At 41.9% G+C, this 144,179-nt stretch overlaps 4 protein-coding genes across 8 annotated transcripts in view; 2 read left to right on the forward strand and 2 right to left on the reverse strand.

The window, feature by feature from the left end:
• Nucleotides 1–829: 829 nt before the first annotated feature.
• LOC134330840 (piggyBac transposable element-derived protein 4-like) lies at nucleotides 830–2,281 on the reverse strand. Its single transcript, XM_063012108.1, has one exon. It carries the CDS (start codon nucleotides 2,279–2,281, stop codon nucleotides 830–832), a length of 1,452 nt encoding a protein of 483 aa, XP_062868178.1.
• A 5,603-nt stretch (nucleotides 2,282–7,884) lies between these two features.
• On the forward strand, nucleotides 7,885–53,514 carry ptpra (protein tyrosine phosphatase receptor type A). The gene is made up of 23 exons (XM_063012280.1): nucleotides 7,885–8,181; nucleotides 29,187–29,233; nucleotides 32,999–33,077; nucleotides 34,955–35,368; nucleotides 36,314–36,334; nucleotides 37,349–37,424; nucleotides 39,208–39,281; nucleotides 42,602–42,738; nucleotides 44,030–44,120; nucleotides 45,166–45,242; nucleotides 45,333–45,369; nucleotides 46,783–46,880; nucleotides 47,020–47,139; nucleotides 47,230–47,396; nucleotides 47,507–47,642; nucleotides 47,809–47,958; nucleotides 48,866–48,959; nucleotides 49,049–49,125; nucleotides 50,198–50,332; nucleotides 51,066–51,191; nucleotides 51,296–51,447; nucleotides 51,610–51,745; nucleotides 53,264–53,514. Exons 2-23 carry the CDS (start codon nucleotides 29,213–29,215, stop codon nucleotides 53,336–53,338), a joined length of 2,493 nt encoding a protein of 830 aa, XP_062868350.1. The 5' UTR covers nucleotides 7,885–8,181; nucleotides 29,187–29,212; the 3' UTR covers nucleotides 53,339–53,514.
• Nucleotides 53,515–64,755: 11,241 nt separating this feature from the next.
• On the forward strand, nucleotides 64,756–67,320 carry gnrh2 (gonadotropin-releasing hormone 2). Its single transcript, XM_063011061.1, has 3 exons — nucleotides 64,756–64,893; nucleotides 66,389–66,472; nucleotides 67,175–67,320. Exons 1-3 carry the CDS (start codon nucleotides 64,756–64,758, stop codon nucleotides 67,211–67,213), a joined length of 261 nt encoding a protein of 86 aa, XP_062867131.1. The 3' UTR covers nucleotides 67,214–67,320.
• Nucleotides 67,321–75,755: 8,435 nt separating this feature from the next.
• cdk5rap2 (CDK5 regulatory subunit associated protein 2) overlaps nucleotides 75,756–144,179 on the reverse strand; it is a 77,626-nt gene continuing 9,202 nt past the window's right edge. For 2 of the 5 annotated variants that reach the window (XM_063012050.1, XM_063012053.1), the window contains exons 2-50: nucleotides 142,495–142,559; nucleotides 140,552–140,616; nucleotides 139,219–139,329; nucleotides 139,041–139,117; nucleotides 137,569–137,686; nucleotides 136,298–136,479; nucleotides 134,358–134,499; nucleotides 134,191–134,244; nucleotides 131,231–131,365; nucleotides 129,999–130,118; nucleotides 127,851–127,943; nucleotides 126,420–126,638; nucleotides 126,160–126,330; nucleotides 125,165–125,275; nucleotides 124,901–125,038; nucleotides 123,264–123,443; nucleotides 121,786–121,980; nucleotides 121,540–121,686; nucleotides 119,525–119,666; nucleotides 117,840–117,982; nucleotides 116,525–116,641; nucleotides 115,923–116,066; nucleotides 114,270–114,382; nucleotides 111,074–111,213; nucleotides 104,857–104,988; nucleotides 103,803–103,912; nucleotides 102,764–102,895; nucleotides 102,499–102,609; nucleotides 101,202–101,270; nucleotides 99,619–99,794; nucleotides 98,704–99,157; nucleotides 95,227–97,282; nucleotides 94,139–94,252; nucleotides 93,468–93,816; nucleotides 92,944–93,158; nucleotides 92,543–92,594; nucleotides 90,379–90,569; nucleotides 87,594–87,950; nucleotides 87,373–87,498; nucleotides 86,284–86,397; nucleotides 85,412–85,538; nucleotides 84,379–84,500; nucleotides 84,105–84,299; nucleotides 82,301–82,366; nucleotides 82,030–82,220; nucleotides 80,905–81,033; nucleotides 79,691–79,829; nucleotides 79,553–79,599; nucleotides 75,756–75,899 (exon numbers count right to left, since the gene is read on the reverse strand). In XM_063012050.1, the coding sequence (XP_062868120.1) occupies nucleotides 75,876–75,899; nucleotides 79,553–79,599; nucleotides 79,691–79,829; nucleotides 80,905–81,033; nucleotides 82,030–82,220; nucleotides 82,301–82,366; nucleotides 84,105–84,299; nucleotides 84,379–84,500; nucleotides 85,412–85,538; nucleotides 86,284–86,397; nucleotides 87,373–87,498; nucleotides 87,594–87,950; nucleotides 90,379–90,569; nucleotides 92,543–92,594; nucleotides 92,944–93,158; nucleotides 93,468–93,816; nucleotides 94,139–94,252; nucleotides 95,227–97,282; nucleotides 98,704–99,157; nucleotides 99,619–99,794; nucleotides 101,202–101,270; nucleotides 102,499–102,609; nucleotides 102,764–102,895; nucleotides 103,803–103,912; nucleotides 104,857–104,988; nucleotides 111,074–111,213; nucleotides 114,270–114,382; nucleotides 115,923–116,066; nucleotides 116,525–116,641; nucleotides 117,840–117,982; nucleotides 119,525–119,666; nucleotides 121,540–121,686; nucleotides 121,786–121,980; nucleotides 123,264–123,443; nucleotides 124,901–125,038; nucleotides 125,165–125,275; nucleotides 126,160–126,330; nucleotides 126,420–126,638; nucleotides 127,851–127,943; nucleotides 129,999–130,118; nucleotides 131,231–131,365; nucleotides 134,191–134,244; nucleotides 134,358–134,499; nucleotides 136,298–136,479; nucleotides 137,569–137,686; nucleotides 139,041–139,117; nucleotides 139,219–139,329; nucleotides 140,552–140,616; nucleotides 142,495–142,559 (8,920 nt within the window). In that variant the 3' untranslated portion in view covers nucleotides 75,756–75,875. The remainder of the gene's footprint in view (nucleotides 75,900–79,552; nucleotides 79,600–79,690; nucleotides 79,830–80,904; nucleotides 81,034–82,029; nucleotides 82,221–82,300; nucleotides 82,367–84,104; nucleotides 84,300–84,378; nucleotides 84,501–85,411; nucleotides 85,539–86,283; nucleotides 86,398–87,372; nucleotides 87,499–87,593; nucleotides 87,951–90,378; nucleotides 90,570–92,542; nucleotides 92,595–92,943; nucleotides 93,159–93,467; nucleotides 93,817–94,138; nucleotides 94,253–95,226; nucleotides 97,283–98,703; nucleotides 99,158–99,618; nucleotides 99,795–101,201; nucleotides 101,271–102,498; nucleotides 102,610–102,763; nucleotides 102,896–103,802; nucleotides 103,913–104,856; nucleotides 104,989–111,073; nucleotides 111,214–114,269; nucleotides 114,383–115,922; nucleotides 116,067–116,524; nucleotides 116,642–117,839; nucleotides 117,983–119,524; nucleotides 119,667–121,539; nucleotides 121,687–121,785; nucleotides 121,981–123,263; nucleotides 123,444–124,900; nucleotides 125,039–125,164; nucleotides 125,276–126,159; nucleotides 126,331–126,419; nucleotides 126,639–127,850; nucleotides 127,944–129,998; nucleotides 130,119–131,230; nucleotides 131,366–134,190; nucleotides 134,245–134,357; nucleotides 134,500–136,297; nucleotides 136,480–137,568; nucleotides 137,687–139,040; nucleotides 139,118–139,218; nucleotides 139,330–140,551; nucleotides 140,617–142,494; nucleotides 142,560–144,179) is intronic. The other 3 variants (XM_063012051.1, XM_063012052.1, XM_063012054.1) reach the window with 3 other exon arrangements.

Below are 144,179 nucleotides of genomic sequence, written 5' to 3' on the forward strand. Positions count from 1 at the left end.
AGTACCAGTCAAAAGTTTGGACACACCTTCCCTTCAATGGTTTTTCTTGATTATTTTTATTTTCTACATTGTAGATTAATACTGAAGACATTCAAACTATGAAGGAACACATGAAATTATGCCGTGAACAAAAAAGTGTTAAACAAACCAGAATATGTTTAATATTTTACCAACTATACCTCTGCACAACACAACTGATGGTCTCAAACACAAAAAAGCAAGAAATTCCAGAAATTAACTCTTGACAAGGCATAAACGTTAGTTGAAAACCATTCCAGGTGGCTACCTCATGAAGCTGATTGAGAAAATGCCAAAAGTGTGCAAAGCTGTCATTAGAGCAAAAGATGGCTACTTTGAAGAATCTAAAATATAAAACATTCTGGTTTGTTTAACACTTTTTTGTTCACTACATAGTTCCATATGTGTTCCTTCATAGTTTGGATATCTTCAGTATTAATCTACAATGTAGAAAAAAAAAAAAAAAATCAAGAAAAACCACAGGAATGAGAAAGTGTGTCCAAACTTTTGACTAGTACTGTAGGTCGGAGTGTCTAATAGAGTGGACAGTGAGTGGACACTATTTAAAAACCTAAATAATACCTGCTCGGTAGTGGTCCTGTAGGGGTCCTGATTATTTTAGCCTTATTACACTATAAACAACCTCTGAATTTAATATCATTAATTTTATTTAGGTACCTATCTTCTAAAAATAACACAAAACAATTAATTGTTACTTTGGCTTTATTGAAGGATTAGCAAAACGATTATGAAAGGAATGAAAATAACTATTTACAATATCTATTTATACAGTATTTCTGGGCACAAATGTTTACAAGTTCTTATGGTGCCCCATTTTGTGCCAGTTATAGAAACAGTTTCGCTTGGCTACGATGCACAACGGCACATTACACTTCGTGCAGTATATTGGCGTCTTTACCTTTACTCCAGGCTTTTTGCACATGACACAACTTTGTCTAACAGCTGTGCTGTCGTTGGAGTAATACGCTGGCAGGCACTGTTCAGTTTTGGCTGGTCGACTTGACGCAGGCTCATCCTGGGTGGTTTGCTTAGAAAAGGCCACGAGCTCTGACATGAGTCTCTCTCTGAAGAGTTTCTGTGTTGGAATCTCTCGGGATATTTCCTTATGCAGGAGAAAACTATTCACAATGGCGATGTCAATAAAATGGTAAAAGAACGTCTTGTACCATTTTATCGCCTTGTGGAGCACGTTGTAGTAGGAGATCAATGCGTCGGACAGATCGACTCCACCCATGTGCTTGTTGTACGCTTTGACCGCTGCTGGAACCGGAACGCTAATTTTACTCCAAACGCCTTGTTTGTTTTTCACCCTCCTCAGGACCGTATCGCCGTCGTACACTCCGTGCATCGTAGAGCACACAGAAACCTCCCTCGTGTCCATCCATTTCACGAACAGGAGCCGCCCACGCCTATGCCAGCGGATGCTTCCTCTCTTCGCTCCTTTGCTTAGATCGTTTATTTTAGTTTTCGGAAAGTCCTGTTGGTTGGCACGGATTGTACCGCAGGCGAGAGTGCCTTTCCTGAGCAGATCCAAAAAGAGCATGGGGCTGGTGTAAAAATTGTCCACGTAGACGTGGTACCCTTTGCCCAGAAGTGCGAAATCCATTAGCGCCATGACCGAATCGTAGCTTAATCCTTGACCTGACGGGATGGATTGTTTCCCTTCGTAAATGAAAAAGTTCCACGTGTAGCCGGTGGCCGAATCGGCAAGAACGAAGATCTTGTAGCCCCATTTGGTTGGCTTGGCTTTCATGTATTGCTTCAGTCCGATCCTTGCCTTAGAAGCTACCATGCGCTCGTCGATCGAAATCTCCCTGTTGGGCTGAAAATACGTCTGGCACGCCGCGACCAACTCCGTATACAGGGGTTTTATTTTAAAAAGTCTGTCATATGTTGGGGTTCCTTTTCTCTTCGTGTTTTCTTCGTCTTGTTCAGGGTCACACAGGTGCAGGTTACTCGAGATGGACAAGAATCTCTTACCTGTCATGACCTTTGCGGTGTAATGAAGACGGTAGTACTCTTTTCCAGACCAGTAATCTGCGAGAGACTTGAGTTTGACCATCCCCATGTAGATAACTATCGCAATGTAACTGTAGAACTCTCGAACGCTTAGTGGAACCCATTTGTAAGACGGTTTGGTCGCTGCTTTGTTCTCGGCGTACTTGTTTGTGTGATCAACGATAGTTTTCACCACAGACGTACTGAAAAACAGCTGAAACAACTGCAGTGGGGAGTATGTCATGGTGGATATAAGCTGGAGCCCTGGAGGTCGCTTCGGCGTGAAATTTGGGACACTTGGTGCTTCATCGGCATCAGTGATGTCATGCCAGACGTCCTCTTCGTCCAGAATTGTGGATGAAACACTGGATGAAGTACTTCGTGGAGGTTTGAGGACGGCCTTGGACTTTGCTTTAGATTTAGACGGGGATGGGGAGGGACGGCTCCTTTTCTTCGCCTGTACACATGGCACCCAATCTTCATCTGACTCTGAAGATCTGCTATTATAAAACATAAGAAGATCCGATATAAGTTTTAGTAATAAATGCATAATTTTTACTAAATACCCGTTCTTAGAATTGAAAAAAACTTGAAAAACAACAATCTAGTCTTTTGAACTTACAACCCCAAATCAGAAAAAGTTGGGACAGCATGGAAAAAGCAAATAATAAAAACACACAGTGTTCCTTACATTTAACTTCATTTCATTTATTAATAAACATCCATTCCCCAGCATTTCAGACCTGCAGCACATTCCAAAAAAAGTTGGGACAGTAAAGCATTTACCACTTTGTAACGTTGCCGTTCCTTTTCACCACACTTAAAAGATGTTTTGGCACCGAGGATACCAAGTGATTTATCGTTTTGGGTTTTATTTTGTCTCGTTCTTCCTGCAAACACGTCTTAAGATGTGCAACAGTACGGGGTCGTTGTCACATTTTTCGTTTCAAACTTCTCCACACATTCTATATTGGGGACAGATCAGGACTGCAGGCAGGCCAGTCCAGCACCCGTACCCTCTTCTTCCGCATCCGTGCCTTTGTGGTTTTGCATCGTCTTGTTGAAAAATGCATGAACGTCCCTCGGAAAGACGACGCCTTGAAGGCAGCACATGTTGCTCTAAGATCTCAATGTACTTTTCTGCATTAATGACCTAAGAGCACTGACACCGTCCCATACCATGACAGACCCTGGCTTTTGGACTTGTTCCTGATAACAGTCTGTATGATCCTTTTTGTATTTTGGTTTTCAAAAAAGACCTGGAATGCTGATTCATCTGACCACAATACACGTTTCCACTGTGTGATGGTCCATCCTAGATGCCTCCGAGCCCAGAGAAGTCGACGCCGCTTCTGGACATGGTTAACATATGGCTGCTTTTTTGCACAGTAAAGTTTTAAGTGGCATCTGTGCATGTAACTCTGTATTGTAGAGCTTGACAAAGGTTTGCCAAAGTAATCCCTCACCCATGTGGTTATATCAGCTATTGTTGAGTGGTGGTTCTTGATGCAGTGCCGTCTGAGGGATCAAAGATCACGGAGGTTCAGCTTAAGCCATTGAACCCTTGGCTTTCATGCACTGAAATTCCTCCCAATTCCTTGAATGGTTTAATGATATTATGCACTGTAGAGGGAGAAATATGCAAATCCCTTCCAATCTTTCTTTGAGGTTCATTGTTTGTAAACATTTCAATCATTTTCTCACGCATTTGTGGACAGACTGGAGATCCTCTGATCATCTTTGCTCATCAAAGATTCAGCCTTTCCCGGATGCTTTTTTACCTCATTACTAGCCCCAACTTGTTTTGGAATGTGTTGCAGGCCTGAAATGCAGGAATGGATGTTTTTTTTTTTTTTTTTTTTTTCTCCCCTAATCTAGTCGTGTCCCTGAATGCGTCCTCTATACTGATTCGACCCTTCACCGCTGACTGAGGACGCCTCTTAACTGACATACGCCCCCTCCGGCACGTACCGTCAGTACAGACTGCATTTTCTTTCACCTGCAGTCGAGTCGAGTTCATACACTTGACGGGCACTGTGTACGGAGGGCCACACCCCCATCAGCATTATACCTCAGCCCTGTGCAGGCGCCATCAGTCAGCCAGCAGGGGCCGCAGTCGCACCAGTTATGAGGACCTTATGATCTGACTTTTTTTACCCCTAATCCTGAACAACATCCAATCGTTGTTCATGCTGCCGCCCAGCCCAGTCAGAAGGCAGAGCTGAGATTCGATACGATACGTTGTATTCGAAACCCCAACTCTGGTGCGCTAGCGTACTTTAGCGCTGCGCCACCTGAGCGGCTGGAATGGATGTTTATTAACAAATGAAATGAAGTTGAGCAGACAAAACATGAACTATCTAAGGTTCATCCTGTCTGCAATCAAAGAATAGTCAAAGTAAGTGTAAGAAACTCTGCATTTACACTGCCTGGCCAAAAAAAAGGTCACACACTCTAATATTTGGTTGGACCGCCTTTAGCTTTGATTACGGCACACATTCGCTGTGGCGTCGTTTCCACAAGCTTCTGCAATGTCACAACATTTATTTCTGTCCAGAGTTGCATTCATTTTTCCACAAGATCTTGTATTGATGATGGAAGATTTGGACCACTGCGCAAAGTCTTCTCCAGCACATTCCAAAGATTCTCAGTGGGGTTCAGGTCTGGACTCTGTGGTGGCCGATCCATGTGTGAAAATGATGCCTCATGCTCCCTGAACCACTCTTTCACAATTTGTCATCTTGGAATATGCCCGTGCCATCAAGGAAGAAAAAAAATCCATTGATGGAATAACCTGGTGGTTCAGTATATTCAGGTAGTCAGCTGACCTCATTCTTTGGGCACATAACGTTGCTGAACCTAGACCTGACCAACTGCAGCAACCCCAGATCAAAGCACTGCCCCCACAGGCTTGTACGGTAGGCACTAGGCATGATGGGTGCATCACTTCAGCCGCCTCTCTTCTTACCCTGATGCGCCCATCACTCTGGAACAGGGTGAATCTGGACTCATCAGACCACATGACCTTCTTCCATTGCTCCAGAGTCCAATCTTCATGCTCCCTAGCAAATTGAAGCAGTTTTTGCCGGTTAGCCTCACTGACAAGTGGTTTGCTTAAGGCTACACAGCTGTTTAGTCCCAATCCCTCGAGTTCCCTTCTCTTACTGTCACTATTAAACATCCCTGAGTTCCACTGGAGTTTTACTACCATCTGATTTCACCAAACGTTCAAATCATTCAAGATTTTTTTTCCAACCACATTCCTTCCTCGAAGATGATGTTTCTCCACTGTCCTTCCACTTTTTAATAATGCATGGGCAGTTCTTAACCCGATTTTATTAGTTTCAGCATCTCCTTAGATGTTTTCTGTGCTTGATGCATGCCAATAATTTGACCCTTCTGAAACAGATGAACATCTTTTCCATGACCACAGGATGTGTCTTTCCACATGGTTTTTTAACAAATGAGAAGCTACTCACTGCATCAGTTAGGGTTAAATAACTTGTTGCCAGCTGAAACATAATCACCTATGCAGTAATTATCCAATGGGAGGCTCTTACCTATTTGCTTAGTTAAATCCAGGTGGCCAGGCAGTGTATTTTATTTGCATTTTCCATACTGTCCTAACTTTTTCTGATTTGGGGTTGTACTGTATAATAACTGTAATAAATACAAACCTGCACTGATTACAACGCATGCAACAAAAAAAACAATACTATGATAAACATGGGCCTACAATAACAGGTTTAATGTACCGTTCAAACAAAATAACGTCTTATTTCTCAACACAGCAACACAGATGAGTACATTTGGCATCAGCACATAAAATCATACCAACATAAATGTACATACTAATCAAGAATCGAATCTCCGTGAAGAAACGTGTCTTCTTCAAACGAATCACAATCGCTGTCTTCGGATTCCTGAAATTCCTCTGCAACCAGCCGTTTCAGTTCAGCGAACACGTGTTCTGCACTTTCAGTTACCTCTGTGTTTGCCATGTTGTGTTTCTATCAAACTAATAGAACTATATTAAGTAAATACAGAACACAGAACCGTTCACTAACACTCCCTCTGCATGTCTGTGTTTTGAACGCGCTCTTCGTGCACAACACAGTTAGAGCTGGGCGGTTCCTGAATCACCCGGGTTAATGATTCGAATCTTTGTACTGAATCAGGAATCACGAGTCCGAAATCTCAATGAACCCGGATCCTATGAGTCCTCTGACTGACTGAGCCGACTCACCGAAACACCGCGGACTCAGATGATTTGGCTGAACCGACTTTACTCCAGTCTGTGAATCTAAGTAATAAGTTAAAATATAGTTATATTATTATTAAAATGCAAATGCTTACGGGTTATTTTAGTACTGTACCACTTAAGGGGTATCATATATATATATATAATCATGGTAATTTTAAACCCTTGACCCCAGGGCTGGACTGGGAACAAAATTCAGCCCTGGACTTTTTTCTTGACCAGCCCACTACAAGCACATCGCGCCACACATATCACCCCTAATCAAATGTTAGATTTTTATTATTTTTAAATTTCTTAAATGGTTCTATTGGATTTCCCGATCCTGTCTCATTAAACCGCAAGAAATAAAATTAAACCTTTCTTTCATTAAACCTTTAACACTGGTAAATATGCTTTTTTCGCACTTTTATTCACACGTGATACACGTTTGTTCCAAATTAGTGCATGGCTCTGATAAGCAAAGAAATAAATACTTTATATGTTGACAAGGGAAATTAACCATGTGAGCTCTGCACATAATGACTCTAAAAAATGTCCTGACCAACTGCATTTTCCTTTCTGTATTATAGAGGACAAGATAGTGTTTACTTTTTTTGAAGAGCAGAGACTAATGGTACCATCTCAAATTATATCCACCGCCCTATGTAGTGCACTATGTTGGACATGACATAATAGAACTTTTACAAAAATCGTCCTTAAAACGGCTGGTTTAAAACCCCTGATATCCAACAGTAGCTTAGATAACTACTTATTAATCATTCAGTGACTGTTAAAAGAAATTTTTTGTACTGTTAGGAAGTACCCTAAGTAGGGCATAGGCGACATTTGAGATGGGCCCACAGTCTCTTCTTAAACGGCGTTACTAATGAAGCAGAGTCACTGAACACTAACTTTTCATTTTCTGCTCTTTGGCTGTGCTGTAGTTCCTCACTGCCAAACAGGTTGTCCTGCACTTTTCTGCATCTGCTTGCAGCTTTTTCTGTTTTTTATCACGGGCTTTTTCTGCACCTCCTTTACGCTTTACGCAGTAAGTGGGTAGCACTGTCGCCTCACAGCAAGAAGGTACTGGGTTCGATCCCCAGGTGGGGCCGTTCGGGTCCTTTCTGTGTGGAGTTTGCATGTTCTCCCCGTGTCTGCGTGGGTTTCCTCCGGGAGCTCCGGTTTCCTCCCACAGTCCAAAGACATGCAAGTGAGGTGAACTGGAGACACTAAATTGTCCATGACTGTGTTCAATATAAACTTGTGAACTGATGAATCTTGTGTAATGAGTAACTACTGTTCCTGTCATGAATGTAACCAAAGTGTAAAACATGACGTTAAAATCCTAATAAACCAAACAACCATTTTATCAGCATCAGTAAGAACAATTTAAAAATGAACAGTGCATGGACGTGGTGTCACCGCTAGAGGCGGTACAGATCAGCAAGAGAAAAGAAGGCGGGGCCTGATGTACAGCGAGGGGATGATATCAGAGGAATGAGGTTTGTGGGTGTGGTCTGGTCCGGGAACGGGGCGGGGCTTGGCTTTGGGAAAATCCACCGCTTTCCCATTCCAATCGGCCAGGCGCAACATGGCGGACTAGGAGAGGCGGCCCGACAGCGCCCGGATACAGCGAGTAAAACGCGGGATAGACGGACCCGGCGTTAGGTAAAAAAACTAAAGAACGCGTACAAGCGAAGAAAAAAGGTAGAAAGTACCAAAAAACAGCTTATTAATGGACTTGTTTGGACATGTAATTTGGAGCAAGGTTCCGAGCGGGCCGTGAGTAGCGCAACCTCGGCTCTTGGGGTGAGGAGGAGTCCGGGGCCGGGACACCGAGTGCTGGATAACAACTTAACCACCCACGCTCTCCAGCTCACCTAGCGCGTGTAAAAGCTGTCGAGGTAAGTTCTGTCCGAAATATGTCGGTGAGATTCACTGTTAATACGAGCTGTGAAAGTAGTTCGGTGTGAGTGCGATAATAAAGCGCGCCTGTTGGGAGGAAAGACACGGCGTAGCTTTTAATAGAGGGCGGGGCCAGAGCGTAAACTGCACAGTTCCATTCAGATACATCCTACACAGTTTCATTCAGCTCTGTTCTACACACTTCCATTCAGTTACACAGTTACATTATACACAGTTTCATTCAGATACATCCTACACAGTTTCATTCAGATACATCCTACACAGTTTCATTCAACTCTGTTCTACACACTTCCATTCAGTTACACAGTTACATTATACACAGTTTCATTCAGCTCTGTTCTACACACTTCCATTCAGTTACACAGTTACATTATACACAGTTCCATTCAGATACATCCTGCACAGTTTCATTCAGCTCTGTTCTACACACTTCCATTCAGTTACACAGTTACATTATACACAGTTCCATTCAGATACATCCTACACAGTTTCATTCAGCTCTGTTCTACACACTTCCATTCAGTTACAGTTACATTATACACAGTTTCATTCAGATACATCCTGCACAGTTTCATTCAGCTCTGTTCTACACACTTCCATTCAGTTACACAGTTACATTATACACAGTTTCATTCAGATACATCCTACACAGTTTCATTCAGCTCTGTTCTACACACTTCCATTCAGTTACACAGTTACATTATACACAGTTTCATTCAGATACATCCTACACAGTTTCATTCAGATACATCCTACACAGTTTCATTCAACTCTGTTCTACACACTTCCATTCAGTTACACAGTTACATTATACACAGTTTCATTCAGATACATCCTGCACAGTTTCATTCAGCTCTGTTCTACACACTTCCATTCAGTTACACAGTTACATTATACACAGTTTCATTCAGCTCTGTTCTACACACTTCCATTCAGTTACACAGTTACATTATACACAGTTTCATTCAGATACATCCTGCACAGTTTCATTCAGCTCTGTTCTACACACTTCCATTCAGTTACACAGTTACATTATACACAGTTCCATTCAGATACATCCTACACAGTTTCATTCAGCTCTGTTCTACACACTTCCATTCAGTTACAGTTACATTATACACAGTTTCATTCAGATACATCCTGCACAGTTTCATTCAGCTTTGTTCTACACACTTCCATTCAGTTACACAGTTACATTATACACAGTTTCATTCAGATACATCCTACACAGTTTCATTCAGCTCTGTTCTACACACTTCCATTCAGTTACACAGTTACATTATACACAGTTCCATTCAGCTCTGTTCTACACACTTCCATTCAGTTACACAGTTACATTATACACAGTTTCATTCAGATACATCCTGCACAGTTTCATTCAGCTCTGTTCTACACACTTCCATTCAGTTACACAGTTACATTATACACAGTTTCATTCAGCTCTGTTCTACACACTTCCATTCAGTTACACAGTTACATTATACACAGTTTCATTCAGATACATCCTGCACAGTTTCATTCAGCTCTGTTCTACACACTTCCATTCAGTTACACAGTTACATTATACACAGTTTCATTCAGATACATCCTACACAGTTTCATTCAGATACATCCTACAGTTTCATTCAACTCTGTTCTACACACTTCCATTCAGTTACACAGTTACATTATACACAGTTTCATTCAGATACATCCTGCACAGTTTCATTCAGCTCTGTTCTACACACTTCCATTCAGTTACAGTTACATTATACACAGTTTCATTCAGCTCTGTTCTACACACTTCCATTCAGTTACACAGTTACATTATACACAGTTTCATTCAGATACATCCTACACAGTTTCATTCAGCTCTGTTCTACACACTTCCATTCAGTTACACAGTTACATTATACACAGTTCCATTCAGCTCTGTTCTACACACTTCCATTCAGTTACACAGTTACATTATACACAGTTCCATTCAGATACATCCTACACAGTTTCATTCAGCTCTGTTCTACACACTTCCATTCAGTTACACAGTTACATTATACACAGTTTCATTCAGATACATCCTACACAGTTTCATTCAGCTCTGTTCTACACACTTCCATTCAGTTACACAGTTACATTATACACAGTTCCATTCAGCTCTGTTCTACACACTTCCATTCAGTTACACAGTTACATTATACACAGTTCCATTCAGATACATCCTACACAGTTTCATTCAGCTCTGTTCTACACACTTCCATTCAGTTACACAGTTACATTATACACAGTTTCATTCAGATACATCCTACACAGTTTCATTCAGCTCTGTTCTACACACTTCCATTCAGTTACAGTTACATTATACACAGTTTCATTCAGATACATCCTACACAGTTTCATTCAGCTCTGTTCTACACACTTCCATTCAGTTACACAGTTACATTATACACAGTTTCATTCAGATACATCCTACACAGTTTCATTCAGCTCTGTTCTACACACTTCCATTCAGTTACACAGTTACATTATACACAGTTCCATTCAGCTCTGTTCTACACACTTCCATTCAGTTACACAGTTACATTATACACAGTTCCATTCAGATACATCCTACACAGTTTCATTCAGCTCTGTTCTACACACTTCCATTCAGTTACACAGTTACATTATACACAGTTTCATTCAGATACATCCTACACAGTTTCATTCAGCTCTGTTCTACACACTTCCATTCAGTTACAGTTACATTATACACAGTTTCATTCAGATACATCCTACACAGTTTCATTCAGCTCTGTTCTACACACTTCCATTCAGTTACACAGTTACATTATACACAGTTTCATTCATATACATCCTACACAGTTTCATTCAGATACATCCTACACAGTTTCATTCAGCTCTGTTCTACACACTTCCATTAAATTACACAGTTATATTACACAGTTCCATTCAGTTACATTATACATAGTTTCATTCAGCTCTGTTCTACACTCTTCCATTCAGTTACACAGTTATATTACACAGTTCCATTCAGATACATCCTACACAGTTTCATTCAGTTCTGTTCTACACACTTCCATTCAGTTACACAGTTCCATTCAGTTCTGTTCTACACACTTCCATTCAGTTACACAGTTATATTACACAGTTCCATTCAGATACATCCTACACAGTTTCATTCAGCTCTGTTCTACACACTTCCATTCAGTTACAGTTATATTACACAGTTCCATTCAGATACATCCTACACAGTTTCATTCAGCTCTGTTCTACACACTTCCATTCAGTTACACAGTTATATTACACACTTCCATTCAGTTACACAGTTTCATCCTACACAGTTCCATTTAGTTCTTTTCTACACACTTCCATTCAGTTACACAGTTATATTACACAGTTACATTATACACAGTTTCATTCAGATACATCCTACACAGTTTCATTCAGCTCTGTTATACACACTTTCATTCAGTTACACAGTTACATTATACACAGTTTCATTCAGATACATCCTACACAGTTTCATTCAGATCTGTTCTACACACTTCCATTCAGTTACACAGTTGCATTATACACAGTTTCATTCAGATGCATCCTACACAGTTTCATTCAGCTCTGTTCTACACACTTCCATTCAGTTACACAGTTATATTACACAGTTCCATTCAGATACATCCTACACAGTTTCATTCAGCTCTGTTCTACACACTTCCATTCAGTTACAGTTATATTACACAGTTCCATTCAGATACATCCTACACAGTTTCATTAAGCTCTGTTCTACACACTTCCATTCAGTTACACAGTTATATTACACAGTTCCATTCAGATACATCCTACACAGTTTCATTAAGCTCTATTCTACACACTTCCATTCAATTACACAGTTATATTACACAGTTCCATTCAGTTCTGTTCTACACACTTCCATTCAGTTACACAGTTATATTACACAGTTCCATTCAGATACATCCTACACAGTTTCATTCAGCTCTGTTCTACACACTTCCATTGTTACACAGTTATATTACACAGTTCCATTCAGATACATCCTACACAGTTTCATTCAGTTCTGTTCTACACACTTCCATTCAGTTACATCCTACACAGTTCCATTCAGTTCTGTTCTACACACTTCCATTCAGTTACACAGTTACATCCTACACAGTTCCATTCAGTTCTGTTCTACACACTTCCATTCAGTTACACAGTTATATTACACAGTTCCATTCAGATACATCCTACACAGTTTCATTCAGCTCTGTTCTACACACTTCCATTGTTACACAGTTATATTACACAGTTCCATTCAGATACATCCTACACAGTTTCATTCAGTTCTGTTCTACACACTTCCATTCAGTTACGCAGTTGCATTATACACAGTTTCATTCAGATGCATCCTACACAGTTTCATTCAGCTCTGTTCTACACACTTCCATTCAGTTACACAGTTATATTACACAGTTCCATTCAGATACATCCTACACAGTTTCATTCAGCTCTGTTCTACACACTTCCATTCAGTTACACAGTTATATTACACAGTTCCATTCAGATACATCCTACACAGTTTCATTCAGATCTGTTCTACACACTTCCATTCAGTTACACAGTTGCATTATACACAGTTTCATTCAGATGCATTCTACACAGTTTCATTCAGCTCTGTTCTACACACTTCCATTCAGTTACACAGTTATATTACACAGTTCCATTCAGATGCATCCTACACAGTTTCATTCAGCTCTGTTCTACACACTTCCATTCAGTTACACAGTTATATTACACAGTTCCATTCAGATACATCCTACACAGTTTCATTCAGCTCTGTTCTACACACTTCCATTCAGTTACAGTTATATTACACAGTTCCATTCAGATACATCCTACACAGTTTCATTAAGCTCTGTTCTACACACTTCCATTCAGTTACACAGTTATATTACACAGTTCCATTCAGATACATCCTACACAGTTTCATTAAGCTCTATTCTACACACTTCCATTCAATTACACAGTTATATTACACAGTTCCATTCAGTTCTGTTCTACACACTTCCATTCAGTTACACAGTTATATTACACAGTTCCATTCAGATACATCCTACACAGTTTCATTCAGCTCTGTTCTACACACTTCCATTGTTACACAGTTATATTACACAGTTCCATTCAGATACATCCTACACAGTTTCATTCAGTTCTGTTCTACACACTTCCATTCAGTTACATCCTACACAGTTCCATTCAGTTCTGTTCTACACACTTCCATTCAGTTACACAGTTACATCCTACACAGTTCCATTCAGTTCTGTTCTACACACTTCCATTCAGTTACACAGTTATATTACACAGTTCCATTCAGATACATCCTACACAGTTTCATTCAGCTCTGTTCTACACACTTCCATTGTTACACAGTTATATTACACAGTTCCATTCAGATACATCCTACACAGTTTCATTCAGTTCTGTTCTACACACTTCCATTCAGTTACGCAGTTGCATTATACACAGTTTCATTCAGATGCATCCTACACAGTTTCATTCAGCTCTGTTCTACACACTTCCATTCAGTTACACAGTTATATTACACAGTTCCATTCAGATACATCCTACACAGTTTCATTCAGCTCTGTTCTACACACTTCCATTCAGTTACACAGTTATATTACACAGTTCCATTCAGATACATCCTACACAGTTTCATTCAGATCTGTTCTACACACTTCCATTCAGTTACACAGTTGCATTATACACAGTTTCATTCAGATGCATCCTACACAGTTTCATTCAGCTCTGTTCTACACACTTCCATTCAGTTACACAGTTATATTACACAGTTCCATTCAGATACATCCTACACAGTTTCATTCAGCTCTGTTCTACACACTTCCATTCAGTTACACAGTTATATTACACAGTTCCATTCAGATACATCCTACACAGTTTCATTAAGCTCTGTTCTACACACTTCCATTCAGTTACACAGTTATATTACACAGTTCCATTCAGATACATCCTACACAGTTTCATTAAGCTCTATTCTACACACTTCCATTCAATTACACAGTTATATTACACAGTTCCATTCAGTTCTGTTCTACACACTTCCATTCAGTTACACAGTTATATTACACAGTTCCATTCAGATACATCCTACACAGTTTCATTCAGCTCTGTTCTACACACTTCCATTGTTACACAGTTATATTACACAGTTCCATTCAGATACATCCTACACAGTTTCATTCAGTTCTGTTCTACACACTTCCATTCAGTTACATCCTACACAGTTCCATTCAGTTCTGTTCTACACACTTCCATTCAGTTACACAGTTACATCCTACACAGTTCCATTCAGTTCTGTTCTACACACTTCCATTCAGTTACACAGTTATATTACACAGTTCCATTCAGATACATTATACATAGTTTCATTCAGCTCTGTTCTCCACACTTCCATTCAGTTACAGAGTTATATTACACAGTTTCATTCAGCTTTGTTTTACACACTTCCATTCAGTTACACAGTTATATTACACAGTTCCATTCAGATACATCCTACACAGTTTCATTCAGCTCTGTTCTACACACTTCCATTCAGTTACGCAGTTATATTACACAGTTCCATTCAGTTACATTATACACAGTTTCATTCAGCTCTGTTCTACCCAGTTCCATTCAGTTACACAGTTATAATACACAGTTACATTTCACACGGTTACATCCTACACAGTTTCATTCAGTTCTGTTCTACACACTTCCATTCAGTTACACAGTTACATCCTACACAGTTCCATTCAGTTCTGTTCTACACACTTCCATTCAGTTACACAGTTATATTACACAGTTCCATTCAGATACATCCTACACAGTTTCATTCAGCTCTGTTCTACACACTTCCATTCAGTTACACAGTTATATTACACAGTTCCATTCAGATACATTATACATAGTTTCATTCAGCTCTGTTCTCCACACTTCCATTCAGTTACACAGTTATATTACACAGTTTCATTCAGCTTTGTTCTACACACTTCCATTCAGTTACACAGTTATATTACACAGTTCCATTCAGATACATCCTACACAGTTTCATTCAGCTCTGTTCTACACACTTCTATTCAGTTACGCAGTTATATTACACAGTTTCATTCAGATACATCCTACACAGTTTCATTCAGCTCCGTTCTACCCAGTTCCATTCAGTTACACAGTTATATTACACAGTTTCATTCAGTTACACAGTTATATTACACAGTTCCATTCAGTTACATTATACACAGTTTCATTCAGCTCTGTTCTACCCAGTTCCATTCAGTTACACAGTTATATTACACAGTTACATTTCACACAGTTACATCATACACAGTTTCATTCAGATACATCCTACACAGTTTCATTCAGCTCTGTTCTACACAGTTACATTCAGTTACACAGTTACATCCTACACAGTTTCATTCCGCTCCGTTCTACCCAGTTCCATTCAGTTACACAGTTATATTACACAGTTCCATTCAGTTACACAGTTACATTTTACACAGTTTCATTCAGTTACACAGTTACATTTCACACGGTTACATCCTACATAGTTCTATTCAGTGACAGTTATATTACACAGTTATGTTCAGTTATACAGTTATATTCTACACAGTTCCATTGTTACTCAGTTATATTACACAGATACATTTCACACAGTTACATCCTACACAGTTTCATTCAGTTACACAGTTATATTACACAGTTACATTTCACACAGTTACATCCTACACAGTTTCATTCAGTTATACAGTTATATTACACAGTTACATTTCACACAGTTACATCCTACACAGTTTCATTCAGTTACACAGTTATATTACACAGTTACATTTCACACGGTTACATCCTACACAGTTTCATTCAGTTACTCAATTATATTACACAGTTACATTTCACACGGTTACATCCTACACATGTTTCATTCAGCTCCATTCTACCCAGTTCCATTCAGTTACACAGTTACATTTTCATTCTAGCCAATATAATTCATTTACAGTTACATTTAATACATTAGTATTCTACAAAGTTACATTGTCATTATACACAGTTACATTCAGTTACACATTCAGTTACATCCTACACAGATTCATTCAGTTTTATTCTACACAGTTAACTTCAATTACACCCTCAACAGTTTTATTCAGCTCCATTCCAACCGGTTTCATTCAGTTACACAGTTCCATTTGGTTACATTTCACACAGTTGCATCCAACTACACAGTTTCATTCAGTTCTTTTGTACCCAGTTCCATTCAGTTACATAGTTATATTCTACACAGGTACATTTTCATTCTAGCCAATGCCGTTAAGTTACAGTTACATTTAATACATTAATATTCTACACAGTTACCTTCCTCGCAGTTAAATTTTCATTCTAGCCAATTCCATTCAGTAACCCATGTTTATTTTCGACACAGTTACATTGGCATTATAAATAGTTGCATTCAGTTACACCCAACATAGTTTCCTTTAGTTCCTTTGTATCCATTCAGTTACACAGGCATATTCAACACAGTTGCACTTTCATTCTTGTAAATTCTGTTAATTTACACAGTTACATCTAATACAGGTATATCTTACACAGTTATATTGTCATTACACACAGGTACATTTTTCACAGTTGCATCTAACTACACAGTTACATTCAGGTACACGTTACACATTTACATTCGGTTTTTCTACATTTAGTTCCACTGTACACGGTTACATTCTGTTCCACTGTACACAGTTACGTTCAGTTCAACATCACAGACCCTCCACTTATCCTCACAGTGGACGTCAGGTTCTATACAATGTAGTCATCCTTCTTTTTATGCCCGCGGGACCCACCTTAAGTGTTTTTGGTTGGTGGACTATTCTCAGTCCAGCACAACACACACTAACACACCACCACCATGTCAGTGTCTCTGCAGTGCTGAGAATGATCCACCACCCAAGTAATACCTACTCTGTAGTGGTCCTGGGAGAGTCCTGACCATTGAAGAACAGCATGAAAGGGGGCTAACAAAGCATGCAGAGAAACAGATGGACTACAGTCAGTAATTGTAGAACTACAAAGTGCTTCTTAATCCCACATTATATAAAAAAGGAATAATACAAATAAAGAAAGTATCCTACACAACTGTGTAGTGACGTCAACCAGGCGAGGTGAATAGCGCCAGTGCCCTCTGCTGTTTAAAGTGAATATCAATTCATTTTATGTGAATAACCGATTCGAATCGTGGCACATGTGCACCGATTTTTACCTGCCTTGTGGTGCATTGTTACATCCCTAGCCACCATTATCTCAGCAGTGTTACATTTATCCAGACTTGACTTGACTGATTTCTACAAACTGCCCTATCTTGCTCAGAGACTCTGAGAATCCACACCACATGGACACACTAGTGCAAGGCAGAGATACACCCCTGACATTTAGGGCTGATTTAAAGCAGGCCAGCCACATATGTGAAAAAAATTCCAATCGGGTTGGAATTGCCCCATGTTCCCCTGCCAGCCATTAACAGCAGGTGCCAAGAGTGCTTCAAATCACATCTACAATTTGGTTCCACTCCAAAACATTTACACCGTGATAAATAATAGATTAGAGCACTACCCATAGTGTCTTTAGCACTAATTAACAATATAGATACACAGCATCTATTAGCTTTAGCTTTGCTTTTGAGAAACTCGGCATGCCAGAAATCTGTTAAAGTACTTTTTTTTTTTATAATTGATCGAACATTTTAGAATACAGTGGTACCTTGAAACTCAGCGTCGATTGGTTCTGGGACTGGCGTTGAGTTTAAAAAGTTTTTTTTTTTTTTTTCCTTTTCTCCCCCTTTAGCACATCCAATCGTTCAATTTGCATCGTGCTTCCTCTCTGTCTATGCCGAACTCTGCCCTTACCAAGGAAATCGAAGCTAACCCATATCCCCTCCGAAACATGAGCAGCAGCCAGATGCATTTTTGCCACCCACACATTGATGAGTTTGGTGCCACCTAGCGTTGCATGCGGAGAGACACACCCTAAGGGCACTCCTCCTCATCTTTTGTGCCCACATCCGGTTCTTTGTCCCACCCCCCAACTGAGCAACCGGCCAGTCGTTGCCCATACAGCCACTCAGCCTTGAACCGGTGAAGCAGAGCTGGATTCGATACTACGTACTCAGAATCCAGCCCTGGTTGCAGCGTGTCTTTTTACCGCTGTGCCACCTGAGCGGCTAGGCGTTGAGTTTTAAGGTATTTACAGTCCATGCTCCGAGGACTTTATATATTTTAGGCATGTGTAAAATAATGGGGTTGTTTTTGACACTTATACACTGAAAATAATACAATTACATAACAGTAATATAAAAACACTAAAATTAAAAGCTGATTCTTACAATTTCTCAGAACCCAGAGCTGTAACACAAGTTTAAAAGTGAAACAGTGAGAAAAATCCAGCTGAACACAGATACATGTGGAGTTTTCAGAGTGAATCTGACGGTTATTCCACACAAATGCAGATTCATCTCATATGCACACTTTGATGTCATTTTACCGCAACGCTTAACCCGAGCGCTGAGCAAAGCGACTGTTCATTGTTAATTTGAAACCGAACACATATCAGGACAGGAAAAAAGAATGGAATGTTACCAAAGACTGAATTTGTCTATTTTATCAGCTCCACTTACCATACAGAAGCACTTTGTAGTTCTACAATTACTGACTGTAGTCCATCTGTTTCTCTGCATGCTTTGTTAGCCTCCTTTCATGCTGTTCTTTAATGGTCAGGACCCCCACAGGACCACCACAGAGCAGGTATTATTTAGGTGGTGGATCATTCTCAGCACTGCACTGACACTGACATTGTGGTGGTGTGTTAGTGTGTGTTGTGCTGGTATGAGTGGATCAGTTTTAAACACTTCACTGTCACTGCTGGACTGAGAATAGTCCACCAACCAAAAATATCCAGCCAACAGCGTCCTGTGACCACTGATGAATGTCTAGAAGATGACCAACTCAAACAGCAGCAATAGATGAGCGATCGTCTCTGACTTTACATCTACAAGGTGGACAAACTAGGTAGGAGTGTCTAATAGAAAAATAAAAACTCCAGCAGCGCTGCTGTGTCTGATCCACTAACACACCACCACCATGTCAGTGTCACTGCAGTGCTGAGAATCATCCACCACCCAAATAATACCTGCTCTGTAGTGGTCCTGGTAGAGTCCTGACCATTGAAGAACAGCATGAAAGGAGGCTAAAAAGTATGTAGAGAAAAAGACGGACTACAGTCAGTAGTTGTAGAACCACAAAGTGCTTCTTTAAGTGTAGAAACAAGGAGGTGGTTTTAATGTTATAGCTGATCACTCATAATAATCATGCTCAGCCATCCAAGAGATTTTAACTGGTAAGCTATTATAAAGGTCTTCAGTATACTGGTAAACGCTCTTTACTGCATCTTTAACTAATCAGATCATGTCTCCTGTTCAGAACTGAACTTCTATAATCAAATTCTATATGCGCTAGTCAAGACAGCCCATCTACGAAATATAGGTCTAGCTGAACATGCTCTGAGCCTGCTGGATCATGTCTGAAGCGTGTAAGCAAAGCTTTCAGCCTCTCCCTTATTATCTTGCTCAGTTCTGTTTAAATCGGCTGCGCTGAGCCTGAATACACTCAGCAATTAACCTCATTGGATGTCTCGTCCCATAGCATCGCAGTTGTTTTAAAATTAGAATGATATCATTAATTTCCACACTTAAGAGATTTTCTTTTTGTTTGATTGGTTTATAACTGAAGATTAAAACCACCTCCTTGTTTCTACACTTACTGTCCATTTTATCAGCTCCACTTACCATATAGAAGCACTTTGTAGTAATACAATTACTGACTGTAGTCCATCTGTTTCTCTGCATGCTTTGTTAGCCCCCTTTCATGCTGTTCTTCAATGGTCAGGACCCCCACAGAGCAGGTATTATTTAGGTGGTGGATCATTCTCAACACTGCAGTGACACTGACATGGTGGTGGTGTGTTAGTGTGTGTTGTGCTGGTATGAGTGGATCAGACACAGCAGCGCTGCTGGAGTTTTTAAATACCGTGTCCACTCACTGTCCACTCTATTAGACACTCCTACCTACTTGGTCCACCTTGTAGATGTAAAGTCAGAGACAAGCGCTCATCTACTGCTGATGTTTGAGTTGTAGACCTTCATCAGTGGTCACAGGACGCTGGATATTTTTGGTTGGTGGACTATTCTCAGTCCAGCAGTAACAGTGAGGTGTTTAAAAACTCCATCAGCATTGCTGTGTCTGATCCACTCATACCATGATCCACCAACCGAATAATACCTATTCTGTAGTGGTCCTGTGGATCCAGCCAACAGCGCCCCTAGGGCAGCGTCATGTGACCACTGGTGAAGGTCTAGAAGATGACCGACTCAAACAGCAGCAATAGATGAGCGATCGTCTCTGACTTTACATCTACAAGGTGGACCAACGAGGTAGGAGTGTCTAATAGAGTGGACAGTGAGTGGACACTGTGTTTAAAAACTCCAGCAGCGCTGCTGTGTCTGATCCACTCATACCAGCACAACACACACTAACACACCACCACCATGTCAGTGTCACTGCAGTGCTGAGAATGATCCACCACCCAAGTAATACCTGCTCTGTGGGGGTCCTGGGAAAGTCCTGACCATTGAAGAACAGGGTGAAAGCAGGTTAAAAAGGTATGTAGAGAAATAAATGGACTACAGTCAGTAATTGTAGAACTACAACAGTGGTTATGTAACCATTTGATGAAAGGTGTACTTTGTATAGGTGTACACTTCTATGTAAAATTATGTATCTGCAGTATTGTTCTGAGCTAATCAGTACTGTTTTGGTAGGGTTAGTTTATTACCCTGGTAAAACTATTAATCTCTTTCAGTAGACACTTTTCTACACTATGTATGTGACTTCATAGCCCTAAGACATTATTATTTTCATGTGTGATGGCATGTGATGATCGTTGAGTAATTCTGTTGTGATGCAACATGCTCACTTGGCAGAGCGGGTGCCTCCGGAAATTAAACATTTGGAAACCCTATAGTGTTGTTGCTTAAAGAGTGTTTCTCTGTGTGTTTATCCATGCTACCTGTTTGTAAGACGAACTAAGCACTGATCAAATCCAGGATCACGTGTGTACACGAAAATGTGTTGATTTTTAAGGAGCGTACTAATCCTAGTCCGAAATAGAACACTTTATCCTACCCAGTATTTCAATTCGGAATTGTGATTACGGCAGTTAGCTTTGCATAATTATGAATAATGTGACTTGCTATCGGGTTCTCGGATCACCTCGGAGGCTTTTCTGAACAGCTTCCGGAGTTAAAGCGCTTTGCTGTGTTTGAACTTATGTGACCTCAAGCTGTTCTCTGCAGACATAAACTTCCTGGAACAATCACAGTCACATATCTGGCATCTGGCTTGTAACTGTGCCTCATCTCCATTCCAAGTTGTACTGAGCCCTGACGATTTTTTTTGTCACAAAATACCAGTCCGAGTCAAGTCGCGAGTCTTTAGGCTAGAGTCCGAGTCGAGTCGCGAGTCTTTAGGCTAGAGTCCCAGTCAAGTCGTGAGTCTTTAGGTAGGCTGGAGTCCGAGTCAAGTCGCGAGTCTTTAGGCTAGAGTCCGAGTCAAGTCGCGAGTCTTTAGGCTAGGGTTCGAGTCAAGTCGCGAGTCTTTAGGCTAGAGTCCGAGTCAAGTCACGAGTCTTTAGGCTAGAGTCCGAGTTAAGTCGCGAGTCTTTAGGCTAGAGTCCGAGTCAAGTCACGAGTCTTTAGGCTACAGTCCGAGTCAAGTCGCGAGTCTTTAGGCTAGGGTTCGAGTCAAGTCGCGAGTCTTTAGGCTAGGGTCCGAGTCAAGTCACGAGTCTTTAGGCTACAGTAAGAGTCAAGTCGCAAGTCTTTAGGCTAGGGTTCGAGTCAAGTCGCGAGTCTTTAGGCTAGGGTCCGAGTCAAGTCGCGAGTCTTTAGGCTAGAGTCCGAGTCAAGTCGCGAGTCTTTAGGCTAGAGTCCGAGTCAAGTCACGAGTCTTTAGGCTAGAGTCCGAGTCAAGTCACGAGTCTTTAGACTAGAGTCCGAGTCGAGTCAAGTCGCGAGTCTTTAGGCTAGAGTCCGAGTCAAGTCACGAGTCAATATAATAAACACAAAACATATATTGGAAATGTAGCGTAGAAATTAACAAATAATCTGTAAAATCAGATAAAAAAACAACAGATTAGTGACTGTGTTTTGGCGTTTTACTTAGTGCCTTTACTTTCCTAATCATTGTGCAAATAAATGTAATTTCATTAAACTGATACGTTTTGTTTTCATTGCAAAACAAAAGTGCCCGATAAATCACGGCACAGCGGACAAAATCCAAAACACAGCAAAAAAAATCATAACCACTGCTTACCTTAGCTTATGTTCTTCCAGATGCTATAAAATTTATAACCATGTCCCAATAGGAATATAATCCGTTGTTTTGTAAATGTGCTTATAATTAAAAGCCAATCAAGCGTTTCATTAACATCATCTGTGTGATGCAAACTGAATAAATGCAAATAACATAAATAGCATTTCTTACTATAAATTAAAATCAGAAGGTCCGATTGGTTCAGAAAGCGGTCTTTCAACCATTAGCACCAATTCTGTAGGAGCGTTCCATTCACCCCAGTTGTTCCTGTGAAGTGCACTACGTAGGGTATTCCACTATTTTAAGTGAGTGGCTGTTAGGAACTGACGTCAATTTCTTTGAATTAGAACCATGACATTGTGGGAAAAATACAACATGACAACCAATGAGCTGGGAAACAGGCAGACCGGGTTTGCATTTGAGATGAATTTCTTAAATAAAGGTGCTTTAATTAAAAAAAAAACAACCTGTCAATACAGTCTAATAATATTGATTATTGTTTTCAGCAGAAAGAGGTTGTGCTGGTACCATGTGAAATGCGTGAAGGTTGTGGTAAGCAGCAGTATGCACCCAGCCTCACAGTAAATAGAACACCAAGTGCTTATCATGTGATAAGCAGCCTAAACCACATTACTGCATTTAGCTTCTTCTTTTAACATTTAATACACTTTTAAAATACATTGAATTCTGTGCCTGTGTGTGTTAATTACATTAGATCTTATTCTAGGCCCTTATGAAGGGCTGTAAACTTCATAACGTGCTTCACGTTCATAAAAAAAAATTGTCTTTTTTAATTCTTTATCTTAATTTATCTAAATGGTCTGAAACCAGTATTTGTTTACCACAGTAAAATTAACTTTTCAGATGCTAGGACAAATTCTAAATGTGTTGGTTCAGCAGTCTGATACTCGAACCCATCACTGTGGAGTGGTCGAGCTTCCCGTTCTCAATGGTTCTACCAGCCTGGCCAAGTGTTCAATAGACATTTAAATTTTCTGCATTTAGCAGACGCTTTTATCCAAAGCGACGTACAATTATGCCTGAACAAATTTTTTTGAGCAATTGAGGGTCAACAGTGGCAACTTGGCGGTGGTGGGGCTTGAACCGACAACCTTTTGATTACTAGTCCAGTACCTTAACCACTGAGCTATCACAATAGACTCACTTGGCTATGTCTGCAGTACATGTAGAGAAGGAAAGGAGCACATAGCTGGAATCACAATATTTGCTAGGGCTGCATGTGAGAATGTACCTTTTTTACACTGGCGGGTGTAAAAAAGCTTGACAGAAGGTGTGGGTGCTAGTTTGCAGTCCTCCTTAGCGATTGTAGGTACAGTACATGTGAATGAGAAGTATAAAATGGAACAAGAATACACAAAGTCTGTGTAAACTTATAAAGTATTTTGTTTACAACTGTTTACTTCCCATGACCCTACAATTCTGCAGACAGTAATGAGCAACAATCTAAACAGACATTGTAGAACAGTTTATATGATAATTTAAAGGAATGAACAGGTCAGCTGTTTAAGGTCAGACAGGTTCATAATAGATTGTGTCTGTTGGACAATGTACAATAGAGGAGAGGAACACTGCTTTCCTTTGCTGACCGAGTTGGCCGTAATTGGCTTTGGGTCCAGGCAAAGTGTTGGGAAAAGTGTGTGTGGGCAGTGGGTAACCAAACTTATGTTCTATTTCTATTTGCATTTTCATTAACGGCTTCATCATGGTCAGTGTTGGGTTGTCCGGTGGTCAATAAGTCTTTGATGAGCAAAGATGATCAGAGGCTCTCCAGAGAAAATGATTGAAATGTTTAAAAACAATGTACAGTGCCTTGCAAAAGTATTCAGCCCCCTTGAACTTTTCAACCTTTTGCCACATTTCAGGCTTCAAACATAACGATATGAAATTGTAATTTTTTGTGAAGAATCAATAACAAGTGCGACACAATCGTGAAGTAGAACGAAATTTATTGGATATTTTAAACTTTTTTTAGAAATAAAAAACTAAAAAGTGGGGCGTGCAATATTATTCAGCCCCTTTACTTTCAGTGCAGCAAACTCACTCCAGAAGTTCAGTGAGGATCTCTGAATGATCCAATGTTGACCTAAATGACTGATGGTGATAAATAGAATCCACCTGTGTGTAATCAAGTCTCCGTATAAATGCACCTGCTCTGTGACCGTCTCAGAGTTCTGTTTAAAGCGCAGAGAGCATCATGAAGACCAAGGAACACACCAGGCAGGTCCGAGATACTGTTGTGGAGAAGTTTAAAGCCGGATTTGGATACAAAAAGATTTCCCAAGCTTTAAACATCTCAAGGAGCACTGTGCAAGCGATCATATTGAAATGGAAGGAGTATCAGACCACTGCAAATCTACCAAGACCCGGCCGTCCCTCTAAACTTTCAGCTCAAACAAGGAGAAGACTGATCAGAGATGTAGCCAAGAGGCCCATGATCACTCTGAATGAACTGCAGAGATCTACAGCTGAGGTGGGAGACTCTGTCCATAGGACACAATCAGTCGTACACTGCACAAATCTGGCCTTTATAGAAGAGTGGCAAGAAGAAAGCCATTTCTCAAAGATATCTATAAAAAGTCACCTGGGAGACACACCAAACATGTGGAAGAAGGTGCTCTGGTCAGATGAAACCAAAATCGAACTTTTTGGCCACAATGCAAAACGTTATGTTTGGCGTAAAAGCAACACAGCTCATCACCCTGAACACACCATCCCCACTGTCAAACATGGTGGTGGCAGCATCATGGTTTGGGCCTGCTTTTCTTCAGCAGGGACAGGGAAGATGGTTAAAATTGATGGGAAGATGGATGGAGCCAAATACAGGACCATTCTGGAAGAAAACCTGTTGCAGTCTGCAAAAGACCTGAGACTGGAATGAAGATTTATCTTCCAACAAGACAATGAACCAAAACATAAAGCAAAATCTACAATGGAATGGTTCACAAATAAACGTATCCAGGTGTTAGAATGGCCAAGTCAAAGTCCAGACCTGAATCCCATCGAGAATCTGTGGAAAGAGCTGAAAACTGCTGTTCACAAACGCTCTCCATCCAACCTCACTGAGCTCGAGCTGTTTTGCAAGGAAGAATGGGCAAAAATTTCTGTCTCTCGATGTGCAAAACTGATAGAGACATACCCCAAGCGACTTGCAGCTGTAATCGCAGCAAAAGGTGGCGCTACAAAGTATTAACGCAAGGGGGCTGAATAATATTGCACGCCCCACTTTTCAGTTTTTTATTTCTAAAAAAAGTTTAAAATATCCAATAAATTTCGTTCTACTTCACGATTGTGTCCCACTTGTTGTTGATTCTTCACAAAAAATTACAATTTCATATCGTTATGTTTGAAGCCTGAAATGTGGCAAAAGGTTGAAAAGTTCAAGGGGGCTGAATACTTTTGCAAGGCACTGTACCTCAAAGACAGATTGGAAGGGATTTGCATATTTCTCCCTCTACAGTGCATAATATCATTAAACCATTCAAGGAATCGGGAGGAATTTCAGTGCGTAAAGGCCAAGGGCTCAAACGTAAGCTGAACGCCTGTGATCGTCGATCCCTCAGACGGCACTGCATCAAGAACCGCCACTCAACAATAGCTGATATAACCACATGGGTGAGGGATTACTTTGGCAAACCTTTGTCAAGCACTACAATACAGAGTTACATGCACAAATGCCACTTAAAACTTTACTGTGCAAAAAGAAGCCTTATGTTAACCATGTCCAGAAACTGTGTCGATTTCTCTGGGCTCGGAGTCATCTATGATGGACCATCACGCAGTGGAAACGTGTATTGTGGTCAGATGAATCAGCATCCCAGGTCTTCTTTGGAAAAAATGGATGCTGTGTGGTCTGGAACAAAGACGAAAAAGACCATCCAGACTGTTATCAGCAACAAGTCCGAAAGCCAGGGTCTGTCATGGTATTGGGCTGTGTCAGTGCCCTTGGTAAAGGTAATTTACACTTCTGTGATGGCAGCATTCATGCAGAAAAGTACATTGAGATCTTAGAGCAACATGTGCTGCCTTCAAGACGTCATCTTTTCCAGGGACGTCCAGCATTTTTCAACAAGACGATGCGAAACCACATGCTGCACACATCACAAAGGCACGGCTGGGGGAGAAATGGGTACGGGTGCTGGACTGGCCTGCCTGCAGTCCTGACCTGTCCTCAATAGAGAATGTGTGGAGAAGTTTGAAACGTAAAATGTGACAACGGCGACACCATAATCTTAAGACGTGTTTGCAGGAAGAACGGGACAAAATAAAAGCTGAAACACTAAATCACTTGGTATCCTCGGTGCCAAAACGTCTTTTAAGTGTGGTGAAAAGGAACGGCAACATTACAAAGTGGTAAATGCTTTACTGTCCCAACTTTTTTTGGAATGTGTTGCAGGTCTGAAATGCAGGAATGGATGTTTATTAATGAATGAAATGAAGTTGAGCAGATAAAACATGAAATATCTCAGGTTCATCCTGTCTGACATCAAATAAAAGTCAAAGTAAATGTAAGAAACACAAAGAATGGAACAGTTAAACAAATGTCGATCAAGTATTACGTACTTGTGTAATATGTTTGGAATTTCTGGCAACTTCTTCAAGTCTCTCTGATAAGACACATATATTTGAATTTATGGTGAGCAATTCAGGCTAAGGACTGAATTAGGACTGGGATTTTTACAGATTAGCATGTGGGAAAGATTGGAATCACCCAGCTGTGCGCACACACACACACACACACACAAAATCTAATCCTGTTTTTTTTGGGGGGAACCACAATCTAATCCTCTCTATGTGAAACTGAAACGAGCAACCCCTCGTAAATGACCACAATGAAAATATGGTTTTGTATCAAGTGTGTACGCACCATGACGCTCCTCCTGTCTAAAATCTGTATGTGCTACTGATTTATGCGTATTGGAAGTTCGACCTGTCAAGGTGTGTCATCAAATCATCAGCTGCAGTAAACCAATTTAACCGTGTGGAGTTTGCATGTTTTCAACCCATAATACACTGACCTAACTATTTAGTCACAAAAAAGAACAGTCAGTAAATAGGTGTGTGTGATGCCCTGCGATGAATTGGTGCCCTGTTGCCCTTTTGCCACAAACCTCGTCCACCACATGTGCTTCATTATAAACGTCAATAGCCAGTCATTGTACATGTATTCAATAGTATTTATTGTATAAAACTGTTTTCCATCACCGTCATCACTACTTATCATCTATACACCGATCAGCCATAACATTAAAACCACCTCCTTGTTTCTACACTCACTGTTCATTTTATCAGCGCCACTTACCATATAGAAGCACTTTGTAGTTCTACAATTACTGACTGTCGTCCATCTGTTTCTCTACACACCTTTTTAGCCTGCTTTCACCCAAGTAGAGTAGGTATTATTTAGGTGGTGGATCATTCTCAGCACTGCAGTGACACTGACATGGTGTGTTAGTGTGTGTTGTGTTGGTATGAGTGGATCAGACACAGCAGCGCTGCTGGAGTTTTTAAATACCATGTCCACTCACTGTCCACTCTATTAGACACTCCTACCTAGTTGGTCCACCTTGTAGATGTAAAGTCAGAGACGATCGCTCATCTATTGCTGCTGTTTGAGTTGGTCATCTTCTAGACCTTCATCGGTGGTCACATGACACTGGCCACGGGGTGCTGTTGGCTGGATATGTTTGGTTGGTGAACTATTCTCAGTCCAGCAGGGACAGTGAGGTGTTTAAAAACTCCATCAGCACTGCTGTGTCTTATCCACTCATACCAGCGCAACACACACTAACACACCACCACCATGTCAGTGTCACTGCCGGACTGAGAATGATCCACCACCCAAAAACATCCAGCCAACAGCGCCCCGTTGGCAGCGTCCTGTGACCACTGATGAAGGTCTAGAAGATGACCGACTCAAACAGCAGCAATAGATGAGCGATCGTCTCTGACTTTACGTCTACAAGGTGGACCAACTAGGTAGGAGTGTCTAACAGAGTGGACAGTGTTTAAAAACTCCAGCAGCACTGCTGTCTGATCCACTCATACCAGCACAACACACACTAACACACCACCACCATGTCAGTGTCACTGCAGTGCTGAGAATGATCCACCACCCAAATAAAACCTGCTCTGTGGTGGTCCTGGGAGAGTCCTGACCATTGAAGAACAGCATGAAAGGGGGCTAACAAAGCATGCAGAGAAACAGATAGACTACAGTCAGTAATTGTAAAACTACAAAGTGCTCCTATATGGTAAGTGGAGCTAATGAAATGAACAGTGAGTGTAGAAACATATTTAAAGTATGCATTAAACCAGACCACTCATAAGCTGTGAGCTGCAGAAGTTAGTTGGGTCGTAAAAGTCCGAAGGAAATTAATGGGACAAGTTGGCGCATGCCATCAGTGCCATATAAATGAGCAAAAATATGCTTGTTTTACAGAGCCATGCCTTGAGGTAAAGCACAGGTAAAGGAATTTGCTTGTCGATGCAGTTTCCTAGTATTCATTACTTCTTTCTTTCTGTCTTTCCAGGTGATCGTTGTGCGAATGAGTGAGTGATGCAGAGCACTGTTTTACAGGTAAGCCGTCTGTGGCTGTTTACAAATACCCACACCACACCATAATCCCCCCTCCACCAAACTTTACACTTGGCACAATGCAGTCAGACAGGTACCGTTCTCCTGGCAACCGCCAAACCCAGACTCGTCCATCGGATCACCAGACGGAGAAGCGTGATTCGTCACTCCAGAGAACACGTCTCCACCGCTCTAGAGTCCAGTGGCGGTGTGCTTCACACCACTGCATCCGACGCTTTGCATTGCGCTTGGTGATGTAAGGCTTGGATGCAGCTGCTCGGCCATGGAAACCCATTCCATGAAGCTCTCTACACACTGTTCTCGAGCTAATCTGAAGGTCACATGAAGTTTGGAGGTCTGTAGCGACCTCTGCGTATCCGCTGCGTACCCGCTCTGTCATTTTACGTGGCCTAACACTTCGTGGCCGAGTTGCTGTCTTTCCCAATCGCTTCCACTTTGTTATAATACCACTGACAGTCGACTGTGGAATATTTAGTAGTGAGGACATTTCACGACCGGACTTGTTGCACAGGTGGCATCCTATCACGGTACCACGCTGGAATTCACTGAGCCCCTGAGAGCGACCCATTCTTTCACTAATGTTTGTAGAAGCAGTCTGCATGCCTAGGTGCTTGGTTTTATACACCTGTGGCCATGGAAGTGATTGGAACACCTGAATTCTATGATTTGAATGGGTAGGTGAATACTTTTGGCAATATAGTGTAATGAAACACAAGACCAAATACAGCCTGGGCTAAATAAAAGCAATTCTGCAGTACTACAGAAGTGGTCCAAAACTTCTCCAGAGCAATGTAAAAGTATGGTATCTAGGTATTATGTTAGTAAAAGTAAGCTAGCACACTACCAAGGAGTCTGCAGGTTGTGGGTCTGCACGTCCATGATTAGCCCACATCCAAAGAGGTGTTATGGAAGAAGGCCGAAACAGCCATTGGGAGCTGCACTTGTCAGTTCGCGCTCAGTGCCGGTCCCAAGCTTTGATTTAATTAATAGGGTGAAGTCAGGTAGGGCATCTGGCGTAAAAACTGTGCCCAGTCTGGTATGCAGACCAGAGATAGCGACTGGGGTCAAAACCCAGGCTGTGCAGCACCCAATCTACCTGCAGCACCACCATGCCTCCTGTGACACTATTCGCAATTCTGATTCATCCCAAAGGTGTTCAATGGTTTTGAGGTCAGTGCTCACTATTGCTCTTGCTATATCCGATAGTACCTCACACAAACACACCCACATTACCCAACAAATTGGGGCAAACCCATGAGATTGAAAGGCTCTGCTCCTGGTTAGCCGGGATCAGTTGTATTAGAATGAGGTTGGGCACAGATTAGCTCAGCCCAGCTCAGCCCATGGTAGCGGTAAGTGCAGCGGTCAAGTCAATAGTAATTATGGCAATTATAGTGTTGCATGTCTGGTTGCTAAATAGTAGGTTTACAGCAGAGGGTTGTGGGTTTTAAACCTCCTGTGTTCATACTAAGGTTGTTAGTGGTTTCCAGTGTTAGAGCTCCAAACCGCTGAGCTCCAAGGCTATTTCCTCAATAGTCAGATAGGCCTGTCACCCTGTTCCTATTTATTTTAACCAATCGGTACAGGCCGCATTATTCAGATGGAAGATCAATCACATATGGATCCTTATTTCTAGCGTCAGACAGACGGATGCATGACAGCACACATCCACAAAATCAATTGGGAAAACTGTACTATTGCCACTTTGACTACAGTAGATCAAATAATTTAGCAATATTAACAATACAGAATTATTTCAATTATTGGCATTTGTTTTTGTTAGTAGGTGGATAAACCAGCAGTTGTTTTAGCTGCAAGACTACAGAGCAATAGCAAGTTGTTGAAAAAAGTTGTCTATCTTCAGATTTAGTTTTGTAGCCAATTAGATTAAACTCTCTTTTAGCTTACTTGCCAACATGTTCCATTTTTATTCGGGATGTCCTGATCACGTTTTTTTGTTCCCGATCCTGATCCCGATCATTAATTTTGATCCCGATCCGATACCGAGTCTCAAACCGATACTTGTATTTTCTAGATATTGTCTAGATAAGAACTAGATAATACTGTTCACACAGTGCACACTTCCTATACATTACAGTTATTCAAATTATTCCAATGTATACGTTTAACAACTGAATAGCTCTGCAGTGCTTTAGGGAAAAAATTGCCTGCATCCAAGCTATTGCTTAATGTTCTTTTATTTTTACAAAATAAAAGTAAACAAACTTAGTGCAGCATTGTAGTAGTAAAACTAGAACACTCAAAATGAAGTGAAGTACCGCCTCGTGAAACGCTCACATTGCAGACATTACACTTCACTGTTGGACTTGTTTCACTTTCCAATTTAGAGTATTTCCACACAGCGGACATGCTGACGTAAAACGAAGGACCGGGCTTTAGGATCGGCCTTAGTAAAGCCGATAGCGATCAGTTAAAAAATGCCTTGATTGGCATCCCTAATTTTTATGTAGTCTGACTAGAGTTAGGGCTGGGCGGTATATCGCAAATATCGATATATTCGATATTACTTTTTACTCAATGTTGAAAATGACCGTATTTGGTATATCGAGTACGCATAAAATACACAGGTTACCATTTGACAACATTTAAAACAGAGCATAAAAGCGCTGTGCGGAACGCTTTCCTTCACGTCAATGAGTCAGAAAACGACTCTTTTCAAACTAATTATTCATTGGAATCGAAACAGGGAGTTGTGCTCTTATCTATGGTAAAGATTAATTATTTTGCTTACTCTGTTTCAGTTCATTTATTGAAAAGATTAAGATGTATAAACCAATCAGAGCTTCCGAATTCAGATTTTGGGCGGAATTTCAATCTCTGTCTGTTTTGGTTATTGTATAAGTGACAGCTTAGTGAACGAATGACCAGTTTCAGCTTTTGACCGACAGAATAAATGATCTAAAACGGTTTTCATTAGGTGGATAAACACAGTTAAATATGGATTTTTTATATTCTGGAAACATACAAGATGGCCTCCAAGAAAAGAAAAAGTATTATACCCCTAATGAAACCACACAATTTAAAGAAGAGAAGCTCAGGTAAGCAGCGGTTATGATTTTACGCTGCTGTGTGGCTGATCTGGGTCGCGGTTCTGCTGTTTACCGTGCGCTTTTGATGCTCATTTGTTTTAAGTGAAACGGACAGCATAAATGTGATCGTGAGATTCTGCTGGTTTGTTTGATATAAATATTGTCAATATGAATACAAATACTGCCTTATAATAATACAACATATAAACACTGTTATTCTGTCAGAATGTATCAGAACTATAGTATTTTGTGTTTTTAACTTATAAACAATATTAGCTAAAATACGAGCAGTGGCCTGCCACTGTACGTCAAGTTTACATTATATCGTATCGTATATCGCCACTTCTCAAAAGCATATCGAGATATGTGTTTTTTAGTCATATCACAAAGCTCTAACTGGAGTAGAGGATTGAACATACAAAGTTTCAATGATCATGAGCTGCTAGTTGCAGCCTCTATCTAGTGTTCACTTTGTATTTGTTGTCCTTGCTGCTTTCAAGTCATCCCCCAACATTTTTGTTTACAAATTTTATTGTCTTGTTGTACTGGACAAAGAGCCTCTTGATCCTTTAAGTAGGTGGTCTTTAATGGTCTAGTCAGTGTATAGATATCTCTTTTTAATACAGTCAGGATATGATTGCATAAAGCAGATCAAGAAAGGTGCTCTACACTGTCTTTCTCTTTTTTCTTCTCTCAGGGCAGTATGGGTTTGCGTCCCCTGCTCCTGATTTTTGCCTTGGTCCTCAGCTGGGCTCAAGAAACACCCAAGCTCCCAGGTAAGGTCCTGCTTTTGCTAAATTGCTTCAACAATGTGCACCTGTAGTTAAGTAATGCTGCTGCAAAAAATGGCAATAATAATATTAATAATAATAAAAATAATAACAATATTAATAATAATGATAATATTAGTAATAATAATAATAATATTAACAATACTGTTAATGATATTAATAATAATAATATTAATGAAAATATTATTAATAATAATGATAATATTAATATTAATAATACTAATACTGATAATTTTAATAATAATAGTAATAATATTAACAATACTATTAATGATATTAATAATAATAATATCAATGAAGATATTAATAATAATAATAATGGTATTAATAAAAATATTATTAATAATATTAATAATACTATTGATGATGATATTAATAATAATACATATAATACTAGTAATGATAATATTAATGATGATAATTATAATATTAATAATAATAATAATTACATTAATAATAATAATAATAATATTAATGATAATATTAACAAACACAATAATAATATTAATATAATAATAATAATAATAATAATAAAAAAAACAAATGCCTCTGCTGTGTGCGTTTTTATATGCAGGTACATCAGCAGTGTGATCTTGTTTAGTCTTTTATAGTGGATGAGTGACTAAATTCACATCCTTTGTTGTTATGCATGCACAGTATGACAGTGATTTGGGGCACCAGTGAAGGCCTCATTCAAAGTCCCAGCAGTCCCACCACTAGCTGGGCACTTAACAGTCACAATTGTCCAATTGCTTCAACAGTGACCCCTACAGTCTGTCTGAGTTGCTGACATGAGTGGTGACGAGATACAAAATGCATAGTGTTTGTTTAAGAATCCACTAATGCCATAAGGTCATACAGGTGGACAGAAGGGTCAATGGCTTTACTTGACCGAGAAGACGTGCATGTGGCCAGTGCAGCAATGGGAAGTGGAAATGACTAAATAAAAAGAAAAAAGGGGGATATACACTGATCAGCCATAACATTAAAACCACCTCCTTGTTTCTACACTCACTGTCCATTTTATCAGCTCCACTTACCATATATGAGCACTTTGTAGTTCTACAATTACTGACTCTATTCTGCTTTTCTACATGCTTTTTTAGCCCCCTTTATGCTGTTCTTCAATGGTCAGGACCCCCACTGGACCACTACAGAGCAGGTATTATTTAGGTGGTGGATTATTCTCAGCGCTGCAGTGACACTGACTTGGTGTGTTAGTGTGTGTTGTGCTGGTATGAGTGGATCAGTCACAGCAATGCTGATGGAGTTTTTAAACACCTTACTGTCCCTGCTGGACTGAAAATAGTCCACCAACCAAAAACATCCAGCCAAGAGCACCCCATTGGCAGCGTCCTATGACCACTGATGAAGGTCTAGAAGATGACCAACTCAATCAGCAGCAATAGATGAGCGATCGTCTCTGACTTCACATCTACAAGGTAGACCGACTAGGTAGAAGTGTCTAATAGAGTGGACAGTGAGTGGACATGGTATTTAAAAACTCCAGCAGCGCTGCTGTGTCTGATCCACTCATACCAGCACAACACACACTAACACACCACCACCATGTCAGTGTCACTGCAGTGCTGAGAATCATCCACCACCTAAATAATACCTGCTCTGTGGTGGTCCTGTGGGGGTCCTGACCATTGAAGAACAGGGTGTAGAACTACAAAATGCTTCTATATGGTAAGTGGAGCTGATAACATGGACAGTGAGTGTAGAAACAAGGAGGTGGTTTTAATGATATGGCTGATCGGTGTATATCTAAGTGTTGAGCTTTAGCCAATCAGTTAGGTTTATAATAATAAAATGTTTCATGTTCTTTCTTTACCTTTCTGTCTTTATATCACTTTCAGATCAGGGTCAGGGCCAAGTGGAGACTCCCAATTCCACAGCTTCTTCTTCCATATTACCAACTCACCTAAACCTTACTCAGAGTCCGGTCCTTCCAACCACGCCCTCAACCACCGTGTTGTCCAACACTGTGGCCAACACTACAGTTCTTGTAGCCACAGCCGCTTCAACTCTGCGTCCTGATTCCAGTCCAACCAACGCACCACCTCCAACCCCCACCTCTATCAGAGAAGGTGGAAAAGAGGAGAAGATTACTCCCACTCCTCGTCCCACCGTCCTGCTCAAAGTTACCACAACTCCGACCCATCTGCCTGGAGCAACACCCACAGACTCTAAGCCTAAACCGGATCCTGATGCTGGAGCCTCCACCAATCCTCCAGAAAACAACACCACATCACAAGGCAGCATTCCTCCAGGTATAGTGAGTCTGTGTTTAACTGTGTAAGATAATTCAGTGCGATATGATCCCAGTTTGTCATTTAAAAAATGCCAGACATTACAAAAACAAAACGAACAGAGGCGTATGCCCTTCTTATGGCACTAGAATATGCAAGACTAATGAACAAGCGCAACTCCAGATATGTACAGACTCATGTCTTCAGGCACTAAACACACCCACACCCACAGCCGAACACCCAACATTAATTAAAATACACAGCACCATAAAAGAACTCACAGCTGAGAAGTTTGATATTAGACTTAGCTGGATTACCTGGGTATTGCGGAATATCGGGACATGAAAAAGCTGACCAGTTGGCAAGAGGATGGACTCTAAAAGCACATGCTGGAACACCAGAGCTGGGATCTCTAATATATCGTATCGAATCTCAGCTCTGCCTGCCGGCTAGGCTGAGCAGCCACATGAACAAGGATTGGCCTGGTGGGATATTAAGCCGGATTAAGACTAATGCAATTACGACCTCTGCTGGCTGATTGATGGCGCATGCACGGAGATGGGAAAAAGAGTGCTGTCAGGGTATGTCTCTCCGTACACAGTGCTGATCCGCATTGCACTCGTCAAAGTGTAGGTGACAAAATGCATACGGCTGCTGGCCACGTGTCGGAGGGAGGGTTGGTAGTTTGCGTGTTCTCCCCGTGTCTGGGTGGGTTTCCTCCCACAGTCCAAAGACATGAATTGAATAACTAAATCCAAGACTGTGTATGATATAACCTTGTGAACTGATGAATCTTGTGTAATGAGTAACATTTTCAACATTTAGCAGACGCTCTTATCCAGGACGACGTATAGAAGTGCTACTATAGTAAACATTACCTTACTCTAGTTAAAGTAGACAGTAAATTACCGATTACTAACAGCAATTAAGATTGAAATTTGACTGGTGATGTGCTTTATTCCACAGATGATGGTGAAGAGAATAAAGGTAAGAGCTTTCAAGTCTTTGTGTTGTCTTTGTTTTAAATATTTTACCCACTAGGGGTAAAGCCAGGTTTGCATTATAAGAGGTCAGTGTAAAATTACACTAAAGCACTAAAATACACCTATCAGCCACACACTGTCTATTTTATCAGCTCCACTTTCCATATAGAAGCACTTTGTAGTTCTACAATTAATGACTGTAGTCCATCTATTTCTCTACATACTTTTTTAACCTGCTTTCACCCTGTTCTTCAATGGTCAGGACCCCCACAGGACCACCACAGAGCAGGTATTATTTAGGTGGTGGATCATTCTCAGCACTGCAGTGACACTGACATGGTGGTGGTGTGTTAGTGTGTGTTGTGCTGATATGAGTGGATCAGACACAGCATCGCTGCTGGAGTTTTAAAATACCGTGTCCACTCACTGTCCACTCTATTAGTCACTCCTAGCTAGTTGGTCCACCTTGTAGATGTGAAGTCAGAGACGATCGCTCATCTATTGAGTAAATTAAACTGCTGTTTGAGTTGGTCATCTTCTAGACCTTAATCAGTGGTCACAGGACGCTGTTGGCTGAATCCATTCATACCAGCACCAGGAGTTTAAAAACTCCAGCAGCGCTTCTGTGTCTTATCCACTCATACCAGCACAACACACACTAACACACCACCACCATGTCAGTGTCTCTGCAATGCTGAGAATGATTCACCACCTAAATAATACCTGCTCTGTGGTGGTTCTGTGGGGGTCCTGACCATTGAAGAACAGGGTGAAAGCAGGCTAAAAAGTATGTAGAGAAACAGATGGAAGACAGTCAGTAATTGTAGAACTACAAAGTGCTTCTATATGGTAAGTGGAGCTGATAAAATGGACAGTGAGTGTAGAAACAAGGAGGTGGTTTTAATGTTATGGCTGATCAGTGTATATACATTATTCATCAAATCTCTTTCATTTATCATCTTAACCCAAGTTAACTAGTTGTTTTTTTGTTTGTTTTGTCTTCAATTCATGATGACAGCAATCTTTGCAGTAACGGTGGCCCTATCATCTCTGCTAGTCATTATCTTCATCATCATTGTTCTCTACATGCTCAGGTCAGTATCTTTCACAATACAGATTTGGTAAAGGAAGTGTATATATTTTTTCGAATAATTTGTGGCTTCCTCTATATGACTAATGTAAACAATTAACCACTAACCAGCCAGTGAATATATATTTGATCTCAGCTGTCATCTACACGACTGGATCTCTTGTAATTGGGAGTCTTTTAAGCCGACTGATCGGCTACCCCATCTTGATCTTCCATCCAGGAGGAATCTCGGACGAGTCTATCTGATCTCCCAAACTACGTTTTGTCACGAAAACACACGCAAGAAGTGACAAGGGGTTTAATGATACCATGTCCAAAAACGCACGCCAGCCAGAAGCGAGCGATCAAAGTTGTTTGAGTGCTGATGTGCAGCGTAAAAGTAAGTAGGAGTGGATTTTGGCTACGTGGCCAACGGGGATCTCTTCTGCAGAGAGAGTTGCAATGCAGCGTTGGTATTATGGTTTGGTGTGGAGGTCACAAATACTGTAAAGCTCGTGTGTGCAGATGTATTTTGATATCAACTATATTATGTCCCTGTTCCACACATTTATATCTCCTCTTCCCTTCTGTATTTTGCGTGCATAACACTTACAACCTGTTCGTAACACCTTTCACACTACGTGATTTTGAGTCGGTGACAGTTCCAGATATTTAACATGCTAGATACATGAGTTATGAACGGTTTACCATACGAACATTTTGGGTTATGAACGATCTTTCTCCACTCAACGTACGAGCAAATTTCGGATTACGAACGAAAATCGCTAAACATGTGACATCACGAACGAGTTGACTCTGACCGTCTCTCTCTCTCTCTCTCTCTCTCTCTCTCTCTCTCTCTCTCTCTCTCTCTCTCTCTCTCGGACAGTGTGTTTTTGGTGTTTTCTTTATATTTCGTAAAATTCTATATTAAATTGGCCTCAAAGAATGTGCAGATATTGCAGTGGTGAGAAAATGAATCTATTACTGTATATTATTGTATAATTACTCCTGCCAGTAGCTGTCACTGTGTATCAGACAGAGGGGACAGTGACTGAGCGAGAAGAAGGAATTTGCTGAGTAAAGTATTCTTTCATTCGTGCAATTACACCTACAAAATACAACACTGTTGAAATAAAGATGGAAATAATAGAGAAATATGAGAGTTGTTGTTTCTGGTAGATACATTTTATAAAAAAAAAAGAAGGAAATGTATTATGGTGTATGGTACAGCACACGTACTGTACTGAAATTTGATGTGTGTTTTTTGTACAGTACTACTGTGCATTGTTGTTTTATTGTTTATTACAGTAATGTCTATTCTATCATTTAAGATTTAAGAGAAAATATACTTGTATTTATAACAAAAAAAGACCATTTAAGACATTAGAAAGGTTAGGTAACGGGGGGGGGGGGGGGGTTGCTCGGTTCGATTCTTCGAGCAGTTCGCACACAGCGATCGAGAGCCGATTTTCAAACCCCGAGCGAACGCCGGATTGCTAACGAGCTGCCATGTCTAGCGACGAGGGAAAATCAGGGCAGAAATCGTGTAGTGTTAACCAGGCATAAGGAAAGCGGGTTGATTTGAATTGAGAAAGAAAGCTAGAGAGATTGCACTGTGAATGAAATCACTGATGATAATTAATAGGATACATTTATATGGTGATGCTGGTAAACAATACGAAGCCAATAGTAACTAGACTGCATGTAGTCATTTAAACACGTGTGCATGTGTGGAATGTAAGCAAATTATGTAAAGCTCTCTTTAAATCATTTTCCTAATTAGTTTTCTTCTTGTATTGTGACAGGTTTAAGAAGTACAAACAGGCAGGAATCCATTCAAATTCCTTCAGACTGACCAATGGCAGGACAGATGATACAGGTATAAATGCGTGTGTCTGTGTGCCTGATGTGTGTGTAGACGCATTCTTTTCATAAAAAAAAAGTGTGTGGGTAAATTTAATGTCAGATCCAGCTGTGTGTGGGAACATTTCTCCTTGGTCAGGTATTTGTATTGATAGGACTGGGGCACACTGTATAAAAGGTGTAATCAATATTAAATAGTCCTTTTTGTACATTTTGATTAGAAGTGGGAATTGACCCAAGTGATTTCATGTGAACCTTCAGGATACTTTTACTAGGGATGTCCCGATCCGATCTCAAAGATCGGAATCGGGCCCGATCAAGGCATTTTTTAACTGATCGGTATCGGCTTTACTAAGCCCGATCCTTCGTTTTACGTCAGCGGTCAAGCAGGTGTTGTAAACGGAGAGTCCAACAGTGAAGTGTAATGTCTGCAATGTGAGCGTTTCACGAGGCGGTAGTACCAGAGCTGCGTTCATTACTGTAGAATTTTACTATTTATATGGTCACACCGGTTTACAAAACAATAACTTGTGTTACAAGACTGAACGACATCTCAGTATCAAGCACTCTGATTGGCTTAGTTACAACATGCATACAAGTACGGTGGCTCATAAACAAACCAGATATCATTCAACCAAACGATCTACGAATTTCATACGGAACCTAAAAAAATAAACACTCAGTCGAATACAGCGAGTTTATTATTATGTGATGAGAAGAGGAACCGGCTGTCCGCTAACACGGCAGAGATGCTGATTTCCCTCAAAAAGAACCTTCACTTCATTTTGAGTGTTCTAGTTTTACTACTACAATGCTGCACTAAGTTTGTTTACTTTTATTTTGTAAAAATAAAAGAACATTAAGCAATAGCTTGGATGCAGGCTTTTTTTTCCCTACAGCACTGCAGAGCTATTCAGTTGTTAAACATATACATTGGATTAATTTGAATAACTGTAATGTACTTGAAGTGTGCACTGTGTGAACAGTATTATCCAGTTCTTATCTAGACAATATCTAGAAAATACAAGTATCGGTTTGAGACTCGGTATCGGATCGGGATCAAAATTAATGATCGGGAACAAAAAAACGTGATCGTCCGGGACATCCCTAACTTTGACAAAATTCTGTGTGCATAATTTCTACTTGGTGTTTGTCCCATTACTTTGTAAACGCCCCCCATATCTCACTGCCATACAGGAGAATGGTCCTATAGCTGATTTGACTCCTGAATTGAATTTTTCAGTTGAACCAATCTTCAATCCTAAATAATGAACTCTTTACATGTGTATAGTTTATGTGTTCCTAATGTGAAACGGGGTGTGTTCTGAGATACGGATCTTCTTTGGAAAATCATTGTTTTGTCAGGCTTACTGCCAGGACTCGATCTGGCAGTACGGCTCCAGCAGGCCCGGGTTCTGGGGACGGCAAAACCAGGTCATCTGTGTAGAGCGGGAACTGTGGCCAGTTCATTAATTTAAATGTTCAGTAAAGTTGGGCTTAGCAGCTGTCTCATGCACACTTTGGTAAAAGAAAATTGCCTTTATATTTTTTATCTTTAAACCACCTTTATTTAAACACTCAAACTGGACCTGATTGGGATAAGCGGTTACTAAAGACAAATAATTGAATAAGGACCGTTGTTCTAAAATAGGACGTAGTCTTGTTTAAATATCATTCAAATTTTATTTGTAAACCCTGTCAGGATTTTTGCAGAACTGGAACCTTATCAGCTCAGTCCTTTAGTTAAGCTATAAATATACTTAAGAGTTGAATCTAAGGCTTTAAATAATATCCAAATATTTATACGTAAACAAGCATTCCATCAATCATTTGCTCTCACAAGGGAGAGCAGTGTGATCTTCTGTCTGAACTTAATGATCTATATGAATGCCTTTGTAAATGAATGTCAAAGTCTGGAAATGCAGGAATGGATGTTTATTAATAAATGCAATAATGAAGTTGAGCAGATAAAACATGAAATATCTCAGGTTCATCCTGTCTGCAATCAAGTAAAAGTCAAAGTAAATGTAAGAAACTCTTGTAATATCAATACAAATAATACAATATTTAATAAAATAAAATAAAGCTGTATTGTGTCTCCCTCTACTGGCCACTTTTGCAATAGCAAAACTCTTCACGTTATACGTTCCCCCCATATTAAAATACAAATAGTGTGAGATTTAAATGTATATTCTGTACCACAGCTGTTAGCACGTCTTCATTTAGTACGTTTGTAGCCTCTGTTTGTTAAAATAACCAGAAACGTTTGTCATTGTTTCCGATAGTGCTTAATAAGATTGGACAACAAATGTCAAGTGATCTGAGGCCATTTCTCCTTATAGAATCAATTCAGATCCTTCAGATTCAGGTCCATGCCTGTGGACTCTTATTTCTAGCTTATCCCACATGTATCCAATGTGATTTCTGTCAGAGGACTGGGATGGACATGGCAAAAGCTTGATTCTACACTATATTCACTCACCCATCTAAATAATTGAATTCAGGTGTTCCAATCACTTCCATGCTCACATGTGTATAAAACCAAGCACCTAGGCATGCAGACTGCTTCTACAAACATTTGAGAAAGAATGGGTCGCTCTCAGGAGCTCAGTGATGCCACCTGTGCAACAAGTCCAGTCGTAAAATTTCCTCGCTACTAAATATTCCACAGTCAACCGTCAGTGGTATTATAACAAAGTGGAAGAGATTGGGAACCACAGCAACTCAGCCATGAAGTGGTAGGCCACGTAAAATTACATTTATTCAATGTTTGCTTGTAATTAGGGCGGGCGCAGCGGGATAATCGGCTAGCACACCAGTGCAGAGACTCTGAACTCCTCGGTTCGAAACTTGGTCGGCTGGGTGCCATCTGGCGGGCATAACTGGTATGACCGGGGCAGCAGACAAGTTTTTGCTAGGATGGGATGACCGGACTATGTGGGTGGGGTCTTAGCAGATAGAGAGGCGCCTGTTCAGAGTGTATGGGTGAAAAAGGGTTCCGCTTAGGGCTGAGCACGGGTCGGAGGAGGCGTGAGCAGCAATATTACCACCTCCACTGCAATCAGGGATCCCCCAGCGGCAGAGGACAAATCGACTACGCTAAATTGGAAGAAAATTCTTTGCTGGTAATTGATGGAGTCCTTGATACCATGTACCCAGACAAGTCCAGGGCCTTTGGAAGGAAAAAAAAAGCCACACAATTCACCACCATGCACTATGTCTCTGTGTCAGTTCTCTTATAAATTAGCTGCTTTGAACTTATTTAATACAAAAAAATCATAACACTGTTCTTGTTTCTTCTGTGTCCCTTTCTTTTCTTCCCATTGGATCTCGCAGAGCTTCAGAGCGTGCCACTACTGGCTCGTTCGCCCAGCACAAATAGAAAGTACCCGCCCCTTTCGATCGACAAACTGGAGGAAGAAATGAACCGCCGCATGGCTGATGATAATAAACTGTTCCGGGAGGAGTTTAATGTATGTACATACATACACACACACACACACACACACACACACACACACATTAACCACTGCTACACTGCCCTGCTCCTTGGCTGTGTGTGGCTGTGTTCACTGCCGTTACACTGCTATGTTTTTGTGTTTGTAGTCCATGTGTGTCTGTATTGTTCTGTGTTTTGGCACTTATAAAGCACGGAAAAGATGCTTTATGAATTAAAATGATAATGATCCTCTGACCTTAAATAGTTTTATTAGGCCGGTCAGGTGGCGCAGGGGTAAAACACGCTAGCACACCAGACCTGGGATCTCAAATACATACGTATGTATGAACGATAGGGATGTAACGGTGCACCGGAAGACGCGTGCGCATGTGCCGCGATATGAGGGCACTGGCATATTATATATTTGATTACAGAATAATGGAAATGTGTAGCATTTATTTTGCATAGTTTGCACCTATCTAATAAATAAAACGATATTCATTATTTCGATGAATTAAATATAAGCACAAATACAGTATTTTATTTTAAATAGAAGTAATAAAAGGAAACGTCATAGTTTGTCTTCAATTTCATTTAGTTTAAAAAAATCGTATCGCGAATCGTATCGCATCGTGGGTAGAGTGTATTGTTACATCCCCGATGAACAAAGATTAGCTGTTGTTCATAGGGTAGGACAAGCCGTATAGGGTCTCCTCACAGCTGAGCGGGCTACGACCTCTGCTGGCTGGTTGATGGCGTCTTCACAGGAGTTGAGGAATGGTGCTGATCAGGGTGTGGCTCTCCGTGCACAAAGCTGATCGGCATGTGAACTTGTCTCGTGCGGGTGAAAAGATGTGCGATTACCGCACACATGTTGGACGCTGGTTGAAGTCCCACCACTGCCAGGTTGCCACGGTTGGGCCCTTGAGCAAAGCCCTTAACTCTCAATTGCTCAGACTGTGTACTGTCCCACTACTGTAAGTCGCTTTGGATAAAGGCGTCTGTTAAATGCCGACTTACAGTACTGTGACAGTATATTGTCCAAGCAAGTGATGGTAAAAGGTCTTGCTCAAGGGCCCAACAGTGGCAACTTGGAAGTGGTGGGGCTTGAACCAGTGACCTTTTGATTACTAGTCCAGTACCTTAACCACTAGGCTACAACTGCCCTTTGTTTATATAAATATGGCTAGTTTGACTGCACACATTAAAAGTGTAATCAAATGGAATCTACTATGATGAACATGACACATGAACCTTATCTATTTTCTTGCTAGGCCATAACCCATCATAGAATTTAACAGGTTCTCTTTTCTTTTGTTTTCCAGGCATTGCCTGTTTGCCCCATCCAGGCCTCGTGTGATGCTGCCTCCAAAGAGGAGAACAAGGAGAAAAACCGCTATGTTAACATTCTGCCCTGTGAGTCTGGATACCACAAACACCGATCAGCCATAACATTAAAACCACCTCTTTGTTTCTACACTCCCTGTCCATTTTATCAGCTCCTCTTACCATATAGAAGCACTTTGTAGTTCTACAATTACTGACTGTAGTCCATCTGTTTCTCTGCATAATTTTTAACCTCCTTTTACCCTGTTCTTCAATGGTCAGGACCCCAATAGGACTACTACAGAGCAGGTATTATTTAGGTCGTGGATCGTTCTCAGCACTGCAGTGACACTGACATGGTGGTGGTGTGTTAGTGTGTGTTGTGCTGGTATGAGTGGATCAGACACAGCAGCGCTGCTGGAGTTTTTAAATACCGTGTCCACTCACTGTCCACTCTATTAGACACTCCTACCTAGTCGGTCCACCTTGTAGATGTAAAGTCAGAGACGATCGCTCATCTATTGCTGCTGTTTGAATTGGTCATCTTGAATTCATCAGTGGTCACAGCACGCTGCCCACGTGGCGCTGTTGGCTGGATATGTTTGGTTGGTGGACTATTCTCAGTCCAGCAGTGACAGTGACTGCTGTGTCTGATCCACTCATACCAGCACAACACACACTAACACACCACCACCCAAATAATACCTGCTCTGTAGTGGTCCTGGGAGAGTCCTGACCATTGAAGAACAGTATGAAAAGGGGCTAACAAAGCATGCAGAGAAACAGATGGACTACAGTCAGTAATTGTAGATCTACAAATTGCTTCTATATGGTAAATGGAGCTGATAAAATCGAGTAAGTGTAGAAACAAGGAGGTGGTTTTAATGTTATGGTTGATCGGTGTACATCATTTTTCTAATCATGGCAAATATGATAGAGAACTCAATAAAGCAGTGTTGTTACTCATGCACTTCATTTGATGCTATCAAAAGATGTACTTCTGTTTTATTTATACTTACAAAGAAACAATGTCTTCTGAGTCTTGGTGTCTTGGTTTCCAGTGGGTTTTGGAATAAAAAAATTCTCACCTTTCATTGTCTTTAGGGATTAATTTATATAAAACTCATTCTTTCAGACGATCATTCGAGAGTGCATCTCTCCCCTCTAGAGGGAGTCCCAGACTCAGATTTCATCAATGCATCCTACATTAATGTGAGTTGGAGTGCCTACTTTCAATGACACGCATTTGAATGACACTGAACTGTTTTGCAACTGTTGTTTTCTTTTTCTTTTCTTTAACAGGGCTACCAAGAGAAGAACAAATTTATAGCTGCTCAAGGTAAACAGAAATACAAAACACAACGTGAAAACGACGAATACACACTAGGGCTGGGCGGTATGACCAAATATTTGTATCACGGTCAGTGGCGTAACTAGGAGCTAGTGGGCCCCAGTGCAAAAAACGATTTGGGCCCCCTCAACAAATTTCATATATATAATAGCAATGTGCAGCAACGGGGGGACAGTGCAGTCGGGGGATGAGTTCATGTCGTGGACGTTTGTCGTTTGGTCTTCCTCTCTTCATCTTCCATCTGTTTTTGTTTATTTTTTTCACCATATAGAGGAAGCCTCTCTCATCTGTTAACATGACAGTTCATACTAATGCTACCTGGCTAACTTGCGAGCTGTATCTAATCTGCACAACGTTTCGTAGCGCTTTTAGTGGCGAACAATGTTATATGTTCCCATAAACACACTCCTAAACCTTGTGGAAAGCCTTCCCAGAGGAGTTGAAAAGTTCAATCTTCGTCTCATCAGACCATAGAATCTTCTTTCTCATAGTCTGGGAGTCCTTCATGTGTTTTTTTTGCAAACTGTATGCGGGCTTTCATATGTCTTGCACTGAGGAGAGGCTTCCGTCGGCACACTGCCATAAAGCCCCGACTGGTGGAGGGCTGCAGTGATAGTTGACTTTGTGGAACTTTCTCCCATCTCCCTACTGCATCTCTGGAGCTCAGCCACAGTGATCTTGGGGTTCTTTTTTTACCTCTCTCACCAAGGCTCTTCTCCCACGATTGCTTAGTTTGGCTGGACGGCCAGGTCGAGGAAGAGTTGTGGTCGTCCCAAACTTCTTCCATTTAAGGATTATGGAGGCCACTGTGCTCTTAGGAACCTTGAGTGCTGCAGAAATTCTTTTGTAACCTTGGCCAGATCTGTGCCTTGCCACAATTCTGTCTCTGAGCTCCTTGGGCAGTTCCTTAGACCTCATGATTCTCATGTGCTCTGACATGCACTGTGAGCTGTGTGGTCTTATATAGACAGGTGTGTGCTTTTCCTAATCAAGTCCAATCAGTTTAATTAAACACAGCTGGACTCCAATGAAGGAGTAGAACCATCTCAAGGAGGATCAGAAGGAAATGGAAAGCAATGTGAGTTAAATATGAGTGTCACAGCAAAGGGTCTGAATACTTATGACCATGTGATATTTCAGTTTTTCCTGTTTAATAAATTAGCAAAAATATCTACATTTCTGTTTTTTTTCTGTCAAGATGGGGTGCAGAGTGTACATTAATGAGCAAAAAAAAAAGAACTTTTTTGATCTTACCAATTGGCTGCAATGAAACAAAGAGTGAAAAATGTAAAGGGGTCTGAATACTTTCCGTACCCACTGTATATAAAGTGTATATAAGACGTCTGTACAATCGCAACACTTACATCCAAATAACAATTTAGGTTTCTGTGTGGGTTTTAGGGCCAAAAGAAGAGACGGTCAATGACTTCTGGAGAATGATCTGGGAGCAGAACACTGCCACCATTGTCATGGTGACCAACCTGAAGGAAAGGAAAGAGGTATGTTAATGTAAAGCATATCTTTTTATTTAGCCGCTCAACATTTTATGTAGGAAAACGATTAAAATGGTATCGGTATTGTTCAACAGTGCACTTGTGTAAGTATGGTAATTAAAATTGTGTATGATCTGTATTTTAGTGTAAGTGTGCTCAGTACTGGCCAGATCAGGGATGCTGGACATATGGGAACATTCGTGTGTCTGTGGAGGATATGACTGTTCTAGTGGACTACACTATTCGCAAGTTCTGCATTCAGCAGGTACTGTATGCCTCATTTGCCCAATGTTCCTCTGTCTTATTGCTTGATGGCAAATTAAAGTTTGTTTATCTTGTCTTTCTGTCCTTATAGGTGGGCGACCTATCTGGTAAGAAGCCACAGAGGTCAGTCACTCAGTTCCATTTCACCAGCTGGCCCGATTTCGGCGTGCCCTTCACTCCCATTGGCATGCTCAAGTTTCTTAAAAAGGTTAAAACGTGTAACCCACAGTATGCCGGACCCATAGTGGTGCACTGCAGGTACCTTTCACTGCTTAAATTGTCTGCTTTATGTATCTTATTTTGACTTTTGTTTTTGTTTTGACGTGTGGTTCCATGGTAATATGTCTTATCGTATCATCTTTTCTCAGTGCGGGTGTGGGAAGGACGGGCACTTTCATTGTGATTGATGCCATGTTGGATATGATGGCTGCTGAGAAGAAGGTGGATGTGTTCGGCTTTGTTACTAGAATCCGAGCTCAGCGGTGTCAGATGGTCCAGACTGATGTTAGTTCAATTCACACCATTTTTAGTTAATAATCAAAAAATCTAACAGAAATATTGAAGTGCATAAACCTCTCTCTCTCTCTCTCTCTCTCTCTCTCTCTCTCTCTCTCTCTCTCTCTCTTTCTCTCTCTCTCTCTCTCACTCTCTCTCTCTCTCTCTGCCACAGATGCAGTATGTGTTTATTTTCCAAGCTCTGTTAGAACACTACTTGTATGGAGACACAGAGTTAGAAGTAACCTCTCTAGAGTGTCATTTAGCCAAACTCTATGCACCTTTACCTGGAGCTGGTTGTGGTGGGCTTGAGGCAGAGTTTAAGGTAAAAAGAAAACTGATTAACACTTATAGAAACTCTCATTCAAATCTATTTGACATATAATCAAGCACCAAAGAATATAGAACAAAACTAATAAATGATTTTGAGTTGTGAAAAGGTAATTAAATATTGAAATGACACTTTTGAATTCGAATAACAGGTGCGGGAATCATGATTTAAGGGAGGTATTTAAGCAATTAATTTTAAATCAATATAGAAAAAAAAATTCTGGCTGCTCAGGTGGCGCAGCGGTAAAACACACACTGGAACACCAGAGCTGGGATCTCGCATACATTGTATCGAGTCTCAGCTCTGCCTGCCGGCTGGGCTGAGCAGCCACATGAACAACGATTGACCTGTTGATATTCAGATATTCAAGCCAGTTAGGGACTCTCTCATAACTAATGCAATCACGACCTCTGCTGACTGATGGATGGCGCCTGCATAGAGACGGGAAAAGAGTGCTGTTAGGGTGTGTCTCTCCGTACACAGTGCTGATCCGCATTGCACTCGTCAAAGTGTAGGTGACAAAATGCATACGGCACACAGTCACAAATGCCTCTTCCTGTATGGAAGTGTCAAAGGTTGAACATTGCAAATGCAGCATCTGCTGTCTGACTTGAGGCATCTTTGCCTGTACTAGCAATGGATGATGCAATGCAATGCAGCTTTCTCTTGTTACCTCATTGTGGGCAGGTAAACGGATGTGGCCAGCAACTTCATGTGTGTCAAAGTGTCTCGACCAGCTAGAAGCATGATTCCAATAAGAGGGAATTGTAGATGACCAGATTTTCATATACTGTGATGGTTTTGAGAACGCTCATCAGTACTGTTGCTCATTTTCATGTGAAGGTGAAGATAGACGTTCATCTCATGCCTGTCTGACTTTCTTATTGCTCTATCTCCATAGAAACTCACCTCCATAAAAATCCAGAATGATAAAATGAGAACCGGGAACCTTCCAGCCAACATGAAGAAAAACCGTGTGCTGCAAATCATTCCATGTAAGTGTGCATGTGATCGACAAAATGTATGAACCAGGACTTGATGCATTTCTTCCTCTCACTCTCCTTTTTTTAATGTATATTTTCAGATGAGTTTAACAGAGTCATTATTCCTGTGAAGCGTGGTGAGGAGAACACAGACTATGTCAATGCCTCATTTATCGACGTAAGTTCCAGCCATTCAGAAAGTTACTAGACATTGTTTTTATATAAGAGTGAATTGGTTAATATTTTGGAAGCTAGTTGAAGCATTAGTTATAGTGTAGGGGTTCTATTGCTGTATGGAGATCTTGTGAGCAGTGGTTAATGTACTGTACTAGTGATCAGAAAGTTACTATTTCGAATCCCACTACGTGTTTCCACTATTTTTTCCCCAATTTTCTCCCCTAATCTAGTCGTGTCTAATTTCCCTGATTGCATCCTCCACTGATTCAACCCTCCACTGCTGATTGAGGACGCTTCTCAACTGACACACGCCCCCTTCGACACGTGCTCAGTACAGACTGCATTTTTCACCTGCTGAAGTCCAGTTCATATATACTGATCAGCGCTCTTCACAGAGAGCCACACCCTGATCAGCATTATTTCTCAGCCCTGTGCAGGCGCCATCAATCAGCCAGTCAATTGCAGACCTATGATCCGGCTTGTCCCTAACCCTATGAACAACAGCCAATCGTTGTTCATGCAGCCGCCCAGCCCAGCCAGATGGCAGAGCTGAGATATGATACAATGTATTCTAGTATATCTAGCGTATTTTACTGCTGCGCCACCTGAGCAGTAACCTCAGTTGCTTGTCATCTGCAAGAACTCAACATCAGTGGTTTTTGGAAAATGTTGTGGCCTGTACATGGTTTTGACCACAGTCCTAATGAAAAGCTCTTAAATGAACTGGAACATCAATTGAGGCTTTCTTATTCAACATCAGTGCTCTGCTATGCAAATGCTCTTCTAAATGTATGGGCCCAAATTTCTACAAGTCTTGTAAGAAGCCTTTTCGGAAGAATGGCTGTTATAAATAACTCTTTTTTTTTTTTTATACTATCTTTTTTAATGGGATGTCTAACCAGCTCATGGTCAGGCAAAATTCTTTTTGGCCATGTAGTTCTCTTAGAATTGATTGACATTGAGCAATATTACACTAATTACACACAGAATTCACAGCCCCTTTTATAATACAAGTAATATTTTGATTCATAATATTGTCTATATGTTTTTTTTTTTTTTTTTTTTTTGTGCAGGGCTATAGACAAAAGGACTCCTACATTGTGAGTCAAGGCCCTCTGCAGCAAACCATTGAGGACTTCTGGAGGATGATCTGGGAGTGGAGAAGCTGCTCCATTGTAATGCTTACGGAACTGGAGGAAAGAGGACAGGTAGGGACGGAGACAGAATATAACTAGGGCCCTACTAAATTCACATGAAAACTTGCTTAATTTTACTGACCATGTAAATAACATACATAAATAAATTCATAGAATAAATGACAGCTACAATACACAGCACAGCCTACCTTAATAGATCAAGAATAACAATTGTTGTCCATGTTTTTACACCTACCGTTGGGGGTTTTCCAAACTGACGTACCTGAGTCGTGTTTTTAGCGGTTTTAGACTTTGACGTCTTGGACGTTTGGAGCGTCTTTAGAGCTTGCCGAGTTTATAAAGAAAGAAATTAACTGTACACAGACAAACTGTCTGGAGCGTAACACTTTACTGGCTTGTTCTTTTGAGGCGCAGCACAGACCACAGAGAGATGATCACGTGTGTAGAGAAGCACACTTTTCCATTAACTGTGGAATCCCCAAAGAGACAAAATTCACTCAATACGTAAACACATACAGTATATCAAACATTGTCAGCACACTACAGCACAGAAAAGTCTGTTACTCTAACCTGATTGCTGTATGATTGCTAGGACCACCTTATATTGCATCTCATTTCATACACTACACAAATGAAAAATGTTATATCGCTACACACAAACCTTAAATTTTGAATTTCATGGCAAATTACATATTACACAGAAAATAATAATAAACGAGACAGATGAGATGCTGTTGCTTTGTCATATCTGTTTTTCCTCTCACTCTCGTGTCTCCCTTTCTAGGAGAAGTGTGCTCAGTACTGGCCTAGTGATGGAGTCATGGTGTGTGGAGATGTGTCCATTGAACTAAAGAGAGAGGATGAATGTGAGAGCTACACTGTTAGAGATCTGCTTGTTACAAACTCCAGAGTGAGTACACAACAAAATCCCACCTGCTGCACTGACAATGGTAGCAGTATATTAGAATATTGTTTCCTATTGTTTCCTCATTCTCGTTCTGTGTCTGCATGTAGGAAAATAAAGCTCGTGCCGTGCGTCAGTTCCATTTTCACGGATGGCCAGAGGTTGGGATTCCCTCTGATGGTAAAGGCATGATTAACATCATTGCTGCTGTGCAGAAACAGCAGCAGCAGTCTGGAAACCACCCAATCACAGTACACTGCAGGTAAACGATGTCTTTGTTTTACACCTGGGTGTTTAATAATGACAGAAAGTGTGCTTTTTAGAGCCATACTGGATTGCACACTTTTAAACATTGTTGAAACAAACAGCAGTACAATGTTTGGGTACTGAGAACTATTTGTGTACCTTGGTGTGTGTTTTACAGTGCTGGTGCAGGTCGTACAGGGACGTTTTGCGCTCTAAGCACCGTTCTGGAGCGAGTGAAGGCTGAAGGCATTCTGGACGTCTTTCAGACAGTAAAGAGCCTTCGACTGCAGAGACCGCACATGGTGCAGACGCTGGTGAGTTCTTGTTTTTATACAACAGAAAGATCATTCTGGGTGGGTAGCACTGTCGCCTCACAGCAAGGAGGTCCTGGGTTCGATCCCCAGGTGGTGCGGTCCTGGTCCTTTCTGTGTGGCGTTTGCATATTCTCCCCGTGTCTGAGTGGGTTTCCTCCCACAGTCCAAAAACATGCAGTCAGGTTCATTGGAGACACTGAATTGCCCTATAGGTGAGTGTATGTGTGTATGTGTGTCAGCCCTGCGATGGACTGGCGCCCCATCCAGGGTGTTACTGTGTGCCTTGCACTCATTGAAAAGCTGGGATAGGCTCCAGCCCCCCTGCTGTGATGGAAATGTTTGTAGTAAATTGGTGTTTTGCATATTATTACATTTAGGGATGTAACGATACACTCTACCCACAATGCGATGCGATTCATGATACTGGGTTCACGATACGATTTTTTTCCCGATTTTTATTTTATTTTTTTTAAACAAAATGAAATAGAAGACAAATTATGACAAAGTTTCCTTTTATTATTTCTCTTTAAAAAATAAAATACTGTACAGTAGACCCTTGACTTACGAATGTAATTGGTTCCAAAGGGCTGTTCTTAAGTCAAAATGTTTGTTAAACCTATTTTTCCCATAAGAAATAATGTATATAGAATTAATCTGTGCCAGACCTCCCAAACCCCCCCTTACCTAACCTTTCTAATGTCTTAAATGCTCTTTTTTGTTATAAATACAATAATATTTCCCTTAAATCTTAAATTATAGAATAGACATTACTGTAAAAAACAGTAATAAACAACAATACACTGTAGTACTGTACTGTACATAAAACACACACCACTTTTTTTTATATAAAATGTATCTACCAGAAACAACAATAACTCTCATATTTCTCTACTATTTCCTTCTTTATTTCAATAGTGTTGTATTTTGTAGGTGTAATTGCATGAAGGAAAGAATACTTTACTGAACCGAATTCCTTCTTCTCTCTCACTCACTGTCCCCTCTGTCTGATACACAGTGACAGCTACTGGCAGGTATAATTATACAACACCACAAATAAAGATTTTTTTTCACTTTCTCTGCACATTCTTTGGGGACATTTTAATATAGAATAGTACAAAATATAAAGAAAACACCGGGAAAAACACAGTCCGCTGTCTGAATGTTCACTCACTGTATATATATATATTGATAGATAGAGAGAGAGAGAGAGAGAGAGAGAGAGAGAGAGAGAGTCAACTTGTTCATGACGTCACGTGTTCCACGAATTTCTGTTCATAATCCGAAATTTGTTCGTACCTTAAGATGAAAAATTTCGATCCTGGCAACCCTGTAGCGACGTCAACCAGGCGAACTGAATAGCGCCAGTTTACTCTGCTGTTTAAAGTGAATATAAACCGATTTGAATCGTTACTCATGTGAATCGATTTTTAACTGTCTTGTGGTGCATCGTTACATCCCTACTTACATTGTGTCCTCCATGTTACTGATTTTAATTTATTTTTATATGTCACAATGCAGGAGCAGTATGAATTCTGTTACAAAGTGGTCCAGGAATACATCGATGCCTTTTCTGACTACGCAAACTTCAAGTAGGGACCCTGCGCGGAGAGTGACGTCCTCCGTTCCCCGGTCTCTCTCACGCACATTCAGCTACACACATGCTCAGCACTGTACTGGCTGTTATTACAAAAAAGGGAAGAAGAACTGAAAGATGAGATAAGATAAGAGAAATGGCATTTTTGTCAGACGGGACAAAAACAAAAGTCAAAGATGCCTTTTTGAGTATTTTGTAATTTTGTGTATGGTCTTGTTAATATGTACCTCTTTGTTTTTCCTCTTGTGTAAATACGCTCCCCATCACGTGTTTGTTTTTAGGAGCGGGTTTTAGGGTGTCCTGAGATAAATATAACTACAGTGATATACTGCAGAATAGGCTTTGGGTTAAACAGCTGGACCTTGAAGCTGAGCTCACTTTGCTTTTTCTTGCAGCCAGATGTTTGGACCACATACCCAAGTTACACACAAATACACAACCTGTATGATCGATTCTTATGTGGTTTTAGTTGTTTTGTCCAGAGATCAGATCTGTGCTGACCTTGTTTCCCCCATGTAGGACCAACAATCAGGTACCTATTAGTGAACCTTAAACCTTACGATTGCAATCAGAACAGCCCAACGTTGTGCTTTCCCCCTCCGAAACGTCGTGGGTTTTGCTGCAGTGTTTACACACACAATGGAATGGGCTCGGTTAAGAATGTTTGCTCGAATGTACTTGAGAATGTACTTCAATTGTTTCTCACTGCTAACCTAACGAGCCGCTTGGCTATAGCAGGCTGGTTCACCAGCCTTGCATTGTTTACAAGCTACTTAACAGATTTATGTTCTTATGTATGTTATAACATCCCTTTGCTATAACAAACAGATTGAAAAAGCCCATTTTATATGTATATATATATATATATATTTTGTTTATGCATTTTTTCCCTTTAAGTGCGTCCAATTACCCGATTGCGTCATGCTTCCTCTCCATTAATGCCGATCCCCGCCCTGATTGAGGAGAACGAAGCTAACCCATGCCCCCTCCGACACGTGGGCAGCAGCCATATGCATTTTGTCACCTACACTTTGACGAGTGCAATGCGGATCAGCACTGTGTACAGAGAGACACACCCTGACGGCACTCTTAGGTTGTAATTGCATTAGTTATGAGAGAGTCCCTATCCGGCTTGAATATCCCACCCCTATCTGAACAACAGGCCAATCGTTGTTCATGTGGCTGCTCAGGCCAGCCACTGTGCCACCTGAGCTGCCTTTTTTTATTCATTTTATGCAGTAACACATCAAAAAAAAAATGCCAGTGATTTCTTTATTATTTTAATTTCCAACCTATTCATTCTAGACTGAGTGTCACGTGCTCTAGCATCTCCGAGATATACTGGGTGCGGCACAGAAAAACACCCTTAACAAGGCCTGTCTAGGCCGAACAAGTGGCGCAGCGGTAAAAACACATTGTATCGAGTCTCAGCTCTGCCTGCCGGCTGGGCTGAGCAGCCACATGAACAACGATTGGCCTGTTGTTCATATAGGTGCGGGGCATTAAGCCGGATAGGGAGTCTCTCATAACTGATGCAACTGTGATCTCTGCTGGCTGATTGATGGCGGGGAAGGAATGCGGATCAGGGTGTGTCTCTCCGTACACAGAGCTGATCTGCTGCTGATCTCGTCTAGTGTAGGTGAAAAGGTGCATACGGCTGCTGCCCATGTGTCGGAGGGGGGTGTGGGTTAGCTTCATTCTTCTGAAATAGGAGCCGAGGCCGGCATTAGTGGAGAGGAAGCATGACGCAATCAGGCAATTGAACATGCTAAAAAGGGAGAAAATGCATAAACTATACGAAGTGTCGAGGCCATGAGCTTGGTGGACCTTTTCTAAGACGAAAGTGTATTAATATGGACAGGTGTGTACATACTATTGGCATTATACTTTGCTTGAAATCATAAATCCATACACTGCATACACACCCTGTGCAGGCGGCATCAATCAGCCAGCAGAGGTCGCAATTGCATTAGTTATGAGAGAGCCCCTATGTGGCTTGAATATCCCACCCCATCTGAACAACAGGCCAATCGTTGTTCCAGTTGCATTGGTGCATTGGCTTTTTGGTTTCGTTAATGCCCCTGGGCCATGCTTGTTTACTAAATATTTTTGATTGTTTACCTAGCTCTAGGCATTTTGGGGTGAGGAAGGTTGCCAAATCATGGTAACCTCAGTTTTTTTTGCTTTAAAAGGCTACAGTTGAAAAACGATTATTGAAAAAGTGGTCCAGCTAAATGACGATACACAATGCCTGCTTGTTTGTTGACCAGTAGATTTCTTTTACTATAATAGCACAGTGGCTAACCATGTTTTAGGTTAAATTCTGAATGTTATTGAAATGTCAGATTGAATTTGGTGCTTGTATATTAAGAAAGAATGGAATTAGGAATGTCAATAACGAGACCCACCTAAATCCCATGCAACCCGAGCAAGTGCCTCATTGCTGTTTTATGTGATTGTAGTTTGCTGAATGGATTTATTACGACTTCAGCTGTCAGTGTTTGTACTCTACGCTTTATTTCCCTTTTATTGAAATAGTTTTCAGGCTTGTTTGGGGTTTTGTTATTGTCTGAGATCTCATTTTATGTGGCTGTCTATTCACAGGCACAATAGAGGTGTAAAACATACTTAAACTTATGCATTCTCTCCCCTTTTTCTCCCTTTTAGCGCATCCAATTGCCTGATTGCGTCATTCTTCCTCTCCACCAATGCGATCCCCGCTCTGATTGAGGAGAACGACGCTAACCCACGCCCCCTCCGACATGTGGGCAGCAGCTGTATGCATTTTGTCACCTACACTTTGACGAGTGCAATGTGGATCAGCACTGTGTACGGAGAGACACCCTGACGGCACTCTGTGCATGCGCCATAATCATCCCACCCCTATCTGAACAACAGGCAAATCATTGTTCATGTGGCTGCTCAGCCCAGCCGGCAGGCAGAGCTGAGACTCGATACGACGTATTCGAGAGCCCAGCTCTGGTTCCAGCGTGTGTCAAAGATGCATGTCTTTGAAGTGTCTCTTTTAAAGCACAGTAATGCTCTTCATGCCTACACTTTTACACCCCTGATAAAGCTAAGCTACTAAGCTGCTAAGCTACCATAAAGTGCATACTTGGGATGTATTTGGAGGCCGCTCAGGTGGCGCAGCGGTAAAAGCACACCGGTAAAAGCACACCATCGTATTGAATCTCAGCTCTGCCATCTGGCTGGGCTGGGCAGCTATATGAACAACGATTGGTTGTTGTTCATCCAGGGAGGGAGCCAATTACGACCTCTGCTGGCTGATTGATGGCGTCTGCACATAATAGAGGAATAATACTGATCAGGGTGTGTCTCTCCGCGCACAAGGCTGATCGCATATGAACTCGCCTCGTGCAGGTGAAAAGATGCAGTACGATACTGCTCACATGTCGGCGGGGGTGTGTGTCGGTTCGCTCTCTTCAATCGGGACGGGGGTCAGCACCATTAGAGAGAAAGCATAATATAATTGGATGTGCTAAAATCGGGAGAAAATTCATTTTTTTTAAAAAGGATGTATTTGGAACGGAGCCTTTTGATGTGGCTTGGCAGACAGTGTACCTGTATAGTTGTGGAGCTGGGTTGGTTTGCTAGTTGCATGGCACTACTGAAAATTGTGTAGTAGTGATTAACACCAGGTACTTATTTTAGTTCCATCTCTATACACAGTGCAGTCATTGCTTTTAGCCAGTTTGGTCCAGCTGTGTTTATAAATCTAGGCAGGACGTGAGGGGGTTCTTAGAGGTAATGAATCGTTTCGCAATACTGAGCATTTATTAATTCCTTTTTTTAAATGTGTTACACCTCTAGTCTATACAACCTCATATTCTCAGTCAAATTCTATTAATTCTAGCCTGTTTGTGAATGTCTGTGAGATCCCATTGCACCCCACTCTAAAAGGTCCAAGTCAGTCATTGAAACAGTCCGGCTGCGTACATCCCAGGCTTCTGCAGAACCACGTTCTTCTCATCTACCTTTTCAGACCGTGTAGGCTGACGATCTGCAGGATCCATGCTTTCATGTCTCTTGCTTTTCATATGTAATCCTTTTCCCATGAGTCTTCTCCCAATGTCCTGGCCTTTTCTGCCTATTTTCTAATGATCTTGATTGGGTCACATTGTAACATTGTAAATTTGACCTCTGGTTCTAAATTCCTTGTTCTGCTTTCTGTATAATATTCTTTCACTCTTTCGCTCATTCCGATGCTCTGTATATAACATTATTTATATTTGTTTCCTTTCCTTTACATTATTTTTTTTAATTATTATTTTATTATTCTTCCTTTGTCGACATTTGTATAATAAACTGTACTGGGACCATTTTTTAATAAGTATTACATTTGTTTTATTTCCTTTTTTAAATATGTCTTTAAATCATATTTTTAATTAGTATCTGTTTTTGTTTTTATAGTGTTATTCCAAAAATGAATATATATGTATATAATTATATATATGATAAAAAAAATTATATATAATTATATAAAGCTTAATGACCTTTCTAAGCAAGGAACTGTTTCAACCTAATAAAAATGCTTGAATTTTATTACCCTTGTCTGAATAGGTGTGTGTGTGTGTGTGTGTGTGTGTGTGTGTGTGTGTGTGTGTGTGTCTTTCATTTTGAAGGCTTTAATTCGTCCTTGATTAACACGTCAGGAAGAAATCATTATTTACTAATGCCATAACGAGAAATCCAGTAAAGAAAATCCTCATCTGATCCCATTACCCTTGTAGATTTTACAGTTTACAGCTACAATGAGGACATGACTTTATCTAAATAAATAACCAGATAACTTTTTCAGCATATCAATAGATAATTTCTAAGCCAATGCCGTGTGTATTGACTCAGTCAAGACGTAGCCAATTAACCTTGTAGACATCCAACTGGTTGATAGCACCACTAGGGATTTGAACCCTGGATCCCAGTGGTAGTGGGTGATTTTCCAATGCACCATCAAGGAACCTTAAACAATCTATTAAATATGGATGTATACCATGTGCAAGAAATTTGACATATATACCGCTTCTCTGTTCTATTCTAAATGTTCTTTCAAATACAGCATTTCACAGAACAAACATCAGTAGTCCAACATGACAGTGGTGTTCTGATGGTGTGAGGGTGCTTTGCTATATTAAGACTTGCCCTTAGATACATTTGACTTAAGCTTCTTCTGAGTATTGGTAAAGTGGTACTACCGTTCTCTTTTACTGGAGATCAATAAAGTCTTATCGTGTTGCCCTATCTACCAGGACACTAATACAAAGAAAAATAACAAATTCTGATCCTGAAATGTCAAGCTTGGCCCCAGTAGATATGCTTTGGTGTGACCTGAAGCCAGTTCAAAACAGTTCTGCAAATTAAGCTAAAATCATAGTCAAATATAGTAAATTTTAGTTGCAAGTAATGGTGCTTAACATTGTGCAAAGGTTAAAAGGACAATTAGGTTAAAAGGGCAATTACCGCTCAGATGGCGCACCGGAGTTGGGGTTTCGAATACATCGTATCGAATCTCAGCTCTGCTCCTCCGACTGGGCTGGGCAGCGGCATGAATAACGATTGGCTGTTGTTCAGGGTTAGAGGGTAAGAAAGTCGGATCATTGGTCCTCATAACTGGTGCGACTGCGGCCCCTGCTGGCTGACTGATGGCGCCTGCACAGGGCTGAGGAATAATGCTGATGGGGGTGTGGCCCTCCGCACACAGTGCCTGTCAAGTGTATGAACAACCCCAAAACATCAGTAAACCTTCACCATGTTTGACCATAGAACATTCTACCAAAAGGAATGTGGCTTTCGCAGGCAAGTTCTGTCCCGTTTTTAACCCAATTCGGATTATCACATTCAGAGAGCCACATACTGCCATCCATGATCAGATGTCGCTGTGCAGACCATAAACACCTCACTGTTTCTGCTACTGCTGGACTGAGAATAGTCCACCAACCAAAAATATATCCAGCCAACAGCGTCCTGTGACCACTGATGAAGGTCTAGAAGATGACCAACTCAAACAGCAGCAATAGCTGAGTGATCGTCTCTGACTTTACATCTACAAGGTGGACCAACTAGGTAGGAGTGGACATGGTATTTAAAAACTCCAGCAGTGCTGCGGTGTCTGATCCACTCATACCAGCACAACACACACTAACACACCACCACCATGTCAGTGTCACTGCAGTGCTGAGAATGATCCATCACCTAAATAATGCCTGCTCTGTGGTGGTCCTGTGGGGGTCCTGATCATTGAAGAACAGGGTGAAAGCAGGTTAAAAAGTATGTAGAGAAACAGATGGACTACAGTCAGTAATTGTAGAACTATAAAATGCTTCTATATGGTAAGTGGAGCTGATAAATTGGACAGTGAGTGTAGAAACAAGGGGGTGATTTTAATGTTATGGCTGGTAAGTGTATAGTTTAAAATATAGCTTTTCCAAGCAGCACTGTGTATTTTTGTAAATTCTTCTCTGTGAATTATATGGAAAAATGGGTGAATCAGTGTGACCTTATGACCTTGAGTGTGCACATGTGTGTCAAATCACTGGTGTGAGTGGGTTAGCCCAATCAAAAGCTTCGTATGTGTTTAAACACCTCCTAAGAGACAGGAACTCAATCAGTGTTTCACTCGGACAAAAATAATCAGCCTTGTGGAAGCATATACAACCACTTTGATTCACATGTCATCAGGGTTACCCAGTTTCTTAGAGGTCAGTGGTCATGCCATTGAGTTCACCTTGATCAAAGAGGAGGAAATTGGGTGTTACCGGCTTATGCATTACTAAAAAGGACATTCACGTTCATTAATCATTAATAACTGGTTTTCAGAATCTCACACACACACGTAAGACTTGATGGGTGACAGAATTTTATGAATGGAAGGGAAACTACCTTGATGTTCCAAACTATCCAGGACATTTTTCTGTTAAAAAAGCAATTACTCAGTTGTGTAATAAACATACACTAATCAGCCATAACATTAAAACCACCTCCTGGTTTCTACACACGCTGTCCATTTTATCAGGGTCCCAGACATCCCAAGTTGCAAAAACTAATTTCAGGGAGGTACCCCCAGACCCCGACTAGATGATGATTTGTGTTCCTTACATAGTGCACTAGATAGTGTATTACATAATTAATTATGATCCCTACTTAGTGCACTAGATTGTATATCAGATAACGGATTTAATACGTAATCGGGTCTGTGTCGCTGCGTGCGCATGTGTGCGCTCTTGGCCGCTCGTTCTAGATTCCGGGAGATTTTATCTGACTTGCGGGCATCAGGGAGCCGCTATGTACATGCGGGAGACTCACGGAACTTCCGGGAGACTTGGGATTTCTGGGGTCCTGACCATTGAAGAACAGCATAAAAGGGGGCTAACAAAGCATGCAGAGAAACTGATGGACTACAGTCAGTAATTGTAGTACTACAAAGTGCTTCTATATGGTAAGTTGAGTTGATGAAATAGACAGTGTAGAAACAAGGAGGTGGTCAAATTGTTATGCCTGATCGGTGTATTTTAAAAAGGTGTCTGCAAAGTCCAAATATATAAATATAATATAATATATAATACACTAAACATAGACTGTGTATTCAAGTTGACCAATAACCAAGTGAATATGAGTTAATTAGGTATTAATAGTGCCCAGCTTTAAACTGGGAAACAGAGGCAGACCATTTTTATGTAAAGTAATCAACCACTTCTACAATTACTGACTGTAGTCCATCTGTTTCTCTGCATGCTTTGTTAGCCCCCTTTCATGCTGTTCTTCAATGGTCAGGACCCCCACAGGACCACGACAGAGCAGGTATTATTTAGATGGTGGATTATTCTCAGCACTGCAGTGACACTGACATGGTGGTGGTGTGTTAGTGTGTGTTGTGCTGGTATGAGTGGATCGGACACAGCAGCACTGCTGGAGTTTCACTGTCACCGCTGGACTGAGAATAGTCAACCAACCAAAAATATTTAACCAACAGTTAACCAACAGGACTAGAAGATGACCGACTCAAACATCAGTAATAGATGAGCGATCGTCTCTGACTTTACATCTACAAGGTGGACCGACTAGGTAGGAGTGTCTAATAGAGTGGACAGTGAGAGGACAAGGTATTTAAAAACTCCAGCAGTGCTGCTGTGTCTGATCCACTCATACCAGCACAACACACACTAACACACCACCACCATGTCAGTGTCACTGCAGTGCTGAGAATCATCCACCACCTAAATAATACCTGCTCTGTGGTGGTCCTATGGGGGTCCTGACCATTAAAGAACAGGGTGAAAGCAGGCTAACAAAGCATGTAGAGAAACAGATGGACTACAGTCAGTAATTGTAGAACTACAAAGTGCTCCTATATGGGAAGTAAAGCTGATAAAATGGACAGTGAGTGTAGAAACAAGGAGGTGGTTTTAATGTTATGGCTGATCGGTGTACATTCTACTGTTAAATTCTGGTGACAGCTTCCCCTAGTTACTAAAAACATAACTGTCAGAAAATCATGTTCTCCAAAACCCATTGGATTTGGTTACTGACTGCATATAAATTATTATTCTCCATGTGTTAAGTTTCACCCTACCTCCTAAACATGCCAGCAGATTAACTGTATCTTATCAGTTGCCCTATGTGTAAGAATTGTGAAGTCCAGGTTGTTTCAAAAGTATGAGTGTTTGTGAGGCAAATTGGCTTATTTTTGAGTACTTTATTCTATGTCCCCAAACTTTTTTATTTTATAAACTACAAATAATCATAGAAAATCATCTTCATTGTACATGTCCAGCAACTGACTCATTGTTTGTGGAAATCCTTATGATCTTCATACATCACTCATTGCGTGTGCGTGTGCATGTGCGTGCACAATGTGCCCTAGGGGTTAGGGGGGTGTTTGGAGATGATAATTGGAATTGAACCGACATTACACATCCCAACGGAAACCCTCAAACTGTGGCAGCCGTGTGTAAGTGATAGAGTATAAATAGGGGGAAGAGTTTGAAGGTTTTAAGTCTAGATATTGCAACTACAGGGCATCTCACGGTAGCTGTAGACGCACCTGATAAATCATATTCTTCAAAGACAAGAGGACTAAAGGTAAAACATTGTTTCAAATTTTGTTAATTATACTGTCATTTTAGTCTATTACCAACATTTTTGTTTTAAAAATTTAAAAAGTAATTCACTGAAATTGTAATTACTGCATATTTATTACTACATATTGCTTTATCTTTACCATTAGATATTCTATTGATGCTAAGTGTTATGTTGATAAATTTAAAACTGAGGAGAATGTATTAAAGAACTAATAAAAAGACCTTCATAACGACTCTTTATATCTCTAGACCTGATTTGATAAGGGCAGAATATGGCAAAGCATAATTCTGAAATTTGTCCAGTATATCTGGCAGTTTCTGAGCTGATTTCTCAGGAAGGATGAAGGGTAGGGCAAGTAATCCAATTCACAGCTTTTCAGAGGATTCACAAAGCTGTTGAAAGGAGCTAAAAGAGATGGACATAATCGTTAAAGGAAAAAATGTTAGCAACATTTAAAACATAAAGCATTATCTAAAACTATTGTCTAAAACACTATACTAGTTTTGTTGTTTGTGATAGTCAGAACATAAGTGAAACCACACTAATTTGTGTGTATATGCAATTTTGAAATATATATGAAATCTTTGGCTTTGTTGAGAATTTCAGAGAGACTGTAAATCTGTGGCCTTATAATTATTAGCAAAAAATTCTAGTTTGTTGTTTTCTTTATCTTTGCATTATTTTTAAACTTTATTATTAATGTCTACACAAAAATGATAATGCTTTACAGAACTGTTTCAACAGAAACTATTAAACTGTGATACATTAACACTAAATTATCACCACATTTTGTGATATATTACTTAATATATTATATTAAATGCACGATCCAGAAATACTGGTAAAATTCTAAATAGGTAACAGTAAATGATTTATTGCACAATTAACTAATTTTTGTAAACTTTGACTCTATCACAATTACAGCATATACTGCTTCTAGATCTACCAAGTGACCTAAAGCAGACTATTTCATTCTTTATTTTTATTATATGTTTTTTATTATTATTATACATTATATTGATATTATTTGTTTTTTAAATTACAAGTATGTATGTTTTGTGTTACTTCTTGCTTCTTGATAAGATAAGATAATCCTTTATTAGTCCCACAGTGGGGAAATTCAAAGTGTTACAGCAGCGAAGGGATAGCAAGGCACTCAGTATAAAAAAGTAGACAATAAACAGTACAATGTATAACAATATACATTATCAATAATAAAAGTAAAAAAAAAAAGAAAAATATTATTTACAAATAATTGCACATGAACCCTTAAATTACACATGGGAAAATGAAAAAAAAAAAGTTGCACATTGTTATGCTCCATTGAAAAAAAAAAACCTATTCTTCCTGTAAGTTTATATAGTTTTAAGTGTGTGTATGTATATGGTATGTGTATGTATCTGCTGGGAGCAGTGCTGGTTGTAGAGTCTAACAGCAGCAGGAAGGAAGGACTTGCGATACCGCTCTTTCACACATTTGGGGTGAAGCACTCCAGCATTAGAGTCTCATGCATGGGGTGGGAGTCATTCTCCAGCATGGATGCCAGCTTGGCTAACATCCTCCTGTCTCCCACCACCTGCAATAGGTCTAAGGGGCTTCCCAGGACAGAGCCGGACCTCTTAATGAGTTTGTTCAGTCTCTTCTTGTCTGCCGAAGCGATGCTGCTCCCCCAGCATACTACTCCCTAAAAGATGGCTGATGCCACGACTGCATCGAAGAAAGTCCTCAGGAGTGCCCCCCGCACTCCAAAAATAGCAGTTTAAATAGCAGTTATCACTCAAAAAATACCTAGAGACATGATAAACCACAAAGTGATGATTGATAGTGATTCCAGAATAATTGTTAACTTGAGACATTAATACAATGTTGGTACATTCATAGCAAATAGCAAAACCTTTATTTAAAAAACATGATGTCATTTTCTTAGGTGTGACATCTCACTTCAAAAGTTCAGGTTAAAAAAAAGAGAGGCGTAACCAACTTTAACATTGTCTTATAAATTCTTATTAATCTCTAAATATTAGTAATTTGCTGGTATTATAAAGCTGTTTAAATTATTTTGATCATTACAATATTCTGACTAATGACAGTATCAAGTTAGTATTTCTGCTTAAAATAGCTTTAATTTAATGTAACAATTTTGTAAACTTCAACTAGTTGTCCACTGTTAACCTATGTTGTACATAAACACCCAAAGCCTTGTGTACTTAGTTTTAAAAGATTAATAAATATTAAAATTGTTTAATAAATGTACAAATACATGTATATTTTATCTGCTCTCTCTCTCCCCTTGTGTTTGTGTGTAAATGTTTGTATAGTGATGGTGTGTGTGTGCAGGCTTTTCTTGGTTGCTGCCTTGCTGCTGTGTTTGCAAGTGCAGTTCTCTATCTCTCAGCACTGGTCTCATGGATGGTACCCTGGTGGAAAGAGAGAGATTGATTCCTACAGCTCATCAGAGGTATTTCTTATTAACAAATTAAACAACAAAAACAATAATAATAATAATAATAATAAATTTATAATTACAACATCTATATAATAACTAATAATAAAAAACTGTTTTTTATGTAGTACTTGTTTCCAGGATTCTAAAGTGCTTAAAGTACCCTTAAACAGGTCATTTACAATTGTCCTTTACATCTTACATTATTAATAAATATGCTATTTATTATAGTTACATTTTGTATGACAATTTTATTTTTTTGTAAAAATCTCAATGTCATTAATTTTTTTTGTCATATTAAAGTCCTAAGTCTTAAGTTTTATTCTCAGTAGTTTATTTAAAAGACACGTTTAAAGCCGCAGTCTCACTCACCTCAATCAGAAGTGGAGGTCGGCATCAACAGAAAGGAAGCGTAATGCAATCTGGTAATTGGATATGACTAGATTGGGGAGGAAAATTGGAAAAAAAAAAGAAGACACATTTAAGGTGGACAGCTCAATATTTTATTCTTCTAACTGTTGTCATATCATGTATACTACATATTTGGGTCTTCATCTTACAACTAAATAATAGGAGTAGTTAAAAAAACCAGCAGATTTAATGCACCTTTAAAAGGCTAGCATTCTCTCTCTCCCTCTATACACACACACACACACACACACACACACACACACCTTGGTCTTTTGACAACCCCACTCCTCATTAAAAAAAACTTCAACCTAGTTTACTGTGTTCTCTTCTAAAGTACTGCAAAACTTAAACAAAAATGATCCTAATAGTTCAGCCTTAGAAATGCAATGAGCAAACAGCACTGGGTTATCACCTAAACAAAAAAAGCTCACTTCTACACATACTTTATATATGCTTACACAATGATTTGTTAAAAATAAAGAATACCTTCAGGAATATGAATACCTTTATTGTCATTGCACAAGTAAAATGAGATTCAGTGTGCTCTTCTTAAGAAATAGAGTAGATGTATACAAGGTAGTCCAGTGGCTAAAGTATGCAAAGTCCAATGCTTGACTGGAATGGCTTTTACTTAAAAGTGGTACATATGATGATGATTCTGCTCATATCTGTTAAACCAGGTGAAATTCCAAAGCACATTCCCTACAATAATTGTGTATAAAATATTTACATTAACATTTTCAGCAGATGCTTTTATTCAAAGCGACTTACAGTACTGTAGTAGTATTTTGAGGGTTAAGGGCTTTGCTTATGGGCCCAACAGTAACAACCTGGCAGTGATGGGACTTAAATCTGCAACCTTTTGATTACTAGTCAGTACACTAACTGCTAGGTGACAACTGTCCTATACTGCCCTCTTAGTTAAAGCCTCTGTTGGCCTACTCTGGACAAACTCTTTAAATCTGTACATTAAGGTAGTTTAGAAGATAATACCACACTAAGTATAAGAAGCATTAAAAAAAAGAAAAGCTGTAATACATTACTGTTAATGCTTAATGTTTATTTATATCATTCATATGTCTTACTTTACTTTAAGCAGATATCAGGGGAGATCAAACTATGTGAGGCCGGAGAATGCAGCTATTTGAGGCCGCTGAGGACAAACATCCTAAGAAGCATCCTGGTAAGAATTTTTTTCAAAATATACACGTGTAGGGTTGGTCTGAAAACCAGCCGTATGCATTTTTTCACCTGCACTAGGCGAGTGCTAATGCGGATCAGCCCTGTGTACTGAGAGACACACCCTGATCAACGCACTCCTTTCCCGCACCTGTGCAGGCGCCATCATTCAGCCAGCAGAGGTCGTACTTGCATCAGTTACGGGGAGACCCTATCCGGCTACTACTACCCCGTTCCCTATATGAACAACGGGCAAATTGTTGTTCATGTGGCCGCTCAGCCCAGCCGAATGGCAGAGCTGAGATTCAATTCAATTCGATTTATTTAAGATCCCAGCTCTGGTGTGCTAGTGTGTTTTACCGCTGTGCCACCTGAGCAGCCATAAATGCTCTTTTAACTTAATGAGAATGAATTTCCACAGACACAACTAAAATTCACCACAAGGGAGGTTATTATAGCCATATGGCAACTCCACCATGTTAATGGTTTTGGATGGGATGTCCAACAAGCCCAAAGTCAGAGGTAGCCACATAGTTTTGACCATATAGTGTCCTACTGGTGAAAATAAACACATTTTTTCTTCATTTTGTTGTATTAGAATACAAAATTATAATGCAAATAGGGCCAATTCTTCATTTATTATAATTTTTTATTTTTATATTTATCATTACTGATGTTTTTCCTCTGATTTTGTTCCTTTTAACAGATTGACGCCCTTGCAAGAGAATTCCAGAAAAGAAAGTGACATCTCATAAAACATATAACATCCCTTCTTCACTTGTCCTGCCAACATGGCCGGACTCTCTGCTCATTTCTTGGAATGAGCAATCGTGTTTATGTTTACTTTTTGACCTTTACGTGTAAAAGAGCGCTGTGAAATTCATCATGTGATTGTTCAGCATCTTCTTCAATAAAATCTTTATTTTGGTATTCTGTTTTTCTTTGGTAAAATGGCAGTCTGATTCATTGAAGAGGTTAGAAAAAGTTGGTTTTAGTTTGCATTTCTTGATGCAATGGTGGACTGTGTTAACTGACAACAGTTTTAATACGCCCAAGCCCATATATGGTATTTATTACAGTAGCATGATGGTTTCTCATTCAATGCAATTTAAGGGCTCAAAGGTCACCCATAGCGTTTCCAGCCTTGGCCTACACATACTGAAATTTCTTTGGATGTGAATGTTTTTAAAATGTCCAGTAGATGGTAATCGGATGTGTGCCAGATTGTTGTGCCTCAGCCATTTAGATTGCAAGTTCTCTCATTGGCTCATGATCATCCCTGCTCTGGACATTTGGGAATTCGGAAGACCTATCAGCGAATTCTCCGGTACTTTTGCTGGCCATCTTTAAAATCGGACGTATCCAGGTACTGTAGCACCTGTCACGTGTGTCAACTTGTCGGTAAGCCAAATCAGGAAGTTAAACCTGTACCACTTCGCCCAATCCAAATAAGCTGTGAACCGTTCGAGCGAATCCTAATAGATTGTGTAGGGCCACTACCCAAAACGCGTTCAGGGAACAGTTACATGTTAACTATAATGTGCGCCGCTACTCGGTTCCCTGAGGCTATACCTATTCGTTCCCTTCGCTCCCGTGTCATTGTGAAGGCTTTGATTAAGTTCTGTACCACCTTCGGATTACCAAAGGTAATTCAGTCGGACCAAGGCCCTAATTTTATTCATTATTATATTATATTATATTAAATAATCATAAAAAAATAGCTCAACTTAAGACCTACCTTTGATTTCAAATCAGAAACCCACTTTGGGTAGTTAATGTTAACAATGGGCCTTTTATTATGCCAATAAAATAAGACAGTTAAATAACATTTTCCTATTTATTCATCATTTTTTGTATGCTGTTCATAGAGCATTATATTTAGCCTTCTACATATATTAGTTTGTAATGTTAATTACCTAGCAAAATTATTCCTCATTTGTAAACTGTTGAAGTATAAATGCTTGCATGAAAATAACTCCTTGACTAAAGGTGACTTTTCCTACACGGTGTTTTGGCCAGGATGCTGTAATTATAAAATATTGTATGTTTGTATCTATTTTCAACACTACTGTGAGAGCTACTTGACATTCTCCTGCAAAATGTTTGTGCTCATGTTTTTTTTTTTCAGGCTTTCACATCAAAATAAGTAAGATTTTAAATAAAACAAAACTAGTGAAACACTTTAGGGGAAATTGATGACAGAGAGGGTAATATTTATTTTTAAATGTTGATGAATGTAGAAAAAAATGGGCTCCAGCAGAAAGGGCACTTTTCTCATCCAGGGCAAAAGGGCAGGTGCTTGAGCACCACTAGGGGTCTATCTGTGCACGTGCCTGGTGTGTACAGCATGGGTGAGAGGACGCAACCTTGTGGGCATCCTGTGCTGAGTGTGAGGACAGGGGAGGTGTGGTCACCCATCCTAACAGATTGTGGTCTGGAGGTAAGAAAGTCCATAATCCAGCTGCATATTGTGTGACTAATCCCAAGTGTGCTCAGTTTGAAGACCAGTCTGGATGGGATGATGGTATTAAAGGCAGAATTGAAGTCAATAAACAACATCCTAACATATGTGTTAACTCCATCCAGGTGACTGAGTGCGGTGTGCATTGCCAGGGAAACCGCGTCATCAGTAGATCTGTTGGTGCGGTAGGCAAACTGATGAGTGTCCAGGGTGCTAGGAAGACCAGTCTCTTGAAGCACTTCATCACTATGGGTAGTCATTCATACATGTGATGCTGGACTTCTTTGGGACTGGTATGATGGTGGTGGTCTTGAAACAGACAGGAACAGTAGACTGTGCCAGGGAAAGGTTGAAGATGTCTGTAAAAGTGGCAGCTAGCTGGTTGGCACATGCCTTCAGGACCCATCCTGGAATGCCATCTGGACCTGTTGCTTTCCGAGTTGGAACCCTCATCAGTGCTCTTCTCAGCTCATCTGTAGGTAGTATGAGTGCTGGCTCTCCTGTGGAAAGAGGCACAGCAGACGCTCTCAAAGTGAGCATAGAAGGTGTTCAGTCCGGCAGGGAGTGAGGCGTCTGCGGTCTCCGAGTTACTGACTTTGCTCTTGTGGTCGGTGATTACTTGTATCCCTTGCCACATGCGTCGGGGCTCTGAATTGATGTTGAAGTGGGCTGCAATGTGTGCTGTACTTGTTTAGCAGCCTTGATGCTGACCCTCAGGTTACGTCTAGCAGTCTTGAGGTCTTGAGTGCATCCCGTGCTTTCAGCAGACTGCGGACTTCGCCGTTCATCCACGGTTTTTGGTTTGGAAATGTGAGGATTTGCTTTGTTCGAGTCCTGCAATACTGATTCTGCCCCTTCAGGCCACACACGCACTGTAGTTCTCACTGTAGTTTAACCCGTTTCAGTAGCTGTTGGTATGTGGGCTTCATTAGTAGCGAGATGTGATCACTCTTTCCGAATGGAGGCAGCGGAATGGAGCTGTAGGCATCCTTGACATACATGTAGACGTGTTTTCCCCTTGTGACAACTCTTCCCAAACCTCAGGAAGCTCCAGACCATTCCTCAGCTCTCCCAACCGAGGACATGCTGCATTCACGCCATATAAAAATCAATGAAACATGATCCCCTAACCACCAAGCTTTCAGCATTTTAGCATCTCAGCATTAACACTTTAGCATTAGCATAAACATTTTGGCAACAGCACTCTAGCAATAGCCTCTGCATAAGCATTGCAGCATTAGTATCAGAAAAAGCATTTTAGCAACAGCATTTTAGCATTAGCACCTTAGCATTAGCATCAGAAAAAAGCATAGGTGTAACTTGGATGTTTAGGGACAACTCTTCCCAAACCTCAGGAAGCTCCAGACCATTCCTCAGCTCTCCCAACCGAGGACATGCTGCATTCACGCCATATAAAAATCAATGAAACAAATGATCCCCTAACCACCAAGCTTTTAGTATTTTAGCATCAGCATCAACATTTTAGCATCTCAGCATTAACACTTTAGCATTAGCATCAGCATAAGCATTTTGGCAACAGCACTCTAGCAATAGCCTCCGCAGAAGCATTTCAGCAGAAGCATCAGAAAAAGCATTTTAGCAACAGCATTTAAGCATTAGCACTTTAGCAGTAGCATCAGAAAAAGCATTTTAGCATTAGCATCAACATTTTAGAATTTCAGCATTAACACTAGCATCAGCATCTGGCAACAGCACTCTAGCATTATCCTCAGCATAAGCATAAGGGCAGTTGTAGCCTTGTGGTTAAGGTACTGGACTAGTAAGCAGAAGGTTGCCAGTTCAAACCCCACCACTACCAGGTTGCCACTGTTGGGCCCTTGAGCAAGGCCCTTAACCCTCAATTGCTTAAAACTGTATACTGTAAGTCGCTTTGGATAAAAGCGTCTTCTAAATGCCGTAAATGTAAATATAAAAATCAATGAAACAATGATCCCCTAACCACCAAGCTTTTAGCATATTAGCATCAGCACAAGCATATAAGCATCTCAGCATTAACACTTTAGCATTAGCATCAGAAAAAAGCATTTTATCAACAGCATCTTAACAACAAACACCTAAGGCAATAACATCCCCTTTTAGCCACCCAAAAGGTATATAAAGGAAAGAAAACACTTACAGTGAGTCTAAAACTCTGGGTTTCCCAAAAAGAAGATTCATCAGAGAGTGCTAGGGCCTGAAGGTCAACTCTCTACCATTTCCTACCTGGCTTCCTGTACTTATACAAGGGTGTGCTCCCTACCACCCCTATTGGATAGGAGGAATCCCCCTTCTGGAGTCAAAATGCTGGTTTCTAATACTACACCTTTGGTTACATTCATGACAGGAACGGTAGGAACTTATTACACAAGGTTATATCGAACACAGTCATGGACAATTTAGTGTCTCCAATTCACCTCATTTGCATGTCTTTGGACTGTAGGAGAAAACTGGAGCACCCGGAGGAAACCCACACAGACCTGGGGAGAATATGCAAACTCCACACAGAAAAGAACCCGGACCGCCTCGCCTGGGGATCAGACCCAGGACCTTCCTCCAGGCCAGGAGTCTGGTTCCTCTCAAGGTTTGTTCCTGTAGTTTGAAGGGAGTTTTTCCTTGCCACTGTCGCCCTCGGCTTGCTCAATAGGAGTTTTTGGTCTGTTGGTCCTGGATTCTGTAAAGCTGCTTTGAGACAATGTTCATTGTAAAGGTGCTATATTAAAGCAATAAGCCAACGAGAGACGCGAAGCGGAGTGCCTAAAACGTCTTTCCCCGTCATAAAATCATAGCAGTAACGCACGGTCTCGAGTGGCTTATTGCTTTTATAAAACGGCGGTCAACATAAAATATAATAAAATACAAAAATGTTTTTATTTACAAAAACACTTACAAAAAGCATTCTTCCGAAATCACGTAGTCCGTTAACAGTGTTGCTAGGCAACATGAGGGCGAACATAACATTCACTTTTTCTTTTCAGTGGCGTATTAATATGGAATGATGTGAGGTGGTCATAGGTGTGCGTTTATCGGGGATTTTACAACGGCTTCGAACACGGCTCAGCCAATCAGATTTTAGGACCGGAACTATCCGTTTTATAAAAATTAATTTGACTTGACTTCTTGCTGTAAGAAGACAGTGCTACCCATTTTGCCACCATGCCACCTCCTAATACTAGTAAACAAATTGGTTGCAGCGTCCTAAGTCTTTTGTCATTTAAAGCAAATTATAGAAGATGTTTTAGATTTAAATGCATCAGATCAATTTAGTATTTTCCCTGGTGGTGTTGTATATTGAAGAGCGTTAGTAAGACAAGCGTTTAGTAAAGAGGTGGGATTTTAATAATTTTTGAAGACAGCAAGAAACTCATGACAGCGAGCAAAACTAGTGGCTCGGAGGTTGCATGGTACAGACCAGTGTTTGATTAGACCTTGGTAGCTTGGGGCTGGTCCATTTTTGGCTTTGTAGGCGAGCATCAGTGTTTTAAACTGAATGTGTGCAGCTACAGGAAGCCAGTGAACAGAGCACAGCAGTGGGGAGATGTGGCGGTGTTTAGGTTGGTTACAAACCAGGCGAGCAGCTGCATTTTAAATGAGTTGCAAGGGTTTAATAGTGGACATACAGTGGTGTTCAAAAAATAGCAGTCCAACACCATTAACCTGATAAATCACTGTTTTTAGTAGAAGTGATATTTCTACATAGCAAATAATTTACTTGAAAGTGTAGTAGAGTAATGAAAACAAAACAAACCCAACAATTAGGACATGCATGCCGCTCATTCTGAGTAATCGAAGCATTGATTGAAAGGGGGTTGTTCAAAATAATAGCAGTGAGGATTACAATTGGTGAAGTCATTCATTCTGCAGAATGCCCTTATTTAAGGTAGGAGGGTGGTAAATGTTGCACAGGTTGGTCATAGCACATTTCCTTTTGAAATACTGGGTAAAATGGGTTGTTCCAGACATTGTTCTGATGAACAGCGTACTTTGATTAAAAAGTTGATTGTCGAGGGAAAAACTTACAGAGAAGTGCAGCAGATTATAGGCTGCTCAGCTAAAATGATCTCAAATGCCTTAAAGTGACAACCAAAACCTGAAAGACGCAGAAGGAAGCTGTTCGAAAGGATCGAAGAATAGTCAAAATGGCAAAGGCTCAGCCAATGATCACCTCCAGAAAGATCAAGGAACATCTGAAGTTACCAGTGAGTACAGAAGATGATTAAGTGAAGCCAATTTACCAGCAAGAACTCCTGCAAAGTCCCGTTGTTAAGAAAAAGACGTCCTGAATGGGATCAAATTTGCCAAGAAACACATTGACTGGTCCAAAGAGAAATGGCTTAACATGTTGTGGACTGGTGAAAGCAAAATTGTTCTTTTTGGGTCTGGTGACTGTGGACAGTATGTCACTGAATTCAAGCCAGAGTACACTGTGAAGACAGTAAAGCATGGTGGTACAAAATGATGATATGGGGATGTTTTTCATACCATGGTGTTGAGCCTATTTATCACATACGAGGGATCATGGATCAATTTAAATATATCAGAATACTTGAGATGATGTTGCCCTATGTCGAAGAAGAAATGTCCTTAAAATGGGTGTTTCAACATGACAATGACCCAAAACATCTTGGTTACAGACAAACAAGATTGAGGTAATAGAGTTGCCAGCACAATCTCCTGACTTCAATCCCACAGAGAACTTGTGTTCTGAAATCTGAAACGCGTTTTTTTGAGGCAAAACCCAAAATTGCAGAAGAACTGTGGAATGTCGTCTAATCATCCTGGACTGGAATACCTGTTCAGAGGTGCCAGAAGTTGGTCGACTCCATGCAACACAGATCTCGGAAACAATTGTTATGCCACTAAATATTAGTTTAGTAATTTAAAGTAAAGTGAAACCTCAAACATTATCAGTTTAGAGATAAATGTTTTGAGTTTTTAAAGAAAATTGCTGGCACTGCTATTTTTTTGAACAGCCTAATATTCATTTTTCTTAACTTTCTGTAAAGGATGAACACAAACTGGCTAAATTTTGTTAATGTTTTGATTTAGAATTGAAAGTGTAGTATTTTCAGTGCATTTGGATTTCTGGAAATAAAAGTTATTATAATGATTTTGTGCTTTATTCACTTTTTTAAAATCACTGCTATTTTTTTTAACACCACAGTAATTAATGGATTTCACATGATACTGTAACTATACTTGCAAAGAATATACTACAACCCCAAATCAGAAAAAGCTGGGACAGCATGGAAACACTGGGAGTTTATTACATTTACTTTGACTTTTATTTCATTATTTTCTTTGCATCCGTCCGCCATATTTGTCATTTTTGTGAGTAGGGAGCATTTTAAGGCAGCTAAGAATTCGAACAGCCTCCTTCTCGGGAGCGCACGTTGGATGACGTAAAATGTTATCTATGTAGAGAGCTCACTAGGTTTTCGAACACACCCCATGTCATACAAAATCGTTTTACGTGGAGTGTAGACGACTGTGGTGCATTGGTTCTAATGTGTACCTTATGTTCCTGCTGTTTTCTGTGCGACTACTGGCTTCTCTTTCGGCTTTCTTTTCATTAGTTGAAGAGCATGTACAAGAGTTTGGTGAAAGTCAAAGCTGCAGATTATTGAACCAACCACATGTTTGCCATGCCTCTATAGCTTTTACCATTAATACTACAAATGAAGTCAAATCTTCCCTGCAAGTGGCAACATATTGTCAGGATAGTGTAAAAACCAAGTACAGTGGTACCTTGAAAGTCAACATCAATTGGTTCTGAGAGTGGTGTTGGGTTTCAAAGGCGTTGGGTTTCAAGGTATTTGTAAGGATGTAGGGGAAACCTGTTAATGCATTCTATGGTCCCGTGGAACTGCATATATTTTAGGCTTATGTAAAATAATGGGGTTGTTTTTGACACTTATACACTGAAAATAACACAAATATAATATAAAAAACACAGAATACAATTGAAAACAGTAAAAAATCAATTAAAAAATACAATAAAACCTGCACTTAATTTTTACTTCTTTATTGTTTCCTTGTGCTTCTTAATCGTGGGGACGCTTGATATTGGAATACAGCATTCACATAAGAAACTTAACGTGACTCATTGTACTACAACGAGTGAGGAATTTCATTAGTGGAGAGAACTTATGAGCAGTAATAATTAAGAGCAATTAAGTGTTCCTGTGTTGTTCTTTTAATACAAGTCACGTTAAGTTCCACACAAATGCAGATTCGTCTCATATGCACACTTTGATCACATATTAAGGCACCACTCAAGCCGAGCACTAAACAAAGTGGCTGGTCACTGTTAATTTTAAATTAAATAAATACATTTTTTAAAAAGCTGAACAGGTTGAGTTTAAGGGTACACATTTCTCGACAAAGTGTGTTGAGTTTCAAAGATTTTGAGTTTAGGGGACGTCAAGTTACAAGGTACCACTGTACTTAGGACCCATGTTGCTGTGTAGTACCCACTTTAGTGTGCCCTCTTTGTGCCCCGTTTTCTCTCAATAAAAAGACAACATTAAATCAGATGTAAGGAGTTTTTAATGCTCCAACCATAACACCATCCATAACACCAACAATATACAGTATCTCAATTTTACTCGTCAAAATGCACTATAGGTTAACAATAGATGTGCTCACCCAATTAATACACTAAGTAGTACAATATAAAATAAAGCACAGCAAACTGGACGTCAGCAGGGTCATTTTTCTAAGATAAAATATGCCTTAAAACACTTAAAATACAAGTATAAAAGTTTTTAAATGTCTATGTTAGAAAAGTCCTATTAAAAGTGAGAATATATCATACACCAGACTCTAATAAAAGCAAAAAGTGTCTTTAATAGGTGGAATATGTGCTTCAATGCCCTTGAGAGGAGTCATCGCTATGCCTTTTCTCCTTGGATTCTGAAATTCTGCTTTAAGGCGCATCCCTGACTGGTTACTGCACATTCAGTGGGATTTCCTGAAATGAGAAGAAGAAATGACTGTCAATTGGCTTAAAAAACATTGAAGCTTCACTTCTAGGCTACAAATATTTGCAACTTCAGGCAGAAGCTTCACAAACTCACTCACTCACTCACTTTTCAATGGGCGCAAGGCACACAGTAACACCCTGGACGGGGCACCAGTCCATCGCAGGGCAGACACACACACACACCTATTCACCTGTAGGACAATTCAGTGTCTCCAATTAACCTGCCTGCATGTTTTTGGACTGTCCCGGAGGAAACCCAAGCAGTCACGGGGAGAACATGCAAACTCCACACAGAAAGGACCCGGACCGCCCCGCCTGGGGATTGAACCCAGAGGTGTGTATTTAGTATAATCTGGGTACTCATCAGAGTGTATTTGTGGGAGCTCTATAGTGGAGCTGATCTGCCCTTGTGTCATTTCTCTAAGCCAGATGTTATATATATATATATATATATATAGTTTATGCATTTTTTTTTTTTATGCGCGTCCAATTGCCCGATTGCGTCATTATGTGCCTCTACACCAATGCCAATCCCTGCTCTGGTTGAGGAGAACGAAGCTTACCCCTCACCCCCTCCGACACGTGGGCAGCATGCCGTATGCATTTTATCACCTGCACTTTGACGAGTGCCGTGAATCTCAGCGTTTTTTCTTACTCTTTTCTCATCTCTGTGCAGGCGCCATCAATCAGCCAGCAGAGTTCGTAATTGCAGCAGTCATGAGAGAGAGACCCCATCTGGCTTAGTCCCGCCCATTTGAACAACAGACCAATCGTTATTCATGTGGCTGCTCCGCCTTAGCCGGTAGGCAGAGCTGAGATTCGATACGATGTATTCGAGATCCCAGCTCTGGTTCCAGCGTGTGTTTTTACCGCTGCGCCACCTGAGCGGCCCCAAGCCAGATGTTGTTTGAATGTGTATTTACCTACATGTGGGTATTTAAGGTAACGCATTTAGTCATTTAAAAACATACTACAAGAGCCCTTTACCAGACGAAAAAGTCAAAATCAAGTGATTAGCTAAATGCATGCCAATACAGACATTGGAGTGGGCACAATGGCTCGGACAGAAAGAAGGTACCAGGTTTGATTCCCCGGTCCGGGTACTTTTAAGTATGCATGTGCTCCCTGTGTCTGTGTGGGTTTCCTCCGGGAGCTCCAGTTTCCTCCCACAGTCCAAAGACATGCAGTCAGGTTTACTGGAAATACTTAATTGCCCATAGGGGTGAATGGGGTTGTGGGTGGCTGTGAGCCACCTATTCATGCTGTACAATTTACCTAGCTAAAAAATCATGTGGGCCTTCTGTAACATATAATGTGTGGGTGACTAAATATGGTAATATTTCCCACCGCAGATAGCTGTACCACACTGGTGCTGGCACACATACACACTTTAAAACCATGCTGAGAATATTAGGGCTCATGCACATGCTGTAATATCTTGTAGAAATATACACACATTCACTAAAACTGACCTTTAGTTTGTAATAATTGGACTGTGACATAAAGGTGAGACGGTGAGAGAAAGGGTGAGAGAGAAAAAGAGAGAGAAATCACAGAAGTCATTTGTGCACCATGCTAGAGTCTAAAACTTAAAAACAGAATGATGCCCGCTGTAAACCATCTGTTCAAACTTAATAATTGCTTGGGAATTATTAGGGATGGGCCATTCCTGAGGAATTTTTGCAGTGTGGGATGCATTGTCCTGCTGAAAGGTGTCAGTGCCGTTAGGAAATACTGATGTATTAGGTGGTACAAGTCAAAGTAACATCCATACAAAGGCCACAATCCAAAATTTCCCAGCAGAACAGCTGGTGACTTGACTTCTTCCCATACTACATCCTGGTGCCATTTCTTCTCCAGATAAGTAATGCACATGCACACACCTGGTCTGATGAAAATATGATTCGTGAGACCAGGCCACCTTTTTCTATTGCTCCATGGTCCTGATGCCCAGAGAAGTCCTTCTGGTGGTTGATAAGAATAAGTACTAATAATTGTGCTGCAGTAACCTTTCTGTGGGATCAGACCAGGCAGGCCTTGGCCACCCATAACCCACCAACTTTACTGGTTATACTTCCTTAAACCCCTATTGGTAGGTAATAACCACTGCCTGCTGGGAATACCCACTCAACAAGACCTGCTGTATTGGAGAGGCTCTGACTCTCTGAGTCGTCTAGCCATCACAATTTGGCCCCTGTCAGAATCACACAGACCCTCGCCTATTTTTCCTGCTGCCAACATATCAACTTCAGGACATGACTGTTCACTTGATGTCTAATATACACTGATCAGCCATAACATTAAAACCTCAATTTTATCATCTTCACTTCACTTTATAGTTCTACAGTTACTGACTGTAGTCCATCTGTTTCTCTACATGCTTTGTTAGCCTGCTTTCATGTTGTTCATCAATGGTCAGGACCACTCAGCACTGCAGTGACACTGACATGGTGGTGGTGCGTTAGTGTGTGTTGTGCTGATATGAGTGAATCAGACACAGCAGCGCTCATGGAGTTTTTAAACACCTCACTGTCACTGCTGGACTGAGAATAGTCCACCAACCAAAAATATATAACCAGCCGACAGCGCCCTGTGGGCAGCGTCCTGTGACCACTGATGAAGGTCTAGAAGATGACCAACTCAAACAGCAGCAATAGATGAGCGATCGTCTCTGACTTTACATCTACAAGGTGGACCAACTAGCTAGGAGTGTCTAATAGAGTGGACAGTGAGTGGACACGGTATTTAAAAACTCCAGCAGTGCTGCTGTGTCTGATCCACTCATACCAGCACAACACACACTAACACACCACCACCATGTCAGTGTCAATGCAGTGCTGAGAATGATCCACCACCTAAATAATACCTGCTCTGTGGTGGTCCTGTGGGGGTCCTGACCATTGAAGAACAGGGTGAAAGCAGGTTAAAAAAAAGTATGTAGAGAAACAGATGGACTACAGTCAGTAATTGTAGAACTACAAAGTGCTTCTATATGGTAAGTGGAGCTGATAAAATGGACAGTGAGTGTAGAAACAAGGAGGTGGTTTTAATGTTATGGCTGATCGGTGCATGTCAGTGTTTATGTTAATATTTGGCTGCATTCACATAAATGTCATGCACTTCATTCGCAGTGAGGCTTGACGCATATTGCCACTAAGGGTGGCGTTAATGCTTTTCACATGATACAATATTGACTAACACAATTGACTGATCGTGGGGTTCCAACTCATTACCACTGCAACAGTGACACCTGCTGTCAGGTCATGTGCAACTGCAAGGTCACTCCATGTAATGCATATCATTTGAATGCAGTCCCCAAGGGTCCTGGAGCCCTTTTTTATTTCTCTTTTTCTCCAAATTTTACCCCCAATTTTCTCCCCTAATCTAGTCATACCCAATTACCCAGATTGCGTTACACTTCACCTCTACCGATACAACCCTCCACCGCTGACTGAGGAGCTTCGCAATTGACACACGCCCCCTCCGACACGTGTGCAGTACCGACTGCATCTTTTCACCTGCACGAGACGAGTTAATATGCGGATCAGCTTATTCCCCAACTTAATGAAACACTAAATAGTGGGTACATGGCAGATTATGTACAAAGGTCAGATAAAATACTTGCTGGATTAGTAACTCACCTCAAGGTTTCCTCGTGCTTTCTTTAACACCCCATGGGTCAATGACACTGTAAGGATAAACAAAAGCAGTAGGTTATGTTAACAACACAGGTAACATAAAAGCATGTGCAGGTTTTGGGATCTGTGTGTATGTCTTACGCTGCTCGATGATGATGCGCTCCATGCCCTCCTTGAGCTGATTCGTCGAGCGCAAGCGTTTGATGGCTCCGGTTAGCATTCGCTCCTGCTGAGACAATCTGCATCTAAGCTGAGAGATTTCACACCTCAACACTTCATCCTGCACCAAGAAGGGAAAATAAAAAATGGGGGGCATGTTTGAATGTACAGAGTATAATGGTAAGACAGAAAAAGTTCTTGCATCTCGCATGTGGATACCTGAACAAGATCCTGTTGGACATATCAATCCATTGGAATCAAATCAGGGAGCTGTGCTCTTATATATGGTAAAGATACATTCGTTTTGCTTGTACAAATTAATCAGTTCATTTGTGAAAGAGATTCATTCGTGGTTCAAGCCTTAAAAACAGCTGCATAAACCAATCTGAGCGTCCGAATTCAGATTCTGGGCAGAATTTCAATCTCCGTCTTGATTGGTTGTTGTTTAAGTAACAGCTTAGTGAACGAATGACCAGTTTCAGCTTTTTACCAGAAAAGCCGAGAGAATAATTGATCTAAGATGGTTTTCATTAAACACAGTTTGAAATGTATTTATGGCCTTCAAGGTGATTTTATCCCTAATGGAACAACACACGGATATACTGTAAATTTGATGCGCAGTTTGAAGAATAGAACCTCAGGTAAGCAGCGATTATGATTTTATGCTGCTGTGTGGTTGATCTGGGTCGCGGTGCTGTTGTTTAACGTGCTCATATATTTAAAGTAAAATGGACAGCATAAATGTGATTGTGAGATTCAACAAGGTCTGGTTTGCAGTCGACATTCCAGTTTGACCCATTGGTGTTAAATTGGTTTGGGTTGAAATGTTTCTCTACACCACACTTGCTAAATCATGTCATCATGGACCCGTTCTATGCATTTTTTTATTTTTTAGAGTACATATAGAGTACATATATACATATAGTACATATATATTTACATATAGAGTATGTTTAAGTCTCTATAGTCAAAGAAAAGTCTCAGTTCAAAAGGGAAGAAAATGCAAACAGACAAGTTGTGTTTTCAGAAATGGAACCCCAATGAGTCACTTGTAAATAAACTCTGCCCCCACCAGCATCCTGCACCCAACTGCCCATCCAGTGCTTAGGTCCATGATTACTTATGCCGTCAGAATTGTAATTTACAACGCCTGTTTTTTTTTTTTTTACAGTATTGTGTGTATGAATGTGTATTACCTGCTGAGAGTGTGGGTGGTTTCGTGAAGGCATCGATACTCTCCAGAATAGTTTCAGCAGTCGTCCTGCTTCCTCCAGCACCTGCAGCATGGTGCCCACACTGCCTGATAATGCTGCACACTCCACAAACTAGCTCACACACATAAGAAATAAACACATAAAAATTAAAACGTAAATAAAAAGATGCAAGTATGATCCTGCTCTTGTTGATGCATTGTATGGTTGCAACTTGCTAGTATACATGTTTCAACACTGCTTTGTACAAACACAAAGTTGGGACACTGTGTAAAATAAAGTAATAAGAAAAACCTGTGATTTGATTCCTGCAACACACTTCAAAACGCTGGGAGGCTTTGATTGAGGTTATAAAATATAGCCTGTAAGTTAGAGTGTTTCACAAAAAGCAGGTCAATTGGTAACAGGTGAGGATATCATATAATTATGGGTCGTGGCTCACAGGAGAATCTGGAGAGAATTGCCAATCATTTAGTCTTTCACCATCTACTGTTCATAATATTGTGAAAAGATTCAGGAAAACTGGAGGGCAAAGCTGGAAACCACTGTGACATTTGAGCTCTCGGACGACACTGCGTAAGAAACAATCAAGCTACTATGATAAATATAGCAACATGGGCTCGGAAGTAATTCAGGAAACTATTGTCACTTAACACAGTCTGCCACTGCATCAAGAAATGCAACCTGAAACTGTTGTTGTAGTTGCAGTGAAAGCCGTACATCTGGAGAAACACCTCCGAGTTCTCTGGGCCTGAGCTCACCTCAGATGGTCCAAGAGACATGTGGAAACGTGCTGTTCTAGCACTCATGTAGACACACTGACCTGACAGAAGGTGTCACTGTTGCTGTAGTAATAAGGTGATACCTTTATCAAGCCTTGCCTTGTTCAGACTGGGTCATTTGTGCACGCAGAGCAACAAACAGTCCAAACCTGGATTAACACAAGACTGCTACCCTATCTTAACTCCTATTAAGAGTGTGGGGCAATACCCCATTCAGCCTTCGCTCTCTCATGCACAACAAGTTGGGCCTCTAGAGTGCCCAACCAGACGTGGTGAGCTAGTGTAAAGAACTGCTGTACCATTAAGGGCCTGAGACCGTATTCTTTACCTTGTCCTGAAGTGATGTATCCACGGTGATAGTAAGCCTCTTGGCCTCCTTGATCTGTTTGCTCAGAGCATTGTAATCCTCTATAAGTCCGAGTACATGGCGGCCTTGTCGATCCGCCCACAGCCTGTGACCAGGGACCAATCTCGACAAAACGGGTGAACCGCTTCTCACGGAGCTACCGCTGTCTGCATCTGCACATACAGTATACGCAAAAATCAACAACCTATTTGTGATCTTGAGGTAGTAGTTCAAAAAACAAAAACTAACATACCATTTGCTGATCTGGTGGGGTCATGGTGTGAGTGCAGGTGAAGCATCTCAGATTTTCCACTTTCATCTGATAAGAAAGAGGTAGAGGTATTTTTAACACAGATATTAGTTACACAAAAGAGACTTTACAAGAGGTACAGCAGGACAGGTGTAGTTGTTTGTTTTTGCTCAATTTGCCTGATTTCAGAAGATGGTGTGGATCAAACATGTGTCATCCCGGTTGCAAGAATAAGTTTGTGAACCTTCTGTAATTACCCAAATTTCCGCATTACATAATAATAGATCACAAGTCACATCTTTTTCAGTTGTGGCTGCTTTGAAACTAGTAGAACCTCCTTTAGTAGCGATACCAGTTTCTTTAACCGCTAATAAGAACTGTACGAAGGTAAAGAAAATATAAGATTCTGAGTGTTACAACAGAGTTAATACTGTTGAAGATTAAGTAAATAAAATAGAATATAATAAAATACATGTAGACCCTATAGGAGCAATTACCATTATACAGTAGTATGACAAATTACAACTATATAGGACCAGCAACAAGATCAAAGTGTACAGGACATTATTTAGTATAAACACTGTATATACGTACAACGATGAGGCATAACATTATGACCACCTTCCTAACTGACTGGTCTGCAGCTATGCAGCCCCATACGCAACTAACTGTGATGCACTGTGTATCCTGACACCTTTCTATCAGAACCAGCGTTAACTTCTTCAGCAATCTGAGCTACAGTAGCTCGTCTGTTGGATCGGACCACACGGGCCAGCCTTGACCCTGTCGCTGGTTTACCACTCTTCCTTCCTTGGACCATTTTTGATAGATACTGACCACTGCAGACCGGGAACGCCCCACAAGAGCTGTAGTTTTGGAGATGCTCTGACCCGGTCGTCTAGCCATAACAATTTGGCCCTTGTCAAACTCGCTACAATCCTCACGCTTGGCCATTTTTCCGGCTTCTAACATCAACATTAAGGATAAAATTTTCACTCGGTGCCTGATATATCCCACCCACTAACAGGTGCCGTGATGAAGAGATGATCAGTGTTATTCACTTCACCTCTCAGTGGTCATAATGTTATGGCTGGTCGGTGAACATATGTGCATTGTGTGCAAATTCAAGTGTAAGAGGGGAGGAGGGGTAAGTGGGGGAGAATTTGCTGACGTAGCAGCAGTATTAAATGTTCTTAATATGTAACATTCTTATAATGGAGTGGTTAGAGCGCTCAAGTCTATTAAAGCCTGTCGGGTTCTCCTGATTTTTTGTTGTCTAACCTGAACTTACATCAATCAGGCATAACATTATGAGCACTGACGGGTGAAGTGAATAACACTGATTATCTCTTCATCACAGCACCTGTTAGTGGGTGGGATATATTAAGCAGCAAGTGAACATTTTATCCTCAAACTTGATGTGGTAGAAGCAGGAAAAATGGGTCAGAGCATCTCCAAAACTGCAGCTCTTGTGGGGTGTTCCCGGTCTGCAGTGGTCAGTATCTATCAAAAGTGGTCCAAGTTAGGAACAGTGGTTAACCAGCGACAGGGTCATTGATGCACGTGGGGAGCTAAGGCTGGTCCGTGTGGTCCGATCCAACAGACGATCTACTGTAGTTCTGATAGAAAGGTGTCAGAATACACAGAGCATCGTAGTTTGTTGCGCATGGGGCTGCATAGCCGCAGACCAGACAGTTAGGAAGGTGGTCATAATGTTATGCCTCATCGGTGTATGTCTGTATGTATGTATATGTCTGTCTATCTATATATAGATAAATAAACATATCGTTCGTATGCGAGTGTGTACCTGTTTGAGTAAGCAGATAGTTGATGTTGATAGTCGATGGAGAGTCTGTGCGAGTCAGTAGTTGCTGTTCCAGTTTGTGTCTTAGTGCTGTGTTGGTCTGTATACTCCTCTCCAGCTGCAGTCGCAGACTCCGTACCTCGCTCAACAGCTCACCGAGGTCCACCTTAGAGGACTCTGAACTACTACGGTCCTCAGCTGGACAGACACACGTGATTAACTTTTAAAATCTTTATATGTGTAAATGTGTTTGTGTGTGAGTGTGTGCATTCCATACCTGTGTGAGTGTGTATTGAGGTCCTGATCTGTTCATGCACCTGGAGCTCTATTTGCACTGACTGTAGGAGTTGCTGGGTATCGGCTAACTGCTGCTTCTGGAGTTTATGCTCACACTGCACCCTAGAGGTGAGCACACAAACATGCACAAAGTGAGCTAAAGCAAAGTCTTATTTGATTGACACTTACTGGGAGCAACCAGCCATGCCAAGTGTGTATGACTTACTTCTTACACCGATCAGCCATAACATTAAAACCACCTCCTTGTTTCTACACTCCCTGTCCATTTTATGAGCTCCACTTACCATATAGAAGCACTTTGTAGTTCTACAATTACTTACTGTAGTCCATCTGTTTCTCTGCATGCTTTGTTAGCCCCATTTCATGCTGTTCTTCAATGGTCAGGACTCTCCCAGGACCACTACAGAGTAGGTATTATTTGGGTGGTGGGTCATTCTCAGCACTGCAGTGACACTGACATGGTAGTGTGTGTTGTGCTGGTATAAGTGGATAAGACACAGCAGCGCTGGACTGAGAATAGTCCACCAACCAAAAACATCCAACCAACAGCGCCCCATGGGCAGCCTCCTGTGACCACTGTTGAAGGTCAACAAGATGACCAACTCAAAACAGCAGCAATAGATGAGCGATCGTCTCTGAGTTTACATCTACAAGGTGGACCAACTAGGTAGGAGTGTCTAATAGAGTGGACAGTGAGTGGACACGGTATTTAAATACCAGCACAACACACACTAACACATCACCACCATGTCATTGTCACTGCAGTGCTGAGAATGATCCACCACCCAAATAATACCTGCTCTGTAGTGGTCCTGTGGGGGTCCTGACCATTGAAGAACAGGGTAAAAGCAGGTTAAAAAAGCATGTAGAGAAACAGATGGACTACAGTCAGTAATTGTAGAACTTAAAAGTGCTTTTATATGGTAAGTGGAGCTGATAAAATGGACAGTGAGTGTAGAAACAAGGAAGTGGTTTTAATGTTATGGCTGATCAGTGTATACTGTATGCGTTACCTGTAAAGGTTGTCCTGCAGTTGTGTACATTCCTCACGTAACGTTTCACACTCCTTTCTGCTAAGCTCCAATTTGGCTGTGCGTCTGGACAGAGCCTCTCGGAGACGATCATTCTCTTTCTGTTTGTCTGCAAATACACACGTACACAGACACACAAACCCTGGTTTATTGTCAACCAAACTGTATTATAGTATAGATTTTTTTTAAACTGCATAATTAATTTACAATAATTACAGTAAATGGGTAGAAAAAAAGAAAATTTATAAGCCTTTTATTAAACTAAAAATAAAACATTCATTTACATGACAGACCTTGTGTATTTTAATCACAAACCCCGGTCATCTTTTAGCTTGGTACTAGACTTACTGCACAAATTAACAACCCCAAATCAGAAAAAGTTGGGACAGTATGAAAAATGCAAATAATAAAAAAACACAAACAAGATGAGATATTTCAATGTTTTGTCTGCTCAACTTAATTTCATTTATTAATAAACATCCATTCCTACATTTCAGGATTTCAGTATATTAACAAATAAAATGAAGTTGAGCAGACAAAACATGAAATATCTTGGGTTCAAACTGGCTGCAATCAAATAAAAGTCAAAGTAAATGTATTTTTATTTTATTTGCATTTTTCACGCAATTTTTTCTGATTTGGGGTTGTAAAATGAATGAGAAAAAAATGATTTGGTTAGGTTATGCTGTAGGGCCGTTGTAGCCTAGCAATTAGGGTACTGAACTAGTAATCGAAAGGTTGCTGGTTCAAGCCCCACCACTGCCAGGTTGCCACTGGAGAGCCCTTGAGCAAGGCCCTTAACCTTTAATTGCTTAGACATGTATACTGTCACAGTACTGTAAGTGTGTGTATACCTCTTGCTGCCTGGTTGAGTTGTTCCTTAAGTGTTTGGTTCTGAGCCCAGAGAAAGCGGAGATCAATTTTCAGCTGTGCTGGATCTTCTGATCCAGCAATAAAGATGTTCGTTTCTGGTAAAAAATAAATAAATAAATAAATAATAAAATGTGGTGATTTATTTCAGTGTTGTGCTACATTTGTTTTACCCAACGGGGGTTTGGTAATGCTCATTATAAGCAATCTGACTGGCAGATTTACTAAAAACACATTAGCACAGACATTACAGATGTTAACATCAGTGCTGTAAAACCCAGACTCGTCCATCGGATTGCCAGACGAGGAAAGCGTGATTCGTCACTCCAGAGAACACGTCTCCACCGCTCTAGAGTCCAGTGGCGGTGTGCTTTACACCACTGCATCCGACGCTTTTGCATTGCGCTTGGTGATGTAAGGCTTGGATGCAGCTGCTCGGCCATGGAAACCCATTCCATGAAGCTCTCTACACACTGTTCTTGAGCTAATCTGAAGGCCACGTGAAGTTTGGAGGTCTGTAGCGATTGACTCTGCAGAAAGTCGGCGACCTCTGCGCATCCGCTGACCCCGCCCTGTCATTTTACATGGCCTATCACTTCGTGGCCGAGTTGCTGTCGTTCCCAATCGCTTCCACTTTGTTATAATAGCACTGACAGTTGACCGTGGAATATTTAGTAGTGAGGAAATTTCCCGACTGGACTTGTTGCACAGGTGGCATCCTATCACGGTACCACGCTGGAATTCACTGAGCTCTTGAGAGCGACCCATTCTTTCACTAATGTTTGTAGAAGCAGACTGCATGCCTAGGTGATCGGTTTTATACACCTGTGGCCATGGAAGTGATTGGAACCCCTGAATTCAATGATCTGGATGGGTGAGTGAATACTTTTGGCAATATAGTGTATGTCAAAGAAAGACTTTCAAGAACCATATTCATGCTATTTCTAGTCGAGTTAACTACTGTAATAATCTCCTAAATAGACACACAACTTCACTGAGTGTCAATTGTTTTGAAACAAGCTTATGGTCAGGTGTCTACATACTTTTAGCCACAATGTGTTCATTAATTGTACCTGGGTGTCTCTGTGTCTCTAGCAGTTTTCCCTCCAGCTGCTCTCGGAGTCTCTCATTTGTCTGGATTGTTTCCTCAAGGCGTTTGCGTAGAGCTCGTACCTCCTGCAGGTGCTCCATGAGCAGATCTAAAAACAGAAGAGAGGAAAAAATAACCAGACACAACCCCAACAGGTGTAAAAAAAAAAAAAAAAAAGGAATCACACCCCCACAGATCCTGTACCTGAGCTGATGCCCCTGCTGTCTGAATCCTGAGCAGGACGGTGGCTTTCTGTAGCTTGGTTTTGATAGGCTGTGTGTGTGGCTGATGAGTTGCTTGGCGTGTATGTAGGTTTAGTTTGTGGGCTGCCCTGGCCACAGGTCTGCGTGAGGATGGAGCGGGTGAGGTCCAGTTCACTCTTTAGTGTGGCGTTGAGCTCTTCGGTGTTTCTCAGCTTCTCTTCAAGACGGCCGTTATCTCTCTGCAGGATATGAACGCTTTCTTCGCTGCATTCGGACATGCCCGCATCAGCTGCCACACATTCAGTGGGAGTAGCGGGCTGAGTATCAGGAACACCACTGCCTCTGGTCTCCTTTGTACCTAAAAGAACCAAACCAAGATAAAGTGTTTACTGTTTTCTTAAACAGCATTCATGGTTGGAGATATGCAATTTACCAGTCGCAGACTGATCTTCCAGGGTGGTGGATAGAATAACCCCTTGATCTAATCATGACTTCACCGTGAATGATTTCTTTCGGCTGCTCTTCTTAGGGGCTGCCACAACGTCATGTGGCAGCGGCATTATTTGATATAGCAAAGTTTATACACCACATGCCTTTCCAGAAACATCTGGACATGGGGCATGCACTAAGGGTGCACTGATGTGTGTGCCCCCAATGGATAAGTTTACGTACTACTATGTGCCTACTGTATTTGTGAGCCAAGCCTGGGATTCAAACCCCTGGAACTGTTAACAGCAGCGTAGCTGTTTCCATTACACCATACAAGCTCTAACTTTTACTTTGCACAGAACGCTACCATGAGACATGGACTCCACTAAACCCCTGAAGGTATCTGTGGTATCTGGCACCATGATGTTAGCAGCAGATCCTTTAACTCCTGTAAGTTGAGAGGTGGGGCCTTCATGGATCGGACTTGTTTGTCCAGCAGATCCCACAGATGCTCGATTGGATTGAGATCTGGGGAATTTGGAGGCCAAGTCAACACCTCAAACTGGTTGTTGTGCTCCTCAAACCGTTCCTGAAGCATTTTTTGCTTTGTGGCAGGGCGCATCATCCTGCTGAAAGAGACCACAGCTATCAGGGAATACTGTTTCCATGAAACATGGTCTGCAACAATGCTTAGGTAGGTGGTACGTGTCAAAGTAACATCCATATGGATGGCAGGACCCAAGGTTTCCCAGCAGAACATTGTCCAAAGCATCACACTGTCTCCGCCGGCTTGCCTACTTCCCATAGTTCATCCTGGTGCCATGTGTTTCCCAGGTAAGCGACGCACACGCACCCGGCTTTTACATCCACATGGTGTAAAAGAAAACGTGATTCATCAGACCAGGCCACTTCAATCCATTGCTCCATGGTCCAGTTCTGATGCCCACGTGCCTATTGTTGGTGCTTTCGGCATGGACAGGGGTCGGCATGGGCACCCTGATCGGTCTGCGGCTATGCAGCCCCATAAGCAACAGAAGCTCGTCTGTTGGATCGGACCACGCGGGTCAGCCTTCGCGGGGGGAGCCCACGTGCATCAACGAGCCTTGGTCGCCCATGACCCTGTCGCCGGTTTACCACTGTTCCTTCCTTGGACCACTTTTGATAGATACTGACCACTGCAGAATGGGAACACCCCACAAGAGCTGCAGCTTTGGAGATGCTCTGACCCAGTCGTCTAGCCATCACAATTCGGCCCTTGTCAAACTTGCTCAAATCCTTACACTTGATAATTTTTCTTGCTTAATGTTCACTTGCTGCATAATATATCCCTCCCACGAACAGGTGCCGTGATGAAGAGATAATCAGTGTTCACAACTGATTCACAACTACCTGTCAGTGGTTGACGTATGCTTTAACTAATTTTGTTCACATCCATTAAATCAACATGTCAATTTTCAATGCATTTACATTTTATATTTATGGCATTTTAACCAACGCAACTTATTATTGTGACCATATAGAATATAAACAATTTAGGCAGCACCTGGCTAGGTGGAGTTTAAACCAGCAGTTCGAACTTTCTATTATTATTCTAGTACCTTAACCACTAAGCCACCACTGCCTTCTTACTGCTACATTTTATTTGAAAAATGACTTCTATTTATCAAAGCATCTACAAGCATATAAACAAAATTAAAGCTATTGCACAGACAGTGTATTAATGCATAAATAAACAAGATTTAGGTTTTACCTTGAGGATTCTCTTCCATTTGCAATAAGAAAGTGTATTACAAACCAACCCTTAATTAGACTTTGCCATTAGCTGTTACGATCTTAGTCCAACATTAATACAGCTTTACCCTTACTTTACCATAGTCTGGCCCCAACACCAAGTTTCAATTTTCAATGAGTCAAAAACACTTTACAGCTGATGAATTACACCAGTAGAGCCCACCAATTTGCTGTGCCATACTATATCCACAAAGCCCCCCCGAAGTTTGGACGTGCAGTTAACTCCCATGTAGCTGTCTCTTCCTTACACACACACACACACACACACAAATCTGATAGGCCTGATAAATAAAACATCTCTATGGGCCGAAACAGAACACCATTCACATCACTTCACCAGTAGATCAGGCCACAGTTGAAAGACTCAGCAACATGAATTATTAGCAAACTATAGGAATAAAAATATACATTTATATAAACATGAATATACACCGACCAGGCTGACAGGTGAAGTGAATAACACTGATTATCTCTTCATCACGGCACCTGTTAGTGGGTGGGACATATTAGACACCAAGTGAACATTTTGAACATATGTATCCGTGAGTGTGTGGTACTTAACCTACCTTCATTTTCTCTGCTGGAGGTTAGCATATACAGGTCAGACAAGCAGTCATGGACAGAGGTGGTGCTTCCATTTGAGGTTCTGTCGATCATCTCAGAGTCTGAATCCCCATGTATTCCAAGAGCTCGAGTATGCAACTGATCTTTCAGCTGCTGAATGAGTCTGTCCTTTTCCCGGAGCTCTGCGGACAGCCTGACACACACATACAAGAAAATGTCACTAAAATACCAATGCGATCAATAATCCAGAGAGAACAATGGACCCTGTAGAAACAGCTGAGAGCAGCACATGCCAGAATAGACTATATAGAGTATGCATTAAAGTATTTGGACACCGGACCAAGAGTTTGTTGGATCTCTTGTTCCTTGGGCATTAATGTGAGCTTTGGTCCTCACTTTGCAGCCATAAGAGCTTCAGTGTTCAGTGACGTTAAGGTCAGAGTTCTGTGCAGGCAACTGGATGTGTGTCCACATACTTTTGATCATACAGTGCAAGTCACCCTAAAAGGACAGCTTAAAAGCTAAACTAAAATAAAAATAAAAAACACACAAGCACACAGATTAAATCAGTTTACACCGATCAACCATAACATTAAAACCACCTCCTTGTTTCTATACTCACTGTCCATTTAATCTACAATCTAGTTCTACAATTACTGACTGTAATCCATCTGTTTCTCTACATGCTTTGGCCTTGTTAGCCCCCTTTCATGCTGTTCTTTAATGGTCAGGACCCCCACAGGACCACTACAGAGCAGGTATTATTTGGGTGGTCGATCATTCTCAGCACTGCAGTGACACTGACATGATGGTGGTGTGTTAGTGTGTGTTGTGCTGGTTTGAGTGGATAAGATACAGCAGCGCTGCTGGAGTTTTTAAACACCTCACTGTTACTGCTAGACTGAGAATAGTCCACTGACCAAAAATATACAGTCCTGTGACCACTGATGAAGGTCTAGAAGATGACCAACTCAAACAGCAGCAATAGATGAGCGATCATCTCTGACTATACATCTACAAGGTGGACCAACTTGGTAGGAGTGTCTAATAGAGTGTAAACTCCAGCAGCGCTGCTGTCTTATCCACTCATACCAGCACAGCACACACTAACACAACACCACCATGTCAGTGTCACTGCAGTCCTCTGTGGTGGTCAGAACAGCATGAAAGGGGGCTAACAAAGCATGCTAAGAAACAGATGGACTACAGTCAGTAATTGTAGACCTACAAAGTGCTCCTATATGGTAAGTGGAGCTGATAAATGGACAGTGAGTGTAGAAACAAGGAGGTGGTTTTAATGTTATGGCAGATGTACTTCACACAAAGTAACACTCTTGCCATGATGGCAGCCTCACTCACAGATACACATGCTGCTCAGTGGCCAGGGCCAGTTTCTGGTTCTGCCTGCACAGATAGGTGATTTGCAACCGCTGCTGCTCTCGGTCATTTTGTAGCTGGACATGAAGCCATTGCAGCTCCGCCAGCAGCCGTACACACTCCCTGGCACAGTGAAGGTGCATCAAGATGCTTAACTTAGAAACTTTACACTTATTCACTGCAGTAATGTAGAAGGTTTTTAAATAAAAAGTCTTGTTATACATTCTTTCATTCCCAATGCGAGCGAGTGCGAGAAAACTGAGAGGAATTGGATGTGTTAAAAATAATAAGTATTATTTATCTTCGATCCCTCAGACGGCACTGCATCAAGAACCGCCACTCAACAATAGCTGATATAACCACATGGGCAAAGGAATTACGTTGGCAAACCTTTGTCAAGCTCTACAATACAGAGTTACATGCACAAATGCCACTTAACTTTACTGTGCAAAAAAGAAGAAGCAGCATCGACTTCTCTGGGCTCGGAGGCATCTAGGATGGACCATCACACAGTGGAAACGTGTATTGTGGTCAGATGAATCAGCATTCCAGGTCTTTTTTGCAAAAAATGGACGCCGTGTGCTCCGGACCAAAGACAAAAAAGACCATCCAGACTGTTATCCAAAGAGGTGGAAATCAGATGGCGCTAAATCCGGACTATAAGCTCTCTCTCAGTCTCTCAGACACGACCAATTAGTACTACTCCTCCCACCCTCACCGTTTCCAACCAAAATATAAAAGATTTCTCATATATATATATATATATATGCAAGGAGATGGGATACTCACCTTTGAGCCAGCTCTAAACCAGCTTTCCCATCATCATCAACATGAGCGTTTCCTGTGTAAAAGAGAAAATAATAGGAGGTGAAAAAAAATTCTTAACATCTGACCATAGCCTATGCAAACCCTACTTTTAGGGACCCTAAAAATAGTATTTGATTTGTAAACAGCATCTGACAGAGAGCAGTATTGAGTACGTTAAGTCCGGCACTACTACCTGTGAATTAACTATCCTTCATGCATCAGCCTTGATCAACCACCAGAGGCAGGATCAAAGAAACCAGCAGGATCAAAGAAACCGTTCGACAATTCCCCTCCACAGACGTAGGAAATCGTGTGTGTGGTACATTTTGAATACGTTTCAATATTAAAGTTGGCTATAATTATGGGGCTGACTGTATTCTCACCTTGCTCCAGTTTATCCAGCAGGCTGAGACTCTGGTCCAGGTGTTTTCGAAGTGTTGTGCCCAGGTCAGTGTCACTGGATGGCATGAGCTCCTCTACAGCTCCCCGAAGCTCTAGCAGCTGCTTGCGCTGCTCTGCACCGAGCGTGCGAGAGACTCGAATCTGTTCCCTCAACTCGCAGAGTTCTCGTGCTTGAGACTGCACCAGAGATTCCATCCTGAAGCAAGACAAGAAGGGTCACTCATCCATTAGTTGAAAAAGTGGCCCACCAAAATATGCAGACAGTGGACAAGTAAAAAACTTCTAGTAAATACGTCCATGTCTATTAAGTTATACACAGATGAGCCAAAACATTAGGATCCACCGACAAATATGCTGTCAAATCAGCTCTGACCTGCCAATACAGAAATGTCTGAAGGTGTCCTGCAGTATCTGGTACAGGATAGTACCAGCAGGCCCTATACCATGGATAGTTTGTCAGTACAGTTTGTCTGGTACTGTTTATACTAGTTCTACCAATTCTTACCTGGATGGAGAACCAGACAGACTGCTTCTGTTGACCGTACGTTCTCTGTCTAGTTCAGTGGTGAGCTGGTGGATCCGAGCCCTCATCGCAGCACCGTCCTCCTCCTCGTCTCTGCTTGCAGGGTCAGAAGTCGTACCGAGAATCTCAGTGGGTTTTTTACGCAGCAGTTGCTGAAGGTGCGCAATAGTCTTGTGCTGAGCTTTAATCTGTGATCTGAGTTGCTGGATTTGCTCAGTGGGGTCAGAGATGGGGTCAGTACTCGAGTCAGCACTGGAGTTATTGGGTCGTGGAGAGCTGAGATCAGGTGAACTGGGGTAGGACAGGCTGGATGCTGTAGTGCCCAGATTGTCTGCAAAGGAGAATCAGAGAATGTGGATTTTATGTCATTATAATTAAGTATCTAGTGTGACCGGTCATTCTGCGCCCATCACTAGTGCAAATCATCAAAGCAACAAGGTGATCAAAGAGGCCATGCTGAACATGCACAAATAACTATTAGTACTGCAAATATTTGAATCATTTTAGTTGTTTTATAAGAAAGATCATGCAGAAGAACCAGATGTCGTAGGCATTTCGACCAGAGAAGTAGAAAAAGACTCAATGCCAACTGCCATCATTGTTCTGAATTGTGCCAAGCAATGCTGGGTTCGTTGAATTCTCTTTAGGTCTACCTGTGCTACTGCCCTCTTCTCTGTCCACCTCCTTTTCACTTCTTCCACTTGTTTCATAGCCTTGGTCCTGCACATCCACCTGAATGCCCTTATCATCCCACTCGCCAGGGGTTGCTAGAGGGCACGAGCATAGGTGAAACCGGCGACAGCTTAGAACAAGTTTATTTATCTAGATTTATTACAACTAAAGGCATTGTACTGGGTAAAATACACCAATCAGCCATAACATTAAAACCACCTCCTTGTTTCTACACTCACTGTCTCACTTTGTACATCTATTTCACTGCATGCTTCGTTAGCCCCGTTTCATGCTGTTCTTCAATGGTCAGGACCCCCACAGGACCACCACAGAGTAGGTATTACTTGGGTGGTGGGTCATTCTCAGCACTGCAGTGACACTGTGTGATGGTGGTGGTGTGTTAGTGTGTGTTGTGCTGGCATGAGTAGATCAGACACAGCAGTGCTGATGGAGTTTTTAAACACCTCACTGTCACTGCTGGACTGAGAATAGTCCACCAACCAAAAACATCCAGCCAACAGCACCCCGTGGCAGCAAATTGTAACCACTGATGAAGGTCTAGAAGATGACCAATAGATGAGCGATCGTCTCTGTCTTTACATCTACAAGGTGGACCAACTAGGTAGGAGTGTCTAATAGAGTGGACAGTGAGTGGACAGCACAACACCACCACCATGTCATTGTCACTGCAGTGCTGAGAATGATCCACCACCTAAATAATACCTGCTCTGTAGTGGTCCTGTGGGGGTCCTGACCATTGAAGAACAGGGTGAAAGCAGGCTAAAAGAAATAGCAGAGAAACAGATGGACTACAGTCAGTAATTGTAGAACAACAAAGTGCTCCTATATGGTAAGTGGAGCTGTAAAATGGACAGTGAGTGTAGAAACAAAGAGGTGGTTTTAATGTTATGGCTGATCAGTGTACATTGAACAGTTGCAATGCTGCACCTGATATACTCATACCACAACACACCACCATGTGATTACCATGTTAGTGTCCATTGCAGTGCTGATAATGGTCCACCAAAAAATATAATCTGGTTAGTCTGGATGTGGATTTTACACTCACCTTTTTGCTTGTCTACGTGCTTCTCCTCCTTGGATGAGCTTTGCAGAGCAATGATGGACTGAGCAGTGGCCAATTTCTCCTCTAGCCTTTGACACAGGTTCTGTTTCTCCTTTAAAGCCTCCTGCAACCTCTCCAACTGGGTGACCTCCTCAGGCTTAACTTGACTCTTGACTCTTTCTCCGGGACCTTGATCCTCCTTATTCTTGAGCTTTCTCTCCAGCGCTTGAACCTTCTGAGCATTCTGTCTGAGGATCTGGACGAGCGTCATTAGGTTCTTGTGAAGGTCCGTGTGTCCGGTTCTGACTTGCTCGGAATTCCTCGTTTTGGATACGTTCGGGGTGCTGGTCTTCTGCTGCCCACCAACTAAATTTGTAATTTGTAAGGTACGTTGGACTGATCTGTGTTGCAGTGGACCGACAATAGCGCTTTGGTTTATACTAGTGTTTCCAGCCTCCAAAAACCCGTCTCTTGTTATTAGTGCCTTGTAAAGCCTATCCAGGTTCTGCTGCATCTCCTGATTAGCTGCGACTTCAAAATTAGACCTTGAAGAAAGATCTGCAACGGATTCCACGGCTCGTTCTGCAGCTAAGACACACTCAGACAGACAAGCAACCAGCCTGTGTTGTTCGTCTTGCGGTGGAATCTGGCTGGACGTTTCCTCCAGGCTTTTGGCAGTGCTGTTGTGCTTGGGCGTGTTATCATTAGCACCAAGTTTGTTAACGGTTTCCTCTGCGGTTCTGAGTTTGTCCTGGAGCTCTGCGTTCAGTCTGCACTGCTTGGACAGTAATTCCTGAAGGGACTCATCTGGACGTTGAAGGTCCAATCCTAATGCCCAATGTAACCCTTGTGCATTTTTCTGCTCCTGAAGAGCCTTGATTTGACTGAGTAGACCTCTCAGCCTTCCACACAAGTCTTCTGGGTTACTCTGAGCAGAGGAAAAGCCAGAAGAGCTTTCAGGTTGATGAGTGGTCAATGACGTGATGACGGAATCAGAACCCAATGCTAGTTCTGCAGCTAAGACACACTCGGACAGACATGCAACCAGGCTCCGCTGTTCATCTTTATACAGGTTCTCCTCTGGTTGCCTTTGGCTGCAAACGTTCTGCTGATCCTTGGCTCGGAAAAGTTTGGAAATCGTTTCCTCTGCAGTTTTGAGCTTTTCCTGCAGCTCTGCATTCAACCTGCACTGCCTCAAGAGTGACTCCTGCAAGGACTCGGCTTGGCATCGCAGATCTGACACCAGGGCAGAGCTTCCGTCTGGGTAATGCACCTCCTCCGCACTTCCCGTAGAAGCCTTTTTGTTTCCCTGCAAAGACTTGACCTGAGTGAGCAGCCCATCAAGCCTTTCACCCAGTTCTTGTGGCTGATTCTGACCAGAAGAAGAGCCAGAGGAGCTTTCGGAACGATCGGCTGCGGCGAGCGAGGCGATCGCAGCCTCGGCCGTGTTCAAAACCTGGAGCAGCTGCGTGTTGAGACGGTCCTTCTCCTGCACGGCTTTTTGAAGCTCTGCACATCGGCGCCGAAGTGACGAATCGGATTCCGATCCCTGCTGGCTCAAACCAGAATCGAGGCTACAGGCTGTGAGATATGCAATGGTGGACTCGGCGGCCTGCAGGGCTTCCAGGTACTGGGTGTTTAGTTTGTCCTTCTCCAGAAGCTCTGCTTGGCGCTGTTCCCAATCCTGCATCTGCAACTGCAGTTGGGAGATAAGTTCTTCCTTCTCCTGACACTCCTGGTTTAGCAACTCTAGCTGTGTCAACAGTTCAGATTGTTGGAAGTCAGACACCGTGTCTGGACTTAGCTTGGAATCAGAATTGTGTTTAGTTTTGGGGTAGGCATTCTGCCTGGCCTCAGAGTCCCAAAGAGCTTCTGAGCTGCTGCTTGGAGAACTTCGAAGTCGTGTTGCACGAGGGTGCTTGCTTCTAAGCTTTGGCTGTTCAGAATCAGTCGCACTATATTGCTCAGTACTTCCCTCTGTATCGTGATCGGTCAAGTCAGATTTGTCTGTTTTCTTTGAAGGTCGCACCGCAACTGGTAGCCGTGACCTCCCGTAAGCCTGCAGATCAACAAGTTAGATGTTATTTATTTATCTAATTCCTGATTTTGATTAGTCTGCCACTTGCACCCTATCCCATTCTGGCCTCAAAAAGCCATAAACGTGCACACGCCCCCTCCAACATCTACTTCTTTTCACCAACCAGCAATGGGTTATGAGACTGTTTAAATAAACACTGCATTTAGTCTTTATGCTATAAAGGCACACTGATAAAATACATACTAATTAAATACACCGATCAGGCATAACATTATGACCAAAACAGCCCTGACCCATCGAGGCATGGACTCCACTAGACCCCTGAAGGTGTGATGTGGTATCTGGCACCAAGATGTCAGCAGCAGGTCCATCCCACAGATGCTTGATTGGATTGAGATCTGGGAAATTTGGAGGCCAACTGGTTGTTTTGCTCCTCAAACCATTCCTGAAGCATTTTTGCTTTGTGGCAGGGCGCATCATCCTGCTGAAGAGGCAACACCCATCAGGGAATACCGTTTCCATGAAAGGGTGTACATGGTCTGCAACAGTGCTTAGGTAGGTGGTACGTGTCAAAGTAACATCCACATGGACGGCAGGACACAAGGTTTCCCAGCAGAACATTGCCCAAAGCAGTACACTGCCTCCGCCGGCTTGTCTTCTTCCCATAGTGCATCCTGGTGCCATGTGTTCCCCAGGTAGGTGACGCACACACACCCGGTCATCCACGTGATGTAAAAGAAAACGTGATTCATCAGACCATTGCTCCGTGCTCCAGTTCCGATGCTCACGTGCCAATTGTTGGTGCTTTCGACGGTGGACAGGGATCAGCATGGGCACCCTGACTGGTCCCAAAAAACTGTGATGCACTTTGTATTCTGACACCTTTCTATCAGAACCAGCGTTAACATCTTCAGCAATTTGAGCTACAGTAGCTCATCTGTTGGATCGGACCACACCTGTCAGCCTCTACTCCCCACGTGCATCAATGAGCCTTGGCCGCCCATGACCCTGTCGCCGGTTTACCACCGTTCCTTCCTTGGACCAGTTTTGATAGATACTGACCATTGCAGAATGGGACCACCCCACAAGAGCTGCAGTTTTGGAGATGCTCTGACCCAGTCGTCTAGCCATCACATTTTTCCTGCTTCTAACACATCAACTTTGAGGATACAATGTTCACTTGCTGCCTAATATATCCCACCCACTAACAGGTGCCGTGACGAAGAGATGATCAGTGTTATTCACTTCACCTGTCAGTGGTCATAATGTTATGGCTGGTTGGTGTAAGTGGCAATAAGAACAAAAGACATGTACCTACATTGCTGCACAGCAAACATTACATCAAAACAGAAATCACTAGTAAGTTATGTGTCCCCTTGCAACTTAATTTGGAATCTATACTAGTATTGATTCCAGTATTTAAGACACATTTAAATACTTACTCCATGTCTGGACACATGATGCTTCTGGTTTCTATTATTTGATTTGCTGTTTTGATCAGGTCTTCCATGTTTCTTTCTCTCTCTCTCGTCCTCTTGTTCTCTGCCCTCATTTCTCTCCCTGCTTTGTTGCTCCTTCGGGCCGTCTTCTAAGCCGTGTCCGTGTTCCGCCACCTTAAGACGATCCACCCTTCCAGACATGCTTTCAATCAGCTCCGGATCAACGCCTGTTCTGCCGTCTGCTGTCACATTTCTCTGTAGCTGTTCCTTTAACATCCGAATGACCTTCCGGTGACTTCGGGCCTCCGTTCGGAGAGTCTGCACAGCCTGGCGCAGGTCGGTGTGACCGTCACTCTCACCAGAACTTTCAGCGCTCTCTTTGCTCTCTTTGGAGTTTTCTTCCTTCCAGAGCTTTGAGACTTTTACATTTTCTAAGCGCAGTTTAGTCATTTGCTCCCTGTAACAGAGATGGTGTTACTATACCATAAAGTAAATACTTATACACCTGCCAAATGAAAGTAGCATCATTTAGCAGTTCGGTCCCTAGAACTTAAGAAATGTAGGTAGGGCCGCTCAGGTGGTGCAGCGGTAAAGTACGCTAGCGCACCAGAGTTGGGGTTTCGAATACATCGTATCGAACCTCAGCTCTGCCTTTCCGTCTGGGCTGGGCGGCTGCATGAACAACGATTGGCTGTTGTTCAGGGTTGTTAGTCGGATCATAGATCCTCATAACTGGTGCGACTGCGGCCCCTGCTGGCTGAGGAGGGAGAGTTCAGAATCTCTGCGCTGGTGGGCTAGCGGAATATCCCGCTGCGCCACCTGGGCGCCCTCCAAGATAATTAAGGTCTCTGGGTGGTGTTTTTAATAACACATCACAACTGATGCACATTAAGGCTCATTATAATCCGATTTGCTTACCTGAGATGAGAAACAGACTCTGCTCCACAGTCTTTGAGTAACAATGCAAGTTCTGGCAGCTCATCCTCAAGCTGGTGTTTAGAAGCGTGGTGCGAGTTTTCATTTCCTTTTCTGGACTGGGCTAACAAAGATCTTCCAATTTTCTCTTGATCTTCAGACGTTTCATCAGCTTTCTCCTTAAGGAGACAGAAAGACAGATGGCAATGAATGCAAACAAACTGATGAAATAGTTGTAGGTTTGTTTATTTATTTATTTATTCGAATTTTAATGTTAAGTTTTACACACTTTGGTTACATTCATGACAAACAGTAGTTCATCAGTTCTCAAGTTTAATGTCAAACACAGTCATGGACAATTTTATATCTCCAATTCACCTGACTGCATGTCTTTGGACTGTAGGAGGAAACCGGAGCTCCCGGAGGAAACCCACGCAGACACGGGGAGAAAATGCAAACTCCACACAGAAAGGGCCCGGACCGGCCCACCTGGGGATCGAACCCAGGAAGTGGCAGTGCTACCCACTGAGCCACCATGCTGCCCCGGAATAAGCAAAGAAGCAACAGATTACCAAGAAATAATAACCATAGCTATTGCTCACTTCCCCAGTTTGAATGTACAACACAAACACAGCGAATATCAAGTAGGCTGTCTAATAGTTTATGAATATTTAACTGCAAATATTGTATTGATTAACATACACTAATTGGTCAAAAGTAGGTGATACATGTCTATGAGTTTGTTGGACATTAAATTTTAAAATAATTATTATTTAGATAGAGTTGGCCCATCTTTGCAGCTCTAACAGTCTCCACTCCACTTTATGGACATTTTTTATATTAAATTTTCATTTGCAGATCCTCCTATTCAGAAAGACTTACGCTTGCCTGAGATGCACAAGGGCATGTTGGAGAAGGAAAGGGCCTTGAAAGTATTATTTTGTATGCATAATTTCCCATACACATGCAGTGCATGTAAATAAAATGCCAAAATTAAAGTTCTTCTGTAGATCTCCTACAGGACTCATTACATTGCTTCATATTTTTATTTATTTATTTATATTTTTTCCCCTCTTTGTTCCACAATTTTTATCCCTCAGTCTAGTCGTGTCCAATTATCCTGATTGTGTCCTCTATACTGATTCGACCCTTCACCGCTGACTGAGGACGCCCCTCAACTGACATGCGCCCCCTCCGGTACATATAGTACATATACATATACTACAGATAGTGCATTTGTCACCCGCACGAGTCGAGTTCATACACTTGACGGGCACTGTGTACGGAGGGCCACACCCCCATCAGCATTATTCCTCAGCCCTGTGCAGGCGCCATCAGTCAGCCAGCAGGGGCCGCAGTCGCACCGGTTATGAGGACCTTATGATCCGACTTTCTTACCCTCTAACCCTGAACAACAGCCAATCGTTGTTCATGCTGCCGCCCAGCCCGGTCGGAAAGGCAGAGCCGAGATTCGATACGATGTATTCGAAACCCCAACTCTGGTGCGCTAGTGTACTTTACCGCTGCGCCACCTGCTTAATATTTTTTATACATTTTCAATACAGATGATTCTCTTGTAGTCTTACCTTTTCACTGTAGGCAGTCATCTTCTTGTTAGCACTGACAGCTACTGGTCTGGCTGGTCCTTGTTGTTGCTATAGTATGGAATGAGTGATGACACATGACTTGAGAACAGAAAACAGCATGAAGCAAAACAATATAAAGAACGCACAGAGTAACTGCAGGATGGAGAGGCTGTATGTGATTATGGGTAAGAAAAGAAAGTCAGAGAGACAGAGAGAGGAGAGAACAGGGGTTAGGAAGGACGGAGAGTTAGAAAAAGGAAAATACTTCAAACATACAGCCTTATGCATGTTCCTTTATTTTTAACGGGTATGGGTCGCGAGAGGTATGGTTCCACCGGGAAATAACAGAAATACCCTGGACAGGGCTTCGGTTCTGCCTTTTTCCCCTCACTCATAGCCGATCGTGTCTGTGTAGACGCCCGGCCGGCTGATAGCAATTAAAATCTGAACTTGGATCTGCATAAGTATGTATATGAGGCAACACACACACATACACAACCAGGGGCAAGGGTGTTAGTAAGAGGTGACAGGGCTTAGGTTATAGGTTATACATAAACTAACATGTAAATTGTGATCTACAGTACAATGGTTAGATGTAAAAGATTTCTATGAAGCCAATATGGACACAAGATTTTTACAAACAGAAAACACCACCTTATATTATACTTATTATCATTTAATATGGGCCGCAGTCTGACGCACTACTAGCCCACTTCCCTCTAGCTCTCGAATTATTTCAGCTGTGCTATTAACCTGGTTGGGCATCCAACAAGCACAACTGGTTGACACCATTCTTTATTGCTGCTACAAATGCGGGTTGAGTAGCAAACAGGAGGCGTGGATGATTCATAAAGCACAGTGCATAACCGGGCGTACACAATGCGACTCAATGTGGGACTGAAAAGAAGCAGCCAGCAACTCGTGTTGGAGTGGGTGCATAATTTTGACTGCAGCAGAGGTGCTACAATCGCAGAATTTGAAAGATTGGAAGGGATTTGCATATTTCTCCCTCTACAGTGCATAATATCAAAGCCTAAGGTTCTGAAAGTGGTCCCAAAATGGCTTGGGTGGAACTGCAGTCTAATTCACTGGCATCACCCGCCTGGCTAGACAACCAACAGACACTACTGGTTGTCTGACACGTGGAAAGAAAGCCCTGCTGAAGTTTAATGTCCTTTCAGCTGCAACACATTCTCTCACCCTCTGGTCCAGGTGCCAGCATGCACAGCAGAAGAAGTGAATAAATCCCCCAAAGGTCCGAAAACCTCTGCATTAATGTAGCATTTTAGTAAATAACCTTGTTGGAAGGTGAAAGATGCTCTGTCTCTCTCTGGTCATCCAATATGCCCAGGTCTGCCACAGCTAACCTTCTCTTCAGCTCTGCATTTTCTGCCTGTAGCTCTGATACCTGTCGAAGAAAGAGGAGAGAGACAAAGGTTATCATGAGACTGGCATAGCCATTTAATGGGAAGGAACAATACAGCAAAATTACATGACTTTATAGATGTGTCAATTCATCAGCTCTATGTCTACATACTGTATTTAAATATATATTCAACAACCTTGTTGTAGAGTGACAGATCAACAGAGCCAGCTTCTGTCTGTGACTCTCTTTGAACATTGTCCGAAGTGCTGCTCTCTGCCAGTGCTAGTCTTCTCTGCAGCTCGGCATTTAATGCCTGAAGCTCTGAGACCTGAAGCAAAGTAAGCAAGAAGCAACGATGACATACACTGATCAGCCATGACATTAAAACCACCTTCTTGTTTCTACACTCACTGTCCATTTTATCAGCTCCACTTACCATATAGAAGCACATTGTATTTCTACAATTACTGACTGTATTCCATCTGTTTCTCTGTATGCTTTGTTAGCCCCGTTTCATGCTGTTCTTTAGTGGTCAGGACTCTCCCAGGTCCACTACAGAGCAGGTATTAATTAGGTGGTGGATCATTCTCGGCACTGCAGTGACACTGACATGGTGGTGGTGTGTTAGTGTTAGTTTGTGTTGTGCTGGTATGAGTGGATCAGACACAGCAGCACTGATGGAGTTTTTAAACACCTAACTGTCACTGCTTGACTGAGAATAGTCCACCAACCAAAAATGTCAAGCCAACAGCGCCCCGTGGGCAGCGTCCTGTAACCACTGATGAAGGTCTAGAAGATGACCAACTCAAACAGCAGCAATAGATGAGCGATCGTCTCTGACTTTACATCTACAAGGTGGACCAACTAGGTAGAGTGGACAGTGAGTGGACACGGTATTTATGGTATAAACTCCAGCAGCGCTGCTGTGTCTGATCCACTCATACCAGCACAACACACACTAACACACCACCACCATGTCAGTGTCACTCCAGTGCTGAGAATCATCCACCACCTAAATAATACCTGCTCTGTGGTGGTACTGTGGGGATACTAACCATTACAGAACAGGGTAAAAGCAGGTTAAAAAAGTATGTAGACAAACAGATGGACTACAGTCAGTAATTGTAGAACTACAAAGTGCTTCTATAAGGTAAGTGGAGCTGATAAAATGGACAAATCCACAACACAATTGATTGATATAGTTGCTTAACTGAGATGATTGAAAGAAAGCTCACCTTCAGTTTGAGTTGTTCCACTGAGAGCTGCTGCAGGTCCTCATCCTGTCCCTCTCCAACACATATACTCATATAGGACGTCTGTTCACCAATCAGACTCAGTGTGTCATCTGAAATCATCATAAAATGATCAATATGAACAGTGGTAGCCTAGTGGGTTGAGCTTTGGGCTATCAATCTGAAGATTGCTGGTTCAAATCCAGGCTCTGCTATGCAGCCACTGTTGGGTCCTTGAGCAAGGCCCTTAACCCTTGTGGCTCCAGGGGCGCTGTACAATGGCGGAGCCTGCGCTCTCACCCCAGCTTCCAAACAAGTTGGGAACAGTGGTAGCATAGTGGGTAGAGCTTTGGGCTATCAATTGAAAGTTTGAGAGTTTAAATCCCACCTCTGCCATGCAACCACTGTTGGGTCCTGGAGCAAGGCCGCCTCCAGAGGCACCGTACAATGGCTGACCCTGCGCTCTGACCCCAGCTTCAAAACCAGATGGGATATGCAAAAAAAAATTCCATTGTACTGCAAACCTGTATACACCAACCAGGCATAACATTATGACCACTGACAGGTGAAGTGAATAACACTGATTATCTCTTCATCACGACACCTGTTAGTGGGGGGGATATATTAGGCAGCAAGTGAACATTTTATCCTCAAAGTTGATGTTAGAAGCAGGGTGTTGTGGGGTGTTCCCGGTCTGCAGTGGTCAGTATCTATCAAAAGTGGTCCAAAGAAGGAACAGTGGTAAACCGGCGACAGGGTCATGGGCGGCCAAGGCTCACTGATGCACATGGGGACGAGCTACTGTAGCACAGATTGCTGAAGAAGTTAATGCTGGTTCTGATAGAAAGGTGTCAGAATACACAGTGCATCACAGTTTGTCGCATATGGGGCTGCATAGCCGCAGACCAGTCAGTTAGGAAGGTGGTCATAATGTTATGCCTGATCGGTGTATGTATATATGACAAATAAAGGCATTCTATTCTATTCATTCTATACTGGTTTGTAATCACTGGTGTGAGCTTTCTGCAACTTGTTTCGGATCCTGGTGTGTCATTACCCATGTCGCTGGCCTGTCCGACTCCTCCCCCTCTGCTTTGCATCTGGCCAAGTCGGGCTTGCAGAGAGGTGTTCCAGCGCTGAGCTTCTTCTAGTGCATTACGCATGCTCTCGAGCTCTGCAAGGTCCACACCTATAGATGTAAAAACACACAATGTTATAATCTTTACCTCATACTTAGGTAACTAACACAAAGAATAATCATCTTAAGAGGATGGGTTCTGGTGCAAATAAGTACTATATGGAAAACCGTATGTGGATACCCCTTCTTTTTACTGAGTTTAGATGTTTCAGCTAAACATATTACTGAAAGGTATATAATCAATGATTTGAAATAAATCATATATGTCTAGTTTTGTTGTAACAGTTTTGGCAAGGTCCTGTTCCCCTGTGCACAAGGCCAAGTCCATAAAGACATGTGTTGTATAAAAGAACCCCACTGGCCACCACAGAGCTTCGAACTTAACCCCAATGTACACCTTTGGCATGTATTGAAACGTCTGTTCTGAGCTCGGATTTCTGGTCTAACATTAGTGTCTGAGACAAATGTCTGTTTTGTGTCCAAAATGACCGATTAATTGTTAAAGCCATTCATGAGCCGATACATGCAATGTTTGTGGAGCGATAGATAGATAGATAGATAGATAGATAGATAGATAGATAGATAGATAGATAGATAGATAGATAGATAAGATTAGATAGATTAGATAGATTAGATGGATAGATGGATAGATGGATAGATGGATGGATGATAGATAGATAGATAGATAGATAGATAGATAGATAGATAGATAGATAGATAGATAGATAAGATTAGATAGATTAGATAGATTAGATAGATTAGATGGATAGATGGATAGATGGATAGATGGATAGATGGATAGATAGATAGATAGAAATATAAATAGATAGATAAGATAGATAGATAGATAGATAGATAGATAGATAGATAGATAGATAGATAGATAGATAGATAGATAGAAATATAAATAGATAGATAGATAGATAGATAGATAGATAGATAGATAGATAGATAGATAGATAGATAGATAGATAGAAATATAAATAGATAGATAGATAGATAGATAGATAGATAGATAGATAGATAGAAATATAAATAGATAGATAGATAGATAGATAGATAGATAGATAGATAGATAGATAAGATTAGATAGATTAGATAGATAAGATAGATAGATAGATAGATGGATAGATGGATAGATGGATTAGATAGATTAGATAGATAGATGGATAGATGGATAGATGGATAGATGGATAGATAGATTAGATAGATAGATAGATAGATAGATAGATAGATAGATAGAAATATAAATAGATAGATAGATAGATAGATAGATAGATAGATAGATAGATAGATAGATAGATAGATGCTAACTAAACACCCTCCCATATTCATTATTTTCTTTGTATTAAACAGGGCACGGGATGCTGGTGCTTCATAAGGTGGTCGTAACCACCTTTTTTTCTATTCATTTTATTTTTTGGTTTATGTTCTGAAATGCTGTGTGAGAATGACCATGGTGTAAATGTCTTGCAGTGCACAAGTGAAAATCCTTTATTTGCATAGTTTTAAATACAGTATTTTTACTGTAAATGTACAGCCATCGTTAATATAAATTAATTCTACTTACATTGTTAATGCTAATGATTTGATGCACAGTCAGTAATCTGTTAAATGTTAGGCAGATGTGTTGAATGCAGCAGATATAAGGAGCATAAACACCTGAGTGACTTTGATAAGGGCCAGATCATTGTGGCCAGACGACTAGGTTGAAGTATTTCTGAAACAGCAAGCTTGTGCTCACAGGTAGCCATGATGAGTACCCATCGATACTGGTCCAGCTGGGTGGGCAAGACTTATTACAGCTGGAGGACAAAAGTAGCTGAAGATACCTTTACTACTGGTGATGACGTGAATGCGTCACGACACATTGCATCAGGTCGCATGCCAGTAAAGGTGCCCAGGTTAACTCTTGTCCACTGTGAAAAGCACCTACAATGGGCATGCAAGCACTGAAAGTGGACATCAAAACAATAGAAAACAGGCAACTGGTTAGCTGAAACCTGATTTATGTGAATGGTTGGCCATGTGTGTATCAAATACACAGAAAAGATGGCACAAGGACGCACTATAGATCTTGCAATGTAGATCTCAGAAGAGGTGGGCCACCCAAGAGCCTTATTTTATGTTTTTGCTATCTATACGGATAATATATAATAATTATCATTATCACATTAATAATAATTTTTCTCATATTATAATAAATGTTACAGGATCTTGGAGATGGGTACAGTGTATGACCATGAACATAAACATGAACTCATGCCTGTTGGACATCCTACTCCAAAAATAATATGCATTAATATACTTGTTCCCTTCTTTTCAGATATAACAGCCTTCATGCATGTGGGGAATTCTGCCCATTTAGCCAAACAAGCAATGTCAAGGCCAGGATGTGGACACAAGGAGACTTGACTTGAAACATATTGAAACTAGTCCAAACATGTTTTCATGAAGCTTACTTTGCGCATGGTCACGCTGTAAAATAAAAAGGCTTTTTTCCCCAATTGTTGCCACAAAGTTGGAAACACTCACTCACTTTCTTAACCGCTTATCCAATCTAGGGTCTAGGGGGGGTTGGGTGCTGGAGCCTATCCCAGCATTTCAATGGACGCAAGGCATACAGTAACACCCTGAACGGGGCGCCAGTCCATCGCAGGGCAGACACACACACACACACACATTCACCTATAGGGCAATTCAGTATCTCCAATTAACCTGACTTGCATGTTTTGGACTGTGGGAGAAACCGGAGCTCCCGGGAAGAAAACCCACACAGACACGGGGAGAACATGCAAGCTTCACACAGAAAGGACCCGGACCGCCTTACCTGGGGACCGAACCCAGGACCTTCTTGCTGTGAGGCGACAGTGCTACCCTTTTAGCCACCCAAAGTTGGAAACATTTCATTGATTTTATAGAACTGATTTTACATAACTGTTAGTAATGGGTGGCATTTACATATACAAATGGATGATGGATGAAGACTAAAAACTAAAAACTGGAGGAATGTCCACATACATTTGGCCACATGGTCTATATTAGTGCTGGACAATAATTCGATATCGATATATATCGCGATAGAAAATGTTTCAATAACGGTGATATGATTTTGAAACAAATTCGAACGATATATATTACGTCAGTACGTGATGACGTACGCCACAGGCACGACGCCAGTGCTCAGCGTTACCGCTCTGATTACACTATAATACCTACAACACGGTGGATATTAGCGACAAAATGAGTTCAACAGCTGTGAGTGAACGAGCATCCACAGTCAGGGGCGGAGCGTCGCTTTGCCGGTGTTACTTTTTTGCGGAAGCATGTTTACACGCAGGTGTTCCCACAGGGACGCAATTCAACAGCGCACCTCAAGCATGTAGTTCTCCACCAAAACAGTGCAGTAATACACTCAACATAAATGTCAACCACCAACACAATTACAGAAGACGTACTACTGAGTACTAATATTACTTATCAGTTATACTAAGTTATAATACTGCTTAGTAGTTGTGGCGCGCTACGAATAAAGGCACCAACGGGCTCTTCGTGTTCCACTGTTGCCAGATTGGGCGGGTTTCCTCTAAATTGGGCGGTTTTTTTTCCGAAAAACAATTTAATAGCATTTAAATAACACTTCTATTTAAAAGAAAATATTCAGTTTTAAGAAGCCCCAGCATTGTAGACGGCTATTAAAAGTAAAGTCAATTTTCAATGCTGATTTGGCTTAATAGTGTTGGTCAGAATGTGTCATATTCTTGAAAGAAAATTAAAATTTGTTTTCCATGCATTCACGCCAGCATGTTCTGGGGTTCAGATGAGTCTCATCAGTACACACAAGTTTGCAATCAAATGATCAAGTATTGCAAATGAATATCTCTGAAATTCTTCCTCATAATGTTAAGGTTATAGGATATATTTTAGTTTTTCACTTGTCAGGGAAAATGAGAAAAAAATTAAAAGCTTATTATGCTAGGCGTGATGTAATTCTACATGGCACTCACTGCCTGTATAGTGAGTGACCAAAACACTACTAGATCAACAGCCACTAGCCACATACAAAAAATAAGGTATCAGACAGTTTCTGTGCCACCCCTGTGTGAGCAATGGTCTCAGTCTGGCCACCCCTATGAAAATTGTCTGGCTCCGGCACTGTCCACAGTTGAAAAAGAAGCAGACGAAATAGCTGATAAGAGATGAAGGACTAATTCAGTCGTGTATTCAGCTTGTATTTCTTGCCAGAAACCAGAAAAGAGGTTTGCAGGTACCGCCATCCAATGTTGGTGTTTTTGGCAGTTTTTCTGACATTTGTGTTATTCATATCGATATCGGAATTATATCGTATCGACCGAAATTAGGAGTCATATCGTGATATAAATTTTAGCCATATCGTCCAGCCCTAGTCTATATTGCACTTAATATAGGAATCCCAAGTTTACCAATCCTGAAATGCTTGTATCTTCATAACTGTTTCATAACAATAACGCACCATCTGATTAAAACAATAAAGCTTTTTTTTATTTCACGTCTCAAAATGACCACTGTAACCAGAGCTTTCTTGTTTTAAACTAAATTAAATTGTATACTAAACTGCATGTGAACAAATGGCAACAGTGTCAGTCAATATTGTAAACTGTTTTTTGAGCAAGTGGTACATGCGGTTTTGCTGCATAAAACGCTGCAATAAGCAGCAACATGCACCCAGACTTATGATGAACAAAGCATGTTTTCTTGCAGCAGTATATGAGAAGGCACTATGCAGGCACAGTCAGTCAAACCACATTTTATTTGAGTGCTGGTCTATGATGAAACATTGGCTGGATAAATTAAAGCAAGCAAGAAGGTTAAGTAATTAGACAAAATTAAAGACAGTAGGAAGATAAAGGCTGCTATGCATACAGAGCGTACATACAATGACAAAGACAAATAGAAAAGAAACAACAGAGAGCAGAATACAGAAAGTAGAATGAAGTCAAGAAAAAACACATTACATGCACACACAAAAAATGAGTAGGAAGCACAAAAGATTTAATGACAGAAAAGGAGCAGATTTTTAATAATTATTGTCAAGATTTTGAAGCGTCTGTGGGAATTTGTGAGCTTCTACTCAAGACTTTTGTGAGTCAGGCACTGATGTTGGTTGGAAAAGTCTGACTAACAAACCCTATGTCCTTATGGACTTCGCTTCATGCAGAGGGGCACAGTCATGCCGAAACATGAGAATGACCTTGCCTAAAGTTGGAAGCATTGGGCGCTCGGGTGGCACATGGGTCTAACATGGGCCCGAGCATCCACACAAACACAACTGGCTGTGTTTAAGGGAGGGAAGGTCAGACAGGGTCTCCTTTTCTATACACCGATCAGCCATAACATTAAAACCACCTCCTTGTTTCTACACTCACTGTCCATTTATCAGCTCCACTTACCATATAGAAGCACTTTGTTCTTTTGTTCGACAATTACTGACTGTAGTCCATCTGTTACTCTGCATGCATTTTTAGCCTGCTTTCACCCTGTTCTTCAATGGTCAGGACCCCCACAGGACCACCACAGAGCAGGTATTATTTGGGTGGTGGATCATTACCAGCCCTGCAGTGACACTGACATGGTGGTGGTGTGTTAGTGTGTGTTGTGCTGGTATGAGTGGATCAGACACAGCAGCGCTGCTGGAGTTTTTAAATACCGTGTCCACTCACTGTCCACTCTATTAGACACTCCTGCCTAGTTGGTCCACCTTGTAGATGTAAAGTCAGAGACGATCGCTCATCTATTGCTGCTGTTTGAGTTGGTCATCTTCAGGACCTTCATCAGTGGTCACAGGACGCTGCAGACGGGGCGCTGTTGGCTGGATGTGTTTTTCACCCTAACCCCCGCAATCTTATAAAAACAAGCAAACCCTAGATTGATTACCCTGAACTGCCGCTAGGTGACTGGACAGGTGGGTGGATGAGTGAGTGAATGTATGTTGCCTTGCAATCAATGTCAAGAATGATTTCCTGCCCGGGATACAGCGTTCCCGGGTGGCGCCGGACCCACACCCATGGTCTTTTCTAACATTCTGACTGACCCACTGAGGTGTCTATGTTCAGCATGCACTTTGAGATCGGTAACCCTTGACCTTTCTGTACTCCACCTTCTCTCTGATTGGCTCTCTGGATCTCCAGGTGCAGCTGCTCTCTGAGTTCGGTGTTTTTGCGCACGCCGTCCTCCAGCTGCTGCCTAAGGAGCGTCACGGCTGTCAGCTCCAGCTGCAACGCCTGCAGGTGCTGAGCACTATAAAACACACATGAACATAAACTGTTACATACTACAGACTACATGAGTTCTCTTAGGCTGCATTATGATATGCGGTAATGATTTTGCAATGTTATAAAGTTATGCCAACATGAAGCATACCGTTGTGTTTTCAGTAACATTTTCTACCAGTATGATGTCACACACCTACCTTCTTGTTTAATCCAAAATGATGACATTCATGATATGGGGGACAGGGGGACAATGTGAAATAGCAAAGAAAACAACCATTGGCTTTCAAACTGGCCGAAGAAAACCCTGCACGTAGGGTGGCCACATTCATAGTCACAAAAAGGAGGACATTACACCCCAAAAAGAAGGACATTACACCCCAAAAAGAAGGACATTACACCCCAAAAAGGACATTACACCCCAAAAAGGAGGACATTACACCCAAAAGAAGGACATTACACCCCAAAAAGAAGGACATTACACCCCAAAAAGGACATTACACCCCAAAAAGGAGGACATTACACCCAAAAGGACATTACACCCCAAAAAGGAGGACATTACACCCCTAAAAGGACATTACACCCCAAAAAGAAGGACATTACACCCCTAAAAGAAGGACATTACACCCCTAAAAGGAGGACATTACACCCAAAAGAAGGACATTACACCCCAAAAAGGAGGACATTACACCCCAAAAAGGAGGACATTACACCCAAAAGAAGGACATTACACCCCAAAAAGAAGGACATTACACCCCAAAAAGGAGGACATTACACCCCAAAAAGAAGGACATTACACCGCAAAAAGAAGGACATTACCCCCCAAAAAGGACATTACACCCCAAAAAGGAGGACATTACACCCCAAAAAGGAGGACATTACACCCCAAAAAGGAGGACATTACACCCCAAAAAGGAGGACATTACACCCAAAAGAAGGACATTACACCCCAAAAAGGAGGACATTACACCCCAAAAAGGAGGACATTACACCCCAAAAAGGAGGACATTACACCCCAAAAAGAAGGACATTACACCCCAAAAAGGAGGACATTACACCCCAAAAAGAAGGACATTACACCCCAAAAAGGAGGACATTACACCCCTAAAAGGAGGACATTACACCCCAAAAAGGACATTACACCCCTAAAAGGAGGACATTACACCCCAAAAAGAAGGACATTACACCCCAAAAAGGACATTACACCCCAAAAAGAAGGACATTACACCCCAATAAGAAGAACATTACACCCCAAAAAGAAGGACATTACACCCCAATAAGAACATTACACCCCAAAAAGGAGGACATTACACCACTAAAAGGAGGACATTACACCCCAAAAAGGACATTACACCCCTAAAAGGAGGACATTACACCACTAAAAGGAGGACATTACACCCAAAAGAAGGACATTACACCCCAAAAGAAGGACATTACACCCCAAAAAGGACATTACACCCCTAAAAGGAGGACATTACACCAAAAGGAGGACATTACACCCAAAAGAAGGACATTACACCCCAAAAGAAGGACATTACACCCCAAAAAGGAGGACATTACACCCCAAAAAGGAGGACATTACACCCCAAAAAGGAGGACATTACACCCCTAAAAGGAGGACATTACACCCCAAAAGAAGGACATTACACCCCAAAAAGGAGGACATTACACCCCTAAAAGGAGGACATTACACCCAAAAGAAGGACATTACACCCCAAAAAGGAGGACATTACACCCCTAAAAGAAGGACATTACACCCCAAAAAGGAGGACATTACACCCCAAAAAGGAGGACATTACACCCCAAAAAGGACATTACACCCCAAAAAGAAGGACATTACACCCCTAAAAGGAGGACATTACACCCCTAAAAGGAGGACATTACACCCCAAAAAGAAGGACATTACACCCCTAAAAGGAGGACATTACACCCCAAAAAGAAGGACATTACACCCCAAAAAGGAGGACATTACACCCCAAAAAGGAGGACATTACACCCCAAAAAGAAGGACATTACAGAAAATCACAGAAAAATAAACATGGCTGACGGGGCGGAGAAACGAATGGAGTTATTTTCAAACGTAAATAAAATATTACAGATTTTTAACTTGTATAAACTTGTACCGAGTGTTTTTATTTGCAAGTTCGAGCTTGTCAGGAAATTTAACCGTTATCGGTACATGAAGGAAGATGTTATATTGACGTTAGCGTGCTGTGCTACCTCAGTTTATTGGTTAAATATGCTAAATGCTAAACGCGAAATGCAAAACCCGATGGAATCGCTGTCTAAGTAGTGCGTTCGAATAACCTGCCTTATAAGTCACTGACTTATTAGAATCCTCTCTACTGAGGCAGCTGCCTATGTAGACAGTAAGACAGCAAGGCAGCTCCCTAGGTTTTTGAACACACCCACAGAATGAATCCAGAACCCATATAACAGAGTTTTTGACCAATTTAAGCAAAAATTCTATAATAAATGAGTGTTTTACTCACTAAATGTTGTGTCTACTTTTCATATTTAAGTCCGTTCCTCGCTGCCTCCTAAAGTTTACTTTTTGGCATTTTCACAGCGTTCCTGAGCATGAGAGCTGATTAATTGACTCAGGTAGAGGTGTTTACAGAACAATGCGGGCGGGCGAAATTCAACCACCCGATCACAGACTAGCATTTAGAGGGCTGACCTTCTGCGATTGACTAGTGGTAGCACTATGAGCAGTCAAATGAGGCTGTAAAACCAATGAAATACAAAGCATTTGTTTTGACATGTACCTGAGCCAATGACAGATAAAATGTCCAGTTCACTCCAAAAGGAGGATTTTTAAGTGTCCGTCCTAGCGTTGCGTGGATGGAGGACTGGCAGCTGAAAAGCCGGACTGTCCGACCTAAAATCGGACGTCTGGCCACCCTGCCTGCACGTGAAGCAATGGGTCATTTTTCTTGCTCATTATCTAATTAGCCTTGGGATGGATTACCGCCTCGTCCAGGGTACACCTGCCTTGCGTCCGGTGTTTTCCGTTGGAACTAGATCCATCACAGCCCTGGTTGAATGAAATGAAATGAAATCATCTGAATGAAGAGCTTTTACCTGTCTCGTTCTTTGACTGCCCGAACAAGGTTGGAATAGAGATGCTGCTCAGCTTTCAGGGTGTGGCTCAACTCCACCAGCTCTGACCGCAGGTCACCCAAAGATGACAGCTCCTGTGAGGGTCAGATATTTAACATCAGCATTGATTAATTGTCAAAACATGTTAGGATCATTTTACTTGTATCTCTTTTGCAAAGATAACAGAACGAGACCACACAGACACAAAAGAACATGCCAAACAAACAACACTACTTTCAGTGCAACCATTCCGCCATAGTTTTTTTCACTCTCCATCTCTGCCCCCTGTTCTATCCATCCATGACTGGTGGCAGCTCAAAGACTCAAACCCGGGTTTCTGCTGAGTCTTGTGGTTAACAGGGAGGTGGTAGCTCAGAGGTTAAGGTAGTGAACTAGTTTGCCGGCTGAATCCCCACTAATGCAAAGTTGCTACTATTAGGGCCCCAAGCAAAGCTCTTAACCCCTCAATGGCTTGTATGGTATTCATATATAACTGTGAGTCACTTTAGATAAGAGTGTCTGCTAACTAAATATAAAGAATATACACCGATCAGGCATAACATCATGACCACCTTCCTATTATTGTGTTGGCCCCCTTTTGCTGCCCCATACGCAACAACCTGTGACGCACTGTGTATTCTGACACCCGTCTATCAGAACCAGCATTAACATCTTCAGCAATCTGAGCTACAGTAGCTCATCTATTGGATCGGACCACACGGGCCAGCCTTCACTCCCCACGTGCATCAATGAGCCTTGGCCGCCCATGACCCTGTCACCTGTTTACCAATGTTCCTTCCTTGGACCACTTGGTTTTTAAATATTTTTTGTTCATGCATTTTCTCCCCTCGCGTCCAATTGCGTCATGCTTCCTCTCCACCGATGCCGATCCCCGCTCTGATTGAGGAAAACGAAGCTAACCCACGCCCCCTCCGACACGTGGGCAGCAGCCGTATGCATTTTGTCACCTACACTTTGACAAGTGCAATGCAGATTAGCACTGTGTACGGAGAGACACACCCTGACAGCACTTGATACGATGTATTCGAGGTCCCAGCGTGTGTTTTTTACCGCTGCGCCACCTGAGCGGCCTTCCTTGGACCACTGTTGATAGATACTGAGCACTGCAGACCGGGAACACCCCACAACAGCTGCAGTTTTTGGAGATGCCCTTAAATCCCTACGCTTGCCCATTTTAACACATCAACTTTGAGGATAAAATGTTCACTTGCTGCCTAATATATCCCACCCACTAACAGGTGCCGTGATGATTAAAGTATGCTTCCAACTTTGAGGCAGCAATACGAGGAAGGCCTTTTTCTTTTTCAGCATGACTGTGCCCCTGAGCACCAATCAAATGACCAGCCAGAACTAATGATTTCAGGTTTTTATAGTCAGCATGACACTAGGGCTCTTAGGTGGCAGCAGTAAAATATGCTAGCCCATAATGTCCGGTCAGGAGTCTGAATGGCTGGATGGCCCAGTATCCTAGATTGGTGCACTTTTCAGTTCCATTACTTAAAAACTTGTGTCAAGTCAGATACATGGACCACGATGATCTGCTGTGGCAACCCCTAAATACGGGAGCAGCTGGAAAAAAAGTGTTAGCGTGTCACTCTGTGTATATTTATGTACCTGCTGCTGGCTGTCTCCCCCAATGATGGTTCTCTCTCTCTGAGGCAGGGACTGGAAGTTAAGCTCCTCCCCAGGTTGTGAGTGCCGAGTGTGGGCTGTAGGTAACTGTCTCTCAGGTATCAGGCTTAAACGCTGCTGTAGCTCCTACCAAGACAGAGATTATTAAATAAAATACAAAAAAAAAACATTACATATACATTACATATTCATCAAGTACATCAAGATACTTCTCCACCTAATTAATTAGACTTCAAATTGCGGTCCAACCCACCATCAAGATCTAAGTTTAAACTGCAGCTTTGCTATCAAGAGATCAAGCACATACACAGACACGTTGGCTGTGTCTAAGGGATGGGTGGTGAACGGGTTTGTAGTGTGTGACTCCCCGTACACAATACTGCTGTCTGAGTGACTGTTTTCATGCTGTAGTAATGCAGCAGTTAAGGTTACAACTAAAACATTGGATATAACTAAATTGGCAGGAATGCAAATGAATACAGTGCATGCAAAAGAACGCTGCGTTCACATGAGTTTTACAATTAACGAATGTAAAAGCATCTTACTTTTATGCATGTAATATGATAAAAGCATCTCATACTCACAGCAATGATTTCCTCTTTAGTACTGATCATGGATGACAGAGACTCGATGTTGGCTGTTTGCCCCTCCAGTCGGCCTTCCAGCTCTGAGACCCTGGATTGCAGTTCAGCTAGAAATATCTACAACACACAGACGATCAAGTTATTTGAAATGATAAAAAATGAAAATAAAATACAACTGATATAGTTTTATGTGAAGTATATTCAACTTATTAACTTATATTTAACTTACACTATATTGCCAAAAGTATTCGCTCGTCTGCCTTCACGCGCATATGAACTGAGTGACGTCCCATTCTTAATCCATAGGGTTTAATATGATGTCGGCCCACCCTTTGCAGCTATAACAGTTTCAACTCGTCTGGGAAGGCTTTCCACAAGGTTTAGGAGTAGGTTTATGAGAATTTTTGACCATGGGAGCATGAAATAGTCCAAAATCTCTTGCTATGTTGAAGCATTAAGAGTTCCTTTCACTGGAACTAAGCTTTACACTTTACACACAATGCAGTCAGACAAGTACCGTTCTCCTGGCAACCGCCAAACTCAGACTCGTCCATCGGATCGCCAGACGGAGAAGCGTGATTCGTCACTCCAGAGAACACGTCTCCACTGCTCTAGAGTCCAGTGGCGGCGTGCGTGCTTTACACCACTGCATCCGACGCTTTGCATTGCGCTTGGTGATGTAAGGCTCGGATGCAGCTGCTCGGCCATGGAAACCCATTCCATGAAGCTCTCTACACACTGTTCTCGAGCTAATCTGAAGGCCACATGAAGTTTGGAGGTCTGTAGCGATCGACTCTGCAGAAAGTTGCCGACCTCTGCGCACTATGTTCCTCAGCATCCGCTGACCCCGCTCTGTCATTTTACATGGCTACCACTTCGTGGCCGAGTTGCTGTCGTTCCCAATCGCTTCCACTTTGTTATAATACCACTGACAGTTGATTGTGGAATATTTTAGTAGTGAGGAAATTTCACAACTGGACTTGTTGCACAGGTGGCATCCTATCACGGTATCACGCTGGAATTCACTGAGCTCCTGAGAGTGACCCATTCTTTCACTAATGTTTGTAGAAGCAGCCTGCATGCCTAGGTGCTTGGTTTTATAAACCTGTGGCCATGGAAGTGATTGGAACCCCTGAATTCAATGATTTGAATGGGTGAGTGAATACTTTTGGCAATATAGTGTATGTGTAAGATAAAATGCTTTTTACTGATTTATCAAATATAATCTAACACCGATCTGGCATAAACCTCTATGTATTATCATGCCACCTTTGAACATTTGCCTATCACAGAAGTGAAGAACATTTACAGACACCTTGAGCTGGTTTTCTCTCTTCAGAGAGCTGTTAAGAGCTTCTGTTTTCTGTGCGAGTTCTTTCTTCAGTATGACGACAGGTTTCTTACTGACTGTAAGAGATTTCTCCAAATCCTCCTCAATATTCAATCGAGACAACTCAGCTACAAACACACAAAGAAAACGAATGACATTAAATTTAATGTCGATTGTAATTATTGACCATATTCACAGAATCTAAATTTTGAGTAATTCTCTACACACACATGCATTTTTGTATGTGTGTAAGCACAACCCCAACCCTAATTATCAAATGCAGACAAGATAGACATGGCATATGCACTGCTAAATAAAGGTACGTTTTGCATTTATTTAAAGTTTTGGAAGTGCCCATTCTTGCTTGATAAGACTGCAGGCTGAAGAGTCAAGCACTCTGTGTCTACAAAGCCATCTTGTTAAAGCGTGTGCAGAACAAGGCCTGGCATTTTGCAGGATCAATAGACCCAGAAAATCATTCAGCAGCATAATATATGGCTGCAAATTTTAATATGTCAACAGCGTGTCAATGATACCCTCACACATATGCAAATTACCCCTGCCATAGGCGCTGATAAACACCCATACAATAACAGATGTCGGCTTTTGGTTTTTGGCACAGAGAACCTGAGAAGTTATAATGTAAACTTAAATGATCCCAGCACGTTTCCACTGTCCTTTGGTCCAGCTGAGATGAGCTCTGGCATTTCTGCATAGAATTGATGTATGGAATTCTCTGTGTTCTTCTCTTACTACTCTTAATGCAGCAGTGAATTAATTAAGTGATAATGGTTTTCGGAAGAAGCCCAAGCCTGTGTGACTATATTCATGATAGTAGCATGATGGTTTCAAGGTTTCTTTTGCAATTCTGTCTGAAGGTTTGACGGTCATGCATATTCAACAGGGGTTTCTGGCCTTGGTCTACCCTTTTCTACAGATTTCTACAGATTCTCTAAATCTTTTTACAATATAATGTATGGTAGATGGTGAAAGATCTGAATAATTTGCAATCTCACTCACTTTCTTAACCGCTTATCCAATCAGGGTCGCAGAAGGGGGGTTTGCTGGATCCTATCCTAGCTTTTCAATGGGCGCAAGGCACACAGTAACACCCTAGACGGGGCGCCAGTCCATCGCAGGGCAGACACACGTACACACAACCATTCACCTATAGGGCAATTAACCTGACCATGTTTTTGGACTGTGGGAGGAAACCGGAGCTCCCGGAGGAAACCCACGCAGACACGGGGAGAACATGCAAACTCCGCACATAAAGGACCCGGACTGGGGATTGAACCCAGGACCTTCTTGCTGTGAGGCGACCCACCGACCCACCGAGCCTTCATAATTTGCAGTCTGACAACGGGAAATGTTATTCACTCACCAGGTCTGGCACAAGGTGACCCTTCTTTGCTTGCACATATTGAGCCTTTGGGGATCTTCATTTATACCCAATCATGATATCATTTCTTTATACGATTCTATGTAAAGGTTCAAAAGAATGAACACATAGCAAATTCTTGTTTTTATTGCATTTTACAGTGTCCCAACTTGTGCCCCAACTTGTCCATATATGGGGTTTGTACTTTAATAGGAAGGAACATTAACTGCTACTTCAGTAAGCATTATATTAGTCATTTTAACAAAACAAGTGGTTCAAATATACACACTTTTCTTACCCTCTCTCTCCTCTAGTCTCTCTTGTAGTACCTGGATGGTTTGTTTAAGCTCTACCACCTGGAGAGGCGAAGCCTCTGCAACTTTGACCTCAGTCAGATAATGAGCTCTGTCTTTGTTGTGGTCCAACAACTTCTATACAAACACAAACACACAATTTAATAAATCTCTGTACCAGTGTTAATTTCGTTGACGAATGATTTTCGTCATAGTTTTCGTCAACGAACCTTTTTTTCATGACGAAAACGAGACGATAACTAAATAAAAACTACAAAAAAAGATAAAAGCTATGACGAAATGAATCGACACTTTCGTCAACGAATAAAAACGAGACGAAAATGTTTGGCAGGGACGACATCCAATAACTGATTTAGTTTTGTGGAAGGGAGGGACAAGTTAGAAAGAGATCCAATCAGAACTACTTTAGCGTATGTGGAGGGGCGGGACAAGCCGATTAGCCATCCAATCAGTACTAATCTTTTGCAGTACCGCGTTAAGAGCACACTCGCACACATTTGATCTAAACCCGGGAAGACCAGACTAGCCTGTGAACTGTCTTTACTCATGGAACCAGGTTAACTCCACAATGTCAACAGGGAGAAAGAGGAGAGTCGATATATGGACACGTTTCTCATTTGACGTCGTGAAAAACAAGACCATGTAAACCATGTGGGGCGATCTAGGGTAAAAACACAACAAATCTGAAACATCTGGCACTGCTGGCAGTAATAATGGCAACATAATGTCACAGCTGCTTTAACGGTACCCAGTTTTATAAAGAATGTAATATGCAATTTGTTATAAACAATGCATATATGTTTCAGGCAGAGCAGGCCTACTGGTCATTAATCTTTTGTTATTGTTATGCTCAATAAGCAGAGTCAGGTAAATAAAGATGTTTGAAATAAGTTAAATCTGGTTTTGTGTGTATTGCACATTCAAACATTAATAATATTCCATAACTGGTTAAAAATGTTTCATTTTGTGTAAGTGTATATAATGACTTAAATAATTTAAGGGAACTGATGAAAAGCATTTACCTTTTACACCCTTAAATATTTATTTTAGGTGCGGCATGGTGGCTAAGTGGGTAGCGCTGTCGCCTCACAGCAAGAAGGTCCTGGGTTCGAACCCCAGGTGGGGCGGTCCGGGTCCTTTCTGTGTGGAGTTTGCATGTTCTCCCCGTGTCTGCGTGAGTTTCCTCCGGGTGCTCCGGTTTCCTCCCACAGTCCAAAGACATGCAAGTGAGGTGAATTGGTGACACTAAATTTGTCCATGACTGTGTTCAATATAAACTTGTGTAATGAATAACTACCGTTCCTGTCATGAATGTAACCAATGTGTAAAAACATGACGTTAAAATCCTAATAAACAAACAAATATGTATTTTAGTCGACTGAGTCGACTGTAGATTTAGTCGACCAAATTCTTATGATAATTAAAACAATTAAACTAAATAACTAAAACTAAAACAATTCAGATGACTAAATTACGACTAAAACTAAATTACATTTTAGTCAAAAGACTATGACTAAAACTAAATCAAAATTTGCTGTCAAAATTAACACTGCTGCTCTGTACTAACAAATAATAATGCACTAAACCTTTGCTGTAATGCCCAAATCAACCAGGGTGGTAAAAAGATAAAATAAGATATCCTTTATTTGTCATATATACATAGATAGATGTACAGTACAATGAAATTCTTTCTTCGCATATCCCAGCTTGTTTGGAAGATGAGGTCAGAGCGCAGGGTCAGCCATCGTACGGCACCCCTGGAGCAGACAGGGTTAAGGGCCTTGCTCAAGGACCCAACAGTGGCTGCATAGCAGAGCCTGAATTTGTAAAGTGATGTTAATCATCTCCACAACCTTGGAATTCAAGTTCTGTGACTTTATCGGAGTCAAATTAGTATTATTTTAAGACATGGGAGAAGTATTGGGGAATTTTAGGTAGCTAAATACCACATATGTGTGTCAGAGGAAAAAAATTTAAGGTCCTTCCTCACGTTGATAAGAGCATCTTTCTCTGCCAGTGTGGTGCTGAGTTTCTGAGTGTTACTGAGCTGCAGCTGGGCATCTGTGAGCTGCCTGTGCAAATCCTGTATCTCAGCTGCCCGATCAGAGAGAGCCTGTGTGTGGCGCTCTGTACACTCCTACAAACACAAACACACCAGGGTACAAATTTGAACATTAAACTGAATCTCATCCTATTACAAAGCTGAAATGACAACAAGACAAGCTTAAAGCGTTACCTTAAATAACTGGTCTTTGCTATTGATAGAGGCTAGCAGCTTCTCCATAGCTGTCTGGTTCTCGCTCACCAGCCTTTCTTTGTCCTTTACTGCCTCAGACAACATGGCCTCGGCAACCTTCAACCTTTGACTCATTTGCTCGGCAAAAACCCGACCCTTAGATTCTGAATGATTAAGAACTGTACTGGCCATTTCCTATTGTTATAGAAAGAGACAGAAAAAGAAAAACATACAGAGGGAATAAACACCAGGGTATGATCCATGATCCATAAAGACATTATACTGTATCAGTAAATATTACGTATTAATGAATCTCACTAGGTGATTTCCTTAAAAACCCTCGTCTGCCGCTCAGGTGGCGCAGCGGTAAAAAGATACGCTGCAACCAGAGCTGGATTCTGAGTACCTGGTATCAAATCCAGCTCTGCTTTACCGGTTCGAAGCCGAGTGGCTGTATGAGCAACGATTGGCCGGTTGCTCAGTTGGGGGGCGGGACAAAGAACCGGATGTGGGTCTCTCTCTGTCAGAATGCGATTACGACCTCTGCCGGCTGATTAGAGGCGCCTGCACAAGAAATGAGGAAGAGTGCCCTTAGGGTGTGTCTCTCCGCATGCAACGCTAGGTGGCGCCAAACTCATAAATGTGTGGGTGGCAAAAAGGCATCCGGCTGCTGCCCATGTTTCGGAGGGGATATGGGTTAGCTTCGATCTCCTCGGTAAGGGCAGGGTTCGACATAGACAGAGAGGAAGCACGATGCAAACTGAACAATTGGATGCGCTAAAGGGGGAGAAAAACCTCGTCTGAGGGTTTTGTGGGTCGCACACAATCAGCAGGGATTTCCTGTCTTGTTATACTCTGAAAAGGTTTCTCTGAATTCCCTAAAAGAAGTGCAATTCTGCACTGAATTGTTTGAACTCTCAAAAACTTTGACACAAAGTTCTGAGCCACTAACATTTGTTGGCAAAAACTAAGCTCTTTGTGAACCATCCTATTATAGCCTATCATGATACCCCCATCTGTTACCAATTCACCTGTTTTATTTGTTTGTAAACAATATAAAAGCTAAAATTCTATCAATGACAATTTTAGAGTACAACAAATCAGTCTACATGCGACCTTCATCTCCCAATATATGCCGTTTCATAGACTTGGTTATTGGTTAAGTACCCTTATTTAGCAAAAGCTGTTATGTGCACATAACATCAACATTATTTCAGATCTATATGTGTCCCTCAATGTAGATCTCTTACAGTTTGTGTTGGTGTAAGCAGTAGCAAGCAGTAGCCTAGTGGTTAAAGTACTGGACTAGTAACCAGAAGGTCGCTGGTTCAAGCCCCACCACTGCAGGGTTGCTGCTATTGGGTCCTTGAGCAAGGCCCTTAACCCTCAATTGCTCAGACTGTATACTGTAACTGTAATGTAAGTCGCTTTGGATAAAGGCGTCTGCTAAATGCCGTAAATGTAAATGTGTGTGTTACCTCAAGGTCTTTGGTTTTAAGCTGGAGTGTGTGTTGAAGCTGCTGGATGATTGAATCCTTCTCCCTTAAAGCTCTCTGTAGGTGCTCCTCACTCTCCTGTTTGGAACGCTGTGCACTCTTTAGGGAATTCAGCAACTGCTGCAACTCTACATCTTTCTCCTTCAGCAATGCATCAAAGCTCTGAAAACACACACACACACACACAGACACACACCTCATCACAGATCTGTCATACAGGACTAAGCTCTGGGGAAACATTCAGACATTTCTTCATCCTCCACTTGATCACATTCTAGAGGTTTTCAATGGGGTTCAAGTCTGGAGATTGGGCTGGCCTTGAACTGGTGTTCCTGCATAACCACCTTGATTGACCAGATCTCTGTTTAATCATTAGATGACGAGGTGTTGTGTCGAGCTGAAAATCAGAGAAGGAGATCTTAATCCAGTTGTCTACAGTCCAATCCTTATGTTTTTGCAAACCCTAAACTGGCCATTCTTTGCTTCTAATGATAGAGAGTTTTGATACCGCCCTAATTGTACACTTGACTTGGTCAGTAGGGGGTCTTATTTGATTTATGGGATACAGTGAGTGCATAAAAGCAGCATTTCCCAACCTTTTCTGCACCACGGACCGGTTTCATATAAGATATAATTTCACAAACCGGCAGGGAGAGGAGAATTTAATAATATAATTTAATAATAACTGCAAAGAGACGCTGCTTCCACCTAGGGGTGTCAATAAGACAATAACACCCAAAATAGAAGCAGTCTCTGTGCGGCCCAGTAATAAATAACCCACGGACTGGTACCGGCGGTTGGGGACCACTGTATTAAAGTGTACAGAGCAACAGAAGTCAATAATTTGACGCTTATCATGTGAATGCAGCCTAAGATTTCAAAAGGTATCGACCTTGCCCATTGTAAAATATCGGAGCGGAGAGACTCCACCCATCAATGCTCACAAACGGCTGAGCCTATTCTTAATTATGCTCTTACAGGGTGTGTTTGAAAACCCAGGGAACTGCCTTGCTGTCTTACTGTCTACATAGGCAGCTATGTAAGTACTGTAGAGAGGATTCTAATAAGTCATCGACTTATAAGGCAGGTTATTCGAACGCACTACTTAGACCGCGATTACACTGGTTTTTGGTTACTAAGCTAACACAGTTACCATCATGCCGTTCAAACCAACGGGATGAGGTGGCACAAATACTGCTGAAATTAAAAGGTATCTTACTAGGGAGCATTTTAAGGCATCTAGGATTTCGAACAGCTACTTCTCGGGAGCGTGCGTAGGATGACGTAAAATGCTGTCTATGTAGAGAGCTCACTAAGTTTTCGAACAGACCCATAAGGGCATGATTACACCCGCTGATTAAGATACGTTTATTTAACAATTCACACTTGTGCTTGTGTTTTGAAATGAGATGGCCAGCAAGCCTGTGGTCAGGTGTCAACATAATGTATAATTAGGTCTTTAGAATAACAGTGAGGGCCTGTGGGAAAAAATCAGATCAAGTGGAAGGTCCTCCAAGATTAGGTGACATAAAAAGTGGCCATTTGCAACACGCTACCCACTAATTCTTAACACAACCGAGTTTGATGCTTGTGCAAAAACTATATATAACAACACCTACATTAATTGTTTCATCGTTGTGTGACAGCAGGTTATTGAGGCGCTCTAGGTCTCTCTCCTTTTCCCTTAGGTTCAGCTGCAGCTGATGAATCTCATTCTCCTTCTCCTCTACTGCTGAAAACTTCTCATCCAGTGCTTTCTGCTCACACACACACACACACACACACACACACACACACACACACACACACACATCAGTACAATAATCTACCAGATTATAGCATTAAGTTCTGATCAGACATATCAGAAAATGAAAGAGTAGCACCTCTAGTGCTTTCTCTTTCTCTCTTAGCCTTTCTCTGAGCTTGGCCAGCATGACATCACTTCCTGCTGGAGCTCGCTCCTGCTCCAGGTCCTGCACCATGCTCATGTATTCCTGAAAAAGAGAAACAAAATGGTCAGGACTCTCCCAGGACCACTACAGAGCAGGTATTATTTGGGTGGTGGATCATTCTCAGCACTGCAGTGACACTGACATGGTGGTGGTGTGTTAGTGTGTGTTGTGCTGGACTGGTATGAGTGGATCAGACACAGCAATGCTGATGGAGTTTTTAAACACCTCAGTGTCACTGCTGAACTGAGAATAGTCCACCAACCTAATATATCCAGGCAACAGCGCCCCGTGGGCAGCGTCCTGTGACCACTGATGAAGGTCTAGAAGATGACCAAGTCAAACAGCAGCAATAGATGAGCGATCGTCTCTGACTTTACATCTACAAGCTGGACCAACTAGGTAGGAGTGTCTAATACAGTGGACAGCGAGTGGACACGGTATTAAAAAACTCCAGCAGCGCTGCTGTGTCTGATCCACTCATACCAGCACAACACACACTAACACACCACCACCATGTCAGTGTTAAAATGAATGTAGATAATTGTAGAACTACAAAGTGCTTCTATATGTTAAGTGGAGCTGATAAAATGGACAGTGTGTGTAGAAACAAGGAGGTGGTTTTAATGTTATGGCTGATCAGTGTATAACACCTTAAATAAAGTTGCTAGGAAGAGGCATTGGACATGAGAACAATTAAAGAAAGCGGACAGGTCCAGCGAATCCTGCTCTTTCATGTGGATTATTTTATCATTATTTACCCAAGAGAAGAGATGACACAAGGACGCAATGCAGCACGATCCCACTTACAGCATACAGAAGTTGAAGGACCTGCTGGTAATGTCCTGGTAGTCAGATTTAATGACTGATTGGTGTGTAAAGTGTGCTGGTGAGTATCTGTATAGCTTCATGCCTTTGATTCATGTTACCTGTATCTTCTGCTCTTTTTGTGTGAGGCTGCTTGTTAGATGTTGTATAGTGCTCTGCAGTTTGTGCTCTGTTGCACGTGTCTGCTCTTGTTGGTGTTGCCTTTGATGTTCCAGAGAATTCTCGCGCTCTGCCAGCTCTCCACTCAGCTTCTTTAGTTGGTTCTGCAGATCCTAATAGAAACACAGGAGCAAGTGCATAATTTGTACAAAACACATTTCTGTTATCTGCTGGTAATCTAGTCCTACATGTGTGTACGAACATTGATGGTCTTGTCTCCCTTCCTCTTGTGCTGCTGCAGCAGCTCCAGTTCGTTCTCCAGCTGGAGTTTGTCGTGCTGCAGGAGTTCCAGTTGTGCGTCTCGGCTATTGAGCGCACGCTGCAGCCTCTGAATGTCTAGCAGGGAGGAGTGACACTCCGCCAGCAACCGTGCAAGCTCGGCATGCTGGGACTGCAACAGAGCCTGCTGCTCCTCTCCACCCTACAACACACAGTCACAGGGTTACGGTACTTATTCACAAATAGATTTAAATGTAGCAAAATAGGATAACCAAAAAGCATACTATAAAAATCAGAGTTTCAGCCACACCCATTGCCAATATACAATAAACTAGGGACTCCTGTGGCCAGCGCAGGGCCTCGACCTCGACATTTTGACTAAATGGGTACATTTCCGGACACACACACATTGTGGAAAGCCTTTCCAAAAGAGCAAAGGCAGTTACAACTGTGAGAAGGCATTTTTATATTAATGCTAATGCTCATGGTTTTGGAATGGGACATCCAACCAACTTACAGTCAGAGGTCATACCTTTGGCCATACACCAATCAGCCATAACATTAAAACCAGCTCCTTGTTTCTACACTCACTGTCCATTTTATCAGCTCCACTTACCATATAGAAGCACTTTGTAGTTCTACAATTACTGACTGTAGTCTGCATGCTTTGTTATCCCCCTTTCATGCTGTTCTTCGATGGTCAGGACCACCTCAGGACCACTACACTGCAGTGACACTGACATGGTGGTGGTGTGTTAGTGTGTGTTGTGCTGATATGAGTGGATCAGACACAGCAGCGCTGATGGAGTTCTTAAACACCTGAGAATAGTCCACCAACCAAAAATATATCCAGTCAACAGTGTCCCGTAGGCAGCCTCCTGTGACCACTGATGAAGGTCTAGAAGATGACCGACTCAAACAGCAGCAATAGATGAGCGATCGTCTATGACTTTACATCTACAGGGTGGACCAACTAGGTAGGAGTGTCTAATAGAGTGGACAGTGAGTGGACACGGTATTTAAAAACTCCAGCAGCACTGCTGTGTCTGATCCACTCATACCAGCACAACACACACTAACACACCAGCACCATGTCAGTGTCACTGCAGTGCTGAGAATGATCCACCACCTAAATAATACCTGCTCTGTAGCGGTACTAGAAGAGTCCTGACCATTGAAGAACAGCATGAAAGGGGGGTAACAAAGCATGCAGAAAAACAGATGGACTACAGTCAGTAATTGTAGAACTACAAAGTGCTTCTATATGGTAAGTGGAGCTGATAAAATGGACGGTGAGTGTAGAAACAAGGAGGGTGTTTTAATTTTATGGCTGATCGGTGTATAGTGCATCTATATTCTAAGACAATTAAAAACACACACAAACCACACATAAACGCATACGTGTGCTACTTGCCTGGTACTTCTGTAGCTGAGCTTTGTGGAGAGCGTCCCTGGCTTTGGCTAAAGCCTGATCTTTCTCCTCCAAATTCCCATACAGCTCATCCACCTGAAAGATAGTGAAAGAGTGAGAAAGAGAGAGAGAGGTTCCCATGTTTATGGAAGTCAGTCTATGGATTAATTAAACATTGTTTACGACGTTTACATTGTTCATGCCCATTTTCGGGGGTATTTTCCCTTTTTCTCTAAATCTAGTCATTTCCAAGTCCCAAATGCAATTTCTGGGCTACATGCACCACCACTGTGCTGGCCGAGGACGCCCCGATTGAGGGGAGCATACTGACACACGCCCCCTCCGCCACGTGAGCAGTAGCCGACTGCATCTCTTCACGTACACGAGGCGAGTTCATATACGGATCAGCCTTGTGCACGGAGAGCCCACCAATCAGCCAGCTGAGGTCGTAAATCAGTTATGAGATCCCTATCCGGCTTTCACCCTGTATGAACAACAGCCTAACCTGGATGGCAGAGCTGAGATTCCATACGATGTATTCAAAATCCCAGCTCTGGTGTGCTAGCCTATTTTACCGCTGCGCCACCTGAGTGGCCTTAGCAGACGCTTTTAAGAGCCTTGCTCAGGGGACCAACAGTGGCAAATTACCATTGGTAACTTCTAATCACTAGTCCAGTACCTTGACCACTGAGCTACCACTAGGAATGGAAAAAGGAGGGTAAATAAACAGTAAATTACAAAAACATGCAACATGCAGTGTATCATGGTAAAAGGTATAATTATAGTAGTAGTATTATTTAGGTAGTGTGTGGTTTCTAGGCATAACTCCTACAAATCAGTGGACATTTAACGTATTTAAGCTGCAGTTCACTTTGTTGTGTCAACTGATTTTGGACACTACACATGTTTGTATGGAGAGGCGCCTACGTATTGCTCATTGTAAGCGCTGGTCATGTTCAAGTATTAACCTTATAAGACCACTGAAATTGCACAAATCGCTTTAGCCAGATTCAATATATGGCCAATTACTGATCTACTGATTCCAGTCTTAATCTATTCATGCTTTCAGGTAGCATGGTTCCCCTCTGAAAGGGGATTTTGGTCTGTCGGTCCTGGATTCTGTAAAATTTGAGACAATGGCTGCGTCCGGAATCGCATACTTCCATACTCAATAGTACGCGAAATGAGTACGCGAGAGCGGTTAGTATGTCCGAATACATATTATACACAAAGAGGTACGCGAGAAGTACCCGGATGACCTACTTATTGGGCAGCCATGTTTGAGTATGCAAGCGATGCACACTTGCGGTCCGTTAATGTATCCCATAATGCAACTGGAGCTGCGTAGGCGTTCGAAGCGTAATAAGAAACAAGAAAGATAGCGGTCCTCTGTTTACAAGTGTAAGTAAGATAAATAAAATAAAACATTTTAAGGACGAATTAATAACAAAAACACGATAAATATCCAAAAGTTTGGCGAGTGGGGTTTGTAATGAGTCTGTAACCATGGTGATATTACGTCATCACGTCCCACGTCATCACTTGACGTTGGAAAGATGGCGGATGTAGTGCGTAGCAGTGTTGTGTGCATACTGCATACTTCTGTACTAGAAGTATGTACTTTTTTACCTGCAGAGTAGTGCATACTTCCTCCAATCTAGTGCATACTCTGTAAGCATGCGATTCCGGACGCAGCTAATGTCTATTGTAAAAAGAGCTACACAAATAAATCTGTTGTTGTGATCATGTGTCAAATCTCAAAAATGTGGAATTGTTTCGTCGTTTTTGAATCTCAGCTCCGCCATCAGGCAGGCTGGGCGCCTAGATAATCAACGATTGGCTGTTTTTCAAACAGGGTGAGGGCCAGACGGGGATTCCTCATAACTGATGCAAGTACGTCCTCTGCTGGCTGATTGGTGCCGCCTGCACAAGGACGAGGGATAATGCGTTGATCAGGGTGTTGGCTCTCCGTACACCAAGCTGATCTGCATATGAACTCGCCTCGTGCAGGTGAAAAGATGCGGTCGGTACTGCACACGTATCCGAGGGGGCGTGTGTCAGTCTCGGCTCTCCTCAACCAGGGTGGAGATCAACATCAGTACAGTCGGAAGAAAATGCATAAACATCATAAAAAAAACAGAGAATTGTGACCTGTTTTTCTTTTTCTTTGAGTAGGAGACCCAGGCCCTGGATGGTCTTGTCACGTTTCAGAGAGTTTCTTTTCTCCCCAGCCAGCTCAGCATCTTTCTCCTCAAGCTGTCCAGAAAGTGTCTGAGGAAATAAGGTGTCCGAATGCATATTAAAACACTTAATCTGTTAGAATCCGCTCTCACCTGGTTACTTTTGTTTTCCCTGGTTGATTATTTTCATTTGTATTCCCCCGCCTGTGTACGCTGTTAGTTCCGTTATCCTCCGCTTTATTTGGTTTTCTTTTAAGTTTGTCGGACTTTTGCTTTTTGTTCTAGTTAGAGTTGTGTGTGTGTTTTTGCCTGTCCGGCTTCCTTCTCCCCCCCAGCGGCTTGGAGCGGTACTGTTCCCGGAGATTGCAGTGCAAGCCAACCAATGGATCGCTGGAGGGCGGACCTCACTCACCTGTGCCTCATTTTCCACCTAATCAGCTACTGCTTATAAACGCCGGCTTTTTCACCACGTGTTGCCAGATTGTCTGCTTGCCACCGCGGTACAGTGACACCTGACTCCTAAGCAGCACTTTATTTTGTGAAGAACATGATCTTGTTGCAGTTCAGGCTATTTTCAACCCTGTTGTCTTTTCCTGTTGTTTCCAGCCCAGCGATCCATACACCATCTGGCTTCCCTGCATTCCTGTTGGTTCCTGGACTTGATTCCTTTGCTCCTGTGACCCCGGTTCACCTCTCCCGGCCACTGCCCGTTCTTCCTCAGCCCCGGACGGCTTGGGACACCTACCCCCCTTGGACCCGGACAAATATCACAGCTCCTCTTCTCGCATCTCTGACCCCCCAGTGACTTCTTCTACAGAACCGCTCCAGCCGTTTTTTCCAGTGTCCTCCGTTGTTTGGGTTTATTACTATTTTTTCCCTGTTTTTTCTGTAATCCAATAAATACTCATCACCTACTTGTAGTCTGGACCCCTTTTTGTCTATCCATCCTTGGGTTCCCCTCAGTTACGGGTTGAACCCCATTGTAACATAATTGCTTAAATATAAGAAAGGTGAGTGAATTATATACCTGACAGCAGACAGAACTAAACATATATGGGTACAAGCCTGACTGCTTGTTGTGTTCACATAATACCAGTCACATTAAAGACAGATCCATAAGAACACTTAGGGATAAAACTGTGACATCAGTGGTACCCTAGTATGAAACTTCATGCCTGGCTTTGTATCTTTGTATGTGTTCACCTTGTTCTCAGTGTCCAGCTGCTGCACTTGCTGTTGAAGTGATTGGTTGGAGCTCTTGATGGAGTTGAGCTCTTCAGTCTGCTGTCTGCTCACTTGCTGCAAAGACTTCAGCTCACTCTGCTTTGCTACACAAACCTGCAAGAAACACATAAAGCATACTGCTACTATAGAGTTACCTCTGCCGTGCTATCGACCTGTTGGGTGTCTAAACAGATACAATTAGACGAACAACCTAACCACTGAGAGGTGCACTTTAAGTAGACTCTCAGTGCCAGTCCCAAGCCTGGATAAAATAAGGAGGGTTGCATCAGGAAAGGGCATCCTACGTAAAACTGCAGACCAACCAGGATGATCCACTGTGCCTACCACTAAAAACTACACCTTTACCTACTAACTAATAATATTACTGCTTTTTCACTAAATGAGGTTGTAATGATGGTTATGGCTCTGGGCTATCAATCAGAAGGTTTAGTTTTTCAATTCTGGTTCCACAAAAAGCCCATGTTCCTCTCGGCTCAAGGGGCACTGTATAACGACTGATCTTGCACTCTGACCCCAAGTTCCAAACAAGCTAGGATAAACAAAGTAAGTAATTGCACTGTACGGTAGACCTGTACGGTAGTACATATGACAATAAAGGCTTTAAGCACTGCGCTCTTTGGGCCTTGAGTTCAATCTTCTCGTCATTGTTCTGAAGAGAACCAGTCAGACATTTGTACCTCTTGTTTAAGAAGCAAGTAGTCATCATTAAACTCTTCCTCCAGCTCCATCACATCCCTCTCTGCCCTCTGTAGGTTAGTCTTGGTTCTATCCGTGTGTCTAAAAGCACCCTTTGCTTTTAAAAGGACGGGAATCTTGGTTCCTAGTGTTCGTGGTAAGGGTCGAGGCCTGGTGCTCCGTAAAAGCTTCAGGAAACCACACACCAGGTGTAACATTTCCATGGCGAGAGAGGAGGAGGTGCCGGTCTGGTTCCGAGTGTGTCTGTGATGCATGGTTATAGCATGTCTAGGTCGATCTGGTCCAAGCAAATGGAGCGGAATGAACCGTGTTGTCAGAGCACTTCGTTTGCAGATGAGTTCAGAGTACGTTTGACTTCTCTGTGGAATGCCGGTAGCCTGAGGAAACCCAGATTCCTTTATATTTCTTGCTGACAAGCTTTTCCCAAAATACAAAGAGGCACTGTGGCTCAACAGGGCGGGTATATCCTTCTTTGGTGGGTTTCGGGCTTTGATTGTCTCTGAAGCAACAGTACCTGCATGCCCTGGTCCTCCTGTCACAATTTTTCGGTGCAGTTGTTGGTGCCTTTTTGGCCTCTCGCACGTCTCTGTCTCCTTTCTTCCAGTTTGGTCCGATTTGAGCCAATCGTATTCTTGTGGGTTATTTGTCCAGTACTTCTGCTTTATGAGCATGCCCAGTCTATCTCGTTCACTCTGCAGATGCAACAGCTGCGCAGTGTATGTGTTCTGCAGGTCCTGAATGGAGATATCACACTGCACAAGATGCTCCAGCAGAAACACACACTTGCCACACACGAGTGCAGCACTACCATCCCGATGTAGATCATGCCCTAAAACGTGGGCCAGGACTACCGCGAGCCTTAAGTGACCGTATGTACCAAACAACCAGCGACACTGCGCACCGAGAATGTGGGCACCACAGACACGACACAATTCCTGCATTATCCCACAGTAAAGCAGCAACCCAGCAGCAACCCAGTCACCATAAACGATCAACAGACACACAGCATACAGTCCATGTTTAATCAGCCTTAAATAAAATGGTTTGATCTGTTCCAATTTTATTTTCTTAATTCTACGCTTTTGGTTTCGCTCGTATCGCTTTGGTATCTCTGCTCTGTTCTGACATAAATGCACCATGCCAAAGTTGCCGAGCCGAATAAAGCCGTTAATCCAGCCTCACACGCACACATTTGCGCACACACACAGACACAGTAATCCATTCATAAGGAAAAACTGTCACGTCAGTACACTTGGGTCAAGCCATAACATTAAAACCACCCTCCTTGTTTCTACACTCACTGTCCATTTTATCAGCTCCACTTACCATATAGGAGCACTATGTAGTTCTACAATTACTGACTGTAGTCCATCTGTTTCTTTGCATGCTTTGTTAGCCCCCTTCAATGCTGTTCTTTAATGGTCAGGTCTCTCCCAGGACCACTACAGAGCAGGTATTATTTGGGTGGTGGATCATTCTCAGCACTGCAGTGACACTGACATGGGTGGTGGTGTGTTAGTGTGTGTTGTGCTGGTATGAGTGGATCAGACACACTGTCACTGCTGGACTGAGAAAAGTCCACCAACCAAAAATATCCAGCCAACAGCGCCCCGTGGGCTGCGTCCTGTGACCACTGATGAAGGTCTTGAAGATGACCAACTCAAACAGCAGCAATAGATGAGCGATCGTCTCTGACTTTACATCTACAAAATAGACCAACTAGGTAAGAGTGTCTAAGAGTGGACAGTGAGTGGACACGGTATTTAAAAACTCCAGCAGTGCTGCTGTGTCTGATCCACTCATACCAGCACAACACACACTAACACAGCACCACCATGTCAGTGTCAGTGCAGTGCTGAGAATGATCCACCACCTAAATAATACCTGCTCTGTGGTGGTCCTGACCATTGAAGAACAGGGTGAAAGCAAAAATACAGTCAGTAATTGTAGAACTACAAAGTGCTTCTATATGGTAAGTGGAGCTGATAAAATAGACAGTGAGTGTAGAAACAAGGAGGTGGTTTTAATGTTATGGCTGATCAGTGTGTGTGTTAACACACTTATTGATTGGGTATCCAGGGCAAAGTAGCCACACACAAACAGTTCTTATGCTGACGTTGCTTGTACATGCCAGTGAGTTAAAAAAAATTTGTCCGAATCAAGACCCGTGTCCCTGTGTAACTCAAAGTGTGACCAGAAACACAAAATGTCATTTTTCCTACCTGGTTTTCATTTTCTGCTTTCCCCTTTTCCCGATCCAACTCATCTTTCAGAGCCTGCAGTATCAAACCCCAAAACATTGCATTCAGCATTAGTGTTTTTGTACAGTAGTCTAATAGTAAGAATTTCTTTTGTGCAGACCATTAAGCCCTCACAGTTTGAAACTGACCTGCAGTTCCAAGTCCTTCTGGCCAATGAGGGTGTTAAGATGAGTCATTCCATCTGCAGCCGGCTGGGTTGTGATCTTCTTCTGAAGCTCTCCAACCAGAGCGTTTTGATTTTTTATAGATTCCTGGAGGCCCTCGATCACCCTGCAGAAAATCAGAACAGCATTAATTGACCAAACACTGTAATTAAAAGTGGTCCTGTATAAAAAAACACCTGAATGATGTAAAGAACACTGTGGGTCAAATCCCATGTCTCTTGTCTCTAGTCTTGTCTTATTTAATTACTTTTTAGATTAGAAATGTCTTTTGTATTGATCATACCGTGTTTTATTTGCACTGTGTTCATTGTATTGTCCTGCACTTTTTGTTGTGTTGCACCCTGATCCTGGATGAACGTTGTTTCGTTTCAATATGTACTTGTATATAGCTGACATGACAATAAAGCCTCTCTTGACTCTTGACATAAGTTTACTTAAGGTTACATATGCAACCCTGGTTCTCTGAGAGCATGAGTGAGGTGTTTCACTATGGGATGCGCCACACATACATCCTAAACTGAGATCCCTTATGGAATGTGACTTGCTAGCGTATGCCAAATTAATTGCCTCTATTATCCAGCACCATAAGCACTGCTTAGTGATCGGCTTTCCTGTATGTGGTTTAGACCAGTATGCCATCGCGTTTGTAAAACAGTGAGAATCGGCTTCTTACTACTGCCTTTCTGCCTGCATTCTATATCCACCGATCAGGCATAACATTATGACCACCTTCCTAATATTGTGTTGGTCCCCTTTTGCTGCCACCTTTCTATCATAACCAGCATTAACCTCTTCAGCAATCTGAGCTACAGTAGCTCGTCTGTTGGATCGGACCACACGGGCCAGCCTTCACTCCCCACGTGGATCAATGAGCCTTGGCCGCCCATGACCCTGTCGCCGGTTTTCCACTGTTCCTTCCTTGGACCACTTTTGATAGATACTGACCACTGCAGACCAGGAACACCCCACAAGAGCTGCAGTTTTGGAGATGCTCTGACCCGGTCGTCTAGCCATCGCAATTTGGCCCTAGACACTCACTCACTCACTGTCTTAATCGCTTATCCAATTAGGGTCACGGGGGTGCTGGAGCCTATCCCAGCTTTTCAATGGGCGCAAGGCACACAGTAACACCCTGGACGGGGCGCCAGTCCATCGCAGGGCAGACACACACACACACACACACACACACACATATACACACACCCATTCACCTATAGGGCAATTCAATGTCTCCAATTAACTTGACTGCATGTTTTTGGACTGTGGGAGGAACCCGGAGCTCCCGGAGGAAACCCACACAGACACGGGGAGAACATGCAAATACCACACAGAAAGGACCCGGACTGCCCTGCCTGGGGATCGAACCCAGGACCTTCTTGATGTGAGGCGACAGTGCTACCCACTGAGCCACCGTGCCGCCCTGACCCTAGACAAACCTGCTCAAATCCTTACGCTCGCCCATTTTTCCTGCTTCTAACATCAATTTTGAGGATAAAATGTTCACTTGCTGCCTAATATATCCCCCCCACTAACAGGTGCAGTGATGAAGAGATAATCAGGTTTATTCACGTCACCTGTCAGTGGTCATAATGTTATGCCTGGTTGGAAACTGTATGGTACATTATGACATAAAGAATCAGACATGACAACTGAGGACTGCTGAGCAGCTCAAGTCTTGCTTGATAGAAGACTTTAGATGCTCAACAGTCTTGGGGCAAGAATGGGAAAAATCCCACTTGCAAAACTGTAACAATTAGTATACTCAGTTCCCAAACCATTAAAAAAGTGTCATTAATAGGAAGCATGATTCAACACAGTGGTAAACATGCCACTGTCCCAACTTTTTTGTGTATGTAGTTTGTATAATTGAACGCAAATATCTGCAGGTTGGTTTTGCTGCTTACCGATCTTTGCCCTGCAGAGCCTGCTGAAGCTGGTGGACCTCCTCAGGCATAGAACCCATGCCACGTGAGGATCCTGACTGATTGGCGGCTTCAAGTTCCTTCTCCAGACCCAGATTCCTCAGCTTCTCCTGCTCAGCAATGGAGGCCATCTTCTCCACCTCCTCTTCAGCAAAGCGTAGAGACTGAGAAGAAGAGAAGAAAGGAATTAGAGATAGTTAACATCTTAGAATCATACAATATCATACACAGAAAAGAGATTGGTGGGAGGTGCACAATTACAGAATCATTTCCTTCTGCCTTGCCTTGGTTGGCAGAGGGGAAATGGAGACGCAGGTGACTGATATGTCGGTTCCTGACACATCTCCCATGCCACATTGAGTGTTAATTCTCTGCAGGTTAAATGGGTTTCTATTGGCCGCTCAGGTGACGCAGCGGTAAAAACACATGCTGGAACCAGAGCTGGGATCTCGAATACATCGTATCTGAGCGGCCACATGAACAACAATTTGCCTGTTGTTTTAGATATGGGCGGGACTAAGCCGGATAGGGTCTCTCTCTCATAACTAATGCAATTACGACCTCTGCTGGCTGATTGATGGTGCCTGCACAGAGACGAGAAAAGAGTGCTCTCAGGGTGTGTCTCTTCGTACACAGTGCCGAGCTGCACTGCACTCATCAGAGTGTAGATGATAAGATGCATACGGCATGCTGCCCACCCTTACAGACTTGCTGGCTACTCTGTTGGCAACCTGCTTTTCTCTGAAACCGTAATGCCTGGTTCATTCCAGTCTGATTTTCCACAGCACAGGTGTCAGCGCACTCTATTTTTTCTGGGAAATGGTGCTAGTATTGTGGCACCTTTAAGACATCACGATTGTACCGCACTGAATGAGCGAAGTGCCCTAAAGGCAGCAAGTCGGGGCTTTCCTGAGCAGGCCACATGTACAGTATATATCCACTCTGAGCACAAGCGGTGCCAGCTGGTTCACTGCCGTCCCCAGCTTGTTCTGGGTTTCCTTTCATAGCTTTTTTTCCAAGAACTCGGTCACAGGCAGTCTAAGCTGCTAACCATATTGAGTTACGAGCTGCAGTTTGTCATTTATTAGTTGCTTTGTTTCCATTATTTTGGCCATGCTTTTGGTTAGTGACTTTTTAGCAATCTTGGTTCATTTGTAATCCTTGCAGGTTCAAGGCTACACTTGGCGGCTTAGTGGTGAGGCATAACCCACGTCATTACACTCCTGTAAAGAAAGTGTGCGTGTTGTGTTTACCTCCTCTAGTTCTCTGATTCTGGCATTGAAAGCTTCTCGGAGCGCGTCCATCTCTCTCTGAGCGCGCTCCCTGAGGCCTTCTCCTGAATCTCTACCGGCTAGACTCTCCAGTGCTTTCCTGCACACATACACACAGATTACATACATTAGATTAATCCTTAAATAAATGAACATAAATTGCTCCATTCTTTGTTAATACATCATGGCTTTAAAGTTTACTGTATAGTTAATAAATAAGAAAAATGACATAATGCACTTTGTAGGATGTGCCTGACCAGTATGATAAAATCATTTATAGTGGCCATCAAACATGCATTATACACTGATCAGCCATAACATTAAAACCACCTCCTTGTTTCTACACTCACTGTCCATTTTATCAGCTCCACTTACCATATAGAAGCACTTTGTAGTAGCCTGCTTCCACCCTGTTCTTCAATGGTCAGGACCACCACAGGACACCCACAGAACAGGTATTATTTGGGTGGTGGATCATTCTCAGCACACTCATCTTCTAGACCTTAATCAGTGGTCACAGGACGCTGCCCATGGGGCGCTGTTGGCTAGATATTTTTGGTTGGTGGATTATTCTCAGTCCAGCAGGGACAGTGAGGTGTTTAAAAACTCCAGCAGCGCTGCTGTGTCTGATCCACTCATACCAGCACAACACACACTAACACACCACCACCATGTCAGTGTCACTGCAGTGCTGAGAATGACCCACCACCCAAATAATACCTGCTCTGTAGTGGTTCTGTAGTGGTCCTGATCATTAAAGAACAGCTTAAAAGGGGGCTAACAAAGCATGCAAAGAAACAGATGGACTACAGTCAGTAATTGTAGAACTACAAAGTGCTTCTATATGGTAAGTGGAGCTGATAAAATGGACAGTGAGAGTAGAAACAAGGAGGTGGTTTTAATGTTATGGTTGATCGGTGTAGTTTTCTGTTTGACTAGGTGCTCTCTCCAAAGGAGGGTGGTGGTGTTGCGAGTTCTACGTGCAGTGTTAAAGTAACGCATGTATCCCAAAGGTGTTGAATATCTGTTGTGTCATATTTCATCACGACAACAGCTGTCTCTCTCTCTCTGTGGCGCCGATGCATGTAATATCCACAGCATTACCTGTCAGCTGCTGATGACACATTTTTATGACACTTTCAAATAACACTGAGCGCACATGAGTTTGATCGTGGTATGAGTTAATTAAGCATTATTATAAAACTCCTTTATCGGGTGTGGATTATTAGGGACAGTACTAGTCCAGCACCTAAACCGCTAGGCTACAATCAGAATGTCGCTGGTTCAAGCCCCACCACTGCCAGATTGCTGCTGTTGGGCCCTTGAGCAAGCCCTTAACCCTCAATTGCTTAGACTGTATACTCTCCCAGTAATGTAATTTGGATAGAAAGCGTCTGCTAAATGCTGAAAATGTAAATAGCTGATTCATCGACAGGAGAAGATGAAGGACTTACGATGCAGACACTAGCAGTTCCTGTTTTTCTGCAAGGTCTCTCTTCATAGATTCTACTTCCACCTTTAGCTCAATGTTCTGAAACACACACACACACACACAATAACGGAAGCTTTATAAAAGCACTAAACTGTAGAGCTGACAAAACAGCAATGGTGTCATCTGCATGTCTGCATTACCGTCTTATAGATTTCTTCAGTGGAATCATCACATTTCTGCTGCACATGCTCCTCCAGAAAGTAAATCCTCAGCTTCAGGTTAAAGTTCTCTTTCTTCAGAGCTGTAATTTGCTACAAGACACAACAAACAATACAATCTGGTTCGCAGGCACGAGAATGATGTTCAGGCAGTTTGCACATAGTATTACCGTTCAAACATTTCAGACTTCAACTAAAACTCCATGTGAAGTAAAAGCTGGCAATGTGCACTCACCGAACTCTTATAACATCAGCCAAAACCACCTCCTTGTTTCTACACTCACTGTCCATTTTATCAGCTCCACTTACCATATAGGAGCACTTTGCAATTCTACAATTACTGACTGTAGTTCATCTCTTTCTCTACATATCTTCTAGTCTGCTTTCACCCTGTTCTTCAATGGTCAGGTGTGTGTTGTGCTGATATGAGTGGATCAGAGACAGCAGCGCTGCTGGAGTTTTTTAATACCGTGTCCACTCACTGATGTAAAGTCAGAGACGATCGCTCATCTATTGCTGCTGTTTGAGTTGGTCATCTTCTAGACCTTCATCAGCGGCCCACGGGGTGCTGCTGGCTGGATATTTTTACTTGGTGGACTATTCTCAGTCCAGCAGTGACACTGAGGTGTTTTAAATCTCCATCAGCGCTGCTGTGTCTGATCCACTCATACCAGCACAACACACACTAACACACCACCATCATGTCAGTGTCACTGCAGTGCTGAGAATTATCCACCACCTAAATAATACCTGCTCTGTAGTGGTCCTGTGGGGGTCCTGACCATTGAACAGCATGAAAGGGGGCTAACAAAGCATCCAGAGAAACAGATGGACTACAAAGTGCTTGTATATGGTAAGTAGAGCTGATAAAATGGACAGTGAGTGTAGAAACAAGGAGGTGGTTTTAATGCTATGGCTGGTCAGTGTACATTCATTAATTATTTTAATCAGGCATGATTGGCTATGTCTGAGGATGGATGGGGAAGGGTACAATACAGTACCTCATGTATGCTTAGTACAGTGTTTGCACAACATCCACATCACATCATGTCCTACATTGTACCCCTGCATTGTGATATTGTAGTTAAACATATCGGCTTAGCCAAATGTCATAACATATCCAGCAAGCATCACAAGTGGTCAAAAACAACAGCATTGCCAGTCTCTACCTCTCATCCTATCTGAATGTTTGAATCTGAAATTCGAGTTCTTGTAAACTAAGTTAATGATCTCAATCAGCAATAATGACTATGCATGGTGACTATTACATGGTGACGACTAGTGCCATTAGCAATCTGATGTGATAATTGCTTACATTCTCATAGTCTTTCATGGTCATGACTTTGGAAGGAGACATCTTCTGCCCTGGGAACATGGAAGCTGTGGGAAAGAGGAGAGAAAGAGACACGATGAATGAATGAGAGGAATAAAGTTGCACTCGTTTACATTTTCTCCCCATTTCTTCAAAGCTGGAATAATGTGGAAATGTGTATGTGAGGCCAGACTCAATTCAAGGGCATACACGCAAATAGTAAAGCTAGGCCAGAGCGTTGCAAATACGTGTCCTGTTGTACATACCTAGTAATGCTGGGTGATTTTACATTAAATTAATGTTTTAAAATGATGTTCAACTGTGATAATCACACAGTTTACATAAGTTTTTTAATATTGCACTACAAACAAAACCACTGCTCTTAAAAAAAGATTTTGTATTTCTGATGTTTCATGTCAACATTACTATTATAGGGTTTTGTATACAAATAAGACATAAGTTTTGGCCAGAAAAATACACTGAACAAATGTAACAAAAGGAGAAAAAAGCATCTCGCATCAACACCAAAACATAACCCCTGCTGTGGAGTATGGTGGAGGGTGCATGGTGGTTTGGGGTTTGCTTTGCTGCCTCAGCTCCTGGATAGACTGTGCCTATTTTTAGAGGAGATTGCCAGTGTAGCTTATTGTCACCTGAAGATTTTTATTAAAAGCTGGATGATTGTGATACAAGACGACAATAAGCTGGTTTATATGAGTTAATTATAGTCACATGGGTCACATTTTGCTGCTCAAGTGGCGCAGCGGTAAAACACGCTAGCACACCAGAGCTGGGATTTCGAATACATCGTATCGAATCTCAGCTCTGCCATCCGGCTGGGCTGGGCGGCTATACGAACATCGTTTGGCTGTTGTTCATCCAGGGAGGGAGCCGGATACACCTCATAACTGATGCAATTATGACCTCTGCTGGCTGATTGATGGTGTCTGCACAGAGTAGAGGAATAATGCGTTCAGGGTGTGGCTCTCCGTGTACGAAGCTGATCCGCATATGAACTCGCCTCGTGCAGGTGAAAAGATGCAGTCGGCCACTGCGCATGTGTCGGAGGGGGCGTGTGTCAGTTCGCTCTCCTCAAACGGGACGGGGGTCGGCACCAGTAGAGAGGAAGCATAACGCAATTGGGTAAAATTCTTTTTTTTTAAAAGAAGGGTCACGTTTGTAGAGCTGAAACAGACAAAAGTTAAGGACCAAGACCTTAAACCAATTCAAATGTTGTGGCATAGCCTGAAGAAAACTGTTCACTTCTTGCCATTGTACAAATCTGATAATCAACTACAGGAACTACAACTTTATTTGCTGCTAAAGAAGCTTTTGACAGCTATCAAGTTTGAGGTTTTGCAAACTCCGTAAATAATGATTTGTGCTTGTCTATTACTACCTAGATGAAGATCTGAAACACAGGTGACGGTGACTACAGACAAGCAAGCTTCACATTACCACTGACTTGCAGGCTGTTGGGCGAAGACAAGCACTGGCTTCTGTTTTTAATTGTCTATGTATGCAGCAGTGTTTTAGCAGCTTCTAATTAAGTAGTAATCAGTAGTATGTCTGGTAAGTCTGGTTTTAATGACACAGGTGAATTGCTCTAGAGCAGATAGGGTCATACGGTGCAGCCCAGTAGGTATGTGTGCGTGTGTATAGGAGTAGGGATGCACCGATCCGATATTAAGATCACAATTGTTTATTATTTTATTGACAAATAAATAGCAGTTCAGTACATTTATATCTGTGTTAATTATATTTTGTTTTGCAAACTTAGTAATGTTTAAGTCAATCCTGATGCCTTAAGTCTTTCCCACATGATAAAGTATACGGTTTATTAATTCAACAATGGTATCGGATCGGTATCGGGTATCGACCGATCGGATCGGTATCGGAACTGAAAAAGTTGGATCGGTGCATCCCTATATAGGAGTCGGCTGTACCTGTCATGTTGTCCATGCTGAAGTCTGCACTGCTCAGAGAGTCTGGCAGCCTGGATAAACTGCAGCTGCAGAAAGAAACAAACACTGTCAGTGGGGTGTTTTAAAACAAACACCCACCCACCCATACACACACAGCAGCTTCAGAAAGAAAAACAAAGTCTCAGTCATCGGCTCAAACACACATTTACAAGCACAATAAACCATTCAGTACTCACTGCACGTTAATGCAACGCACACACTAAACACTTACACACACACACACACACATCCTTGAGCTGGCATTACATTGTGGGACACTCAGCAAAAGTTTGCAGTTGCAGACGAAATCATTAATATTGCAGATTATCTTTGTTTTTCTCACACAATGTGACATGATCGCTAGTGGCCGATTTGTGGATCAAAATGCAGGAGGCTCAGATGGCACCTGAAGATTATTAATATTGCAGAGTAGGGCACTGGTTCAGGCACCACCACTGCCAGATTTGGATGCCACTGTTGTGCCCTTGAGCAATGAATGAAATCATTCACTAAATACTGTAAAAGTAAATATAAATCACTAGCTTGGAGTTAGAAGTCTCAGCTACTGATAGACACAACTGGCTGACGTAGCGACACGAGTGGTGGGGGAATTAATATAGGACACAGTGTAACGATGCACCCTGCACCACTCTTTATTACAATCTAACAGAAGGACAAATAAGGATGATGCAAAATGAACATATGGAACACTATGACTTTGCTGTGTGTCATACCAAACAGTAATGCTTAAACACAAACTTTTTTAACCTCCTCTTACTGTTCTTCATTGGTCAAGACTCTCCCACAGGACCACCACAAAGCAGGTATTATTTGGGTAGTGAATCATTCTCAGCACTGCAGTGACACTGACATGGTGGTGGTGTGTTAGTGTGTGTTGTGCTGGTATGAGTCGATAAAAAACAGCAATGCTGCTGGAGTTTTTAATCACCTCACTCTTCCTGCTGGACTGAGAATAGTTCACTAACCAAAAATATATCCAGCCAACAGCACCCCGTGGGCAGCGTCCTTTGACCACTGATGAAGATCTAGAAGATGACCAACTCAAACAGCAGCAACAGATGAGCGATCCTCTCTGATTTTACATCTACAAGGTGGAGCAACTAGGTAGGATTGTCTAATAGAGTGGACAGTGAGTGGACACGGTATTTAAAAACTCCAGCAGCGCTGCTGTGTCTGATCCACTCATACCACCACAACACACACTAACACACCACCACCATGTCAGTGTCACTGCAGTGCTGAGAATGATCCACCACCCAAATAATACCTGCTCTGTGGTGGTCCTGTGGTGGTCCTGACCATTGAAGAACAGCATGAAAGGGGGCTAACAAAGCATGTAGAGAAACAGATGGACTACAGTCAGTAATTGTAGAACTACCAAGTGCTTCTATATGGTAAGTGGAGTTGATAAAATGGACAGTGAGTGTAGAAACAAGGAGGTGGTTTTAATGTTATGGCTGATCGGTATATATATATATATACACACACACACACACACACACACACACACACATACACACTAATGCAGTTATTACAGTGATTCTTTTAAAGTTGCTCAGTGGCCCATATGTGTGGCCCAGAAGCTACAAACACACAAATACAAATACACACACACCGTGGCCCATACTTGTCCTAACACACACCTC

Source organism: Trichomycterus rosablanca, chromosome 16 (genome assembly GCF_030014385.1).
Source record: "Trichomycterus rosablanca isolate fTriRos1 chromosome 16, fTriRos1.hap1, whole genome shotgun sequence".
In the NCBI taxonomy this organism is placed as follows: Eukaryota; Metazoa; Chordata; class Actinopteri; order Siluriformes; family Trichomycteridae; genus Trichomycterus; species Trichomycterus rosablanca.

What these genes read in the sequence shown, in the direction of transcription:
- LOC134330840 (XM_063012108.1), bottom strand. Translation starts at nt 2,281, where the DNA reads ATGACATACTCCCCACTGCAGTTGTTTCAGCTGTTTTTCAGTACGTCT.
- gnrh2 (XM_063011061.1), top strand. Translation starts at nt 64,756, where the DNA reads ATGGTGTGTGTGTGCAGGCTTTTCTTGGTTGCTGCCTTGCTGCTGTGT. An exon ending in ATTCCTACAGCTCATCAGAG is followed by an intron (nt 64,894 to 66,388) that starts GTATTTCTTATT and finishes TACTTTAAGCAG; the next exon opens with ATATCAGGGGAGATCAAACT. An exon ending in ACATCCTAAGAAGCATCCTG is followed by an intron (nt 66,473 to 67,174) that starts GTAAGAATTTTT and finishes TCCTTTTAACAG; the next exon opens with ATTGACGCCCTTGCAAGAGA.
- ptpra (XM_063012280.1), top strand. Translation starts at nt 29,213, where the DNA reads ATGCAGAGCACTGTTTTACAG. An exon ending in AGAAACACCCAAGCTCCCAG is followed by an intron (nt 33,078 to 34,954) that starts GTAAGGTCCTGC and finishes TATCACTTTCAG; the next exon opens with ATCAGGGTCAGGGCCAAGTG. An exon ending in CAAATTTATAGCTGCTCAAG is followed by an intron (nt 45,370 to 46,782) that starts GTAAACAGAAAT and finishes TGTGGGTTTTAG; the next exon opens with GGCCAAAAGAAGAGACGGTC.